Here is a 144179-nt window from a genome sequence, read left to right as displayed (position 1 = left end):
ACCCAAACATGAAATTGGCTTGTTTCACCAACGTACGTAAATTGTTAATTATACTGAAAGGGAATGCAATGTGTAATATCGTGGCACAACTTGAGAGAACTACAAAGAAAAATTGTGGTACTCGACAAATATATAAAGCCTTAATTTTTTCACGATATGTATTCTGCCTGCTGGAAAGACTAGTTGTGCTTTCGTTTACAATGACAATTAATTTACAATTATATTGTTTTCCTCTTCTGTTGATATGCTGTTAATAAAAATGGAACTATCCAGAAATAAAGACACTTAAACTCGCGTCACACATGTCCAAAAATAGTATGCGATTGTTCTGGTATAGGAGCCCCTTACCAAGAAGTTTCAAAATAAAAATCATCAATCCCGATTTTAGTTTCCAACTGTTTGTACAATGCCATTGGTAATTGTTCTGCATATTTAGACTCCGTGTACCATAGTTGCTCAAACTCATTGTTTTCACCTCCCACTGTATTGGTATTGGCCTGTTAAGGTCAATCAAAAGAATTGCTTATAATACGCAATAACCAGTTTAATATTGCTGGCAGCACGGCGTAGCGTTTGGTTCTTAACTAAGAAAATAGGGTCATATATATGAAAATTCGTAAATAACGCAGGTGCATTAGCGAGCAAAATCGCTTCGGTACTTTCGACCACACTAAGGTGATTAACTGTTTAAACATTTCCACATTCGATTTCATCTCAAATACTTGTCTATCATGACTAGAACGTTCCTAGTGACATTTATATACCATCTACTGCACAATGTGGCTCTCTACCAAAGCAAAAACATTTGACATATAGTCCATTTTTGAATATACCTTTTAGGGAAGGTGTGTTTTATGATATTCAGAAATATTGAAAAGTCCAAAACTGCCGAAGTGATAATTCTTAATTTTTACTTCATTTGTTTCGGTCGAGTCTAGTCTGTAATTCATATTTTCTTGGCCGCATCTGCTATACATTGACGTTCAATCCGAATAAACGGCAATGTAGAATTAGTTTTTAGGTGCATTGCAAATTACGAAAAACGCTAATTACTGGTAAACCATAACATACTCCAGCAAAATGAGAAAGTTTAACGTATGCATTGATGTATCCTTACGTTATTATAGTAACCCGTATATATTAGCATTAAAGTAATGCGTTAATTTCTTAGCAAATTATTATACAATATCATTACCATTTGCATAAAAAATATTCGGAAAATTCTGATACATACCGACAAATATATCCTTTAATGCTGCAAAATATTATATAGTTGAGTGTTAATACTGATTGTTAGCTTCAAATAAAACTGAAAAAGAAAAAAAGTCATTTCAAGAATTGAAATTAATACCGTTTAGTAGCTACAGACCTTATTAAGATGAAACAGATGCTATGGTATACTCTATTCCTTTTGTTTATGATACATGATACCAATAATTAATACTTTTATTATGACCGTAACAATGGTGCTGTAAACATCATCAGTGATAAAACCAAAATCAACTTTAACTTCGAAATTCATTTTTATGAAATTTTAATATTATTTAATGATGAGGCATCTTCCATTCGGTTAACCATATGGAACTGAGTATAATTTCGCTCTGAATTGTAAATTATAAGCCGTTCTTTTAACAAACGAGTTTAACGGATTTTAACTATTCCTTGTCTCTTGTAAGGAATGAGTGTAAAGTTTTACTTTTTGTTCATTTATGTAAATACCTTCAGAATTATTGTTATTCAACAATGTATTGGGAATGTAAAAATGCACATTTTCTAGGTATAATATTATATGTATTCCTGCTTAACTTCTAAGGTCGACGAACACTCCCTAAGGGTGTAACAATACTACTTTCAAATTTTTAAATCTGCAGGTGTCTGCAGCTTTTTATTGCAATACATTTTCCCACCAATTATGAATATATAATATTGTCTCTACTAACAGTATATTATTATTATTATTATTATTATTATTAATAATAATAATAATAATAATAATTTCATTATTATTATTACTGTTTAGTTTTCAATATAATTCAATTTTCCCCTTCGCTTTTGAAATTCTTTATTGATATATCCAATATTGCGTTTTCAGGTAAGTGATACCGACAAAACCTTAATATTATAATCTAAAACTATGCTAATAAATTGCTCTGGATGTATACATTATTGCAAATATTAATAAGTACATTATTTTGATGTTATTGAAGTTTTTATTTTAAGTGTTTTCAATACCTCAAAAACCGCGACTGACGACTAGCTGGAAAAAATTTGGGCGCATTATATTGCATTTATTACTGTCCTACTAAGATATTTTACCTAACGCAGAAGTTGTAAATATACCTGAATTTTATATTTAAATAAAAGAGTAAACATGTTTACAATTATACGAAATATAGAAAAAGTTACAAAAAAAATTTGAAATCTACTGCTGCCATGTTCTAGTTATGCAACACTCAACCAATTGACCTACGGAATACAATATTAACTATTACACTAAATATTGTTTGAATAATGCATTATTCCAATATTCTGTTTTATATTTTTCAGAGTAAATTCAACTTATAACAGGTTTAGTGTTGAATTTATTGCAACAAATGATAACTTTCGGATGAAAGTGATACACGATGTCGTCGATATATTTGGTAAGAATGTTTGCTTTATTAAAATAAGTAATACTATGCTCTATACTATGTTAATAAATACTCAATATTTTAGCAGATAACTTATGTTGGAGGATTAGTTCTGTACATGAGAAAATGTGATATCATTTCAACACTTCGTTTATTTATGCAGGGTTATCTTCAAATAGATACATAAGTTTTTTGAGGCATAAAATGCTTAGATCATTATTGTGCAAGACTTGATCAAATCTAGAATTTTAACTTTCATGACAAATACAAGAATATTAGCTATGTCTGTACCACTAATATGCAGAGTTATTCTAATTTATTTAACTGTAGTCCTTTCGTGGAAGATGGTTGTAGGAGATTGAAAGTTACTCATTTTACATATTTTGGCATAACCTTTTCATACCTAAATCACTTATTAAAACATTGAATAGGTATTTTATTAAATATAAAAGATACTAATTCTAGATAATAATTTCAGGAAAGTTTGATTCAGAATGATAATGAACGATAATTATATGTTATAATCAGTATACATAAGTGATATGTACATAACCAAGTTTCTTGTAAATTTGAATTCCACAATAAGAATACCTGAAACCTTATGACATTTTTCTTTTAAATTAAGACATTTTTTGTGTCTACTCCTGACATCCATAGGATACATCATTGCAATATTTTGTAGAGACATGGTAATCGTTGAACAAATTATTATTCTCATTAGCTAGTAGTGTATTGGGGTATTTCGTGCTTAGAACTCACGCATGCATTCTTTTCATTCAGCTTAAAAAGATTTAGAATAAATATCACTCCAGTTAGAATCCAAATCGGTACTGACATATTTTCGTTTACCTTTAATTTCATTCTTCGATATGTTGTATACAATGTCTAGGAGCACAAGGAATAGATCATATTGTTCATTGACCGTATTCACTGCGTAGTATAACATATCTTAATATTTATATTTCAAAATATTGATAATAAAGGAAAAATAATTCGTTTACAAATACAAAGACGTTTCTGCATTATTTTGTTGTGAATTCTTCGCTACTGTAACGATCTTATGGAATCCTACAGTTTAATATTGTTTCATAACAGATAGTAAGATTGAAATACCAAAATGCAAAATTAGACAAACCAGCAGTGTGACTTGATTCTTGGTCACTTCAGACGTAAAGGTATTTTCATATGTTTATATTCCAACCTGATTAAATATGCTTAAATTGGTGAACCATAAAACTACTAGCAATGCTATAACTTTTGACTAATCCTTCAGAGGTTTCACCAATTTATTTCAAAACAGAAGAGAATGCAGAAATATCAAATTCTTTAATTTATTTCAAGAAAATAACAATTGAATTTAGGAACAGCCTAATAGATTATCTGAAAATATTAACAACAAATGGTAAAACAAATATCTTCTTATCTTAAACTTAACAACTCAATATATATATATATATATATATATATATATATATATATATATATATATATATATATATATATATATATGTATGTATGTATTTAAACATATAATAAAGTGCAATAGTTAATAAAGTGTTAATATTATGAGTTCCCAAAGTAAATTATATAAATGAGTACCATCATCGAGTATAATTAATTTAAAGTCTAAAATCTCTTTGAACCTTTCAGAATATGAGAAACCGAAAAGTCATAAGGTGGCCGTCAAAAAATAGCGATTTCTTAAATTACACTTAAACACGTAATTTATTCCAAATGGATGAGTCTATTCCTACTCTTTACGACAGGGTACATTGCAGCCGACATAACGAAATATCCCATTTAAATAGATAAGTTACAATACTTGCTTTCGCAAAATAAAATTTTAAAGAGAAATTAATAATAGGTAATCTAAAAGGCAGAAAATACTTCAGAAAATTAAATATCAAATATAAGGAGACAGGAAATGAGATATGAAAAACAATACCAACCTTACATAATTTCTAGCAGCTATTGAATAATATCAGAATGTTTAAATTGTATGCGTTTTTAGATTTATAAATGCAAGATTAATAATTGTTTTAATTTAAACAAAGCCTTTTAATGCTTGAAGACACGCATTAATATAGAAAAAACTACAATTTCGAGTTATGCACTTAAACGCTACCTATACAAGAATCTGGAACCTGTTCTGCCTTCCAAGCTGTCTCCCAAGACCAACAAAATTTTCCCCGTCTTATTGGTTAGTCGGTACGAAGACGAGACAGTAATTACGACAATAACAAAACAGGGTGATTCAAAATTCGATAGTCTTAAATATTTTTTCTCATAAATTGTGGGAATCTTCCGGTTTCCACATAATCTGTTCTACGTTTCAGCATCTTAATACTTAAAACTGATTCGTACACTCGACTAGAGATTGCTACGTGGAAACACGGGAAATTGCTACGAGAAAAATTCCCACATCATTTGCAAAACATTCTAAAGGTTAACATTCGCATCCCTATTAGTTACGAAAGATATTGCTCTCACAGTGACGAGTTAACTTTTTATGAGTACCAAATAGTTATTCCTATCCATGCATATGCTCTTCTAGCAATTAGAATTCTATCCAGTATCAACAGCAATGCAACAAAGAAGGAAGTCAGCTCACTTCACCTACCTGCAAAGCTAAAACATAACCAAATAAAAAAAAGTGTTCGCAATCAACAGTAAACGAAATGAAATACGGAGTCCTTTTTAAATTCCTGTTTAGCTTACTGCTTTTCATGACCCCTACCTTAAAAGAAGTTCAACAACTGTAAATATTTCAAGAACTACCGAAATAATCTGACATATTATAACAATTACACATGTATTCTTTCTATATCACTGTTAAATCTCAATATCATTTTCCACTTTTAAATTTCTTTCACGGCCACTGCTTCTGCAATGTCCACGTTATTTTATTCTCATGTTAGAGTTATAACACTGACAAATCTGGGCAAGCACAGAACTCCGAACTAAACTGACGGAAATAAAATCAAATAAACAAAATATACATGAGTCCTCCGTTTTAAAAGGACTAAAAAAGAGGAATAAGTGAGATATAAACTATAGTTAAGTCAAATGGCCATAGATTAAAAACTCAAAATTCAGCAGCATGAATTAATAATTTCAATTAACCCGACGTTGGCCATTTCGGTAGCTATGTTTGAAACGAAAATGAAATCTTGAAGTTTTATGTCTCAGGGTTATGCTGGTTAGACTAAAATAGACAGTGATAATTAGAAGTGAATGAAATGGTGGAATTAAGAAAATAGGAGGAAACAGGGGAGCTCCGGGAAAACCACGAGCACCGCCTTTTTCCACTACAAAGTCCATATGTCGCGACCGGGAATCAAACCAGGGACCCCAAGCACAGGAGGTGAACGCTCTACAACTGAGACTTAGAGCCCCCGGCGGAAATGTGTGTGGTTGTGATTTCTTGTTTTAAATGCTAGCACGTCACTTACCTGGCCAACAACTACTCACTCATATTTTTTTTAAATAAGAGTATAGTTTTAAACTAAAATTTAGTCCGTGTCGGAAATGTTTTGCAAACGGGTACATATGTGCAAAAGTGATTAAAGACTGATCGTAACTGACAATGTTGTGATCGTAACGCAATGTAATACCAAAATAAATAAATAAATCTCTCGGCACAACAACAAACGACGATTTATAAGTACATTGATAAATGGCCTGACGCAATTTAATTTAGTATATGCCACGGTTAATGTAAGTGCGTGCGTGATGATGAGTTTGTGTGATAGTTTGGCGTGTAGCAATATCTGTATTTGCAGCTGACAGAACTAAACAGATTAGTACGTGTTGGAAAGTAAAGTTAATGTGTTGGATTATGTTAGAAGTTGCAGTGAAGGAAGGTTCGACTTTAGATAGAAACCAGCAGCATAATAATGATTCTCTGTAATGAAACCATGGCTTATTGTGCAAATATCGTATCAATGTAGTTTTTCACCAGCATACATGCTTCATGAGTTTTCGGTATTACAATATATGGATTATTGCTTTTCATTATTTTTAACTCTACTACGTTCTCTATGCAAAACTGAATGTATGGTATTTTACTGATACGGATAGTGCTTTCAACTAAAACTGTTCCGTGAAAGTTAAAACACACAATTATGTATTGCTCACTGCCGGAATACGATCAATTATATTACCCCTTTATGTCCAAACAATATCTCAAGTAGGTTACTTGTGTTGTGTATGTCTGTCGTGCAGTAGACAGCATGTTGTGAGTGTTTTGATTTGGTAGGAGGCAATTTTATATTGCTTTCGCGATTTCAATTCGTATTTCTGGAATTTATTAAAATCTAGAAGACAATCGATAGAGACAATGTTGAAAGTTTTATTATCTACTTTCAACTAGTATATAAGATTACACGCCGCTTCCTTGGCATATGCTACCTCTTAGTTTCTAGAAAAGCGGCGTATATCTGCAGCGAGGATATCTTTGTGAGCTCATTTTGGGATTTTTGGTGAACTTTCTTTCCCAAAATGCCGCGATTTTGGATTTATGGTTTCCTTTTCTTTATTTTCTTGTATTGTAGTCAGTTCCTGATTATTTTGTAGTCTTCCACGGACATTTAAAACTACCAAGAGTTTGTTTTAAGAATATTTCAAAATTAAGGAAGCAAGCCACACCCACAATGTAGAAAGAACTTGACCGACATGAACGTTTGTGACAAATTACGGTGAGTAAAGTGCGGGACGCCTAAGGGGACACCTAGAACGTTTTCTCGTGCTCTTTCATGGTAACACAGCAATTCCAGAGAACATGTCGGGACTTTTCAATCCACCCGAGATTTAGAGGGGGATATTCTTTCGGAGCATATGAAGTAGTTTCTAAATTCAGCGAATATTTAAACAATTGTTTTTGTTAGCGTGGGAATTTAAAAATGTCAATTGTTGTATTTCTTCCTTATACCCTAAATTTTATGTACACTCATGTCCAAAATGATTGTCGCATATCTATAACTGTCTTCTTGTAAGAATATAATTTGATAACTATTTTGCATGATACTTTTAATACCGACACTATGTGTATAATCGAGAAATGTACATTTGTGGTACATTTCATAGGAAAAGAATTATAAATACGAAAATTAGAATGAGTAAAACAAAATCTTGCTAAATGGACAAGAAAGTTTTATATTCGTTTTGTTGTTCTTATGTTCTGCTTTTTTGACATGAAATTTGCCACATACATGTCTTTGCCGTTTATACACGTACTAACATTATAAGAAATACCGGGCAAATTCGTTATCAAATTATATTCGTACAACAAAGTATTTATAGACATGCGACAATAATTTTGGACATGAGTGTACCTTTTCTTGTTACAGTTCACGAAAGCTACAAGTAGGGAAACTCTCTAAATTTATTCTAGCAATATTTTTGGAATAGGGGAAAATTTAGTTCGTATTTAAAACAGTTGCAAAGAATTAAAGAAAATGACTCGGGGTTTTTGTTTACTCTCTACTAACTTCGCTTCAATCTCATTTGACTGCTTACTCTATCTTGTCCTGCCCTATAATTTTGCTTTTATATCCCTCCCCATTTTCCACAAACATGTTAATATACAAACATAAAAGTTTGAATGTGAATTCGTAGTGGTCGTTGACATTTTGGTAGCTGCTTGTATGTTGGTTTATAGCGTACACGGATTATATACATTTAGTGACTACGTTTCGAGCCTATCTCGTACCTTCCTCGGTCGTGTTTCTGGATTGCAACGAGCTCTTTTATTCAGTGGCAGATTATCTTTTTAGCACACGTGATTTGTTTTATTTTTCGGTTTTCTTCGCCATAGTTAACTGATAACTTTTCTTGCTGACCTGAGTGCAAATACCCATTCTGTATAGGCAGAACTATCACTTGCATCCTGATTGTGTCATCTTTCATCATATTTGTTAGAGTTGTTGATATATTTGAATGTATTTAGAGAAAACTATCTACCTTATATATTTTTGTTAAGCCTTTTTTAAAATAAATTATTCACCCCAAGACATGTTTAAGATATATAATAAAATAAAATCTCTTAGCACTGAAGGTCATTCTACCTAGGTATATAAATATATTGTATGCAGTGGGTACCGTAATGTGTGAAAAAGGGTGAAACGTGAAACGGAATTGTGACATGTAATACGATTACAGGGAATTGTAAAGTATAATGTTACGATGAAACATATATAATTAATGATTACGAAATGTTTGAAATAAGTAAAAAAGTTAGCCCAGCATTTTCCGATAATACGTGATTTTCGTTTAGTCCATACCTACAATTAGATTGTTGGAATTGCCATTCAGGATGCTTGCCGTATTTGTTTGAGATTTCTAATATGTATGTTCATTTTAAAATAAATCACAGTACAATACTTGCTTACATTTAACGTGCGACGCTGTTCAGATTTGTAATTCGGGTGAAGAGATATAGTCGCGCATCAACTTCTCAGTGAAACAGGGATTTCAAAATAAGCGGTGGAAAGAAATAGAGTATAAGTTTAAACGAAGCATTCAGGAATACATCATATCTTCCCAACTCAGTGAAATCAAAATTGGGAAGTACTCCTAAATTATATACTAATCCGAGAAGAACTGCGATGTTAAGTGGAAGTACTAAAAAGTTAGTTCAGGAAATTATAATTGCTCAATACATATCTCGACGAGCAACTAAAGTAAAATAGAAAGTAATTTCATGAGTCCATTGCATTTAACGTATTAAAACTTTAATAATGTCCGTGCATTATTTGAGTCCGTTAGGGTTATTGCATTGTCTTGGTGACCAACCAAATAAATTATAACCAGAATGTAGGGGGAGAGATGTAGTAGAGCTTTTCACTACATATACGGCTAAATCAAAATTCTGGACCCATTTTCATATGTTAATCACCTATGGGTTAACTGTATCTTCTCGCAAGCTTGTCCTAATATTTGTTTTTGACGTAAAACCATCAAGTATAAGTACTACGCTCCTTTCCAGAGGAAAAGGCCCGAGTAGATAATCATTTCCAAGAAAAGTCGATTCCTTCATTCCTTAAGAGGGGCGAGAGAGTACAATCCCTGCCAATTTCAATACTCTGCGACATAGAATCCATCAAAATTGAAACATAATTAACATTCTTATTGTTCGAATAACGGAATTCTCTATTAATAAAATTTGAATCTTTAGAATAATTATTTGTTGAATTGAAAATAAATATCATTGACGGTTTTTCCCGATAGTTTGCCATTGGAGATAGGTATTTGTTTGTTTATAAATTAATCAGTATGGGAGGGTTAGATTAGATTTTAGATATGAAATGTATTACCGTACAAATTATCAGAAATAAATAAATGCACTGTGATAAATATACAGTCATTTTAGAGGATGAAAACACATCACATGTGAATATGCAATCTAAATCTATTGCTTAATTGATCAATTTCATTACTGTTCATTGTGTTGAGGTACTGCCTCTGCTTTCGAGTCCAATGCCACAAACAAAGTGCTAATGCTTATATTAGAATATGACATAGTATCATCTTCGGGGTACGAGGTCAGTTGTCATATCGGAATAAACTTCTAGTTCCCATTAGTAACATTTCTATTGTCCATTTGTATATATGATAGGTTTAAGCATAAAAAATCTGACTTAAAGGTAATGATGTTTACACCAACATTTGAAGTCTTTGTTCTAGGCACACAAAGAAGGGAAAAGAATGAACTCATATTTACTCGATTTTCTTAACAGTACATTGCGGAACACTTTTGAAGTTGTTACTTCTTTAAAACCTTCGGAATGTCGCGCCACGGTCTAAAGCACCACATTGAATTTTTTTTTCTCCTGTGGCCAACGTGCTTCTCAGATACACTCAATCGTTCAGCCAATCTCACCAGCTTTTGACTCAATATTCGTGCTCAATCATTCAGTTATCTGTTTTTAGTATTGATTGTTTAGTGGCTCTGCAGCGCTTTCCATCGCGCTGGACTAAACGTTTATTGCTTGTTACATTGCTTCGCTTGCAGGTGACTTTTGAGTTGGAGACATTTTAAGTTTTATAGTCATAAATATTTTTATGAAATGGGCAGAAGAGAGGTCAACACTTAAACAAACTGATACAAAATGTGGGAAAATAGGAATGAACCACTTAAAAGAACGAAGAAGATGTTAAGAAAATACTATTATAAGAAATATGAAAATATGATATCGTGGAAGTTTTGCATGAAGAAGATGATAACAAAGAAGACAACGTAGAAGTGACTTAGCACAAAAGTGGAAGTTTGAAGATATTTCACTAGTGTTTTGCCTGCAATGTCGTTCTAAGCGTAGATGACGCTGATTTCCCACAAGCTTGTAAGCCTTTATATTCATATACGCTTTTGTATATGTGTGAGACAACCTAATCATTTGTCAACTGTTCTCTTAAAGTTTCTTGTAGTATTCCTACCCCTTACTGATATTCTAGGGTTACAACCATGCATATGTTTCACACATGTTATTACTACTTCTCATTTGTTTGTTTCCTGTTCTGTACACGGGAGTGTTAATGGTGCAGCTTTGATTGTATTGGCCATTAGAGTTGAACTGCTTGTAACTGAAGAATAAACTGATTACCCATGCTTCTTTCAAACGCTAATCATGATCATTATGAAAATACCAAATTGCACCAATTATAAGTTTAACTGCGGAATCGATAACGTTTATATTTAACGTACTGCAGAGTAAAGCTAACATGCTTCAAACAAATATTGCGAAGACAAGTTTCAGTCAAAAGTTAGTAGTTGACTTTACAGTTCGTGGATTTCTTGGTGTCGTTCTGGAAAATCAATTTATAATTCGTAAGCAGTGAATGGTTAATTATAGAAATAAATAGATTCGGTACCAATGTAACAAACTTTTCTAAGTATCACGAATTGTACGTAAGGCTTAGAGAACAAGCATATATTGCCGACTTGCCTTGTATTATGTTTATACCAAAAAATGTCATCATTTCAAATCTGTTTTGAAGGCTTTATGCTGTCACAAAACTTCCCTGCACACATATATCTTAGGTAGAATTTCTGTAGAGGCGAAGACGACTAATTTTCCTCCATTAAATACAATAATATTGAGAGAGTAAAACGCTCCGCCAACTAATCGCAATTTCATGTATGTGTTGGTTGTGTTCATTATGGTTCTCCTTCTCATTTAGAAAGATTTTACACTCTAATACACAATGTTTGCCCTGCAATAACAATGACTATCGAACTAATTGATCTCAAATACATGTAACAGACATGGTGATTACAATCACGATGTCTGTCTGAACTATTGGCGTTTTCACTTTTAACTTGTCCATGGACAATAATTTCTGTAGCTAATATTTAACCCTTTTAGGATTTGTGATAATTTTTGTTATCATATCGAAGTGTAACCACTTATTTAGGTCCTATAAGAGATATGTTAGACGGGCTTTTCATAAGTTAAGTAAATCAGTTCAATGTTCCGTAACTTCATGCATGAAATGTGCTTTCTGTACCCACATACGGTATATCGTTAAGATCTACTGAGTATATTTTATGAACATTCATTATTAATTATATCACAAATGATGTTAATAATATACTCGCTTATTCTATTTCAGTTGGAGTAGTTAACATAGTGGCTCTGTTCTTCGGCATCAGCATCATTAGTATAATAGAGCTACTTTATGCTTTAATAATTCGGCCATTATTTATAATTATTCGCGGAGGAAACAGATGAACGCTGAATCAAGTGATCTTTCTCTCAAACAAAACAGCACATATTTATATACCCGACACTGAGTGCTACTATGTATCTATGTGTAGACGTTAGTTGTATGCCAGTTCTTGTATAGTAAATATTTTGTTCTGCTAAATTTACTAAGAGAGTATATGAACTGTCATATGTTTGCGAATTCTTTTAGGAAATGATCATTATTTTCTTTGTTAATGATGACAAAGTTAGAAAACAGAAAATATAAGAGATTTGAAGTCCTAATACTTTTATTCCATTGTGATTCATAATATTGCTGTTATAAAATAAAATTCTAACGTAACTGTATTTTTGTGAATATTTCTATCTTAGCTTTGTATTTGATAGTTTTCCACTCACTCTCTATTCTTAGAGATTTCTTGTATTACATATCTGTACCAAATGATGCGTAACTAATTTGATCGGATATTTAAAACAATAGATTACCAAAATAGATGAATTTATTTGGGTTGTTATGGAATTCAAAGCATTCAAGACTTCCGAATTTGTTTCTCAATAGTGACAAGAAGTGTTAATAAAATGTTGTAATTGCAACTCATGGTTTAATAAAGTTTTAGATAAAACCTAAATACAAAATAAAAATGCATTTAACCGTTCAATAAATATTTCACTTTTGAAATATAAATATATACCTCACAGTACTAATTGTAACTTATCACATGGAACTAACAACAAATTTTGAGGAATTTTCTTATACTCTGTTTTAGAAAAAGGGATTATAAAATTCTTCAAAATGTTTACTTAAATAGCCCTCAACTCTTCTGGAAATTATTCGATTTCCATCATTATAAATAATTTTATGCATATTCTAAATCGTTTTAACGCTTGTATTAATTATCTATGTCCTACAACTGTTTCTTCAAGTTGTGATAAGCTTACTACATTTATTTGATGTATGTTTGGTAAAGTGTTTGTGTGAAATTGGAAATGTTAAAAGTTTATTAAAATTATTTATATGTAGCTAATCTTGCTTCATACGTGTCATGTTTATGAGACCAGAAGTTATAATATGCCCTACAACATTTCAGTCGTTTCCGAATATCTTGAGAAATATGACATTTTATATGTTTTACGTCATAAAATCGAAGAGGAAAAGAAGATTTATTTTTATTGCTTTTATTCGTCTAGGCAATTCTCAAAATTCTGAGAAGCTGCTAAGATGCTTATTTTATAGAACTGGTAATATGCAAGAATAACTTAGGTATTCTAAGAAGTATGTATATTTATCAGATTTAACATGAGAATAAATCCAGAGTGTAAGTCAGAATCTGTAGCAACTTTAGCAGATAACAACATGCATAAAACCTTCATAATGCGTATAATAGAGCAGAATCACTTTCATTTGTGTTTACTCAAGACAAACTTTTTAAACGTTAAATCTGTCATTTGTATCAAATTTCAGTGATGAAATAAACATATTTAAGTACACCGTTCATTTCAATATTTCACTTGATATATTCTATGTATAAGATCCCTTGTTCTTTATTACTATATAGGTCTGTTTAAAATATTTTATTATAGTAACACTTTAACTAAAACGAAATTATTAAATAATAGATATCATTTAGTAGAATAAATAATGAATCAGTTATTGGATTGAAACTAGTAATCCAATCATTAGAATTATACTTGTTATTACATTTTAACTATAAAGTATAAATTAAACATAAAAATGCAGAATATTCTTGGGAAATGATTCAAATTGTTATATACATATTACTATACCGCCTTTTAAATTAATTCACAAACTATTTTAAAAGAACACTTTCGAAAACACGAAACTTCTAATTATTTTGTTATATATTGAAACACATTTCCAGTATATATGTGTTTAAGTGCTGGAAGAGAATTATATGAAATTGTCAAAAAATGCTATTATAAAATGCAACAGTATATATCATGCAAAATGCATATGAGCAGATACTTGATGTTTAGGAAAGGAAGGAAAAGAACTATATAAATACAACCAAGTAAGTGGTATCGCTTTCTCACCCACAACCTTCAGACATCAATATGCCACCTAAGACGTACCTCGAAGATCAAAAATAGTCCCCATAATCTTCTGAAAACTTTCTGGAATTCCATGGATTTCATCGCTGTAGAACTTGTTGTTCCCTGAAGCGAAGAAGGTATCAATCGCACTTTGCTTGTCTACTGGGTATTTGAAATGGTGTCCTCTAAGGTCATTGTCCAAGGAATTGAACAGTTGATAATCGGACTGTGTAATGCTTTCGTAGTATAGCGGATGCAATATTGTTCCCCACCCATGACGTAGAATAGTATCGAGCCGAACACCGGCTAAACATGTCAGATACTGGCACTAAAATGTATAGTGTGTGTAGAAACCTGTCGGCAGCACTTCCATCAACTTGGAAATCACTACAATTTGGGTTTATGGGTCCCACATGAGTTGACTCCAGGCCAGAATACAATACAAACAGAGTCCTGTGTTTTTTCTGCAGCCTCGTCTGAGGAACCATCCATTTCTAGACAGGATCCTGTACGAAGCTCCATGGTGCTGTCATCATTTTATAGCATCCCATGAACCATTTTCAAAACAGCTGAAGCCGATCTGCACCAGCTGTAGGTCCTCGTATGTGTTTTGTAGACTGTTAGCGGGATCGTGCGTCGAGAACTGCTACCGGCTTCTCAGGGAATCAATATAACTGTGTCTTGTCATGATTTGATCCATGTTCAAGAAAACACCATAACTCAGAAGCCAGCACTTCTGAATCGGAAAGGGGTCATCTTCTTACAGAATGACACTAAGCCCCACGTGGGTAGGATGACGTGGCACACTAATATAAGCCTTGAGTGGAAAATGCTATTGCATGTGCTATACTCTCCAGACTTTACACTTCCCAATTATCACATGTTCTATCACCGAACTAAAGCTCATTTTTTGGATTTAAAAGGAAATTGGGAAAAATAGACTTAATTTTGAACTTTATTAGCCAAGCCTCGTATATTCTCTAACATTCTAGAAACTCTTCTCTCATCGCTTTGGAATGCTTCTTTGTTTGTATTGGTGAGCCTCAGTCCGATTTCATGGCCATATATGATACTTACATACCTGTTGCAATTGGTAAATAAATAATATAAAAGTTTACGTTTGTTATGAGCAATGCTGATAATTAAAAAAAAATGTGAATTGACATGTTACTCTAAATTCACTTGAAGCAATTCAATAAATTTTTGTTTGCTGTTTGAGCAATAAGATCATTGAAACTTAAGAGTTTAAATGATTTTGTATTCTTCTTAATATTTTGATACTTAAGAAATTGAAATATAGTATTTTGCATGATTAATATGTGATTTACATTATAATTGTTTACGAAGCTTTATTTTGAAAATTGTTTTACTTTATTAATGAATATTACTATATTAATGAATACATCGTTTTTATGTGAATGAATCTGAATATTACTAATATAATTATTTTCTTTAATACCATAATATGTGTTTACATTTGGTAGTCAAATATTGCAAAATATTTTCGATAAGAAGGTTTAAGTATTGATTAAGTTTGTTGTAAAAAGGTACACATATTAGCGATTTCGACATTATCGTTTACACCGTCGTTAGGCAACACTTCCAAAATCGGTATACACATTTTTACCATTGTTTAGTAATTAAATGTTTTTGTGTTAATGTTTATTTGTATATTCATTGAGTTTAGTATGCATAAATATGTTATATGTTTAACGAAAATGATTGAAAAGTAAACTGAAATGCACATAGTTATGTTGAGAAACCGATACTTAAAAATAAATACATAAATAAGAGAAAGAAAAACGAACTATGAATTAAATAATAATGAACATTTTACTAATGGTGGCATAAAAGTGGCTCATTCAGAACTTAAAGGTGGCTTTATTTACATAATAGGTGGCTTTAACAAAAGGTGGCTTATCTTCATACACGTTGAACAACCTAATCGTTACAAAGTGAAGTATGATACATACAGTGCAGTCCCAATACACCGAATTTTCATAGTGAGTCCCCAATGATCTTCGATTCATATACAGGGTGTTCCACAATATAGTGACTTTACAGCAACACTTCAGTATAGACCATTAACCCTTTGACGGCCAGGGTTCTCTTCACAAACTGGATCAATTTGTTCGGTCACCGTCCGGACCCCATAGGATATCACCGACCTAAAGCTCATGTTTTGGATTTAAAATACATTGGTAATAATAGACTTAAGTTTGGACTTTATTAACCAAGCCTGGTATATTCTCTAACATTCTAGAAACTCTTCCCTCATCGCTGTGGAATGCGTCTTTGTTTGTATTGATGAGCCTCAGTCCGATTTCATGGCCATATATAGATATATGACCATGATGACCATGGACACAGCGATTACCTTTGTGATTGCTCTATTAAGTCCCAAAAAATGGGAAACTTTCAACCACACTTACATGACACACAATAAAACTGATGACAGATTACTAACCGTTTGGGAATCCCATGTTACAATTTGTACCATACGGGGTGTTTCATGGTACATTGCGTTATAACACTCCTATTTGAGCTTTTTCGTCCTTTTTTTCAAGTCCAGAGGCATTTTAGAAGACATTACGTATGGTTTCACACTTTTCTACGTCGAGACATAGAAGGTGATGACGTCATAAGTCTAAAATTTATATTTTCGTGTAATACTTTTTTGGGGGGCTTATGTAAAGTATTTTTGGCGGGCTTATTTTTGCATGTAGAAGATTGAAATTTTGCACAAGCGTGCAGTCCACCAAGTAGTATTTATCAGTTTTTTTTCTGATTTCTTCGTTAAAACAGGGGGGATCCAAAAGGTCAACAAGTTGAAAAAAGGGATATTTTTACCAAAAAATCCCGTTTTTCCTAATTTTCTCGCCTCAAATACAAGATGAAGACAAGTGATTGCTACCGCCTGAAAGGCAGTTCCATTCTTAAGAGAATTATGGGCGAAACAAGGCCCTAGGGTAATTAGGGATGTCTCAGGGAATGTTTAAAAATTTCCCTCTGTATACGGGAATATGGGACATTCTTGGTATATTTTTTTGGGGTGGCTTAATTTTGCACCTGAAAAATTGGAATTGTGCATAAACATTCAGCCCACCGAGTAGTATTTATCAGATTTTTTTTCAGATCTCTGCTTTAAAACAGGGGGGTCCAGGGAGGCTAAATTTGAAAAAAGGATATTTAGACCCATAAAATCCCGTTTTTCCTCATTTTTCCGCCTTAGATACGTGAGAGACAGGACCCTAGGGTAATTAGGGATGTCTCAGGAAATTTTTTACCTAAAATCATGGTTTTTTACAGTAATTTGGGCATGGTGGAAATTCTTGATATAATTTCTCCCGCCCTTGGTATTCAAGATAGAAACTTGAAATTTGGCACACACATTCAGTATACCAATTACTAATTATCAGATTTTTTTAGATGACTACGTTCGCACAGGGCCGCTCCAGAGGGGCCCAAAGTGCTAGAAAAAAATTTTTCCTCCGAAATTTTCCTTTGACATCATTTCTCCCGCTCCTGGTATATGGTATGAGCATTCAAATGATATTATTTGAAAGCCACCTCCATTTTGAAGAGAATGAGGTATGAACCATGATTCTAGGATAAATAGTGACGATGCAGTAGCTGCTTGACTGAAAGTCTAAAAATAGCCCAAAAACCCCGGATCCCTTAAGGGCTAATCAAAATCATACCCTTATCGAGAGTAAACAAAATGCTATGTAGAAAAAATTATTCAGTTGTTTTAAATATGAGTTTAGTTGAGTTTGAGTTTAACGTCCCGTTCAATGTGACGTCAAGTCCTTAATTATTTTCTTTTATTTTTAACTATCTTTACTTATAAGAATAAGATTTAAGTCAGCCATCCTCCACAGTAGATTGAATGCATTGCGATAATTGAAAGAAGAATACTTTATTCAAACCTTGACAAGTAGCAATGTGTATATGTTGTATAAATGTCCAGGTAACATCTTATTAGGTAACAACTATATAATAATTGAATTTAGTAGCTTTGTGGCTGAACCAAGAGTTTGGTGCACAATACGTACATTTTCCATAGAATTAAGCTAACTACATCATAGTGGAATGTGATGTTAAACATATAGTATCAAGATTTTTACCCTAATATAGTTTGTAGGTAAACATTTTCATTGGCGTTTCAGATTAGCCTCTCTTTATTTTCATATAAGTGATTTTTAGTGGAAAATAGTGTACATTTGACTATTCCTTGTATCACTTTTACCTAGTTGAGAACATTGTTAAACGTCTGAATAGTTTTTATTATATGCATGGTCATAATCCAATAATATGAAAAATATTAGTAATTCCTGACACATGAACCTTTGATGAATCAAATCTCAGAATTCAATGCTAGATGGAGATACGCAAAAGATGTATGATGACTCAGGTCGCTCTTTACGCTGTAGGTTTGAATCTCGGTTCTTTTGGGATAACATAAATGACTTATTGCAGTGCGGATTTCACTGTTAAGTACAGATTTACATCTTGTGTAGCCTACGTGCTGAAAGGAAAAGAAAACTTGTAAATCAGTATTACACCTCAATTTTAAATACTTAAGGAGATGAGCAGATTTTCAGTTTAATGTCCCTTTCAGCAGCTATTCTGTATGGGACGGGACCTACAGATTAACGTCGAATCCTAACCTCATGACCTCCTGCTGGGGATTGAACTAGCGTATCCCACGACAAAGGCGCGTGCCGGAACCGCTTCGCAAAGAAGGAGCTTTGGAAATCCTTGATGAAAACATTGTACATTTAGTATTCTGCTTAATATTTAATTATTAAATATGCATTGTCTCTTACTCGAGGCATACGTATTGAAGTTTCATGAGGTACTTGAAAAACAAAGAAACAAACAAGAATACAACTGGACGATAAGATTAAAATGGTACAGAAAACAAAGGAAGAAAGAATAGCAACAAAACAAGGTCATTGGAATAAAATCTAGGATATGATAAGAGAAATGACATGTGAAGCTGTAGGACGACGTGAGTATATAAAAAGAAGAAAACAATGGTTCGAGGAGGATTGCCAAGAAGCAATCAAAAAGACAAAAATGAAGCAAGACGAAGATGATACAAAAGATAAACGAGATCAAGCATAGGAGCACAATAAATAAATGAGAAGGGATGTAAACAAGGCATGTAGAAAGAAGGAACGAGACATGGTAAAATGACGGAGGGAAGGAATTGAAGATACCAGTGGCAAAAATAAAACAAAGAAATAATACATAGGAGTCAGGAACATGAATAAAGTATTCAAGTCACAACCGATTGGATGTAAAGGCGGAAAAGAAACATGATAGCGGTTGAACATGGTATCATAAAAATGGTGGACAGAATTCTTCCAAAAATAGCTAAATATAGCATCAGACACAGAAGAAAGAAAACAATACAAACAAAAAAATGCAAAAACGAAATGTCAAGAGCATCAACAAGTAGAAATACCAAGGAACGAAGAAGCACAGAATACTGTCAGAAAACTTTAAAATAATAAAGCACCCGGAGAAGACAATATAACAGCGGTGCTAATGAATTTTAAACATACAGAGATGGTGATGGCAATAAGCAACATGAACGGACGAATCTGGCAAGAAGAAACAATACCATTAGGCTGGTAATTGCGGCTATTATACCAATACTCAAAAAAAGAGACAAAACAGGCCGCTCAAATTACAGAGGAATACAAATACTGAACAGTTTCTAAAATATTCACTAACGCACCTAATAATGGAATAAAAGATTTACAGAAGGGATAATAGGAAAATATAAAAATGTTTTTTGGAATAAACAAATGAACAGCTGATCAGTTATTTGTGATGAGACAGGCAACAGCAAAATACTACGAACATGCTATGGATATACACATTCTGTTCACAGAGTACTAACAAGCATTGGGTAGCATCGATAGAAATGGTTTTCTACAGGGATTAGAACAGTTCGAGATCTCCCGCTCCAAAAAATTGAACAACTATGATAACATAATCCTGGAACAAGCTAGTGCAAAAATGAAAGTAGGATACAGAGTAGAAGAAGCATTCGAGTATATAAGTGAAGTGCAACGAGGAGAAAGGCTGCTCACAACTTTATTCATAATATCCCTGCATATTACAAAGTGCGAAATACATAGAGGTGGTACAGTTATCAATAAAACCGACCAAATATGCGTCCATGAACGTGACATCACCATCTTCACGAGAAGGAAACATGAACTCTGGAAGCTCTACAGCGAACTAGTGAAACTAACTATTACGGGGCGACTTGAACTAGAAGCTGAAGAAAGAAACAAAACGCGTGCACACAACATCAGATAAAAGAGTAGTAAGGGAAGACTTATAAGAGAAAACAAATCATTCGAAGAAGTGGTGAGATTTAGATCTTTAGGAATTAAAATATATAACAAAAATAACATGACAATTACTATCAGGGAAATAATTCTAGAAGGAAACAAATCGTATCGTGCTAATACACAGATACTAGAAAATAAAGGTATTAATAGGCGAACCGAGTTGAAGATTTAGTAAATGAAAATTAGACTAATAATTACTTACAGCGCAGAAATATAAGAGAAAACGAGGAAAATATAAGACTATTTGTACGAAAAATAATAAGAAACAATTTGGGGCAAAACAAAAAAAAAAAACAACGAATGAGATGCAAAACCAACAAAGAAATATAATATATCTTAAATTCGTAGATATTGTACGATTGATAAAAGCGCTACTCTGCGCTGGACGGAGCACGTGAAGAAAATAGAAGAAAGACAGATAGCAAACAAGTTACTACATACCAAGATATTTTCAACTAGAATAAGAGTTAGGCTAAAAAACTAATATTGTACGAGGATGTAAATAACGATCTGAGAGTATTTAATGTTAACAACTGGAATGAAATACCCATAGAAAAGAGAAGAAGATCCTGGTGAATAAAGCCTAAGCCCGCTAGGTGTGTAGAACTGTATGGTGCGCTAAGGTAAGGTGAGAATACCATGCTCGTTTAGCTGTTTGTGTTTACTGGTAAACAGCATACATATATTATTGAATAGACATTTATTGAAATATTGTTATTTCATAATAAGAAGAGATAATAAACATTACATACACAGAGTTAACTACATACATAAACACAAACAAGCATATAGCGTCGTTCATTATACGTTGATTACTTTCTTTGAATAAAAATGTATTACTAGTATTGTATTCAAAGGGAACGTATTGTTCATCAATCAAGTGACAAGAATCAATGAAAAAGGCACGTTGAGAATGTAACATGAAAGAATTTGCTTTGGTTAAGATGAACTTTGTAGTATAACACTTCACTAAAGATAGTGGGAATCAGCAGGATCAGAATAGAAGTATTTTTGAATGCAGGCACTTTTAATATTTATTTTCTCTATTAAGTAAGATTGTTTCAGGTGCAATCACTCTCATGCCCTCATATACTAAACGAATATTTATTCAATACACACACATGCACGTAAGGTGCAACTATGATAAAAATATTTTCTACACTTGTAGGTTCCTGTGGTTAGAACGAAGGGATATTCTCTCAATTAGCAATATAGGAATCATCCTCGAAACATCTTGCGCTCTAGTAAATTCACCTCAATGCATCACCTCACAAATTATGACATCACTACTACAATATTATATGAGATAAATAACATTGTTATCAAGTATAATACTATGTACTTACTAGAACGAATAGAATCCTTATTAACTAGTGATAAAAGAATTGAAGAATTCTTGCATCAAAATAAATTGGATTTAATACATCACTCACATTATAATATCATAACATGGAAACTATGTATGAAATATCCAATATTATTCCCTACTTATTTTGTAGGAGATACTTATCGCATAAACAATGTCTTTTACTAAGTTAATTAGAAGTTCCATGTCACAAATATAGGCTAATATGATCATAATAGAATAAACAAGCACATGCCATAAGTAATTATATAAAAATACCACTAGCACACTTTAGAGATAAGAAAAACAGATTGAGTTATAAATTTTGTCTGAACACTTATTCACATAAGCTTTTGTTCTTAGGTAATGGTGTCATACAATCAAAATGAAAATGATAAATTGTTTTCTGTTGCGACAAATGTGTTATGAACTTCAATAAGTATTTGGTGTGAAGTTAATTACATCTCTTTAGGAAACTATTACAGTAAGGAGCAAAACATCTCCCTTTCCTCATTTCACGTTTATTAGGAAATAATTGCAATATTTTCAAGCCATTTATATTACTCAATTTCGATATAGAATACGGTTAATCAATATTTATTTTGAATATTCCATCTATTTAATGAATACTTTGCCAGAAAAAAGAGATGTTTATAGAAATTAGGCGGTTTTGAGTTTAGTGTTCCTTTTTAAAACCAAGCTGGAATATATTTTGAATATAGAGGGTGCCTTGGTATCCCGAAACTCTTAAGTAGGGGATAAATGTATGTTCTAGCGCACTTTCACCCCCACCCCTCAATAACATAGCACACCCCTGCTTCCAAATATCTTCTAATCTACCCCCTAATAATTTTTAACACTTTTTACCCCCCAAATAACTTCTATCACATCTCAAATAACTTCTATCTTACTCATAATAACTTCTAATGCATTCTATCACTAAATCTAGTTACAAAAAATCACTAAATCTAGTTATAATCGGTTTTGACTTTAAAAATCATTAAATCTAGTTAAAAATCACTAAATCTAGTTATAAAAATCACTAAATTTAGTAAAATAAATTACAAAACACTTTTATGATTTTACCATAAAAGTTAACTAAATTCTACATAATTACATAATACTTACAAATTAGTATATTGATTGTTACAAGATCGGATACTGATAATGGAATCGTCTACTAACCTCGTTCTCTATAGGAAACAATGACTTCTTAAACTCTGTCCACTGATCATAATTCAAGCTGAATAGACAGCCGTTAATATAAAAAACAACTTGAACTTCGGTTTGCAAATTTTTCACAATTACATTGAAGTTATTAGTAGTATAAATTTCTTTTGAGGATCCATTCTATTCACTCCATTTTTTACTTCTGACAACATATTTTTGATCATTTTTATTATTTTTTGGATTCACATACAGAACTCAAAAGTTGGATAGTTATCTTTTAAACCAGTGTATTTGATTTTTATTCCATCTTTAACAATTTCATCAATCATCTTATCTGTTAAGTGTTTTGTAAATCTAGGTGGAAGAAATACCTTAAACTCCTCACATTCAACTAAAATGCTCTTTCCAAACTTAGTTTTAATCTTTTCCATTTTCACAATCTTATATTCTGTATTTAATTCTAATTCTCTTAATCCAATAACCTGTTTTTGTTCAAGGCTTCCAAGTTTATTTAAAAGTTCAATATGACTCGCCATCGTATTTATTATATTAAAACTTTTTAAAAATCAGTTTCTAATAGCCTCGAATTTCGTTAAGTATGTCATTGATTCTGTTAACAATATCTCTTACATTTTCATCTGTTAATTCACCATTCATGAGCTTAATTACATTAAGCTCATCTTTAAACAGCCGAATTCGATTCAACATATTTTTATAGTATTCTTTCTTTGAAGCTATATTAAACCGTGTAGATAGGCCAGTGATAACAGAAGAAGCCGAAGCAAATGCAGTTGTAATAATTGAATACATTGTAACAGGAATAAATACATTGATGAACCCTGTAGAAGCTGATAATAGAATTGATAACGTAATAAGAGTAATATAAACACATTTTATTCTCTTAAACTTCCTTTTGTTTTTCATTAATAACTTCTCAAGATTTAATATAGTATCTTCAATTAACACAATTAAATTCTCACGTGGAATGTTATCTGGAATAGTCATTTTATTAAATAAGTTTTTTATGATAATATCATAAAAACACTTACAAACTAAACAAATCTAATAAACATATAATTGATTTATATCTTCTCAATTATTTTTTCTTTCTCAATATCATACTCTAAATTTTTCTTACCAATCATAACAACATAGCAAATTATTTTATCTGGTACATCACTTTCAAAATTAACAGTCAGTTTCAAATTAGTTCTATCACTTACAGTTACTGATTTATGCTTACTTGTGTTAATTACGAACATCGGCCTAGTTTCTAAAAATTCCTTAGGATAATAAAACATTTCAGTATTTCCAATTGTAGCTCGCTTATATACCGTATACATTTCATAAACTTTCAAATACTTATGTTTTGTAAAATCTAAGTTTAAAGATTCTAATGGGAAAGATTCATTTCTAGAATTACGAAAATGGATATTCTGAACTTTACAATGATCAAAATAGCTTGAATCTCTTTCTTGATTATCATTTCTATCAGTTTGGAAAAAGGCAATTACAAAATTAGGCATATCAAATTCACTTGAGTTAAATTGTGTGGTTAAATCGAATTCTAAATATTTACCACTAACTGATTTCTGTAAACATTGATACGTGTTAAATGAAATAGGAATCTTACCTTCTTTTAACATATTAGATCTTAACAAAGTGGCATAGTTAGGTTCATAATTAACAATAGGCATTCTTAACTCCATATTTGTAATCTTAATTTTACCTGGATGCGGTTGATCATTCTCATATGTTCCATCCTGCTTTTTTGTTTTCCAAATAGCAAATGCATTATCATCAGAACCACTTCTTTTAAATGTATATTTCAATCCTCCTTTCCACATAATATCTTTAAAATCTGAACAAAATCCTGGCAAAAGTCATAGCAAAAACACTTTTTCTTCATCTGTTCTTGCCCACGTAATTCCTTCCCATCCACATTCATCATAGTGATTTGCCTCTGGTTTTGAAATCGTACATGTGTTTACAGCTGTTGAAGTTAAACCAGGATAATCAATAATATCCAATATCTGACCATGCTTACTAACTTGAATTTGAGAAAACAAATGTGGGAAGAAATTATTAATAAGTCTAATATTTTGACCAGTAGTATATTCTCCATCACCATCTCTACCTCTAATTTCAAAAGTTACATAAATATCAGCATAATAAGGATGTATGAAGCCATCACCTACGTCAATATCAAATTCAATAGACCTGTTTGGCTTATTTAAATTCTCGATTGTTTTTTTATTAGGTTTAAAGGATTGTAATTCATATGATTCTATCTTATCCATATTTATTATAAAAAATATTTGTAATCGTTTTATGAATTAAGCCCATAAATTAAACCCATAAAAACTTAAATATAACTTCTCCAAATATCCTTATTCCTACTCACCTGACTAATAATTTCTGAAAAACCATACCCAGCTGTAAACATTTTTAACACTGTAATGCATAAATGTCCACAAATTACCTCGTTAAAAGGTTGTATACGGCTGCTATTGTACTCTATATTATGACCAAGATATTTTACGAGTGTTTTTGTTGGATTACCTCCAAATGAATCAAACACATACTTTTTATTTCCTTTTTTCCAATAACAAATCCAATGCGTTCCTATATTTTTTAGACGTATCAAAATTAACAATACCACACTCATTCGTCCTTGGTTGTTCAGGCAATTCATCACTCATAAATACACCTCTAAAGTTTCTTATCTTAAGTTTTTTTAACAAGTTGTATTAGATCTAAATAACTTAAAGGTTTCATTTCTTCTTTTTCTTTACTGTTTTGGAGTTTACGTTTTTTGAAAGCCTACCACCTTGTTTTTCTTCCATTGCTAAGTTATGTCGCTTTTGTTCCTCTAATTCCATTTTATTCTTTTTTACATCATCTACAGTCTTAGCAATAGCAGCCGCACCTCCAGCAACAGAACCTAGAGCACCTATTAAAGCTAAAATCGTTGGAATAGTAAATATAAAACCACCATAATGAACTTTATTATCATTTACCTTCATTTCTTTGTTTATTTTCTTAAGTTGTGGTATAGAAAGAGATAGAGACATACATTGTCCTTTACTTAGTTTTGCTTCCTTTTGTTTGAGTTGTTTGTTAGTTAAAATGTGATCTATATTTAATTGTTTAAGTTCCTGATTAGGAATCGTAAATGTAAAACCGTTTAACTGCATATTTATTATATAAATTAAAAGCTTTTTATGAAAAATTTCCATAAAAAGTACATATATAAACCTAAATCTAAAAAATACTTATAAACCTAATCTTACTTTCATTACTTATAAACCTAAACCAAATCTTACTTTTGTATTCATCATTAAAGCAGTTCCAAGAGCAGGTAGTTTTTCAGTTATTAAATTAGCATCTTTAGCAAAAACTCTTTCCCAAGCTTTATTTTCTAATTCCTTATCTGCAATATGTCTTGATTCTGTATCTTTATTATCCCTATAGTATATATCATGCTCTTTACAAGCCTCATCTAATTTGTTAATACCTACATCACCTCTTTCTAATCTTTCTTCTAACTTAGTCCCAGGCCCGCAAAATCTAAATCCTGGAATATGCAACTCAAATGGAAGTTTATTAATCAAATCATTTACTAATCCTTTTCCATACTTTTCACTATTCCAAAATTTTGGTGGCAGCGTATTCAATATCTTTATCAAATAACCTATACCTTTTGCATCCTTAGGAATAAATTGTGCAAGTTTAGAATTAATCATATCCATAATACCTACTTTCTCATTATAAAAGTTATCATTTCCAGATTTTTCTTCACCATCAATAACAATCAAGCGATCAATCAGTTTTCTCACATCATCCATCCATATGTTTTCTTTTGATAATTCGTTATATACCTTTATTCTTTCTCCAGATTTTGGTGTCTTTTTTGAAGGTGTTGTTGGTTTTATATATTCATCCCAAATAGGTTTGATAATTTCTTTATATTTTTTACCTTTACTAGATTTTTGTTTTCTTGTACTTGGATCATTATTATGAAATGCAACACTAGAATCAATTACTATTTGTTTATATTTTTCTAGATCATCATCATTATAATTCGTTGGATTATGTTTTGTCAATAATTCCCATAAACCTTCTGTTCCTGTATAATGTCGATTATTAATAACTAAATCATCACCATGAATTTTAACTTCCGCATTTCCTATCATATGTATAATTTTCCCATCTTCATCATATGGTTGTATTCCAAAACTTTTATCATCTCTAGTTGCATAATATCTTGAAGCAATATTACCAAAATGAGTTGTTGCTAAAGATTCTATTCCTTCTACTTTATATTTAATTTGTTTTTTCATGTGTTTTATTTCTTCTGTTATAGGCGTATCACTTTCATTTATAGAACTATCATACATAGGCGGTGTTTCTAATAAGCTTGAATCCACTCTCGCACTTTTATGTACAACTGGAACTAACTCTTGAATTAGATTTTTATTTTCTTCTGCTACTTTTGATATATCTTGCCCTAAATCTTTAATTGCATCAATAACAGGCTGATCTTGTTCTTTAAATTTTTCATACTTACTTCGATTACTTTGTTTAATTTCCTTAAATCTTTTAACAAGTTCTTTTAACTCAATATACTTCTTAGCTTTATTAACATCCATTTATTATATAAAGAAAAAATAAAAACATAACATAACATAACATAACATAATATATACGTTCACCTGCATTCATATACGTCTAGTTTACACTTTTAGAAATTCTTGAATTTTATTTCTATATTTACCATTATTCACCTTCCTAGTCATATCTATTGTTAAGAAACCATGTTCTTCACTCCAACACTTGCTACATAATAATTGTAATTTTTCAAACGACATATCAGATGCAACAAATTCATCATATATATGTTTTAAATTTACATTGTCCTGTCTAAATATACAAAGAAAGTTTAAGTTGTCCCTAATTAATTGTTTTGGCACTTTAGAATATGTTTGTCCAAGATAGAAACAGTTCAAACCCTTATGACGCCCTCGAGTAAAATATTCTCTAACGTAATTTTGTTCTTCTAATATGAAATCATCAAATACTACCACAGAATAGTCCTCACATTCATCTAATGGAATAATCTCTTCATTGTTTCCTTTTATTATTGCTATTGTGTCTTTAATATTACGTTCTATATCTCGAAAAAGTTGTATTAAGTGTTGGTATTTAGGTTGATTTAAACTTTTAGAATATATATAAACATTTGCATATTTTAACTATTTAGGTGCAAACAAAAAATTATCAATCATTAACGTCGTTTTACCACAACCACTAGGCCCAACTATTAAACATCTTATATCATCAGGTAACAACTCTCCATTCCTCTTACTTTTCGCCGTTTCTTCTGTTAACCTTACTTTAATATCCCAATTATCCATATTAGTTATTTATTATATAATAAATGAAGGTATTTAATTTAAATGGTTATTCATCTGTATTAAACATGTCATTGCATTACCCATTTGAAAACGATTTAGAAGTAGCTGTTGCATGATTTTACACAACATACTTAACTCCAAACATTACAGAAAAGAACAACAAATTAACATTTTGTAATAGAAACTCAAAATTTACAAAACAATTCATAGTTCAACCTGGCCAATATAATTTAATGGAATTAGAAGAATATATTAAATCAAACCTTCCATATACCAACGATCCTTTTAAAAATATTCAATTTACTGAGGATAGAGGGAAAAATAGAGTTAAAATATTTAGCCAGCAATGTAATATAACCTTAGATACCATTAATACTGTGTTAGGTTTTAGTGAAAAGAACTTGGCTGAAAATATAGAACATAAGATGGAGATAAGGTGCCAATGTTTCATCCGTTTGATACTATAAATATTCACTGTGATTTAGCAGAAGGTATGACTTTAAAACACAATGATACAACACACAACGAAACAGACTTAATTGCAACATTTAGAACAAATGCAGAGTTTAGAGAACCAATTATATATGAACCTAATGAAAAGATATTTTTCCCAATACATCACAATAAATTTAATAATTTCAAAGTTTCAATTAAAGATGAGAATGGTGATTTGATTGATTTTGGTGGAGCTCGTATAACTGTTTTACTTGCTGTTAAATAACTCAAATTATTATATAATAAATATGGATATTTTTGGTAATATTAAAAGTAAGGTAAGTGATATTAGTGAAGAGCAGTTAAGGAATTTAGATAATGTTGTTAAGAATGAAGAATTTGAAAAATATAAAAGAGACACACATCAAAATTTAATGAGTCGTACACATTTTAAATCTGAACTAAATAAAATTTTCACAACAAATTATAGATCCTGGATTGATTTTACACAAAAAAGATTAGTTAATATAACTAATGGTATTGATCAACAAGATGCTATTACGTTAAACCAGCTCGAGTCAGTGAAAAGCGATATTAACAACCAATTAGAAAGTGATAGAAACAAATTTGAAGATGTTTTAAAATCATTATAAGACACACATATAAAGAAAGATGATATTGAGGTTTTAAAAGGTGAATGTATGGAAGAATTTAAAAAGACCAATAATAATGTTACTATTCTATTTAAAGCAAAAGTTAATGTTTCAGAATTTAATCAATATAAGTCAGAAATATCATCGCTGTTAAATACACTTACAACAAAACAAGATTTTCAAATGATGAAAAAGGAAACTTTTAATCTAATTATGCAAAAAGAAACTATAAATTTATTATGTCGATTGAGAACTAGAAATGTTCCAAATCCAATCTTCAGAATATTTAATGTATCTAATGATTATGAGTTTCTCTACAATGGAAAAATAATGCATATGGAATTAAGTTTGGATAGATACTTTTTAGATATATTTTTGAACAATACTTTAGTGGTAAATTTGCCATTAAACATTAAAAAGGGTGATAAAATTATGTTTCAAGCACAAAAAAATTCAGCTATGGAAGAAGGAAAATTATTGGAAGTTATTATGTATATAGAAAGAGAACCTTAATTATTTTCTTTTAATAAATAATGATGTATTGTGTTAAGTGTAAGAAATCAGCAGGTACAAAAATAGATAACATTAGAGTAGAACAAACAAATAATGGCAGATATATTAAGAAAGGTATATGTGTTGTATTTGGTACTAATAAATCTCAATTCATTAAAAAACCCGATTGACTATATGAAGGTGAAGTTATTAGAGAAGATATTATAGAAGAAATTCATAAACCATCTAGAAAAAATTATCCTAGGTTAAGTGTTATTGTTAAAGGTATAGATGATTTATGGCAAGCAGATCTTGTGGAAATGGATAGTGGTGTGTTAAAAGGTGTTTCAAAATTAAATAAAGGTTATAAGTATTTGCTAACGATTATAGATGTGTTTTCAAAATATGCATTTGCTGTTCCTGTTAAAGATAAGAGTGGTAAGAATGTTACAGAAGCATTTGAATCAGTGTTAAAAGTAAGAAAACCTAATAATTTACAAACTGATCAAGGTAAAGAGTTTTATAATAAAGAATTTGAAGATTCGATGGGAAAAAACAATATCAATCATTACTTAACATATAGTGGTAAAAAAAGCTTCTGTTGTTGAAAGATTTAACAAAACACTTAAACAAAATATGAGGAAGAAATTTACAGTTCAAGGTAATTATAAATGGTTAAAAATATTGCAAGGTTTGGTTGATGAATATAATAACAAAGTACATAGAACAATTGGCATGAAACCTGTAGAAGTGAATAAGAAAAATGAGTATGTGATATTGAAAAAAGTATATAAGAAAGAATATTAGTCTGTTAAGTTAAAAAATAAGATTGGTGATTATGTTCGTATAAGTAAAATTGAAGGTTTGTTTGAGAAAGGTTATACACCAAATTGGTCAACAGAAGTGTTTGTTATTAATGAGGTTATACCATCTAATCCACCAACATATAAAATTAAAGATTTAAACAATGAAGAAGTAAGAGGAAGATTTTATGAACCAGAATTATTGAAAACTAAATATAAGGATGAGTATTTGGTTGAAAAAATATTGAGAAAGAAAGGTAATAAAGTGTTTGTTAAATGGTTAGGGTTTGATGATTCACATAATAGTTGGATAGATAAGAGTAATGTAATATTATAAATGTTATATTTTATGATTATTTCATAAAAGGTATAAATAGTTTATTAAATGGTTAGGGTTTAATAATTTGCATAATAATTAAATAAATAAAAGTAATATAATATTATAAATGTTATATTTTATGATTATTTCATAAAAGGTATAAATTGTTTATTAAATGGTTAGTGTTTATTAAATGGTTAGGGTTTAATAATTTGCATAATAGTTAATTAAATAAAAGTAATATAATATTATAAATGTTATTTCATAAAAGGTAATAAAGTGTTTATTAAATGGTTAGGGTTTAATAATTTGTATAATAATTAAATAAATAGTTTATTAAATGGTTAGGGTTTAATAATTTGTATAATAATTAAATAAATAAAAGTAATATAATATTATAAATGTTATTTCATAAAATGTAATAAAGTCTTTATTAAATAATTAGGGTTTATTAAATGGTTAGGGTTTAATAATTTGTATAATAATTAAATAAATAAAAGTAATATAATATTATAAATGTTATCTTTTATAGTTATTTAATTAAAGGTAAATATGATAAGAAGGTGAATGATAATTATGATGATAAGTGAGTTTATGAAAATGATTCAGTTTTTATCATATTAATAATGACTTTGATGAGGTAATGAAATAAAAGTCCTATACTAACACAACACACTAATATATGTAGACAATTGCAGGAGTGTACAAGTATTAGCAGTTGTGTTAGGAAAAATAAGTATGCTAATGTTGGTATATATAACATGAAAAAAATATTATGAAAATGAACTAAAGAATTTGGTAAATATATAAATAAACGATACAGTATTTTTTCATATAAGGTGAGTATAAATAATGTTAATTTTACTGGTGAGGAGATGAAGGAGATGTCGATTACAAAACTAAAACTAATATGTAAAGTCAAGAAAATCCGTAACTATAGTTCTTTAAATAAGAGTGAATTAATCAAAAAAATCGAACAATATCAAAATGAACCAGATGAATTGAAAGTTATATACACAATGAAATTTGATGAATTAAAAAACCATTGTAAAAGGAAAGGAATAAAAGGTTACTCTAAATTAAGAAAGGCTGAACTTATTGACCGTATTAAAAAATATGAAGATGAACAAAACAGATCACAAATTAGGAACATATTTCCATTTAAAGAAGAAGTATTTGAAGAATCGAAACCACAACGAATACCAATTAAAGTAGAAACAAAGGAAACAGCAATACAGAAACGATTGCAAACTATCACAATTGAAAACATAGGAGGATATAAAGATCCGGTGAAGTTTTTAAATATAAGTGGGAAAGTAGTTATTAACAAAATCAAGGAAGAATTAAAGCACCATCGATTAAAAGTCAACTTTGTATTCATTTGTGATTATATTAAAGATAAAGAAGTACAAGAACGCAATTTTAAAACTATGAATGAAAGAATATTACAATCAACTGACTTAGATGAATATATAACCTATGCTAAACAAAAACTATGTAGAGAGATGGAGAAATTTCAAGGTAGAGGATCAGGATGGACATTACATCAAATTAAACATTTAGAAATCAGACTAAATAAATATGTACCATTACGAGCTTCTTCATATATTGACCTTCCTAAACCAATTAAAGATAAGAAAGCAGTAATTAATGTTCAAAATAAAGATAATAAATGTTTCTTATATTCTATTGCAAGTTATTTAAAACCAGCAGAAAAAGATCCTCAACGACCTTCACACAATACAGAAATTGTTGATGAATTACAAAATAAATATTTTAATGGTATTCAATTTCCTGTACAATTAAAAGATATAGTAAAGTTTGAAAAGAGAAGTAACATATCCATTAACGTGTATAGTTATGATGATGAATATAATATATACCCACTTCAAATTACAAAAAATAAGCAGGACAAACACGTTAATTTATTATATGTAAAAGATGAAAATAACGATCATTTTTGTTGGATAAAGGATTTATCGAGATTAATAAGAAGTCAAGTAACAAAACATACTGAAAAATTATACTTCTGTGATAGGTGTTTAACAAGACGTTTTAGAAATGAGATGCAATTACAAGAACATGAGCTATATTGTAAGGAGCATGAATCTGTTAGAATAGAACATCCAAAACCATATGATAATCAAATACAGTTCCAAAATTATAATAGATCATTTAGAGTACATTTGCGATATATGCCGATTTTGAATGTATGTTATGTAAAATGGAAGTAGACCATAATTGTTCTAAAACTGTGAAGTATCAAAAGCATTTACCAATGAGTTTCTGTTATTATATTAAATACTCAAATGGTGTGTATAAACGTCATGTTAGTTATATTGGTTTAGATGCTGCAAAGGTGTTTGTGGAGAAGTTAAAACAAGAAGCAATAGAAATAAAGAAAATATATAACAAAAGAGTTGAAATGAATGGTCTAACTAAAGATGAAGAAAATAGATATAATAATTCCAATAGTTGTCATATATGTGAGAGAAACTTGAATGATTTACCACCAGCAATTGAAAAACAAATAAATATGTCAAATAAGAAAATACAATTCGCTAAAGATAATGATAGCATGATTGAAAAGTTAGAAGAATGGAAACATGAATTAGGAAAATGTTTAAAGGATATAAATAAAAATAAGGCAAAAGTAAGAGATCATGATCATTTAACTGGGAAGTTTAGAGGTGCAGCTCACAGTTATTGTAACTTAAGCTATCGAAATCCTAATTTTATTCCAGTATTTATTCACAACTTAAGTGGTTATGATACTCACCTGTTTGTTAAAGAACTTGCTTATGATAAGAATGAAATAAAACTAATTGCAAACAATGAGGAAAAATATATAACATACTCAAAATATGTGAAGGTTGATAAAAAGAATGGAATTAATTTACGATTTCTAGATTCATTTAGGTTTATGCCAAGGAGTTTAGCAGAACTAGCAAATAACCTTACAAAAGAACAATATAGAGAAACGTCAAAGTATTTCCCTAATGATTTATTAGATTTAGTAATTAAAAAAGTGTGTACCCATATGATTATATTGACTCAATTGAAAGATTAGAAGAAACAAAACTACCTTCAAAAGAAATGTTCTTTAATAAACTTACTAAAACCCACATCAGTGATGAAGATTATGAGCATGCGAAAAATGTTTGGAAGTCATTCAATATTAAAAATCTAGGTGAATATAAAGAACTTTATAACAAGACAGATGTATTAATATTAGCTGATGTATTTGAAAGTTTTAGAGATGTGTGTTTAAAAGCATATGGTTTAGATCCTGCTTGGTATTTCACTGCTCCTGGTTTATCGTGGTATTCAATGTTAAAGATGACTAAGATCAAACTAGAAATGTTAACTGACTATGACAAAATATTAATGATAGAAAAAGGTATAAGAGGTGGAATTTCACAATGTAGTAAGAGATATGTAAAAGCAAATAATAAGTATATGAAAAATTATAACAAAAACGAACATTCAAAGTATTTAGCTTATCTAGATGCAAATAATTTATATGGATGGGCTATGAGTCAGTACATGCCTTACAAAGACTTTAAATGGGTTCAACCTTACATAAACATAATGAATGTTCCAGATGATTCAGAAACTGGTTACATATTAGAAGTTGATTTAGAATATCCAGAATACTTACATGATAAACATACAGATCTACCATTAGCTCCAGAAAATATGTGTCCACCAGGATCGAAACATTCAAAATTATTAACAACGCTTTACAATAAAGAAAGATATGTTATTCACTACAGAAACTTAAAACTATATATGTCACTTGGGATGATATTAAAGAAAATTCACAGACTATTGGAGGTCAAGCAATCAAATTGGTTAAAGGAATATATTGATCTAAATACAAATATGAGAACGAAAGCTAAGAATGATTTCGAGAAAGATTTTTACAAGTTAATGAACAATAGCGTATTTGGTAAAACAATGGAAAACATTAGAAAGAGGCCATCTATTACCTTAGAATGTGATTCAATGAGGGTGGAAAAGTTAATAGCGAAACCGAACTTTGATTACAGGACAATATTCACTGAAGATTTGTGTGCGATACATATGAGAAAAGAAAAATTGACCTTCAACAAACCTATATATGTTGGTATGAGTGTGCTAGATTTGTCAAAACTATTAATGTATGACTTCCATTACAATATTATGAAACCTAAATATGATATTGATATAGGCTTATGTTATATGGATACTGATAGTTTTATATATGAAATTAATACAGATGATTTCTACAAAGACTTAAAAGAAATGGTTGATTTATTTGATACAAGTGAATATGGAAAGGATAATCAATATGGAATACCATTAGTAAACAAAAAAGTATTAGGAAAAATGAAGGATGAAAACAATGGTAAAATAATGACAGAATTTATTGGGTTAAGATCAAAGATGTATACCTTTAAAGTTGAAAATAAAGAGAAGAAAAAAGCAAAAGGAATAACAAAATGTGTAGTATCAAAAGAGTTACAATTTGATGATTATAAGCAAACCCTATTCAATGATGTGAAAACATACAAAAATATAAATCTAATTCGAAGTTGTAAGCATGATGTATATACTATAGCTGTAAATAAGTTAGCATTAGATTCGAATGATGACAAAAGATATATACTAGAGGGTGGTATAAGTACATTAGCTTGGGGGCATTATAAGATATAGTTAAAATGTATTTATGTGTAGTTTAGTTTTAGGTCATATTTAATTAACTTTTATGTATAGTTTAGTTTAGTTTTAGGTCATATTTAATTAACTTTTATGTATAGTTTAGTTTAGGTAAAATTTAATTAACTTTTATGTGAGGTGTAGTTATTTTTAGGTCATATTTAATTAACTTTTATGTATAGTTTAGTTTTAGGTCATATTTAATTAACTTTTATGTATAGTTTAGTTTAGTTTTAGGTAAAATTTAATTAACTTTTATGTATGGTGTAGTTTAGTTTTAGGTCATATTTAATTAACTCTTCTGTATAGTTTAGTTTAGTTTTAGGTCATATTTAATTAACTTTTATGTATAGTTTAGTTTAGTTTTAGGTAAATTTTAATTAACTTTTATGTATGGTGTAGTTTAGTTTTAGGTCATATTTAATTAACTTTTATGTATAGTTTAGTTTAGTTTTAGGTCATATTTAATTAACATTTATGTATAGTTTAGTTTAGTTTTAGGTCATATTTAATTAGCTTTTATGTATAGTTTAGTTTTAGATAAAATTTATATTTTTAATTCATAAAAGTTGTTTTTGTAATTTTATCCTTAGACATAGGCAACCAGTAATGCATGACAATAATTGTTTTGTAGTCTAGTATTTATGTCCTGTTTACATTTCCTTAATACATTCTTACATAGTGAAGATTTTTGATTTTTTATAATTTTATCCTTAGACATAGACAACCAGTAACGCGTTAAAAAAAAATTATAAAAAATAGAAACCATTTACCGTTTGAATTTTGAAAATCGGTTAATATTTGACGATGTTGCAGCAAGTTCAAAATTTCGGGAATTTTTTACGGGTTTATTTTTGAGTTTTCGGGAAAATGTTATTCTTTTAAAAGGTCTTAAAATTTTATTCTAATTATGGTAGTATTTTTATTTTTTCGATTTGTTGAAATTTTGTGGAGATATTGAAAAAGGGAAAAATATCCTTTGGGTTATGCAACCATTTATGCATTTTGGAAAATTGGTTATGTTATTAGTATTCATTTATCGTTTGAATTTTTGAAATCGGTTAATTAGGAGCCGAGGAATTAATTAATAACGTTATTTGGGGGTGGGACTGCAAGTGTTGCCAACTCACTTTTAACAATTATCATATTTATTAGTAGTGGGGTGAATTCATCCCTATATGTTTTAAAGCGATATCTTGAAAAATTAAAATCCTGGAACGTTCCGAAAAAATATATTGGGTTGGATACACTGCATGGTAAAACATTAGTTTCGTTGGCGGGTTTATTTAAACAGTTTCTCGTTCATGCTAGCTAAGTAACACGGAAAGTTTTTAATTTGCATAGTTGAAGTTGTCCGTTCAAAAATTTTCATGAGGAATAACGTTGAATCAAGAAATCGAAGACAGACACTCCGGCAAAGGTTTCATCTGGGTTAATGCTGGCGGAGTTAATGCTGGCGGAGTTGCTTATAAAAAGAAAGAAAATATGTTGTTGCCTCTCTCAAGCAAACTGAATTGTAAATGTGTGTGTGGACAAACCTTCTGTGCTGTGTTGGGTTGTATAAATACAGGCGGCAAAATGCTAAATTCGTTATTTTTTATCCGATTTTGATAATTCAAACGGCATTTAAAAGAGTATGTATCAGAGTTTAAAATGCAATTGTTTATTCTTGTTAAATGTTGTTAGATTTAGTGATTTTTTTGTTTTTGTAACTAGATTTAATGATTTTTTGTAACCAGATTTAGTGATTTTTGAAGTCAAAACCGGTTATAACCAGATTTTGTAACTAGATTTAGTGATTTTTTAAAGTCAAAACCGGTTATAACTAGATTTTGTAACCAGATTTAGTGATTTTGTAACTAGATTTAGTGATTTTGTAACTAGATTTAGTGACTTTTTTGTAACCAGATTTAGTGATAGAATGCATTAGAAGTTATTATGAGTAAGATAGAAGTTATTTGAGATGTGATAGAAGTTATTTGGGGGGGTAAAAAGTGTTAAAAATTATTAGGGGGTAGATTAGAAGATATTTGGAAGCAGGGGTGTGCTATGTTATTGAGGGGTGGGGGTGAAAGTGCGCTAGAACATACATTTATCCCCTACTCTCTTAGACTCTTATTGTATAGACTACTGAAGTACGTAAAGAAAATATGACCCTTTTCTCAAAGTTATTCAGAAATCTACCCCCAACGTTAGATATAATTCTAAAATTTCTTTTATGGATGCGTGAAGGTATTAACATTCCATCTACCACATATAAATAAATTTTGCTCAATTTATTAATTATTCCAATAAAATGACACGCTTGTAGCTAGACCTCTGAATATGTCATATGTCCCTCTAGATTTCCAAGAGTGAAATAACGTAGATACTTAATACTTTCCCGTTATAGACATTTGTGGTGTGAAGTAAACAATATTCAATAAGAATAATTAATCACATCCGAATCCACAAATTTAACTGCTAGCAGACAAACTGTATTCTTCTAACAAGTATGCTGAGTACAATCTGTGAGACAAATGTGGTCTTTAGTATAAATAATATCAATTAATGTAGCATTAATATTCCATTGCCAAAAATATTATTGTGTTGTACTGTCATGTCAAGAGTTGTTTTCAAATATTAGGGACATCACTCAGACAATACAGATAAATATTCTAAAACTTACTAAAATTATAGCTAATTTAATGTCTAACACACTCTAGTAGTAGAGCAATCTAAAACCTTGTTATTTTAATTTTATAACTAAAACAAAATACAGTACTATTATTAAATTAAGTACTTATTAATTGATTAATATTTGTAACTATTTTAACTAATAACAAATAATTTAAGTACTGGTATGTTTATATTGGAGGTACACTTTTCACATACCATAGTCTTGTGGTATTCAACGTCGTGTAACGTGGGTTACCTCTGTGTAATCTCATTTTCTCCCAAAATTTCATTCCTCCTTACCCTCCATCACTTTTGACTTAGCGTAATCGTCTGTCTCCATTAACCTAAATTAAGAGACGTTAACCTAAATATTTCTCACTTCATGATTTTAGCAAGATATTTGTAATTTAGGTTTCATTCTTCGTCAGTAATTCCTCCGAATATGCTTATGTGAAACTGGTAACACTATTAACCCTGGGCAACTCTAAAAAACACCGTCTTTACATATATATATATATATATATATATATATATATATATATATATATATATATATATATATATATATATATATATATATATATATATATATATATTTAAGATTGTCTATAGGAAATTAATCACATGTTTTAAATTTTTACGAAAAAAATATAATATCAAAAACCAGATCTAATGTGATCGAGTTACTAAGTGAGCGTTATAAACATATGTAATATAATATGAACTAAACATAACATACCATAGTTCATTGATAGACTGATTTCGGTTTAATGGAGAAAGCAGCATATTTGATGTATCACACGATATAGTTCGTATATATATAAAAAAATCGTAATTTGAAGATCGCGGGTTTTCTCAAATTTTTGGACAACATTGTAATTCAAAAGTCAAATAAAACCTAAAGGAAGAAATAATATAATAAATATACGATTGAAAAAAAAACATATAGCAATAATAATAAATAGCAAATATACTTAGATAGCAAAATATAGTAGCAAACGAAAACATTATAACAATATAAGTATACTAATATCAATAATAAAGAAAATGAATAACATTGACAAAAATAGTAAAGAAACAATAGAAAGTCGTATATCAACTCTTCAGATGAACCTTTCCACGTGGAGTGACTATTGTACACTCCATCAGGTCGTCCTCAACAACGACAGATTAAAAAGAATGCAATTTCCTTATGAACAGGTGCGGATATTGTTATTTTCGGGAAAGAACCGTATTGTTGAGTCGTCATATGTATTAGTCATTTTTGAAAATCGATTTCCAAAATGCATTCAATGAAGTCAATCGAGATTCCATGTTGGCGGCAGTAAAAAATCACTTTTCAAATTTCTATCCCTACGTTTTTCAGTTTATTCTGAATCTAGTAACCTTTTCGTAGGAGACAATATTATCCTTTCTCATCGAGGCGTTCAGCAGGGCGACCCTCCAACCAGTTGTCAATAATATAAACAGAGAGTTGAATATGTGGTATCAACTCTGGGTCTTTATCATAAATTTAATAAATCTGCGCCTGGTATACAACTACTGCAATCAACTAATGCTGAACTCTTAGGTGCAGCTCTATCACCAGAAGCCCGCAGAAAAGTATTGCTAGAGAAGATTTGGAAACTAGAGTTATTCTTGTCACGCTTATCAAACATCTCAGCTCATTCAGCGTTTTATTTATTGCGAGCCTCTTTGTTAATACGAAGATTACAGTATTTCCTCCGATGTTCTCCTTCCTGGCGTAAAGAGGACTTACTCGAGAAATTTAGTCCTATAAGGTCAGGATTGGAATCCGAGTACTATAAGGTCAGGAATCTATCCTCAACTGCACCCTAAGCAATGAATTATGGTTACAAGCATCATTACCAGTCTGAAATGGAGGTCTCGGAATCCGTCGAGCCACAGCTGTTGCTAAGCCGCCATTTCTAGCTTCTTTTTATGGCTCAAGTCAATTAATTGTAACTCTGCCACAGAGAGAAGACGAATTGGACACCGATTCAGAGGTACAAAACGGTAACGACAATCGGACTAATTTAGTGGGGTCTGCTCCTACGGCTAACGAGAAAAGAAATCTTCAATCACCCTCGGACGAACCCATAGTAAAACATCAACTTTTTTTATTAACACAATCAACTCATAAGATCGAAGACAAGGCCAGATACCACGCTATTTCGTCACCTAAAAACGGTGCATGGCTTCAAGCTAAACCGTTATCTTCTGTTGGTCTACACCTCAGCAACGAAAGTTTTCGCATAGCTACAGCTCCGCGGTTAGGACCAAATATTTGCAAACCACACTGTTGTCGCGAGTGTAATGCTCTCGTCGATAAGAGAGGCTTACATGGCTTATCATGCAAGAGCAGCGCAGGTAGACAACCACGGCACTCAAGTGTAAACGATATTATTTTGAGAGCTCTCACATCTGCAGGTGTCCCATCAGTACGAGAACCAAACGAATGCAGTCGTTCAGACGGAAAAACACCAGATGGAATGACTTTAGTGCCCTGGAAAAAGCGGAAGGTCTAGTTTGGGACTTCACCTGCACAGATACTTTGCTCCCTCCAATCTTGCACGTTCATCATCACGCGCATGTCTCGTAGCTGCTCGTAAGAAGACAGACAAGAGGAACAAATATATTAATCTCGTTGATAAATATTGGTTTGTTCCAATTAGCATGGAGTCAAGTGGTACTCGGTGTCAAGAAGGAGCTAATTTTATTAAGGAAATCGGCCATCGTCTTTCATTTATATCGAGATATAAACGATCTAAATCTTTCCTTATTGAACGGATCAGTGTCGCAGTACAACGTGGGAAAGTGTCAGCCATTTTGAGTACGTTACCCACATGTTAAGAATTAGAGAAGATCTTTCTCATATAAGGAAGAAAATAACGACTTGGTTTCTGAATACCAACGACGGAAAGATGTTTTAAACAATATGCACTTAAGAATTTATCTCATCATAACTGTCATCGTCATTGAAAGATACTTTTTCATTCTCACGTTTACTATCCCAATTAGGTTCTTATGTAGGCCTATATCTTACTTTTACCATAATTTCTTGCTCTTTTAGCATTTCTTGTTATTTTGCCACAATTTCTTCTTATCTTCATAGTATTTGTTTTTCTATTAACTATGTTAAGAGCTTATGATCATTATGAATTAGTTGATCGTATGTGTAAATTATAACAATACCATATTTTATTTAATATATCTTTTATCATTGTATTACATAATATATGTAAATACAATATAGGCTATCATTTTTTCTCATGTGTATATTAGTTTAATTTTAGGTGGTAATATAAGATGACTGGCGATGAGCTGGATACAACAACTAAAAGTAATGCGTGTGGTTTTTGAGTGCTCGCTAGTAAATGTTATTGCATTCCTGAATTTTGATGAGGTACACTCTGTCCAGAATTTCTGTCTCATGTCTTTCTAAATTAGTAAATAGGAATAACTCTCTTTCTTATGACAGAAAATGTAAAATGTATTCTTAAAAAATGTACCGAAAAAGAAAACACGTATTTCCAAAAAAATATTTTTATAAACAATTAGGAAATAAAGAAGTAAAGAAATAAAGAAGAAGAAATAAAGAAATTTCCGAAACTTCCATTAACAAATTCTAAGTTTCATCTTCGTAAACGTGGCAAAAGTGCAGCGAAATTTACAAAGAGAGTGAGTATTTCATGCTTTATTAGAAACATAAGGTAAATGTTTCATCATATTAGTTACTATACCTTTTTGCACACCTCTAATATTAATAGGCATTAAACATTTTATACGTAGAAAAACAACTAAAACGAAATAAGCCACAAAATATGCGAAGCAATGAGACAGTTTGTTGTAGTGATTTTTCTGATAAAGATCTACTAAGGAAACGCAGTTTAACATACCTTCGTAGAGTAGACGATTACCGTGCGCAACTTATGTATTTTAGTATTTTATTGCTATCCACGATCATCAGTTCGAACGTCATACCCTACACCAACTTTTTTAAAGGAAAGCTTGATTCTGTCAATTCTTTTAATAACTATGTTTTGCTCTAATAATGGTCCTTACTACTATCGCCTTCATTCTAGTTTATTTTAATATTTCCAAATAATCCAGAATTACGTATTTCAAATAAATTATAAAGGATTTAATGAAAAGAGAAAACTTCATTTCTAATAATTTTCCTAAGGGGAGCGGAAACTTATAAATCTTTAATTAACAAATTACTTAACTTTATTGAAACATTAATAAAATAAAACATTTACTCCAAGTTGTATTTGCAAGTAATTTGTACAAAACAGATAGAAATAATGTAACCATTAGTTGTCAATTTAATGTGTAGTAGCGATAGCTCTAAACCCAAGTAGAATATACACTCTTTGCTTCATGAAAATAATAAACATTTTATAAAAATAATTGTAGGAAAGTAATTCTATATTTTCCGAGCGAATGTAGGTTAGTTATTAGGGTTGACGCTTCAAATTTGAAGTCCCCAGCTCCTAATCGGAACATGGAGACATTTTGTATAATAGATTGCCTAATGGGATTTGGGATGGACAACAACCGCATGCGTGGGTCTTATCGGATTCATCCGTTTTCTCCAGTTATTATCATTAGCATGATCTCACTTAGCCTTAGAATATATATTCGTGGGACGTTAAACCCAAACAAAAAATAAAATATATAATTATACAACCATAATATTTTTTCTCAATATATAAACATGGATTCAAAAGTTCTATAACTCATTAGCACAGGAAAATCACTGAACTATCTTCAATGAATATATTTGGACCTATCACTTGGCTCCAGCAGGATATTTCCAAACTATGCTTTGATTAAATATCGTCGGTCTCCGTTCGTTTGTCGGCAGCTCTGAGACAAAATGTTAAAGTATCGAAAAACTAAAATTTTTGGAACTGATTCAGCTTCTTAAGTGTAGATTTCACTTCTTTCATCTAACATTATTAAAACCGAATTTGGTGGAAATAAAGAGATTTCAGTTCATCGTTGATCATCATAGAACAAAAACGGAAATAGGAGCGACAAGCTGCTTTTGGGACCGATTTAGCGTCTCACGTAAAAACAACATCGCACTCCGTATTACTCTATTCAAACAGTTAATGGTAAAAATTTACTAATACCTCCTATTTATATATTGCTTTCTACAAAGGAGAAATGCCAAGAGACATTGAGAATCTGTCTTTCGGAAACTATGAAAGTCCCTAGGAGGAAAAAAGAAAATTTTAGTTCAACTTTTATCCCTCATTGCCAATCAGAAGTGTTGGAAATATACGATTTTCAGTCAAAACATTGATGACAATATCAAAATATACATCAAAATATATGTTCGAACTCACTTAAGATAGATCGAGCTGAGTATATGAGCAAGTTGACACTAGTAGCAGCTACGATTAGAAAATTTCGATTCTGAGGAGAGGAAAACGATCAAATTCTACATTCGCGTTTTCTATTTATAAAAAGCCAACACGAGAAAGTAAACAATTCATAATTAGCTAGAAAATTACGTGTTCTTCGAATTTGGACATAAAGGATATTGGGGCTGAATTTGGGTTTAAACGGCATCGGAAGTGCCCCCCAAATACGCTAATGATTTTATGTAGGGGCTTATCCTCCCACCTTCCCCTATGTTGCACCGTCAAAATAACAAAAATCATCCCAATGAATTTCATCTATGTTGAATTTTTTTACGGTATTGATCAGCTGGTTTAAAAGTAATTATATCACAAAGTCACTTTAATGTTTATTTATATAGATTTGTGGATTGAGTCGACTTATGTTACTTGTACTTCATTTTGCAGAGGAAGGGTGATCAAATATATCTTTCCAATATATTCTATAAATCTAATATTGCCTTGCCAGAAACGGGCATTTCAAGTAATATATTGCAAAAATGACATCAATCTTGCCTGCACAGTCATAACGAAAAGACTACTGAGCCTTGTTAAAAGAATGAACACTGGTATTGAAATTTATATTTTTGCTTTCATTAACAGAAAGAAGCATAAGGAGCAAGACAGGTTCATAATTTATACTAAAAAGTGTCTCCGAGTCTCTCAAATTAGGAAGATGAAACTTTGTATACATATATCTCACTAAAAATAAGTGGGAATATATCCAAACATTTTCCAAAGTTTTGCTTTTAAGGGAGAAATGGAGAAATAGAACAATTATTTTATTCACATTGAAATCATCGTTTCTTTTCAATGTGAAAAGTTAGAAATTAAATGTTAAACATATTTATAATTAATATTGTCATTGAGCTGAGGTTTTATCATGTTACTTTCATTAACATACGTAAGGAAAGATAGTTTAAAATTTGTGCCAGAAATAGTCTCGTGAAATGGATATCTCGTTAGGCCTTTAAGTTAATTATATGGAAAATATTCTTAATCACTTGAGTGATTTCTAGAACACAATTAATATTACTAGTATATTATTAGCCTATTTCTAGAACAGAAACATGATATTATGATATTATTTTCATTAAAATATGTATGTAGGGGGAAAGTGTACTAAAAATTTATATCAACAAATTGAATATCTTTAACATTAGGATGACGAAATTCTGTATACAGACTCCTACTTAAAAAATAAGATGACACATCCTGCAACGTTTTGAAAATCGCGCCTTTAAGGACGGAAATGTTCAATTTCTATAATTGTTTTCTCAATATATAGAACTGACATCGCCGTTGAAGATCTCGTTACGAGAAAACAAATGAATCGTTTGAAACGGCTTTCGATCATAGCTCTTGGATCAAGCTTACAAGTAGAAAACAGACCTTGGTAAATGAACTTCGTGGCCATCTTTAGCGAGGTAGAATGCACATTTAAAGCGTTATTACAAACTGGGAGAACGCAATAGCCACTAATAGCGAAAAAAAGCGTCTTAAAGCTTCGTATTTGTTGCATATGTGTTACGGCGTGGTAGCGCGAGGAGCATCTTCACCTCACGTGAAAAGTGTCCGGGGGTTTATTCCCACTCGAGTCATTTTTTCTTATGCAACAAAGTAGTCATTTCTAACTACAACTAAAATGTCAATTTATTTATGTTTATAATATATATAACAATTGAAATATTTAAATTCCTTGTATAATCTTCATTGTTCCCTGTTAGCTACGAAAAAAATGTAATCTATTTCGTAAATATATTGATGTCACGAGCTTTATTATGGCTATCACAGTCATTGTGTAAACATGTCTTTGACGCTCCATGTGTAAATCTGCCTATCGTTGCGAACTACAGGGAGGATGAGGGGAAACCCCTTTGGTAATATTGGATGTATGCTATAATCAGTGGCGTTCTTTCAGATGACAATGACATGAGAAAATATAATAGTTTTCGCCAGGGAAGACGCGAAAGAGAGCAAGAGGGGGCAATTGCCCCCTCGTAGAGTTTAAGGAATATATATACTTTAATCGATTATTTTGTAATATACTAACACAAAACTTGGGTCTTATGGCGGTGGTGCCCTTGCTCCCCTAGAGCTACGTCTGAAATGACACCGCTGGTTATAGCATACATCCAGTATTACCAAAGATCATATCACAATCCTCTCTCTTGTAATTCGCACACTGTTTGCAGATATACATACGATATATCAAAAACGTTTCATACAACGACTGTGTTAACAAAAATATAACTCCTGTTATCAACAGATTTACGGAATAGGTGACAATAGTTGATGTGGAACATTGCAAGGTTTTACACCTGATTTCTACATTTCTATTGCTTAATGCATTACAAACATCTGGTGAATTAGTATTATACTTGTAGTTACAAATGGCTACTTTATTGGTTAAAGTAAAAAAAATGACTCGAGCGGGAATCGAAAAGTGGCATTTAGCATTGAGTTGTAGATGCTCCTCACTCTGTCACGCACCGTCACTTGATAACTTAAAGCGTCGTATCATATATTCGGCGAATAGGAAACTTTAAGGCTCTTTTGTCCTCTATTCCTGGCTATTGCGCTCTCGAGTTTGTAATATTAACACTTTAAATGTGCACTACCACGTCGCGAAAGATGGCCCCGAAGTTCATTTACCTAAGTCTGCTTTCACCTTTCAGTTTCCATCAGTTCACTTTAATTGTAATATACATCATAAGGGTAGGAAGGAAGTTTAAATTGTCCTTCGAAATATTTCACAAATATACTTCTTCCCGTTAAAAATAGATATATTTGCTATTGAGTAAATAAATGAATTAAGTAAATAAATATAGAAACTTTCAAGATTACGTTGAAGCTAAAACAGACGGTTGCTAAAATAGAAATATGAAGTGTGTCCTTGACATGTAGACTATACTATTTATCATAGTTGTATTTACTTCGTAAGTCTTGTCTTTATATAATTGAATTCTACATTACTGCTATAAAGGAAATTGAGAATGGTTCAAATGTATTTAAATTATATATATATATATATATATATATATATATATATATATACTGTGTAACAAAAAGTTCGGGACAGTAGAATATCTCGAGAAATACACTTGAGATTCAAAAATCGCTTTATAGTTGTATTTACTTCGTAAGTCTTGTCTTTATATAATTGAATTCTACATTACTGCTATAAAGGAAATTGAGAATGGTTCAAATGTATTTAAATTATATATATATATATATATATATATATATATATATATATATATATATATATATATATATATACTGTGTAACAAAAAGTTCGGGACAGTAGAATATCTCGAGAAATACACTTGAGATTCAAAAATCGCTTAAGCAACTTTTGCTACAAGGACTTTTTCGGTATCTTTCTAGATAGCGCTGTAATCGCAAAAAATCTTTGAGTTTTACGTCCCACGGTTATGCCGGTTAGGCTAAAGGAGACGGTGATCATGAGTAATGAATGAAATGGTGGAATGACGAAAGTGGGAGGAAACGGGAGAACCCGGAGATAACCCACGCATACCGTGTTTGTCCACCCCAAAGTTCACTTGGCGGGGGCTAGGATCGAACCCGGGACCCCAAGTACCGGAGGTGAACGCTCTACCACTGAGCCACCGCGGCCCCCTAGTAATCGCAAAAAAAATGAATATCATCGTACCTACGTCCTTTCACTTTGAGATCTGAAATATTTCCAAAATAACTAAAAGTGTCACAAATCTGGTTACCCAAGAACGTACCGAAGTCAGTGGCCTATAAAATTCTGTGAACAACAAGTGACCCCAGGGGACCCATCAGAGGGCCCCAGAGACTAAGTTGAAAATTTCAAATAGAAATCCCCTATTTTTATTGCAGATTCGGATTCTGTGATCAAAATAAGCAACATTTGATGGAAGTACTCTTTCGTTATCTTTCTAGATGGCGCTGCAATCGCAAAAAATGAATATTATCATATCAACGTCCCCTAACTTTGCGACCTGTAATATTACCGAAATGACAAAAAGTGTGACAAATGTAGTTACGTAAGAAAATACTCATGTCAGGAGCCTATAAAATTGTGTGAAAAACAAGTTGTCTAGGGGCCCCATCATAGAGCCTCAGGGACCAGCTTGAAAATTTGAAATCGAAACCCCGTTTTTTTATTGCAGATTCTACACAGTAAAAATGGTTGTGTTAATTCAACTCATTTTTAACACAGGGCAGCGGTTCCAGTGTGACTACCACTATGCGGTGATAGTTCAATACAGCCCCCACGGTGTTGATGTTTCTAACCCAACCGGTGTTGAGCGGTGTTAAATTCGGAACTGTGTCAGTATTTTCGGTGTTGATTCGACAACATGTCAGGGTCGGTAGTGTGTAGAAAATATTAAGTGATATTTGTGGTGGTGTTGCGCCAACACGAATAAAGTATTGTGTAGTGTGTTAATTATTTTGTGTTAATATTTCATCATGTCAAGTATCAATATAGCACAGCCTCGGTGTTACTTCAACATATTTTTTCATTTTTCAACACAATATCTGTGTCATAATTCACTGTCAAAACCGTGTAATTAACACCGTTTTGGTGTTACTTCAACACTCCATGTGTTAAAAGTCAAGGTCAAATCACCAAATTAACACAATGTTTGGTGTTAGTTCGACTCCCCTTCTGTGTTACTACAAAAGCTATTTAGGTGTTGAAATAACTCCGTGTGTGGTGTTGATGTAACCATCTTTCTGTGTAGGAAAACCATGCGGTGTGTATTCTTACGCTTACTGATGATTCTAATTTTAAAATAAGAATAGTAAACTACAGAACACTTAATATAGAAAATCTTCATAAGAATTTTTGTCGTCCTCCCCAACATTAGTGTGAAGTATTTCTTGGTGCGAAACACAATCTTCACCAACATCTTGTTCAAATATGATAGGAAACTCTTACCTATATCTTTATAATAGTTTGTTTGCCTCTTAGTCGTGATTCTACTTGTTTTCCGCCATCTTTGAAGCAAAGTCTTGGGTGTTGACTGATGAGGTCTAGTGCAGTGTAGAAGTGACACGGTAATACGATGTTGTTTCTCGTTGTTGACATGTTTCTTCACAAACATTATACAGAGCAATTGAAAACGCATCGCGCGGTTTGCATGTTGAAATTTTGCGAATACCTGGATTTCTTTAAGTTTTTCTACTGTGTTTCTGTGTTTGTCTGTAGTTTCAATTCATAAGCCTTTATAATTAGATGCCCAACATATTTGGCAATCACGCAGAAAACAACACCGAAAATTCTACACTTGTGTTAATTTAACACACAGGCTGTGTCATTTCAACTACCGGCATTTGACACACAACTACAAATTGAGAGTGAGTTATTGTAACCACCTATTTGTGTTATATTTTAACACAATTGTGTTAACACATAGGCATGTCATTGAAATAACCAAACGATATTTTACAATGTAATTCAGCGATATAAAATAAGCAACTTTTACTTGAAACACTTTTTCGTTATACTACCAGATGGCTCTGCAATCGCAAAAAATGAATATCATCGTACGCACATACGTCACCTGAGGCTGATGATACCTCGACAAATACTTTGCAATTTTAACACTTGCCCAATATTTTTTAAATATCTATTCAACTATCATAAAATGAGGTTGCCTTTATCTCCCTAAAATTTCAATTATAAACCCTCTACCTTAAGGCTGATTCGGATTCTCCGACCAAAAATACGCAACCTTTACTTTAAATATTTTTTCGTTATCCTCCTAGATAATACATAAATCGCAATAATAATAATAATTTAATAATATCATTGTACGTCACCTGAGGTGTAACCTGGTTCTAGAAATGGACATGTAGTGTGATGTTGTTGCTAAGACTTGCAAACAAATAAAGTTATGAACATGTTTGTAATATTATTCTACAAGAACTGAGATTTTTCTGTAAGACACTATGAAGGTTGATTAATGCCAGCTCTCCGTTGGGACATGAATTTCAATTAATAACACTGCTCAACAACGAAAATGTAAATTGAACAAAATCAGCTAATTCTTATTGATTTTGTGGTGCTGATCACGAATTTGAAAGTTATTGTCGAATATTAGCTCTACTTTTCGTTTTACAGGCATGTCTAATAATAACGCTTTAAAAATAAATATATTCGCTTCGTTTGGGGTAAAATGTTACACTGATCTGGCCACACTGGAGAAACTATATGGGCGCTTGGTTTCATTGTGTTCCTTATCTCAGTAGTGTTCAGCTATTGTTAGAAAAGACAGGTTTAGTGCAGTTATAAGCGTTTTGGGTGTGACGTTTGTGTAGTGCAGGACATAAAAATACAACTGCAAGTACCCAAAAATACTGGTTTTCCGAATGTATATTTTTAAATAGTTGTCGGAACTATTTCAAGTGACATTTTGAGGATTTCAATAAATAAAAATGCCGCGAAATTGTGTAAACAGTGCGGATAGCTTCTGCTACGTGTGTGGGGAAGTGACATTTTCCTCACAAATGCAGACTATAACACCAATAATAAGAAAAGCCTATCAATATTACTTTGGTTGTAAAATTGGAGACCACGATAAATCTTGGGCACCCCACATTGTGTGTAACACTTGAGCCAGCAATCTAAGAAATTGGATTAATGGGAAGGGGCGTTCAATGCCTTTTGCAGTGCCCATGATTTGGAGGGAGCCAAGCGACCACATCAGAGACTGTTATTTTTGTATGGTTTCTTCCGTCAAGAAGGGAATTTCCACGAAGAAGAAGCGGACCTTGATCTATGCTAACATTCCTTCTGCAATGCGCCCTGTTCCACATGGAGAAGGACTACCTGTTCCTGACACATCTAAAGAATACGATCTTTTTTCTAATGATGATCAAGAAGTTGAAGCTCCTGAAACAAGTACTTCAAAGGACACTACGTTTGTTGTAGAAGAACCTCCATGTGAACCACACAGGCTTACTCAAGAGGAACTAAGTGATCTAATCAGAGACTTGGACCCCTCGAAACGCAAAGCAGAAATTTTAGCGTCACGCTTAAAGCAATGGAATTTATTGCAGGAAAAAGTTAATATTTCAGTGTATCGGAATAGGGAGAAGATGTTTACTTCATTTTCTACTATGGGAGACACACTTTTGGTATGTACAGATGTAAATGGTATCATGAGGGCACATAAAATTAATTACGAACCTACGGAGTGGAGGCTCTTTATAGATTCGACCAAGGTGAGTTTAAAGGCAGTGCTTTTACATATTGGAAACGAACTTCCTTCAATTCCTGTAGGTTACGCAGTTCATATGAAGGAATCTTATGAAAACTTGAAAGGTTTACTTCAAACCATTAAATATTACGATTTTCAGTGGCTCATTTGTGGTGACCTTAAAGTAATATCACTGTTGCTAGGTATGCAGTTAGGGTATACAAAGTATTGTTGCTTTACATGTGAATGGGACAGTAGGGATCGTGGATCTCATTACCGCAAAAGTGATTGGAGTACCAGAGAAACTTTTCAGCCTGGAGTCAAAAATGTGTAGCATGAACCACTGGTAGATCGTAACTGAATTTTGCTTCCCCCTCTACATATTAAATTAGGTCTTATGAAAAGTTTTGTTAAGAGCATGAACCTAGAGGATGAGGCCTATAAATACCTAAGAGGACAATTCCCTCGATTAAGTGATGCCAAAGTTAAAGAGGGTGTTTTCATAGGGCCACAGATCAGGCAACTATTCAAAGATCACAAGTTCGACGAAATTCTCCAAGGTGAGGAGAAAGCTGCGTGGGAAAGCTTGAAGAGTGTTTGTTCACAGTTCTTGGAAAGACACCGAGGAAAAAATTACAAACAACTGGTAGCAAAGTTGATATTGTGCTACGAAAATCTTGGTTGCAATATGTCTCTGAAACTCCACTTTCTTCATTCACATCTAGACTTCTTTCCAGAAGATTGTGGAGCAGTAAGTGACGAACATGGTGAGGGTTTCCATCAAGATATTGCAGCCATGCAGAAGAGATATGAGGGAAAGTGGAGTTCCAACATATTGGCCGACTACTGTTGGACTATTGCAAGGGATGCTCCAGATGTAACCTACAAAAGGCAAACCAAGCGAAGACGCTCAAAATAAAATAAACATAATCCTTTACAAGGGATCACTTGAAAGTTTTGTCTACATTGCAGTGTGGTTCTTGCACAAAAAGATATTTGTAGATATTTTTCATGTTTTGATGTTAATACTGATTTTTATTACGGAATTGTTAATGTTTAACTTGACCCCGGTTACTTTATTTTCTATATCGCTGTGAAACTGGTATTTGTGCAATTTTGAAAAAGAAAGTACAAGGGTATAGAAAGCTATAGGTTAGGGTACTTCTTAACCCCCCAGCTTATCACATCACAGTGAAATAGATAAAAAAAGTTAAATGTAGGCTTTTACAAGGATTTTGCTTAAATTTTATATAAATATTAATACATCTGTATATATACAGTTAGTGTTGTACAAGGGCGTTTTTTTCACAACCTTAGCTAAAAAAATTCTATTATCATTTCCTTTCATATTATGCTTAAATGAATGTAAAAATCGCAATTTCGAAGAATTTACATACCTTCGATCAAAATTTGTTGAACAGTGTAATCGGACATAGTGTCAAAAACAATTAAGTTTTTCATTTTCGTCATGTTTATGGAGATATTATAATGATTTGATTTGAATATATACCATGTGATTTTACCTGAGAGGTAAAAGTGAAAGTGACACGTAATGCTGATCGGTGAATCTATTAAAGTTTAAAATGAAACTATCAGTTTGTTGTTATGGATATGTAGATGTGCATACTTACGATTTGATTTGAAATTAAATGTAATCTTATTTTAGTAGTGAAAGTAAATGTGAATTTCTATTAAAGTTTAAAATGAAAATATCACTTTGTTGTTATGGTTATGTAGATATGCATTCTTACGATTTGATTTGAATGTACATGTAATTCCATCTGAGAAGTGAAAGTAAATGTGAACACGTAAATTTTATCTATAGATCAATTAGTCATTAGAAAAGAGAGCAAATGTGCTTTTATAAAATTAGTGTAACAAATAACATGTGATCAGAAGACATAATTATTTGTCATCTCTATGGCATGTTCTGTAAATACTTATCGTTGGTCGTAAATTTCTGTCCAGTAACATAGAAGCTATTAGATATTGTTAACAGTAATCATTGTTACAGAAAATCTCTGAACACTCAAGATGTATTTCAACTGGTTTGTATTAGAACTCTCAAAGATAAGTTGTAACGCTCTCGATGATACGCGGATGGGGCAATCGCGAAAGGTCATGTACAGAAGTAAGGGTAATATTTAACGAAAACATTTCGCTTTACAAACAATCCCATTTCGAGATCTACTGTCGAGTGCAGCGTAAGACGCTTCGGGAAAATGGTAACTATAAAAGAGTGTAACATCCCTGATCAACCAAAATCGGCTACAAACAGCTTCAAAATATTCGCAGACATACTGTTGCACTCATTTATTGAAAATACTCATCTTAGCATTCATATAGCTGCTGAACAACATGAGATGAGTCACATGTCTGCGAAAAGAATGTTGAAGAAAATGAAGTTCTTCTCATAAAAAATTCATCTGATATATCATCTGAATTAATATATCATTGGTAATCGTGTAGAAATTTCTGAAAATATGATGTAACAAATCAATGATGATCCATCACCAGAATCGTATTTTCTGCTGAAGCCACGTTCCACTTAACTGATTACATTAACAGATATAATTGCAGGTTTCGATTTAACAGCAATCTCATTGGTACTTTGCAAACTCACCCTAAATCATCAAAATCTGAATATCTGTGAAGCAGTATAATAATATAATAAATAAATAATATAATAAAATACCCACTTTTTAGCAATGAAAATTTAATTTTTGAACTGTGTGAGGAGATGCTTCGAAATCAAGTAGTTCCATCAATGAGAGACACTCTAGAAGGCAATTTTGTCAACAGATGTTTAGAGCAAGATAGTGCAAGAACCAAGTACATTATAAATATGCGGCAATTTCTTAATACAGAATTTCCTAAATAACGGATTGGCAGAAGAAGCCATGTCGAGTGGCCCGGTCGTTCTCTGTTATCCTGATTTATCGTCACTGAAACACTTTTTCTGGGGTTTTCTAAAAGTCCGAGTATAAGAAACAATGCCAATCAGTTTGAATAATCTTCGTCAAAGGGTTATTCATAAAGTAGCACTTATTGAACTGGACGTCATCAGGATTACAATATTTATCTTTTACCATCGAATTGCCACTCTCAGACCAAGAAAGGTGCGAAGTTTGACCATTACTGTGAAATATCAGTTACATTTTGTTCATCTGCAAATTCTATACACAAAGTCGTGAGAGGCAAGGAGACTCACAATAATCAAGTGAGTTTCTCACATTCGGGACAAACGGGAAGACAGTGCGTTGCTGGTAAAGCTGATGTGTAGTTACGGACTCCGCAGCTAGCATAACAGTAAATTAAGATAGCAGGAAACGAAGACAGGATAACGTTCTTTACTCTCGAATTTCATGTGAAACGGAATGTAGTTAGTGTTGAACGAAGTAAGGGTTATGTTAAATCAAAATGTATCCGTTGCACCTCCCTATGAATTTAACTGAACTTTGAGAACGTATTTATAAAGGAGGTGGATCTACTGACCCTGACATACCCCTGTGTATCAATTAGGTTTCTTTGTGCTTTACCAACGTTTCGTAAATTTGTTCTCCTATAAATCTCCGCCATGTTTGTGCTTTTTCGTACTGGTGTGAAAAAATGATTTTATTTAATCTGTTACGTGATATTTGACGAACATATTGGTCTACTTGATTTTTACGATTCAAGGAAAGATGTGTCTTGTTGTAAAGCATAAACCTTTTCCTTTCTATATTGTAATGGTTTACAACGGTCGCATTGAAATGTGAATAAAAGCAATTTTGTTTTATGCTAAGCCTTTTTAAAATATTCGATACGTATTATATGCTTTTTATTTGCACGTGTATTTGTAGAAATATTGAGGTTATCATCAACCCCAGGTAAAGAACATAATATTTCATTTTTTGTGATTATAGTTCCACCTAGGTAGAAAACGAAAGGTACTTTGAATAAAATTTGCGTATTTTCGGACGGAGAATCAAAATCTTCAATGCAAAAAGAGGATTTCCATCTGCAATTTTCAAGTTGGCCCCTGGGCCCTATAATGGAACCCCTGGGGACAATTGTTCACATAATTTTATAGGCTTCTGATATGCGTACATTCTTGCGTCACTACATTTGTTACATTTTTTGTCATTTTGGAAATATTTTAGGTCTCAAGTTAGGAGACGTCGCGTCGGTACGATGATACTCACTTTTTGTGATTACAGCGCTATCTAGTAGAATAACGAAAAGATGCTTCAAGTAAAGGTTGCTTTGTTTTAGACCCAGAATCAGATTCTCCAATAAAAATAGTGGGTTTCCATTTGAAATTTTTAATTTGGACTCTGGGGCCTTATGATAGGACCCCCGGAGTACTTGTTGTTCACATAATTTTATAGGCCTCTGACATGGGTACCTTCTTGCGTAACCACATTTATCACATTATTTGTCATTTCGGAAATATTTCAGATCGCAAAGTAAGGGGTCGTCGTTATGATGATATTCATTTTTTTGCGATTACAGCGCCATCTAGAAAGATAACGAAAAAGTACTTCCAGCAAAAGTTGCTTATCTTTGGCCGCAAAATTCGAATCTGCAATAAAAATAGAAGATTTCTATTTGAAAATTTGAAGTTGCCCCCTCCCCCGTCAGGGATGGGGATGGTGCTTCATTCAAATGTAAGCCAAGTGCTGATGCTTTCTCATTTGTATGTGTTAACGTCGAAAGGGCTGCCTCAGGTTTGTCAGCAGTATTCCTTTCATCCAAATACCAGATGTTTAGTTCAGTAGTAATTGAATATACTAAAGAATGTATTGTTATGGCAAAAAGTGCTGGACCCAAGGGATCACCTTTTTGTACTCCTCTCTGTGATGAAATAGTGTCTTGACCTAAGAATAGGTTAGCTTATCCCTGGTGAACATATGGGTATATTGCGGGAAAATAGTTCAATACCTCAGTAAGAATGGAGTCCCAGCCAAGTTCATTAAAAGCGTAGCAAAAATACAGCTTTAAGATAGCCTTTGGAGCGTTGTGTGTGAAGGAGAAATATGCCCTGGTTACATGAACGGCTGCTTCGACTCCGTTGGGAATACAAACTCCAGGTTGATGGGAAGACAATTAGTTCTTAACAGGCTCTCGTATTCTGAAGCATATAATTTTGGCTGATATTCTGCGCCAAATATTCCCTATGGCGATAGGTCTGATTCCATCACATTTCATTTTAAGAGCGATAAGTCTGGCTCCGAGAAACAAAGGTCGAACTTCTAAGGGTATTTTTCCAGAAATAATTAGATTGAATAAATCACAAAGTGATTTTAATAGCTTTCCTTCGATTCAAGTAGCTGGCAAGATAAAAGATCCTTGATAATCGAAGGGCGAAGACCATCTAGACCTCCCGAGCTACCAGATGGTACAGAATGTATGGCATTTTTAACTTCGTCTACTGAAACTCCTTGAACCCTGTTTTGATCTTCTGGAAGATTCGGTGAAGTAAATGTACCAGGGTGGGCTAGATGTATCTCCAACAACGTCTCAAACACTGAAGTGTAAGGGATGCTACTGTATCATCTGGCATTAGTAAACGGACTGCTCCTCGGATATCACCATCGGCTAGTTCGTTTTCAATAATTTTCAGATTAGACACATTCTGTTTAGGTATAGATTTCTTGATCTTTGGCGAGTGTAAGGTTAATGCGTCAATAGCTATATTATTCCAAACACGAACTCTTTGTTTTACCCATGAGGTAAGGTTCTTTACATTTTCAGATTGTCTGAGAGCAGTTAATGTTACAAACGGAAATATAAACAGGTAGATCCATTCTCTTTCTCCATTTGAAATAGCTACTTGCTGTTATAACTTGGAAAGTGTATCGGCAACGTCAGTTCGAGCACCACGAAGGACACGTCTTAGGATGTGTGTAGAGAATCTTAATGACGTCAACAGTTTACCCAAGTTAGATAACGTTAAATCATGTGTGCTACCAATCCAGTTAGTGATGCTTACATTTGTGGCTCTATGGTCAGGATAGCTATTATTATTGATATGAAGACAATACTCTTCTGCGTTTATGATCGGTTGCTTTTAACATATATGAATTGCTAATCCTCTTGCATTAACATAAAAATTTCCACACTGTGGACAAGGTAACACCTTCGCAGATCTAGGAGTGGCTGAAAAGTAGCTTCTGGCAGGCCTGCCAGTGCCGACGTCCAAGTCATTGCCGGAGTTATCGGTTTCACCTGGTTCCTCTGAGTTAACTGATGGAGATTGAACACTGAGAACGCTGCTTGAAGATTCCATTACTTCATAATGTATATCTCTGTGTAACAAGGTGCGAAACGAAATAAAATAGTTGTTATCAGTGATAAAGAAGTATTGATGATATTAATATTTGAAAAATTCTAAATATTCGTTTTTAACGAATTTCCGTTGCCGATTATTTCTTTGTTAGAATATTATTGGATGTATTATATTGGAATTATAACGTTGGATAGTTCTTTCATTTCTTTATAAGAAGATAAGCACAAACCCTATTTTTGAACCAATCTCACCATTCTTTGCCTAGGAGACATCGTGCATACACATATATAAATCAAATATGTCCATCAAAAGTACTTCATCTCTTTCGACCGAAAACCTTGCAGAGAATATCCATAGGCTCGTGCGCTTATCATTACAATCACTTAATACTTTTATTTTTGGTTAAATGTTTCGAGATTCCTACAAAACATGTTTCAGAAAATTCAGTAAAATTCACTGCAACATTCTTTTTTCTTTACATTAATGATCTAAGTCGTAATTAAAGGAGGAGAACCAAATTGACTCCAGACCCAATATGAGAATAATATATTTCTCCAGCAGTGGTCTCTCAATCCAAGATGCAAAGGACTGAAAATAATACTTTCAACGAGGAATTGTTACTGAAGCACGTAAAAGAAAAAGAGCTGCACGTGTTGCAAAAAAAATATTCTAATTTGGAAATTTTGTCTAACAGTAATTTGGAATTTGTAAATGATTCCTTTGTGAAAGCAGTACCTACAAGGCAAACATTCTGTTTAGTTAGGCGATGTATCCCGGTGGACACTTCTTCAAATCTTCTGAACGATTGTTTCTTCATTTTGACCACGGGAATCAAATTTGCGTTTACAAAGATTCAAATGTAAGCCAGTTGCAGATGGCTTCTCATTGTATGAGCTAAAGTCGAATGGACTGTTTCAGGTTAGTCAGCAATTTATAAGATCATCCAAATAGGAGATGTTTAATTCAGTGTGAACTGCATTTACAAAAAAAAAATGTATTGTTATGTCCAAAAATTTTGGCGCCAGGCGATAACGTTGTTGCACTTCTCTTTTGAATGTAATAGTACCTTGGTCTAAGAAAAGCTTACTTGGTTGAGAGTAACAAAGATGTGCATATGAGTATATTGCGGAATAATACACTTTTACACTTTTGTTTTGCTCTCCATGTTTTATGTGCATCCGCACCTTTTTGTCATAAATTCCTATCTCAGAACTTAATGTGAAAAAGATTCTGAATATCAACCTTGCCTTTTTTCTAAGTTATGATCAACTATAATTCTTTCTTGCTCCTAATGGTGGAATATCCTGGCATGTCATGTTTTCGGTCAATTATGTAAATGCATTTTCTCTACAACTATCAGGTGTACACAACAAGAAATCTTAAAAACTTCCCCAGGAGGGAAGAGCTAGTATGTTTTATAATCCAACCTCCAAAAACTTTAGTTGTTGATTGTTGAAGAAAATTTACCGCTGTATAAGAAAGATAATATACAGTTACTTAGGACTCTGATAGTAAATTTATTAGACATCTAACGCCTATAAGTGGGTCTGTAAGCAACATATCTGAGAGTATATTTCTTATTTAAGTAGTAATCGCTTTTACGTAAATTATTTTGTTGTAATTGGCTGTGGAAGCATATTAACTATTACTACATGAAGAAGTGGTATTACTCATAATGCAAAGGTCAAATAAATGCATGTATTTAAAATTAAATGCAGAGGAAACTAGTTAAATGGAGGTTCGTCGGAAAATTATTCATGCGTTAAAATATCAAAACATACTTTTCTCAAACTGGATACTTACAAATATCTAGGATTCATATTAGCAGACGAAAACCACATAAACGAAGAAATGAATACCAACTAAAAGCAAAGAATCTGTGTTATTACTCAGTTCAAAAAGTCTTGTCGTCTCTAATTCTGTCCAGGAATTTAAGTTTAAACCTTATAAAACGGTTATTATGCCTGTTGTTGTGTATAGTTTCGAAATATGGACACTTTCTTTGAGAAAACAACATTGACACAATGTATTTGAGAATAAGATCAGTACACGAATATTACGATAGAAGGGGAACGAGAAGAGGGACTGGTGGAAACTTCATAACGAGGAACTACACAATTTACGCGGTTTACCAAACATTGTTAGTGCCATCAAGGCCATAACACTTAGATGGGCAGCTGATGTAGTCAGGATGGAAAAAAGTAGGAACGCTTTCAAGATTTCAACTGGAAAACGAATCTGAAAACGACCATTAGAACGATTCAGGCGCAGATAGGATGACAATATTAGAATGGATCTTGCAGAAATAGAAGTAAAAAAAAAATAGAAACTGGATCTACTTGTCTAACCATAAAAGTCAATTGAAAGGTTTTGTGAACGCTGCATTTAATCTCCGAGTTCCGACTCAGTTAGTTATTGAGGTCAAAGTGGGAATACCACTCCAGTGGTTAATTTTTTATTACATCATAATGTGTTTCTTTTCAGACATTTATTCGACCACCTAGATGAAAAAAACGAAATCTTTGAGTTTTACGTCCCACGGTTATGCCGATTAGGCTAAAGGAGACGGTGATAATGAGAGATGAGTGAAATGGTGGAGTGAAGAAAGTGGGAGGAAACGTGAGAATCCCAAGAAAACCCACGAGCATGGTGTTTGTCCACCACAAAGTTCACTTGGCGCGGGCTGGGATCGAACCCGGGACCCAAGCACCAGAGGTGAACGATCTACCACTGAGCCACCGCGCCCCCTACCATCTAGATGGCAACTTCAGTTCTCAATCACTGTTAGAATTGTTGGATAACAGATTGGAACAATGTGGGCAGCCTCCTGTTGTTGGCTATGAAAAAATACATCCGAAGATATGTCCCTTACAAAAGCAAACACCAAAGATTCCCTCTTGACATTATGACAGCTGCACACAGCTATGATTGTCCAAGCTTTCTTACAGTAACAGACCCAGGCTCTAGAAGTAATAAAAGGTAGCTAACTATTTGAAATCTTATTTTGAGATTCTGTTTTTTCTAGAAAGATCTTTGGATATGAAAACACTAGGACAGGGCACTATTAAACCTACTACTAGTTTGGTTTGCTGTATAAAATCAAAAACATCCTCCTTATGGGGTGCAAAGCATTGATTCATATAATTACGGATAGTCGATTCCGTAATAATGCTTTTAGTAGATATGATCGATTCTGTAATACAGTGGAACGGCATCTTTGTGCACCCCGAAAGCCTTAATTTGGCAATAGAGATGGATGAACGTAGAATCTTAAGAGAATTAGATTTAAGAATATTGTCAAAATATATTATTCAACTATTATTATATAAGAGAAGGAGAAATTTAGTGGAACGTTAACCTAAGCTTCAAGGCACTGACTACAGATTTGATAGATTGGTAAAACTGCATATTTTTTTCATCACCAATGATGGCTCATGTAACAAGACGGAATACTTTGTTATTTCTCAGGTCGTGGGGTCTACCTGAGTTTGACTAGGTAAAATTTCCAAGCCACAAACAGTCTGCAGAAAGATGCGATAAAGTTGTAATAGAGGCTGCTAAAATGTATGTGGCTCCTTAGTCAGAGTTTGTTTTATTAGCTTACACTCTAATTTTGCTCTAAATTGGATGTTTCGGTGCAAAGTCTGACCACAAAGTAATGCCTGAAATAGGAATTAATTATACACCTTGAATGGTTGAAAAGGGTTTGCAGCTACTCAAAATGAAGCCACCTCCTCGCAGTGCTTGTGGATTACCACTGAGTTCAGGAATTAGCGAAGAGGTGCACGTGTAGATCAAAAAAGATAAATAAGATAATTTTTAGTGAAGTTCTGGAGTTTTGAGTTTCAATGTTCAAAATAACGATACTATTGAATTTTATTTTTTTCTGTGTATTGCTACATGTCTAAGAAAACTTCACCATATTACAATTTTAAGAAGTAAAATTTAGTTCATATAGGTTATTTGTGGGACTGTAGCGTTTTGGCAAGTTGACGAGAATTTGCTTTCGAATAGAGGATAATACCCGATTAAAAGTAACCAATTGCTTTTGCACGTTTCTACAGATGGATCAACTTTTCGGCACTATTGACATTCGATTTAAAGGAAATAGCATTTTTCGAACCACCCTACTTGTTGGTCGTTTTGCTTATTTGATGTACATAGAAATGTAAGGTAGTGGAAAAATGATTTTCTACTTATTTCAAAGAAATTGTGTGTTTAACCTTGGAGAATAGGTGTTAACATTGTAATCCACCTAGAATAACCGGAACTTACATGCTTACCAAGATTTAGAAGTCATGTGTTCCGTTATCATCATTGAATTTCTGTAGCAAGCGTGCATAAAAATATCATAATATGACGCGGGACTCATACCTTAACGTCGATCCTCATTTGTTTGATACAATAATCAGTCTAGTGAAGAACATGTTTTAAATGATCCTATGTAAGTGGTAACGGTTGGTATCTGACAGAGCACTCACCTGCACTGAAGGGTTCCTAGGTTCGATTCCGAACTACGCGTGCCTTTTGGACGAAATATGTTCTTTGCTTTTATGCTGTTGGACCGTTTCGGCATATATTCCCTCTCCATGAATTGCATTGTAATCATTCAATTTCATGAACAATTATATTTCAATCTATATTGTCATTTACTATTTGTAAAGTGTAGTAATCATTTAACGCAAAGTTAACATATTATTTCATTAAGCTCCATTTTTATATGTGCAAGGTGTAATAATTGATAGAAGGAAAATAAACAAAAGTATATTTGTCTAATTTTTTATTCCATCATAAAATTCATTTCGAAATACGAAACAAAATGTTCTGAATTATTGAAACAATTAACAAAGTAACTGTTGCAAAACAGAAAGAACACTCATTAAATTGAATATGCGAATACAGTTTTATTTATAAAAAACAAATTAATATGAATGTCTACGGCTTGATGTTCTTCGAGCATTTTATTTTCCAGTTAAACACTCATACATAAAAGGAACCTCTAAAGTTGTATTGCAAATATTTATTTTGATTTCATGTCTTGACATTCTAAAATACGAGAGTATACCATATACGCTAAATTGATTTTTCAAATTATAACATAAATTATCATACATTGTGCTGTTTCCTTTGTGAAAGGTAAGATTTTAAAAATGTTAATATTGTCGGTTAAGATAAGCACTGAAATCGTTCATTTTTTTTCTAAATTGTAGGTAAAACACCTTAACGTATATGAATTTTGTCCACACTCTATCAACAATAAATTCGGTTCTGGTACCTTAAAATAATTACACAATACCGAGAAAATGCGTTCTGCGGGCAGCGGTATATGGTACAAGTATGCGGTAACATTTTGCTTTCTACAGAAATCTTTACAGAGCATACATTATTAGTATGATACACAGGCACTGCGATTAGAAGTTACATCATGCCGTTGCAAGATGCCTGACATCTAACAGTCTTCCCTACACCATATGTTATATACGTCCATTTGTATGTGAGATCCTGACCGGCTATATTGTTTCATACGTAAAGTACGTGTAGAAGGAATACTTGTAAGGAAAGTATTATAAAACATGCATTTCATTTATACTTCTGCTCTACATTAATTCGAAAAACTGCAGAAATTACTCATGTCAACTACTTTCTTAAGTACGGCACCTACAATATCTTTACTCAGAGCAGTGAATTTACAATTTAAAATGTATTTCCTTGAAGTAAACAATGAATACGATTTTCTCCTTTAAAAGAGTTGTAGTTCATTGTTTTTTCAATCACCCATGTTATATTAATTTTACAAAAAATAACCAATATGGAAACGATCCTTTTACTTAAATGCAGAGATGATCATTTTTCCTAACCCTCCCTCAGCCTCATCCTCAATTTACACCCCTCACCCTCCATCACACCCACCCTCCATTGACGCCATCCCCTCACCCTCTCTCACACTTACCCTCCATTGACGTCCTCACACTCACCCTCCCTCACACATCAACCTACATTGACGCCCCCCCTCACCCTCCCTCACACTTGCCCTCCATTGACGCCCCCACACACACCCTCCCTCACACTCACTTTCAATTGACGGCCTCCCCTCACCCTCCCTCACACTCGCCCTCTATTGACGCCCTCACACTCACCTTCCCTCACACTCACACTCCATGGACGGCCTCACACTCACCCTCCCTCACACTCACTATCAATTACTTTATCGCCCTCACCTCCAACGCCCTCTCCCTCAACTACTAAAATGAGGTTGAGGTGAGGGTGATTGGGGCCCTCATGAGGGCAAAATGAGGGAGGATGACCATCTCGGTCCTATTTGCACGAAATAATATTAGAATGTATTAAAAAAAGAAAATATTAATTACCTTATATAGTAATCAACCCTTAAAAGTCACCTATTTAAAATTTGCCCTGTAAAATAGTTCATATTTTAAGGGAGCTATTCATATACTAACAGAATATTAATAATCAACGATCAATTACTCCGTGAAGATGCTGAATTTTAAGGTGTGTGTGCACCTTCTGTTGCATTTGGGTGCAAATTCGTCAATACTGTAATTTCGGTAGATTTTCTTAGTATCCACTTTTCTAAAAATGTGTAACATAGTGGAATTTAGGTGGACATGTAAGAAATTTGGGAGGCTTGGACACCCCTAACTAGACCTAGTGACGCCACTGCCAGCAAGCCACAAGTCAGGAAAGACAAAGGGAAACATTTAATTTAATAATAATAAAAAAGTTGAACTGTGTAAAATTATGACTATAATTGTATATAAAAATCATTATATATAGAATTATGTTTTATATTTAATTGAGCTTTCCTCCCTATCTCGGAACTTATGTCCGGCACGGAATCGAACCTGGATAACCCAAGAAATATCCTACTTCAAATAAAATGAAATGAAATATTCAGTTTAACGTCCCACGATTATGTTCCGAGGCTAAGAGAGACCATGATGGTGAGAAATGAATCAAATGGCGGAATGAGGAAAGTGGGAGGGAACGGAAGAACCCCGAGAAAACACCGCATACGATGTTCGTCCACCACAAAGTTCACTTGGCGCTACTTCAAATAAAGTACAGCTGCAAATAAAACATTTTCTACAATAGAAGAAAGAATTTCCATACATTGTTGCGTCCTTTAAATGTACATACTAACAATTGCTCTACTGAAACCAGCCCTGCAACAAGTGATGTTAAGTGAAAAATTTTCCGCTGAAAACTTCTCATTTCTGAAAATTTTCCATTTTAAACAAATATTCACTATCAAGTATTAACTCCACATTTATTGAATCCATGAATAGAAATATGACATTACAGCAAATTGTAATCTTGCAAGTTTGTAGGTATTATAATGGAAAATATATATAAATATTATTGAGTACCTGGTAATAAACCTAGTATTTGATAACACAAGAATTATATGATAGAACACGCGAGTATCGTTCTACACTATGAAACTACCGTAAACTTCCAAATTATACAAATTCAATAGTAAAACTGGAAATAGTAGAAACCGGAAATAGTTGATTTCTACCAGTTACGTTTTAAATATTAGGTTGTCGAAAGAGATGGGACATATTATTGGAACGACGAATCGTTTCCCGAAAACCGTTTCTCAATAGCTCTTACCGTTTTTGAGTTATGACCAATATTGTAGAAACCAGAAGTGGTTCAACATAGCTTCTGGTTTAACTCGAAGATTGGTGAAAGAGATGGAACCTATTCCTGGCATGCTGTATCGATTCCCGAAAACCGCTTGTTGATACACTTACCGTTTTAGGTCTAAGAAAACTAATATTGAAACGAGAAATATTAGTGAATTTATACCACTTCCGATTTTAGTGGAAATACAGGAGTACAGGTGGTTTGTCCCCTTAAGACCTTAAATCGATTTCTGAAAAGTCTTTATCGCTAGCTGTGTTTTATATTCGTTTATGAGTTATGAATATGTTTGTTGAAACCAGATATGGTCGACTTCTACCACTTCCCATTTATGTAAGATTGTTGAAAGAGATGGAATCTATTCTGGCAATGCAGAATTGATTGGGCAAAACCGTTTGTCGATAGCTCTTACCTTTTTAAATTTATGAAAATAAATATTGAAACCTGAAGTAGTAGTGGATCCTACCACTTTCAGTTTTAGTAGAAATGCAGGAGTTAAGGTGGTTCCTTTCATATCCACCTATTTCAGAAAACCGTTTGCCGATCGCTATTACCTTTTTTTATTCGTGGTCTTTAATTTGAAACCGAAAATTTCCGATTTCTGCCACTTCCGGTTTAACATATTGACTGCCAAGGTGATTTGAGGGTACCTGTTACGTAGAAGGTTGTTGAAGGAGATGCAACCTATTATTGGGATGCTGTATCAATTTCCGAAAACCACTTGTCAATAGCTCTTACGGATTTTGATACCTGTTGACAGACACACACACAGACGGACACAGCCTCTATAAGACTTCCCTTTCATATGCAAAGCGTAGTTTGGAAGTCTAAAAGTACGTATATAACCAAAAGCAGGAAATATCCTTTAATTTGATAATTAAATATAAAGTTATTTATTGCGGCTTGCAGCTTTGTACTTTTCTTATATATATTTTTCTCTTACTTAAAAGAAGAAATAAAGCATTTTTATTAGTTACAATTTGAGAGTGAATGAATATATGAATATTTATTAGTTTCTCTTCTGAACGAATATATGAAAAAATAAGCATTATTTCCTGAGAACATCTAGTATTTTTAAATGGTTACTTTCGTTTAACTTTGAAATTTTCGGTAGCCAAAAACTTGCAGTAGATATTTTTATATATTTCGTAATTATTATTCCTATAAAGTGAAAATATATAAATATAGAACAGTAATAAAGCTATGAGAAATATCTTGTTTTTGCGCATGAAAAGCGTGTGAAACTGATGGAATATTGATATGACGATTTTCTGTGAACGACGATTAATTCTAAGAAAAAAACTACATTATATTTTCTAACATATTTTCCATCAATGAGGAATTGCAAGATAATATCATCAATGGACGGCCTCACACTCACCCTAAACTGACACCCTCCCCCTCCCTCACACTCACCCTCCATTGACGTCCTCACACTTAGCCTCCCTCACACTTACCCTCCATTAACGCCCTCCCACTCACCCTCTTTCCCACTCACCCTCCATTGACACTCTCACACTCAACTTCCCTCACACTCACCCTCCATTGACGTCCTCACATTCACCTACCCACACTCACCCTCCATTCACGCCCTCACACTAACCCTCAATTACTTTATCGCCCTCACCCTCAACTACTGAAATGAGTGGGAAGTGATGGGGAGGGCGGCCCTCATGAGGGCAAAATAAGGGAGGATAAAATACATCCATGCTTAAATGTGCAAAAAATGCCACTTACGTTGTATTGAAGTTTCCCTGAAAACACCCACTTTTTCTGAATTGTGAGAATTTTGTAGTGGGAAACTTATACTACTCACCAGTAAACCTTGGAATTTACTTTCAAAGCCCAACGTTTATGGTGGTTCCAGACGTACGTAAAAACATATTATCATATCTTAACATGATATTTTCCTACCATACATTTATAAAAGGTGAAAACTGAGTAATACACATTAAATATTACTAATAGCAATAATGTTCGAAAACAGTGTGAAGTGATGAGGACAGAATCAATAAGTTTCATTTTCCATATCTAAATAAGTCTAAAGGAGTATGGTCGTTATAAATCTCATAAATCATTATGTTCATTGTTGATACAGGCATAATAAAAATATTACGTTACATTTAGAAACCGTGGGTTCATATTCACAGAACAGAAAAAAAACAACATGTTTTTCACAGCACATTTTTACACTAGGTTGAATTAATTCTCTGGTAAAATTTCACTATGAGCATTTTTCTGAATTGGTATTAATTATGCAACAATAATAATCAACATATTCTGTGACTTTTTTCTCAGTAATGAAAAGTGTAGAAACAACGCTATTTTAACTCGGAAAGTACTAATACCACACCTTTGGTTTGATGTTTTTTCTACCATAACATATATATGGATAACTTAAAACTGCTACTGTACTATACTCTTTGAAAAAATACACTAACACTCAAAGTTACTTAATGATCAGTATGAAGCATTTGTTGTTGAAATCTTGGATTACTATTCTCTATTCCTCTTTATTACAGGTCCAAGTCATCAACTTATATCTTGTTAGGGGAGAAAGTGTTTTTGATAATATGCATCTTCTGAAGAAGTATTTAGAAAGTACAACATTTCACGCTCTGCCATACACAGTTAAGGAGAAAGCAATTACTTTTGAAAGGTAGTATATATTTGTATGGTCGTTACACATCGGTGAATTTATACATTACTTCAAATATAGGTTTCTAACATACGCGCTCTGGAAAGCAATACATTGTTATTCCGATACTGCTCTGCAGTCTTAACCATAATAGTATAATGACTAAAATAAAACGACTAAGTATGAACGTATCACGAATCAAAATTATGTCGAAGTTTTGAAAATAATTTGCGGTTGCACCCCCTGTGACGTGATACGCTTCAATCTTATATAGATGTTTTTAATAGTCCCTTCAATATATCACAGTGTAATTCGCAACTGCATGCACACTCCACTCTCGTTTATATGCATGTCCGATGCACAAACTAAAAATTATCTTGCAACTAGCATCATATCGCCTTATTTAGTGACAACGGATACATAGTTTGTAACTCATAGTTCCTTAAAAATTTATAATATTATGTGAAAGCCATGTTTCGTCACGACAAGCATATAATGGTAAAATAAGTAGCTGCGATTAGATAATTCTGATCAATGGTATCTTGGTTACATTTTATATTTTGTAACTGCTGCATTTCGGCTATATTCCTTTCTCACAATCTACCAGGTGTGAATAGTGATTACGGTCCTTCTCCCAATAGAATCTTATGTATTCGAGTAGACCGAAAAAACTTTTTTTTAAGTCGCTATTGCGCGGAAAAGTTGCCTTTGGTACTGATTAGAAAAATTAAGAAAAAAAAATGAAATCGGTTAACATCTTTCGCTCGCGCATTGCAGTTAAAGTTTACCAAAACTGACGAAAATCTTGATATTTTTAATTTCTTTTGTCTTATAAATAAATAATAGTTAATCAATTCCATGATTTATTTGATGTAATATAAATTGAATTAAACTGTAAAAAATAGTTATTTTATTTTTTTTTTCAATTTACAACATAACTGAAAATTATTTTCCAAAAATTAACATTTTTCATTTGTATAACATAGTTAGAATTATTTCAGTTAAATTACTGGTTTAAAAAGCAAAATGAACATTGTAAAACCATTCATACATTTTTTTTATTTTTTTTAAATTGTACTTAAAATTTAAATAATTTCATATGCAGCTCTTCGCCCATTCGTAAACAGAAATGACCCAGAACTCACCACAAGGAGGTGGCTGCAGTTTAAGTTCCGCCCACACGATTCCCAACCAATCATCCAATGCAGGTCTGTTTTACACATTTTTAGTTAATCCTTGATTTCTGTGAATTTTTTCACTTGTTTTGGCAATGAGGATTCAGTTTGAAATAAGATTTTTCGGTGAAGTGTGGTATAATAGCTCTGGATTGCAGAGTTGCCCTCATATATCCATCTCTTGACTGAGCACCACATACTTTGCTAGTTGCTTCTGTTACCAGTTTTACATGTCTCTCGACAATTGTGTGTGGCAAGGGAATCCTCTTACATCTTCCCAATCGGGTACCATGCCACTCTGTATAAAGGGTCTGATTTCATCATCATTGGTTCGATGCAACAATGGAGGAGAAGATACTTTGCAGGTCGACCAGTCAATCATTCCAGTATAATTTTAGCGCCAAAATTGAGTTTAAGTGGTATGAAGTTCCTATTTGTCTTTCCTTTAGTTTTTCCCTGTCGTGCCTTTATTATTCGTCTAAGAGCAAGCTCTCTAATATATTCCCCTTCGTCCGTTATCATAGCCAAGAGCAAGTTTTCTGGATGGGCAAAAAACGCGTTTCTTTCAATTACAGGCTCTACTACATGCCGAAGAGTTTCATGGGGGTATCTTGTAGCAATTGCTTCAAAAAGATGTTTCGAACCATCTGAAAAAGAATGGCTTGTTTCGACTTTAAACCAGAAAGGCACGTATAAACGGAATATAAGAAGTACCAATTCTTTAAGACCTTCTGAGGGATTTTCAGTACTGATGTACAATCTATGAATTCTGTTTGCGGTTGTCAGCCATCTTGAGTGTGACATAGTGCCAGAGTCTCGATAGGAGAAATCTTTTGGACATTCCCCTGCATTTACTGATCTTGAAATATCCAAAAGTTACTGCTGGTCTTTGCTGAGTATTTGACGGTCTACTTCAGGGATTATGTAGTCAACTCTTTCAAATTCAACTACAGGTAATCTTTCACAGCCATTAAACAGTTGACCCATCGGCCCATTAAATGTTTTAGGACATGGTTTTCCCCATCAACGTGTTAAAATAAGCGGCGGAGAGGCAACTCGTTAAAATGGAGAAGACATACAGCCCACTGCAACGGTCTATCTATATGAAGTTCAATTTGCAGAAATACACCATTCCTCCATTATCATCACAGCCAACATCTAATTCGTACAAAGAAATGTCAACTTCAGTCAAGTAGGAAATTATGCTGGAAGCGGTATCAGTAGAAGATCCCGATGATGGAGAAACGTGGCCAATACATGTCTACCCAGGCTCTTGAATGATATTGTAGTGCTTCTCTTTTGGGAGTCTACGAAATAACCTAGAATCACTTCCTTCAGCTACTAAGATATCACCTTTGCGCCTATCACAATATAGACCACGAAGCAAAATATGAGGTTTACACTGCAAAAATGTCCTGATATGACTTTTATCTCTCCGTGTTTTATTTTTATCGACCACGTGAGAATAGTCCGTGTCTGTCACCATTACAATATCTTGTACAACGCTGGAAACAATTGCTGCAGTAGAAAGGTCAGATAAGCTAAATCTATCACTATTTAGTGCCGTTGTTTTCAGTGTTATTCTCATTTTCCATTCTGACAGAGTTTTGGTAGGGATATCTTGGACGAACTCATCATTTTCAATTTCACAGATCTCGGGAGATCCCGAAACGTCTTGTTGAAATCTTGAACTGAAACAATCTGTAGGGTCGTTTTCAAAAATGGTTCTTGAACTCGGAGGCGTATCATTAAAACACGTTTATGTTTGTAGTTACTTCTTCTCAATCTTGAAGTTAGTCTTTTTGTTTTATTGAAGATCTATTGATCCAATTTTGTCCAAACAACACTTTCTTTAAAAATAGATGAATCGTAACTCAAGGACAGGTACCTTCTTAGACTTTTCACACTTGTACTTCATAGAAATTAAACATTCAGACAAATATTCTGTCTTACCACACATACAATTCAAAATGATAGGACACTTGCATGCTGCATCATCAAAGAACGACAATGACTTTCCTCGAAGTCTGCAATCTTCTCTGCAAATGTTGGCTTGTTCAAATCACGACCGTACGACTTTCTCAGTTTATAGTCACTGTCATGATACGCAACAACAAGCTTCACGATCCTGCACTCCGTAACGTTAGGAATGGACGCTCTATCAGAAAATATTTTTTTGAAATTTTTTCTTGCTACTATCCCAGCAACTTTTGAAAAGCTCACTTTTGCATTGTTTGTATGTGGGTACAATTGTAGTCTTTCGTGAAAACAACACCGAAGTACTTTTTTCATATGTAGGCAGTTTAGTTAGTGGCAAATCTCTGGGATGACCAAAAAGAGGATACTCAAAATTTTGCCTCGTAATCATCGTCGAAGCTGCCATTGTAGTGCTACAAAAGATCACCGCACGGAATGCAACAAAAATACTAAGGACTATAATTCAAGATTATAAAGAACAACTAATACAAAGATAATGACACAGCTAACACTGGAGATGACTTCTGCACAACGCCGCACTTAATCACTAAGTGAAGAAATGATAAGGACCTGACGGACACGAAATGCGTTTCAAAACTTGCAGCGTTTAGCATTCAGCAACAATGCTGGAACACTCTTAATGTCAAGCTATCTTGAAGAAGGGAAGGGGAAGTGGGATTAAATCCAGTAAATTGGCGGACTGCGGTAAAATATATCCCTGTCAATCTTCTTGTTTTTTAAACCAATCCTTTAACTCATATGTGAAAAATTACCCCAGACATAAAGTATGAAAAAGTTTTTTGTAAAAAACAAAAAATCAGTAAAATTGTGCAATTGGAAAACAAAACAAAACAACTTACTGTAACTATTTTTATACTTTACTACAATTTATATTAACGAAAATAAATAATGGAATCAATTAAATATTATTTATTTATAAGACAAAGAAATTAAAAATCACAAGATTTTCGTCATTTTTGGTAATGTTTAATGCGATGTGGAAGATGTTAACCGCTTTCATTTTTTTTCTTATTTTTCTAATCAGTATCAAAGGCAACTTTCTCGCGCTACAGCGACTTAAAGAAAATAAAAAGTTTTTTTTTTCCGGCCCACCCTCTTCTGTATGTTACGTACGGTCGAGACGTAAAACAAAACTCAGGAACTAAACTCTCCTATGTGTTTAGCTCTTCTTTGATTTGCGTTAACCTTCGCAGATTCGGTACCTGATAAGGAGGCAAAGAGCATTTTTTAAACGCTTGTGGACCATGCAATATAGAAGATGGAATACAACTGCCTGACAGGAAAGTCCCATATACCAGTAAAATTAACTTAGTAAGACTCTGGATTTGATGTCTACTACAGAAGCGTTAGATCATTTGTTTGAAATGGGTATATGCCATTTGGAAGAAAGACGAGGGAAGAAATCGTGAATATGACGAAGTCTTAAATCATCAGTGCACATAATGGTATAGTAACAGGATACAGATTCGGACCTAGGAGAAGAACGATCGTCCGGGGTAAATCGTAGCTGGCAGAACCAAAGCCAAATAAGTTTCGACTTTTGCATTGAAGGATCGAGGAATGAAATCACAAAGTTAATAATGAATTACTCTGTATTTAGATTTTCAGTCAAACATGTGGTCCGTGATTGATTTTGTTAAAATTAGTATTACCAATAATACGCACATAATATAATAATATTATAATACCTTAATTATTCTTATCCAAGGCTTACAATTGTCTGTGAATATTATGAAAAACTCAAATAAACCTTTTGGTTAATGTTTGTGAAAACTATGCTGATATAGTTGCCAGAAAATGAAATTTCGGTAAAATGATTTCACAAGTTATTCCCAGATTATCGCTCAATCAGTTGATTTCTATTATATATTTCTTTTTATTTTAACCGGAAATTTTTATTATGTTTATATATAATTTTCAACAATATGTAAATTTATTTCTGGTTTATTTATTGAATTGTTTGGAATATAAATATTCACAGTGCAACCTTTACTTTTCTATGTACTATAAAATTAGATATATAGTAAAATCTACATTGGAAAGACTTTTTATTTAATCTGTTTCCCGTATTGAAACGTTTTATCCAGTGTTGTGTTATAACTTATTTTGATTGTAATGTTTCACGATTTAAATGGTATGTCAACTATTTCTTGCACATCTAAGAGCAGTTAATCTAGATAATGATTTGGCGGTAAAAATAGAGGTTCTGCAGCTAAAGAAAATTTTCTCATCTTTCAATGCAAGAAATAGGTAACTAACTCCTAGCCAAGATAGATTATATCTAATCAAGAAATATAAAAATAACGTGCCCTATTTAGAGTTTGTTCGATTATGAATTTGTCCATTTGGTTTTAACATTCATTACTTAGAACAGCTTAATACATATTTCATACACTTTCTTCCGTACTTAGTCCGTATCCTAATTTTCATCTCATCTAACAAATTTAAAACTATTAATCTCTAACGTCTTTGCTAGAGCTAACGTCATTGCTGTTAACCATACATACCAAATAATGAAACTCTTAACCATGGAGTCAAAGCCTTGTGCGAAGCTATTTCTACTATACGTGTAGGAATAGTTCCTAAAATATCGTGTTTATAGCTCTTGATTATGTTGCCTCTTTCTCTGATGTCATGACTGGAGAGACCACAGTTCTTATTATATTCGTAGGTTTATTAAAAAACTGCCATAAGATCCAAGACTGAAGCAATAACGCTTATATTAAAGCATGCAACCATGTTATTTTAGAGATTAAAAAAGCATATAATTATTGCAGGAGTTATCAAATCACACTTATTTTTCTCTTGGCCTATGCGTAATATTATATGACATAAAACTATATATTATGAACCATTAGACCATAAAACACAAGAAGATGGTTTATGGTGAATATGAAAGCTTGTTGAAGATTTCCCCCATACTTGTAATTGCAGTGCCAAAATATTAGCCCAATTTATATACTGCATGTAATTGTTCTGAAAACATTGAACATAGTTATCTCTTCGCATGGTGGTCTGGTTAACGTTATAATTCGTGAAAGAACACATATGTTCCCTGACCTCAATTAGTTAAATGTGGCATCACGGATAAATACGGCCTTACAGCCTTCTTCATCACTATTCCTTATGTTCTACACGCTGAAATAATTCTTATATTTTAAATTTACATATTTCAGAAATAAAATCATTACTGTAATAAGCTAAACTTGAACCAAAACTGTTGCTTTGATTTCAGAGTATTCTGGGGATTATCATTTGTAATATGTTTGGCACTAACTGGTACATATATATTATCGTCCTGGGCAAATTTTCAAGAAGATCCAACTTATATTTCAATGCAGCGAGTTACAAGAGATATGAAGTTTCCCAAGCTTGCAATTACATTTTGTCATGTCTCACAGGATGTTCGGTAACATGTTTATGTTATTTTAAAGTAACTATTTTAGGATATTACTAGTATGAACTAAAGCTAGATTGTACAGGAAATATAATTTCGTGTCTGATATATATATATATATATATATATATATATATATATATATATATATATATATATATATATATATATATATATATATATATATTATTTCATGCAATTTTTAATAGAAGGCAAATGATCTGCCGATCTATGTATAGAGAGAAACAAACCATACATAATATTATCAAATTTGAAACATTTGACATCGTAAATTCAACTAGGGACCTCCATAGTGTAATGCAGATGTATCTATTTACCCATTTAACATGTCCATCTTTTGAAGTAAAGTAAACTGCTAGTTCTTCCTTACTGTTTATTTTAGGATCATGGTTCATACCTCATATTTCAAAGATAATGCATTGTATCCAAATTTATCACTCGCGTGTCATCATTATATTACAGAAGCGGAAAAAACAGAAAAAACCTGGAGATTTTTCGAAAAAAACTTTTTTTCAAATTTTTGGCGACCCTCAGGCTAGTGGCCGATTGCAACTAGCGATCTGGTCTTTTTAAGAAAATACGTTGTTATGTTCGTAATATGTGTACTAAATTTCAATCTTATAACTTGAAAACCTAGGCCGAGAGAAACTTTTGAATGTATGAGAGTGGCTCATTTATATCTATCTATCTATCTATCTATCTATCTATCTATCTATCTATCTATCTATCTATCTATCTATCTATCTATCTATCTATCTATCTATCTATCTATCTATCTATCTATCTATCTATCTATCTATCTACCTATCTATCTATCTATCTCTATCTATCTATCTATCTATCTATCTATCTATATATATATATATATTCTTGACAAATATATTTCGTCATTACTACTTGACCTAGATTCATGGGTTAAACCCCATTTTCTTCAACATAACCATCTCTTTCCAACGGTGCCACTCACGTGTCCGTTTCATACACTGACACCAGAAAAACTGCGAGAAACAGTACTATTTTTTTTTTTTTTTTTTTTTTGAAAAATCACCTCTCGGAACACTTGCTCCCCTCGGGGCACAGTTTCAAGTGGGGATCTTAAAAACATAGAAATACTGAAAGGTACACACAATCCGTATTCAAAGTATTAATCTGATATATTGAAAACAAGACGCGTGTTTTTTTTTAATTTCAGTTAAGAAAAAGCAAAAATATCATATTCCCGCCCCGCTTTTCTCGCCAAGTTGAACATCCAGTTAAAAATTCATCTGGGGTGTTTCTTTATTTTGTTATCATTGACTTAACCAATGTAAGACCGGCTTTTAATAATTGTTATATAACCTAAATAAGTAGTCAAAAGCATAAGTACACAATGGTAACAAAAGTTTCCGAAAATCCTAAAAGTGTTCAAGTAGAAATTAATAAAACAATATGTATGCTGCAGATCCAATAGTAACATGAACGAATCAGCACTTAGAAGATTTCTTGAAATTGTGAAGCATTTAGTAACTTTAAATGTGTCAGACCCAGGCCACCGAAATGTACGTAGTACAAAACAATCATACGTTAAAATATGGAACTGACTACCAAAGAAAATTATGCTCGTGTACACGTAAATTTAGGGGGACCATCTAAATAATGCTTGCTAATACAATCACGCTGGTATTAAGAAGTAACGAAATTGACATTTACAGCATTTTGCCTCTCGATATAAACCTTTGTTAGGAAAGTCCCATTACACTTCTTTTATTTCTCAGTTTGCAATACTGAAAAGGAATAAATGTTTTTTTCTTTTTGCCCGGTATATGTTCTTACTTGGAATGACATTAAAGCCCCCGCTTTGTCTAATAGCTAGCACGCTCGACTTCGAGTGGTTTCGAGTTCAATTCTAGGTGTGGATACATTTTATTCGGATATAGTGATAAAGTGGTTCGGGCTCCAATATAATCATTATGTTCACGTATGCTTTAGCTTGGCAGCTATAAAGGTGTGACGTTAAAAAAGTGAAACAAATTAACATGACTTTGGCCATGTTTCCGCGCCAAGTCACTAGGTAGCGAGATGTGTTTAGAAACACACTGTTAAGGTTGTTATCGCATTAGTTAAGGTGTTACAATGGAAGCTGATTGTGAGTAAAGAGTGAACATTAAATTTTGCGATAAGCCCAGTAAAACCCATAGTAAAACATGGGACATGATTAAGCAAGTATATGCCACCGAGGCACTTTCAAGAGGTCGTTATTTTGAGTGACACAAAAACTTTCATGAAGGTAGATATTCAGGGCAAGACGATGCCAGAGCTGGTAGTCCGTCTGCAGCACACAAATGCAAACATGAGGGTAAGAGACGCTTATTGTAAGAAGAACGTTTGTGTACGATATCAGAAGAATTAAATTTTATCGTGATATATGTCATAAGATTTTACGCGATTATTTAGGGAAACGGGAACTTCATGTAAAAGTCGTTCCTGACTTACTAACCGACGAACAAAAATTGGAAAGACGAATTTCTGCTGAACTAAACACTTTATTAGATTGAAAATGATAAATTTTCCTTTTGTGTTTAAACGTACAAAAATTGCACAAAATTATAGTTTAAATACCTTCTTAAAACCAGTTTTAAAGAATCCATCGTAAAGGCTAAAGAATTTAATAATTCAAGTATATGATTAAAGTTAACAAGAGTAAATTCTACTTCGACAATAACGCATGGTAGTTGTCCATGAAACATGAAAGTGACAATTGTTTATTTTGTGTTAATTGCATCGGATGTTATCCATTTTGGAATGTTTAGTCGGAAGTATCTTTGTATATTACGTCCATACTCTTACTTACTCAAAACATTTAGTGAGTTGCAGACTCCTTTGAAATTGTTATTTATGAACGCCATTTTGAGCTATAGATTTTTAATAAATTTCTTCAATTTTTCAAACTTTAAAGTATCAATTTGAAATCAGCGATGACTTTTTGCATGCATTTTTTCTTTTGTTTTCAAGTTAATATGAAGAATGTTACACAATGTGAGCAGTTACATTTTTATATTCTAATGAACTCAGAATTCAGTATTGTTGTCACGAATTTTAATAATTTCGCTTCACGTTAACATAAACAAATAAAAAATAGAAGTATTAACCTAATTTCATCTAGTAGACAGAAATACTACGTGCTAAAAGTTTAAATGTTAACAGCAATGATCAAGCTTTATCTTCTTTAAAAGAGATCAAGCAGGCTGCCCTCAGCATAACACGTTTTCCATTACATAGCAATACAATGTGTAAATTGCTACGTCCGACAATGTGCAAATACACATATTTAGAGTTAAGATATCTTGTGCATGTGTTTCCGATAAGATTCGAATGGATAAAAGATGGTAGGTTTACATTACCATTTATTAACCTTCTTCTCCGCAGTAGTCACAAACAAATATATAATAACGTGTGTTTTAACTTAAATTGTATCATACCTATATAGTTTAATGTTGTTTTAAGTAAATCCAAACTATTTTGCGAATATTAATTCACTTATGAAATACCTTCTGCAAACTTCCGTCACATAAAACATCCACTCCATAACAATAGACTAACATTAGACTCTAAGGGCCATATGTAGAGTCCTTTTGACATGTGATTAGTACCATACTAAAGCGTTCCACTCACATATGCTTCCTGCAGAAGTCGGGCGTTTAGTATGACGCTAATCATTTGTCAAAACGATTCTGCATAAGGCGGTAAGACTGTAAGATAAGTATCAGCATTAAATCATATATTAATAATAGTGCTTATTAAAAGCAAACGTTAAAGGCTCCTATTGAGTTTCTCTGTCTGACGTGATTATTTGTACAAACATTACACACATTAACTAAATCAACAATACAAATTGTATTTGTCAGTAAACAGAAAAATGTCATTGCTAGTTGTTAGCCACTCTGCAGTCAATAATTATGTTATGATTAAAAAAACCTCTCTGAAATATTATGCAGCCTTTTGGCTATTAAATATCTGGATATAAGTTAATAAGAAAATCTACTAAATATGAAGTATTTAACCAATCTTAATCAACCTATAGCTATAGTTATTAGTGTCTTTATGAATTAATTCTCATCTTTTTAATTATAAGTACAGTTTGTAGGATTATGATGGGTACATACTTGACAATAAAATAATATTTGTAATTTCAGTCGTAGTCTAGAATTGGATGAGAGAGGACACTACATTCTGAACAAGTATCTTACATTCTCGTTCAGTAATCTATCCAGTTATGAAAATATTTCTGACAGGGAAGTAGAAAAGTATGGTATAATAAACAAGGTAAGTATAATGAAAAGTAATGAAAAATTTTGACATATTTACCGATACAGAATAAACACATATGTGTTTTAGAGTTTTTTTCCAATGATACGTTCTTACATTGATAAGATATTTTCACAAAAACGGCCTCTCATTTTATTTAATGATTATCAATTATAAGATGATGTTGCGATTGGAATTACACGCAAGTGAGAGTAAAACTTGTTAGGGCTCATATGCTATGGCAGTGTTAAACTTAGATTATATTTAAGCCTAGTTTCTATTTACTGGTATACGAAAAGTTTACGAAACATCAGAATATCGGAACTAACTGTACTTGTAAATGCTTTTTTTAAGAATTAGCTGAGGATATAAACCATTATGTCTATGAATTCGTCTTTTGCGCTGATCACTGCTTTACCTAAACAATTAAAAATAATTACAGAAGGTTGGTATAGGAATATTTCTCATATGACAAAGTTCCAGAATTTGTTTGGAAAACTTGTATTGCTACACATGGCTTTACGTCATGTAGACGTTTTTTTATATTATCAACAACAATAAAGATTCCCATATAAAATCTTAGGTAATTTTAAGGAATGGTTCAGTGGTATTTAAAAAAAAATATACGACTGAATTTCTATGTCCGTTGTCATAACGATGGTAAGTTAAATTCTATACACAGCTTTGCCAGATATAGATTTAAATTACTTAACTATGCCTCAATATATAGTGTTTAAAAGCAACACTTTAAGGTTTGGGAGGCGATTGCTGACACCAAGGCTAGACAAAATGTATAGGCCAACCTGGTTGTACAAATGCTTCCTTTTGGAGTTATAGACTGCCGAAAACTTCAATAAAAAATGAAATTTTATAGGTTCATAACTTCAACACTATGGGAACTACCGTAGTTGGATCAAGACTTCACTTAGGAACTAGTATGTGCCCTAACCAAATATCCATGTTTCAGAATCCTACGGTACTTCCGCAACAATTTTTACAGAAGCAGTTGATGAGTATTCAAATTATATGCCCGTAGCCAAACTGGGGAAATCGAACAAGCACATAAAGGAAATAGAAATCAAAGAAAAGCCAACGGGGTATAAGTAGATCAAGAAAGTACCTAACGTGTGTTTACACACACGAAGGATTAACACGTCAAAGACGATAGTGCACCTAGCGGAATGAGTAATGTCACATAACTTACATGATTCCTATCAAGAAAGCAACCGTGAAATAATACAAATTATATGAAATAATACAAACGAGCAATTGTTCACTCATCACAGTGTTGAATCAGAATCTTGCCTCTTAAGACAACATAAATTGCCATTTTTGTCATAATTTCCATCTCCTGGGCTCGATGCTAGTCTCAAGGTAGCAATCAAAGAAAGTCCTTACGTTATAGGCTAGTTGGTAGTATTTCTAGGTCCGAACGTCTTTGTTCGCTGGACCCCATACGAACTAGTGGTTCTCCATTTGGTGATGACGAACTTGTTATTCCAATTCTTCATACCTCATGGCATGATCGTTGCGTTTCTCAATATTCTTAGTTCAACATTCAAACCTAAATAAACCCATGGAACGTAAATTTTGGTAATCACGACGTAGAAAGGAAACATTGTAGCAGCAAGGTAATAGAAGAGAAAGTACCGGAAATGCTTCCAAGTGCAAATATTGTTAGTTTATTAAAATTGAAGACTGTTTATCTTGAAGGGAAAACTCGAAACATAATATTTTCTACCTGTGGAGTAACGGTTAGAGATTCAGATCTTTATTGCGAAGTATTTAAGATTATTTTTGAGATTCTTGATAATTTGGAGAAGTTTAGTACTCTGTACTGTTGTTAGTTAATGCCGTTAGGATGTTCAGTGTCTTGACGTTGCCTGGTTAGCCATCAGCGACAACGACAATTTGTGGAATTACTCTCGTCCTTCGTTTGAAAACTCGGGATTGGACCGAGCATTTTAATGTGGTTTAATTAATGGTCGGTTCATGGAAGATCTTCTATTGTTCAATTCATACTGTTTATTGGCAAGTGTTTTTGTTATTTTCATAATTAATGTTAATACTGTTGTAAATATTTTTGAAGTGTGTTGTAAAGAAATCAATTTTTCATTATTATTGAAAATATTCAGTTGCGATCAGTTACTATTGAGAATTTACTGGCTTCAATTTTGTACTGAACTCTATTTAATAGCTTATAAAATATATACTATAAATCACCTTCTTTTCTTTCATACATATTTAATTATAATTATACCTTTTTTTCATACATTTCATTGGCTATTAATTTTAGGTTGCAAATTGTTTAGTTTGGATTATGTTATAAATTTGTTTCCTTGTAAAATAAGAATAATACTTCTCCCCGACTTAATTGAGTGAGATTGATTCCAGTTTTAAATAATTATGTTGCATAGTATTATGACTGTTGCATAGTTTATTCTTTTTAATGTCATTCTCTGCATTAAAATTTAAAGAAACTAAAGCTAATAGTCAATTCTCTGCAACTGTGTTTATCTAATGCATTCTACAGAATTAAATTCCGAACAGTTATACTCCTTAAAAGCTCAACAGGTTTGGGCATGTATTGTATAAGTGCTAAAAGGGTAGATTTTGTCATATGCATTTATCAAAACGAGCCGTAAGTATAAATGGTGTTAGCAGTCAGTGTCCGTGTTAGAATAGAGCAATCAGAAGGTCAAATATAAAGTGTTTCTATTGGTAGTTGTATATACAGATATATATAAGTATCGAATTACGTAAAAGTCAGTTAAAGAATTTAGTATCCAAGTGAAAAATAAAAAAAAGTGGCACTCTACATATTAGTCTTATTGCTATCAAATGCGCATAGAATCCAAAAGTGGAATGAACTAACGCTTGTTTGTGCCTTAATAAATGCAATCGTTTCTGTTAGCACGATTGCTGAGAAGGATTCTTTTGTTTAGTTGAAAATAACCTCCATAAAATGTACAGGAGTTCTCTAGTAATAGCCATCCTGAAGACTTGTGGTTAAACGGGTTTTCCAACGAAGACCGTGTCATCTTTATTAGGAGTCATAGACCACGAACAGAAAGTAACAGTTCGAGTGAATTGTCAACTCCCGATCCTTTCTTGGATACCAGTAGCGATTCTGGACTAGTTACGCCTGGTAGCTATTCCTCTTCTCTTCGTGACAAGAGCAGGAATTAACGCTAAGCAAAATGTAAACAATGAAGATACGATTCGATTAACCGTATCGTGTGTAAGCACACACAATCATTTTGCCATTGAGCACGATTCATTGATAAGATAAGAACGAGTTTCTGCTATAGTTGAATCACCTGTTGAGAATTACGTAGAAAAAAGAAGAAAATAAAAATACAGATTCTTTTTTTCGCTTACATCTAATCAACCATCAGGAGTGGAAAATAGTAGGCTTATAAGTATTGGAGTACCTTTTTCCATCAATATGAACAAGTTAACAGTAGATATAACTAGTAAGATTTATATATATATATAGATATAGATATAGATAGTTAGATAGATAGATAGAAAGACAGATAGTTCCATACCATTATGTGATGGGAATAACGACATACTAATTTTTGAATTTTTGTTATCTGTTTATCAGACTGTCGAGCAAGACATATATCCGATAGAGGCAATACTCATTGCATCTCTTGGGAAAACTCGTGATGACTTTCATACAGAATTATTAAGAGAAATAGGTTTTCACATGATTGGGTGCATATAGCAAATACATTTTTTACAAATTGGATCACACCTATAGCTCAGAGACATACTTTTTATAAATATATTTACTATTTTCAACAGTTTATAGAAAGTGTGTTGAAATACGTAAACGGAGCGATAGATAGTTTTGCGATTTGTTTTCGTGCCATGCGGGATAATAAATTGAGAGGAATAACTTTGCAGCGTTTGAACCCAGGGATCAGACATGGAGTGTTTAGATATGATATACCTTCATCTTTATCACTGTACCAAATATACAAAAATAATAGTCGTTGGCCATACATAAAATCATAAATTTTGTAGACGATGATCTAATTTATTTTATATTAATTAAACAGAATGAATACATACCTTACGCTGAACTACAGCCTTCCTTAAAACCGCTTTTTTCCTTTGATGTATCTGTGCGCGATTAGACAAATGAATGTTGGAGTGCGAAGCAACTTACGCGCGACCTGCTGTGGTGCATGTGGTATATGCTATTCACTTATAATCGCATTACACTAAAACATGCAAATACGTTTGAAATGTCAGAAATTATTCGCAGCCTATTCACCTAGCGACACATGCTGGGAACATGAAATGTACGTTCTTCAAGTACCAGGTACGTAAACGACTGGTATGTAATTTAAATGGTACGGGCCTAGCATGAACATATTAAGGTAGGGCGTGACTTATGAAATGTCCATAAGCAAAAGAAAGAGATTTGTTTAATCAGGGTTATCATTTACCTTCACGGAGGTGAGTTAAAAATCTTGCGCATTTTAATAAATACTAAGAAGAGTGTAGCAGGAAGGAAGTGGTTTATTCTAAAATATAAAATAATAAATAAAACTGTTTGTTATTGTTTTCTTTTAATTTGAATGAAATTTTTATTACACTTTCGTTTGAGATCCAAACAGCAGCAGCATTTTGCAGTGTGGAAGGTTCTTGGAACAACACCAAATGTTTCATAGGATAACATTCTCAGTAGTACCTGTACTACTACGTCAACAGATTATATTTTTTTCAAATTTGTTAAAATTTCTTGACTCTCTTCTTTCCAAATAGAAACATTTTTATTACATGGAAGAGCAATCTTTCGACAGAAAGCGATTTGCGCTGTAATCAGAAAATGGCGTTTTTTTTTTAAAAAAAAAAGTACAATTCAACACTTTACGCTTGTAAGCATACTATTATGACTATGAAAATGGGAGGAGGGCTGTGAACGGACTGAATAAATCTCAAACTCTACACCCGCAGTAACACTGTAAAACGACATGAAAAGATGTTGTTCATTGTGCGTCATATGATATTGGCAGTAATTGTTATATCCATTGGTATATCATTGAAACATATAATAAAATTGAGTAGTGTCCATTTACCATTTTACATTTTCAAATAAGGAGATTTAGGTCTTCAATATTTCCTGTTGATTAGTCTTAATATAAAGGAAGTTCTATTGGTTTACCGTATAAATAACGAAAGGGTATAATAAAGTGTTCAGAGTTTGATTTAATTAATAAGCTACTATATATTTGCAATTTTGTATATGTACAATGTCATTTTCAAAACTGTGAGCACAGTATTGAATGTTCAAAACTTTACAAATAAAATACACTGTTTGCACAAAAAGGATGATTTCAGACTATTTTTTTTTTTGAAAATATACAGCGTTGTTCATAAAAAGATAGGTAACCCATGGCTTGTTGACATCAAGAGAAATTGATATAGGAGAGGTACTTGGCAATAAAGATATAGCCAATGATCAAACAATTAAGGTCACGCGTTGTTTGCTGACGCATTGTTTCAATGACACCTATGAGTGCTGCGTATGGAACTTTATTAGTAGCTGTCTCTTTATTTCAGCGAACAGTTACCTATGAAGTATTCAATAGTGTCCTAATATGTTCTATATGAAGTCTGCGACATGCGTGCTTACTTTCTTCATTCTTGTGCACAAGTTGAGTAGTGTGAATAGCATGCAAATAGTTAAATGCGAAAGAGAAAATTTTAAGTAAAGCTTGAAGCACGTCCCAAAAGGTCAGTTTGAAGGAATAGATTAAATCTATGGTTAAATTGCTCAGTGATTTGGCAGAGTATTGGCTAAGCCTCTTGAACTATGGTCACAAAATGTAGCAAATATTACAGGAACACGAACTGATTCCTAAAAATAACAATTTCTCTTAAGGGAAAGTTCGGTAAAAGGAGCAATGGAACGGAGCAGACGATAAACTCTCAAAGAAGAGGAATATAACTACGAAAAAACATTTTTTATAGTAATCAAATATAAAGTGTTCCATCGCCATCAAATCTATAGTCTTTGGAGCGTAAAAAAATCTTCAAGCTGGAAACATTACAAAACATAAGACTGGAGCAAACAATAGAATACACTAAGGATTGATCAATGTGAAATGAAATAAGTCAATTTGGACCGACGAATCTGAAATATAATTTTTGACTTCCAAATCTAGAAGTTTGTGCGACTACGTCCTAAAAAGCGCTACTATATAAACCATTTATTGCATCCTAAAAAGCACGGTGATTATGACTTCATTGATTTTGCATGTTATACAGACTATCAAGTTTATAATTGTGTTCAAAGGAATTGAACAGAATACAAAAGACCCATCACACCGTTTCAATGAGTCATAGATTTCCATTAGGAACGTGAATTTGGAACAGAAATGTAATGCTATAAACTCATTTATATCCTGAAGATGTTTCTACGCTACGAAGTAGTTTTGTACAATATAAAGAACACGGTTCACCACCAACAAATGAAATAATCGTCAAGGTTACTGGATGTTTTACTGTCTATCTCTTGTAAGACGAACATAAACAACAGTTCATAAATAAATACAAAAGATCACTGAATACCTTCGAATAGCTCTTTGGAGCTAGTGGAGTTGCAGATCTATGCTAAAGTTTGAAAAATTAACCAGAACCTGTAAAGTTGTAATCAATTTTAAGGATCTGTAGTTTGGGTAACGCAAAAAATCACAATAAATTAATCTAGGTGAAAACAAAACCATGTGATTTAATTCAATTGCATGCGTGATAATGCTTATTTTAGGGGTATGAGAATAGGTATTATGGGAAAGGATGAATTGGTTTTCAAGCTTTTCTCTCATACTTATTCCGTCTATAAATACAAAAAAAAACTTCCTTTACATATTTCTTATCCTCTATAGTATATTTCGATATACATTTGGATTGTATGCTTTTACCCGGGGCCACTTTAGAGGGACTCAAAGTTAACGGGAGTGATTTCTGGAGAGCAATTTCCCGAAAGTCTTCCAATTTTCCTTGCACGAATTCGTTAAGGGCCCCAATAGATAACATCTCTGCAAAGCTTGTTTCATGCTGAAAGGAATGAAGTACAAACTATGAGTTTTCAATGAACGGTGTTAAAGAAATAACTGTTTCACTGCGAGTCTACGATTTTCTTTATACTAACAATTAATGAGAATGAGGAACTTACTACGTTCTCGTTGACCCCTAATTTTTTGTGCATGAACGTATCTTTGTTATGATTATCGAATGGACTAGATTAGATTCGGATGTCTATATGACAGGTTGATGTCCCTTCGTTGTGATTTTTTTATGTATGCTTTTATTTACATACTTTGGAACATTCTGAAAATCCAGTTCTGTGCTAAGAGTTTTGGTGTCAAAGGCTATATATATACTGTTTCAAAACTACACCGACAACTTTGGAACATGATTCTTGAGACCAAGTTAAGACTCCAAATATATAACAACCTGGGTGCTTCCTTTCGGCGTTATAGAGTGCCGAAAACATGAAAAACTGAAATTCAAAGACACATAGCTCCAATACTATGGGACGTACCGTAGTCGGGTCAAGACTTCACTTACGAACTAATATGTGTCCTATTCAAAAATACATGTATCAAAATCCTGCGACACCTCTGCAACAATTTATTTAGAGGCAGTTTGGCTACGCGCGTAAAATTTAAAGTACTCAAAATCTACCTCTTTTTAAAATGTTGCGAGAGTGCCTTAGTGTTCTGAAATATATATTTTTGGATAGCGCACATATTAGTTGCTAAGTGAAGTCTTGACCCGACAACGGTACGTCCCATAGTTTTGGAGCTATTGACGTTTAAACTTATTTTTTTAAACTTCTGTTAAGTCGAGAAGTTTAAATTTTTCTTCGTCTCCGAACTTATGATTTCGGCAACCTATAACTCCGAAAGGAAGAATTTGTGCCCTCAGGTTGGTCTTTATATTTCATCTTATTTTGGTATCAGGAATCTCCTCCGAAAATTGCCGGTGTTGGTTTAAAACACCCTGTATGTAATGCAACCAAATTTATCTATGTACCTAGGCATGATAATGCAGCCAACCGTAGGTATTACTGTATACTTTTAATAAATGTGTAAGACGTAAATCTATCTTAATGTCGTCAGGATTTCACTTTACCACCTTCTTTTCACTAGTTGAGAATTTATATATTTATGAACTATTTTTATAAGAAATTGTAGAAAAACAAAATACTTTATCTACTGGGAAGGAAATCAGTGTATCGTAAGGGCAACTATATGTGTTACAATATGCGTTATAGCGGCTGTGTGTTAAGTAATCATGTATTAAAATAGTAACAATGAAATTACTCTAATTTTATATGCGGAATTGATTTGATTGATTCGAAGATATACATGAAAGTTGAACATAGGAGTAAACCATAGAACTAAACACGTAATTCATCATGCTATTCAGGACATAGAAATGAATAGTTCTTTTAAAACCTTAACTAAATTTGCACTCTTTATAAATGCATTGCTTTCTTTACTTCTGTTTTATTAAAAAAGCAAATATTTAAAAAGTTATAATGAGAAACGTACGAATTTAAAAGGTAAAACATGAATATAGCTTGTCAAATATGAATAAATTATAAAATATTGTACACGGTAACTACCTAGGTTTCTCATACGTCAATTAGAGTTAGTCACCGTATATACTAGCTGAAACATCATGTAATCATATAATAATTAATTTATCGAACATTTTGTGTAGCATTGAATGCAGTATGTGTTTCTTACAGGACATAGTTGAATAGATTGCATTTTGAGATACATGTACCTAATATATAGTTTAATGATTTTTTTCAATGGAAACAGAGGTAGATGGCACAATCTGCTAATTAAAATAGCGCCCATCAGGGAAGTGATCAGTTAGGAACTTTGCCTACCGCCTCTACCATGTAATGTTTTCTCTATTTAGGGGTAGGCAGAGCTTGGGAGAGTAAAAAGTATAGGTTGGGAATTTTTCAACTACTGGTTTAGTATTTAAAAACTCTGTAAGCAGTAGGCTATTTTAAAAGAAATATTACACTGTCGTAAATCTTTTAACGCATGATAGAATGGGTACATTCTTTTTGATCCGATGGTGTGATAAATGTTTCGTCGTCAGGAAACTATTTGAGGAGGTATAAGACACTGTGCACCACTTCAAGCAGAGAGGGGTTAGGTTTCCACCAAGACTTCACTGCAAGATAGGCTAGTTTCTGATTAACATCCTCTCACTGCTTCACTGCAAGCAGAAAGAGGTCTCCCACAAGGATCTACTACAAGCCAGGCGGAGAGAAAGACGTTAGCTTCACTACAAGATAAGGCTTTGAGTTAGAGTAGATACTTCTTAGCCTTTACCGCAAGTACAAACAGGAAATTTAACAGTTGAAAATGATCACTGTCTGTGAAATCCTGCTTATAAAGCGTTCTATATGGATTGGCTCTGACTTTCTCTCGTCATTTGATCTGTTGTGTTACTGTAGTCTACGTCGTCTGCAACCTGTAGTTCTCCAGTGTAAGGTGTATGATGAGTTGTTTTAAAAAAGAGCACACATAAAATATTTACAAACCGAAGCACAAGATACATTACAATTTATGAAAAGTTGATTACTTGTGAAAATGGGATTATTGTCTCCTCATACGGAGATAGTAAGAAAGTAAACGGGGAAGTCGCTCATTCTTTTGAAGACCGAATTAAAAATCCAGGCTGAAGCAAAATATAATTTCCATAATTTGTAGTGAGTTAGGAAATCAGAACATGTTCTTGCATGTCCACCAATAACGAGCTAAATTTATTACATTACCGAAGTGAAAAGTTCTTTCTTTCTTTCTTTCTTCTTTCTTTCTTTCTTTCAATCGGTGGACAATAACATTAGCTTTCAGAAACTCAGATCACTTGTGCTATATCTTGCAATGTGGTTCCTGGTTTCAACGAGATGGGACATTGTTTTTCCGTCTTTTGTCACTGATGACGAAGCCGGTTTCATCGTCGAAAGTGAGTCTTGTGACGAGGCAGTATTTTTTTCTATTTTCAAGTTGGCCTCCACACAAAAACCAACTCTTCTTTAAAATTTATGTTAAGTTTTTATAAAGTGTTTGTCAAATATGCTTACGAAAATACGATATACTTATATCAGAACATCTTAATTCTAATGTTAAAATTTCTTATAGCTATGAAATGCTGAATACATTAGGTTACCATCATAAAATGATATACGTAGGAGTAGGACAAAAATTCATTTAAAAGTAAGTAACAACATAAAGTATTACACAATTATAAATAATAATAAGCAAGAATAAGTTTATAAACGCATTTTAGCTCTTGTCCTTGGTGTTCCGCCATATGGAAATCCAATGTAAAGTATGACTGAAAGGTATGAGTTACACAAATTAACATCCAGATATTGATTATAATATTCTCTGTTTCTAGGTTTTATCATTACAGTACTTCAATGCAAGTCTTCTTGATGATTTCAGAACATTTCAACGCACACCTGCTGAAGAAGGTTCTTGTTACGTTCTTAACTCGGCTATATCTTTCACTCACAAATAGTATGTATTAATTTGTTGCTAAATTTTCCATTCATATTCTTGGTTAAGAGCCACTGAGTTACTATATTTTATACATGGTAAAAGAAACTCATTTGATAATTACTCAATTCCAGACTTCTATATATCTTTAGGAGCTTAGGAGTCTTATTAAATATTACAGTGTGCAACGATATTTTTTGAGTTATTGGTCGTCACATTTTGGTCCAAACAGTAGATTTATGACCAATAAGTTATACACAACACAATTCATATTGAAATCTGGAATATATGTACTACTCTTATCATGGTCTAATACTGCTTGAGATATGGTCTAAAATCACATTTGCTTCCTGAGATATTTAACGTGAAACCTGGAATAACCCGTCTTCTTTGAATGTCATATTACAGATCTTTACACGCAAAATGTACATTTTATTCGAGATTTAAAAGTACTATACGATGAAACATATTTCAAGAAATTTAGAGCAAACATGAAACATTAACATATACTTATTACGGATTAATTGACTTTATCCACAAAGAGAAATACTGAAATAATTTTAACTAAGCAGAAATACTGAAAATGATCCACAATAACTCGAGAAACAAAGCTGTAGACCATACAATAATTCACGTGCCTACTGACCTAATAAATAACTACATAGATTCAGTTTTCATCAAATGTCAACATTTGGTCCCAAGAAAAGCCAACATTGGGGCTTTAATTTCTCTTAATGAAACTTAAATGTTTATTACAAGTCTATGATTATATTATTTATGGGTGATTGTTTTTACAAATCGTTTCCTTTTATAAAATTGTTAATTTATTCATTCTCGTGGTGATTGTGATTTATATCCAGATTTCATCCAAAAAGTTGCTTATGATGGCTTTAAGCTTGTGACATTGTGATTTCGCTAAAAACAAGATTTCTATATCCGGATATATATTAGGATGTCATTTATATCAGGTAAGTTCGAGTTACGATACACACAGTAGTGCAATGTATTCTTTGAGGCAGTAAACACGCATTAATGGAACTGCAGCTCCCTACGAAAACGTTAGGTCTGCTGACTTTACGACTAAATCATGAAATGACGTTTACATATTATAATATAAATTACAATGTTCAACAATGACAATGGAGAATAGTAAAAAGGAAGAGAACTGCATCTTTGCACGAAGCAACTAGAGAAAATAAGGCACCTGCCTGTGTATTGACGATCACCACCGAAAGAACTGCGCTGCCAACCGAAGAAAAAAGTTATGTTTTTGTACATCGAATGACATCAATTCATTCTCGCTACTGGAAGCATCAATGAAAATACATACAAAAGAGGTGGTAAACGCAGATCAGTTTTGCTAACTTTTCAAGAAATAACGTAAGTCATGTCCTCCATTCTCTAGTTGCTTCGTGCAATTTTCGTTTCTATGTGTCTTTTGGTTTCTCCGTTAACGGTTGGACATTTTAAATTATATTTTAATGTAGAAAACTTAAGTCGGCATGGGTCAATGTTCTCGTAGGCAGCGTCCATTTCCCTAACGCGTGTTAACGGCTACGTAAAATACATTTCGCGGGTATGTATTCTAATTAAATTAGAAATAAATTAAATTAGAATTAAAATAGAATTAGAACACGAAATTAAATTAGAAAGAGAAAAGTGTCATTAAATTACCTCAATAATAACCCAAACCATCTACGATAGGTAACTTGCGGCAATAATAGGAAATATTTTTCCTCGATTTTTACACGTAGACCATTAAAAACACAGTGACAACATGATATCAAATCTTACCTTTAACACTAGAAGCACGGAAATGTTGAACCCCCTAGAAGCACGAAGCAGTCAAATTGATTGCTTTCCGTTTCTGACTAAAAAAGAAAATAATGGTGTCCCAGGATGACTGTATTTTGTGACTTTCTTATTGAGACACATCTACAGGTAACCCTATCAAGCAAATTATTTATTTTATAGTGTTTATTTATAAAAGTTAAGCACATCAAATCTAATATCAGAATGTTTATGAATAAAGTAAGTTTAATATCATAGATTTTAAAATAATGAAAATAACCAAATATTACTCTTAGATAATAAATGTTTATTGTAATATAACATTTTCTATGGTATCTTTCGAAAATATCTTCTTAGGAGGAGGCCATTACAGTGTCACTTGTCGCAGATAATTCGCTTTTGGATCTCTGCAATAAACTATCCTCGAACGTACTTTCCAAATTTGAAACATATGTCTGCTCTTTTGTAGTTTTTAACAATCGTACTTGACATTGTATTCGCTTGCGTATGGAAGAAACTACCATATCTTTGGATACACTGTCACTGTAATTAGTGACATTGCCCATCAACTCTTTGGCCAAACATTGGGGATATTGTAGCCAACTGATTTTCTTTTCAGTATCTTCTTCGTATACTATACACGAAGTCAAGCATGTAAAATCAACCAAGTTGAAAATAAAGTACATTGGGCACCGTCTACACACACATCATACTGTGTATTTCTTTACCATTTGATCCACGATGTCTACACCAAACTTCATCTGACTGTAATATGTTATATTTTTTTTGTCATTTTCTCTGGTGTCGCGGAAATTGATACTTACTTATGGATGGAACTCAAGACACAAACACTTTTGATCCGTTTGCATTTGTAGAGAGTTAATATATTACCACTCTGGTCACGGTAAACATCACAGTGATACAGGTCTTTGTCTTTAGAGGTTGTAAAGCTTTCAGGAAGCTCTCTGCTGTTTTGTTCTATTGTCCCAACTAAACTAAAACATTTAGCCGGAAAAGATGCAGCTAGTTTCCTTGTCCTGAAGACGTTATCACATGTAACAATTATTTCCTTTTAGTGAGTGGATTTATCAAACTAGACACTAGAAATTCACTTAACTGTGTCCCAGCAGGGCATTCCAAATCCTTGCCCAGATATGTGTGACAGGACACGCCGCCCGATCAGCATTTGTGTATCCATTGTTTTCGCGAGTTTTGCGTTTCCCTCATTTCGCCGCTCAGTAACCTTCTGAAGTCCACCTTAGCTGTCTAAACTATACTGGCAACATTCATAGCACATAGCCAGCAGTAGCATTGTGAAGAAGAAGAGCAAGGCAAGGCAGAAAGAGAAGAACAAAAGAAAGATGCAGCATTTTTAATTGAAGCATAATTCACTTTTCATTTAAATGATTATACAGTGTGGTAAGAAGGATATGAGGAACAAGACAGAAAGATAAAACGAAAAAACGTACTTTCACATGGCGGTCAAGGTAAGAAAGCTGAATATGCTTGAAGCTAACAAGTAGGCCGTATTTCTGAAAAAGCAAGACATTGCAAGTAAATATTGCATATTATTGAAAATCATCGAATTATAATTACATGGATTATATGCTGTGTTTGAATGCGTCATACTAAGATAATTAAGCAATTGATATTAACGTGAATTCACATGCTAACATCAACGAAAAGAATTAAAACAACTGATATATATACACGGTATGAAAATACTAAAGCATGCTTTGCACTTGCGACGTTATAGAATTCTTTTGATATAAACGTAAAAACATATGCGCATATAGGAAGTAAATCTAAAATATTGATACAGTATTTATGTAAAGCGATATAATAATATTCATTTCAAATATTTCACTCATAGCCTAATCTATTTTTGGATACTGCATATTTGTGCTACAAAAATTAAATATAAAATTTCTTGCGCCAGTCAATATTAGTACAAGTTAATAACTTGTATACACTCAATAGGATCAATAAATATAGAACGTCATATATATAATAAGCGCACAATATGAACGTATTGCTTTGCATTAAATTATTTCAGTCTTTAGCTCAAGTTTGGAACAGATATCCATAAAAAGCGCTTGAAACCAAATGAATCTATATTTAATATAGACCTATATAATAGCGGAATATAACTTCAATTTATAGCTATAAAAATATTTAACAACTACGGTAGTAATATAACGTCATTACAGTTATTTCTGAAAACTCTGCTAACTAATATTTATCTGTGAAGAATGTTTGAAATATCAGTAATAAGTTTAATTCAATCTAAATAAAAATTTGACAGTCGCGACCATCAAGCGTCATTTAGTCGCGACCATCAAGCAAATCAGAATTACGCTAGTGAATAATCTGTTCGGGTAAAGACAGAACTGAGGATAGAAACAATTATACTAAAGTGACAAGTACAATATAATAGTTCAGTGCATCAGTAGAAAGGAAGTGATTATAAATAATAAATAAATAATAAATACAAAAATAAATAAGAGATCGAACTTTTCTAAAACAATTTTTCTAGACATCGCATAATTTCTACGAGGATAAAAAGAATAGACCACTTACAAATATCATTATTTTACAGAATCGGATTTTTTTGCCGCAACCCATCCACTAGGAGCTCAACAGAACTAGAAATTTTAAAACCAATTTTAAAACAAACTATGTTGGCTACCTATCAATTAAAAGAAAATTTAGGTTTGATTTAGTTCAACGTCCCACCATTATCCCTGTTAGGCAAAATGAGACGTGTGCCCACAGATTATAGTGGAATTCGAACCACTTTGGTAGTCCAATTGTACCCCCACAAGGGATCGAACCCGGGACCACGCGAACCAAAGTTAAGTGTGCTAGCTACTAGACCAAGCACAGGTTCTAAGAAAAAGTACAACAATATAATGATCTTAATAATAAATGAAAAATCAATAATTTATTTGTTAAACAACTTTATTACATCGTTATAGAGATTGAGAATATGCGGTTGTTCTTAAGATAAATACATATCCCCAAACAGAAACAATAAAATAATTAATTCAGTCCTAAGTGAATTTTATTCCTACTGCAGCAAAATATCCCAGCAATTATATCATAACAATAATCTCTAAAGGATTTAATATTAACACCGGAAAGGACGAGTAGCCACAAAGTTCCTAAAATAATATACAGTTTTCTCGCCAAAAGTCAATCTTTCAAAAGTATTGCTCTAGAGACGAGATCCTTTTAATCTCCTATATTCTGAAAATTCTTTATTAAATCTATCTAAACAAATTCTCAAACATATTCAATAGACTTTAATATAACTCTGCTGAACTTAGTCTACAATTATAAACAAGCTAATATCTCTATAACAATTTACAGTTGTGACCTACAATCGTCCAATCAATAAACAAAATATAAAGATTTTCTATCAAAATAAGATTTTTCTTCTAATCAAATTTATTTTTAATAACTCAGACTCGAATATTCCATTTATATTCTTCCATCTTTTTTTTTTTTTTTTTGTATAAAGCTTGGACTCCAGAAAGCTATTAAAGATCATACACATAAAAATAATTAGGAGAAGCACAGTATAGAAAATTGGGTAATCGGTTATCTCTTTATCCTTTAAGAACAAATAATGTTATTGACTTGATAGCAAGAACGTCTTATAAGAAGGAGTGAAGGGAAATTATTTTAAAATATCTTCAAGTGGCAAGACAATTTTCAGAACGATTTTGACAAACAACTCACACTTGTAATCGATAGATGAACCGCACAAGCACCACCTTACATCGGTCAAACACTCCTATCAGTCAATCATCGTATTCCCAAAAGATTAATGTAACTAACTTACGGCCGTGTGCACCAACGAAGTTCAACTGTTGAACGAGGATCATAACCAAGATCAGTGTAAATGTCTGTTGCACCAGCAACGTTCATGGCTAAGTCTCGGTCAAATGGTGGATAAACTTGGTTTAAGCTTGAACGGCCAAATTTGGGGGTTTAAACTTCTTTGATCCAGGCCAATCCCTTGACATCCAATAGTGCCTTTTTATTTTTCCACTAGTGAAATTAGAATACATTTCTCGTGTTCGGATAAAATAAATGAATAAAATAAAATAAACGGTGTAGATCAGGAATACAGTTCTTTTTTCATTTTCAGGTAAAGTCTGTTAACTCGCAAAAAGAAGTAAAGAGGATATATAGGTAGAAAACCTGCGAGGCTGTATCTTTACAATAGAAAACGCACTAGAAATAAACTACATATAATGTGCGATTTTTTTTTGACAAAATCAGCTCATAGCATTTTCGACAATGTATTTTTTAAACAATTTTCCAGTAAAGGTTAATCTTAGGAGGGCATAAAAGCTACGTCTATAAATACAGTATTTTCTTGTCAAAATGCCATGCAAACAGCGTAAGACTTATTATCCTGTTAATATCATCGTAAAACTTAATATCTAGCTACTCCTTGAGTGGTATCAACCAATTGCGTACAAATGTATGACACATACAAATTTAGCTGCATATAGTGAAAGCCACACGTATCAAAACCACGCACCAGACTTTGCAATCTGCTCGTTACAAGCTATTTGTGAACCTATTAATGTTTACACCTAGGTGAAGCTAAGGGCTATAGTCGAGGTGCGTCTGTAGGGAACAGGCGAATTTGCTATGGTGGGTATGTGTAAGCATATTAAGGGTTCATTCGAGCAGACGGTTCTACCAATACCAAATGGTAAAATACGACGTGAAGTATTTTTATGAAGAAATAAGTAATTAATAAGTAATTAACATCTATCACAGCATTTTAAAATTAATTATTAGTGATAAAGCATTTATTGTATGTGTAGTTGTGCTCTTCCACTGTCCTTGTTTATGCATATACCCCGCCGTCGACGCAACCGCTCCCTATGGACGCAACCGCTCGCAGTCGCTCGGGCCACTCTACTGCACTCCTACTCTAACTCGGTAGATAACATTCGTGCTTTTTGGTGGCCACTTAACACAAGACGTTTGTTGTTTTATACACAGTAGTTTCTATGCTGTACGTCCACACTTTATTTATACAATACTGAGCAATCCAGAAGTCAACCCGCAAGTAGTAATGGAGCTCTTCGTTTAGTGCATGCTCTGCTAAAAGAAAGCTCTAACCTAACCTGGAAATGTAGGAACGTGTCAAAATTTGGTAGAACCGTATGCTTGAGAAATTAACAAAATAGGAACAAAAAATACGTATCAATCTCTAGTAGGTGATCACTACAAGCTAGTTTTCCATTATAATTGTATAATAATGAACAATACATTTCAATGCTGTTTCTATAACCAAATATTACTTACATGTGTAACAAATGTACTTTGAGAAATTGCATCGGGAAACAGGAGATTGATATTTTCCACACTTTTGTTTCCGTACGCAAATGTGTCTGCTTTCTCGGAGAAAATCACGAGCGATCCCTCAAATTGTGCCCTGCTTGGAATCGGTATAGATACAAACTCAGGTTGTGTTGGCCACTTAGCACAGATTTGTGCGTGGTTTTTGCACTTATTGTATTTATAACATATAAGTTTGCAAACATATTATAAATGTGTATGCCACTGTTGGACAGGTGAGAAACTAAGAATGCAGAAGACGTTAGATCATAAGTGGAAATAAATGGTAGCGCTCCTCAACTTTATCTATGCTAACTGGAAATTGTAGGCAAACGCCAACAAGGGAAAAGGTGTAAAAGACATTAGAATAACATTTTCACGATGAAATATGTATAACTGTTGAATCGATTTTCCCCATCAGTGGATTCCAGAAGTTATTATTGTCTAGTGGTGTCGAATTTCAGTATACTGAGGATGAAATGTATTAGTAACGAAAATACTGGGACTCCACATTGAGCATAGAATATATGGTCTCGAGGAAATTTCATGGTTCTCGGGGATAAGTTCCCCCTAGCCAATTCCTGAAATCATCACTGGTCCACATAGATTCACATTATATTTGTTCTTTGTTATAAGTTTAGTGTAATCTTAATGCTGCAGTTTTACTATACGGGTCCACAGATTGTGAAATATACTGGGAACATTGCAGAAGTCTTTAATTTGCTCATTTTATGTCGAGAACAGCGTGCACTTTTACTCTACATAGCCATGGGTTCGGTTCTGGACACAAAATGAGCAAATTAAAGACTGGCCCATATTTATTCTATACATTTTACAATCTGTGTATAGTAAAACTGCACCGAGGACAAACACCTGCGGGACTTCTACCGCTTTCCTACTACTACTACTACTTATACTATGGATCCGTATAGTAAAACTACAGGCTACAATCTAATCTAAAATGTACTACCAATATTGCAACACCAAGTATCACTCATTTATTTTATTACAGGTAGAATTTATTAGATTATTCTTAGATGTATTCAGTCGAGATGCATACAATCGCGAAAGTCCAAAACCCCAGAACGCGATATGCTTTCTTCATTTGTTACTTTGTTAAACGAAGGTTAGGGATAAAAGACGACAACCAATCGGAATCGATTTTACAAATTGACCGAAGTTTACCTAAACGAGGTTTACTGAACTTCGATTTTCAATGGTGCAACAAAAGTCCGGAAAACAAATTTAAACTGGAAAGTTCAAAGTTGAACACGTTTAAGTGAACGCTCGTTTAAACTTCGTTGGTGCACACGGCTGTTAAAGGTTCCAAATCTTCACTCTATTCCTTTATGTGCCATCATGTTTTAGTATTAGAATCATTTCGTCTTTGTGACTTCGTTCTTTCGGCAAGGACGATCAATCACTAATTGGAAAGGCCAAAATGAAGTGAGCCACTTTCACTTTTAGTAAAAGATTTAAATGTGATCTAAGAATTAAGAATATACACCAATCATCTTACTAACCACCAATTAATACATACCTAAATATCGAATACAGCTATTACCATCCTAAAATGCTTACCGGGTGTCTACAACTTGGACGACAATCAAGTAAAATAAAACGTCTAATAATTTCGAACAATTACAAAGATTATTCAAACAAATTAGTAAATTTTAGAACAGCATCGCTTGATATCCAAAGCACTAATACCAGCTAACCTACTTCAACTTAGGCTCCACAACTCTCCATTAAAAGCATGCAGTCATTCGATACAACGAACTTATCAAACGAAAGAAAGACACAATTACACAACATGAAACACCGTGCCTATACATATGCCGGATGACGAAGCGACCAGTTAACTTTGTGATGAAACAACCTCACTGCGAAAACAATATTCCAAGTTCTCTCTGAGTCAGTACATTGTCTTTGCCAAAATGTCTTTTGACTTTCGAAAATTTATCTCGGTAAAAGAAGAAGAATAAATCCTTTTCGTTACATTCGCATATAGTGCAATTCTCCCTTAATTAGTGTCACCCTAGTGTCAATATAAAAGTTCTTTTATAATATTTTAACTACAAAAATATATATTTTTCATCCATCACTTTTCATTTAAACAAATGAAATCAAAATTCCTGATTGTTCAATTATCGATAGGAGTAACAGGTACTTCGATGTAACTGTAATTAGATGATACTTTTGCCAGCATGAACAAAAATGGACGGGAGTAAAATTGAGTTCAAATTAATATAGTATATTATATAAAGCGTACTAGCAACGTAAAATAATTAATAAAAGGAAGTTAAATGAAATTTTGCGAAGGCACTCACAGAACGTTGACAAATATGTGATATATTCCCGTGTGAAAACAAATTTGCATTTTTCAAGAAATATGGATATATATCCTCATACTGGGTTGTAGAAAACACAGTTTGCATCATCACGTTAGAATTATTAATTTCATAATTTAAACATCAAATTGTCGCATGAGTACTAGAGGAATGTAACTCCATTTTCGCAGTTTTACAAAAAAACGACAAAAATATTATTTTCTTTGACATATATGTTTTGTAATAAAATGGTAATTGACCTACATTAAAACACATGATAGACAACGAGAACAGATGGCGTTACATTCCATTTTGCACCAAATGCGGCTTCCAAAATTATGTCCAAACATGAAGAAACGAAAGCCGCATTTTTGGAGTTACGTTCCACTGCTTGTCATGCGACAAAATGTAGTATTTCATTCTTCTAATATTCCTTCGTAAACTGACTGGTCAGGATGCAGAACTGTCCAAAATCTTCATGGAATCTTCAGAGTTGTTAAAATTAAGAAAATATGGTCCTCATATGTATTCTTTCGAGTGTTATCACAGTAATTATATCGTCTTCAATGTTCAAATGACGCTTCATACGTCGGAAAACTTTGCTAACAAGCATAAACTGGTAACCTCGTTCTACGGAAAAGCAAGAAAAGTTCACAAAGTTTCTTAGAACAATATACATGTCACATAAACAGAAATCTATGAAGTTTTATCTAGATTTATTTTCCAAAAATAATATTCTTCACCCACACTGCACAGTGATCCTATATGATTCTAGTTTATATATCCCGAATTACCATCAATTACGTACTACACATGCAGGTGGTCCGTAAGACTTAGTACAGTGGATTATATTAAAAAAATGATTAAAGCAAATCTGACTATCGGTGGGTGGTCTTCGGTAAAGGGTCTACTGATTGATGCATACGTGGTGAATGGGGGCCATCTTGATGGCCGCCATATAGGATCCATTTTTTTTTCAAATGGGAAGGTAGGCATGTGACACACCAATTTATACTGTTTCTTTCAGGGAAATGAAGCCCCGCGAGCAGAAATGCGTTTCATGTCCTGTTTCTACCTTATGATGCCTCACCCACAGGATGTACTCCACATGTTGCCCACCCATTGTAAACCACAACCTGAGTCTCTTAATCCAGTCCTTCTGAACCCGTACTAACGCAGCTTGGGTGATGCTATCTCAGGCTTCTCAAACACGTCCCTGTAGGTGTGCATCATCCCGAATCTTGTCCTGATAAACAAGGTGTTTTATGTGTCCCCATAAAACATCCATGGGAGATAGGTTCGGGGACCGGTCTGGGCACTCCACATTGCCTCCGCGACCGATTCAACGTCCAGGAAAATGAAGGACAGAGCATTCCGGAATCCTAAAAAAATCGCGCAAATGTGCCATCCGGGAGGAGAAACAACGGAAACGCCCATTCATGTAATATGTCCAGATATCGGACACAATTTAAGGTACCAGGAATGAATAAGAGCCCTTTGATCGACGTGTTCCATATGCTACGCCAGACCATTATACGAGCAAGGGCAACCCTTCTGCAGGGATTGATCGCATGTGGGTTTACATCCGACCAATATCGCAAGTTCAGCCGATTCACTTCCTTATCCAAATAAAAGTTTGCATCGTCTGTGAAGAGAACACTGGCTGAGAAATGCTGATATCAGTCATATTATGACAAAGCACAATTGGTGAATTCCATTCGCCAGTCTGGATCATATTCTGAAAGGTTCTGGGCAAGCTTCAGCTTGAAGGGATGCCACTTGTTCGTATGGAGAACCCTCATCACGGAAGCACGTGGTAAGCCTGTTATTTCTGTTTGTGTTGCTCCTTGGTCTTTTCACACTCGTAGCGAGCAACGTTGTGTATGTATTCTCATCTGACGTAGTTCGTGTGGAACGTGACTGTAGTCTGTAGGCAACATTACCAGTTACATTGAGTTTCGTAATGAGGTAGCTATCTGTGTTGTGTCTTATTGCAGGTCTTTCGAGGTGGCGCTCTTTGAAGTCTTGGACAATCACACGACTCCTTCTTTCTCCAATCATTAGGATGATCACAAAACTTTCCTGCTTAGTCAGTGCCATTATAACATTATTGGGTTCTGATAAACATAAACATAAATATCGTTATACCATCTCGCTCTACCTGCAACGAAAAGAAAACATGTCAAATTTGGGGCGTCAAATCTTCCTTTCAGCGTTAGTGCCATGTAGGTCTCCCTGCAAGGAAACAGGAAACAGTCAACTTTGTGGCGTCATAACTTTGGAAAGGGGCATGATAACGCATTTCTGCTTGCGGAACGGCATCCCCTTAAAAAATAAAAAGGTGTTAATTGAAGTGCCACATGCATACCTTCTTATTTGAAAAAAAAATAATCTGGATCCAAGATGGCAGCCATCAAGATGGGCGCCATTCACTACGAATGCTACAATAGGTAGCTCTGTACCCAAGTCCGCCCTCCTCTAGTCAGATTTACTTCAATCATATTTCTTTCCAAGATAATCTACTGTACTAAGATCTATCGACCACCCTTGTACATTCCCTGCTCACATTGTCAATAATGCAACACTATAGATTGAACGTTTCCCAGAAGAAAATCGGGTGAAAAAAGGCTGTATGTTGCAACAATTGTGTTAAAAAATGTCGATGCGGCAAAGATAGGTACATGGTTTTTGTAAGCCAGTTTCCTAACTTAATTTAAAAGCAAATTTGTATAAATCATACAAATTTTCCTATCTCAAATTCTCCTGTCCTCGAAGAAAATCGCATGCAGAGGTACAAATAGCTACAACTTCTGTAACGTTCCTTTATAGAAAGGAAGTCGTCACTCGACACGACCCTCCGAGTAGTGGGGACCGCACATTTCTAAATCAATTTATAGAATTAATTATTGCGTGCTCGGTAATAATATTTCTGTTTGGCACAGTTATAATTAGATTGAATATAAACACAATGTAGAATACCTAGGATTGAAAGCAAACAACATTTATAAATAACAGTAAATTAAAAATATCACTATTTTAACTACTTTTAGATACTTCGAGCATTTGAGCATAATTTTAATTCTGGTCAGTTTTTAAAAATATTATTTTCAAAGCTAAGTAAATAGTTAATCGTGTAATTAATACATTTCAGTTCAACTGCATCTCATAGTACTTCTAATAAGGAAACACTCTTATACTTGGATTCTACATTTGAAATATTATATTACATTACTATCTACTCTACTTTTGGAAAGGTAGGTTGTTAGTTGCTAAATATGATATAACGTTTGTACTAATTCAAAAATTTAATATTTCTATGATACAAATTAGAAGGCATACTCATACAAATGATAATATTTTGGTTCCTGAAAGCATTGGTTACATATATTGTCAAGATAGATCATTATAAAAAAAATATATAATTTTCTCGTAATTCAGTAAGCATTTCATGTTCGTTCAACATACAAATTTTATTTTCGTATTCCAAATAAAACATTATGGATACAAAGCGTGATTCTAACTCTATCTCTTCGGGATAACATACAGGGAAGTTAGGAAAATAGACCTTAAGAAAATACAGAATAAGAATTAGAGTATTGTATAATTACAATTGAGGAATTGTTTACTAATCAAAGATACGAACAAAATAAATGGGTCTCCTGACTATATAACTTGCTTCTTAATTTTGTACTATTTTATTCTTAAGAAATGTCTCGTAGTAACACTGATTGTCTTTAATTTCATTTGCTGCTATCCTAATTATTTCTTCCGAAATGCCTACTAACAGTAGTGAACTGTATTCTGTGTACTATTACTATTCTGATTCTTTACGATAGAATAACCATTTGATTCGAACAAACCTTTAACAAAACTAGCATAACCTTGGTTTCGCTCGCTGTTGTCCGAAACGTTTCTTCTGATATTGCCAACAGTGACAATATTTTTTTAATGTCTAATATTAGATTTGAAATGCCACCAAGCAACATTGATCGACATTTTTTTCCATACACTGTTGCCTATTCATCTGTTTTAACATGGCTGTGAACAGCAGTAAAGTACCTTCTCTTTCTTTACTGCTCCAATCATTATCTAAATCCCCTACTAATGACAAGGAAATATACTCATTATTATTATCATTATTTATTGGGATATAAGTTACACTAACATTGAATTTTCCTGTATTTTCCTTAGGACTTGTGTATATATAAAAATATTTCTTCTGAAATGCCTTCTATCGAGTGCGAATTGATTTTTTATTCTTACTTAGAATTGTTTTAATTATTTGTAACAAAATGTATTTTAGAAGAAATGTAAGGCCTGGCTTTCAATCCAATTATCCCCTCCTTTTTTGAAGTAGCTATGAACGACAAGAAGATTCAATATTCATTTGTTCAATTGTCTCCTAATTATTAGTTTGAATCTCGTTTTAGTGACAACGCGTTATATGTCTGGCCATTTGTTGTTACCACAAATATTTACTCTGAAGTTCTTCGTAGAAACAGTAACATGATATTATTTTAATTAATTCAACCAATGAATACATGATTTCTTTTAATTGAATGTCATCAAAAGTATTTGTTATGATATGCATATTAAGAACAATGAGGTTCCTTTTTACCATTATTATTTGTGCTATTTGTTGTGAAATTCCTTACGATATACATCTCTGAATCAATCACTGTTGTAGTAGTTCCTTTCTTTGAAATACCGTCTAATATCATTGAAAGTTTTTTCTCACAATGATGTCTTGGGAAACTAAAGTTGGTACATTGTACACGGTGACATTAATTAGAACACCTAAAAGATGTAAAGAGCAATTTATATGTTCAGTATTCAAGCTGTGGTTTCACTATTTTTTATTTTAAGACGTGGACAGATTCAAATAAACTGTCATTTGCTGAAAGAAAAACTTTAAATGCCATTATTCAAGTTTATTATTGTATCGTAATGTGATGGCAATTTGCACATATATACAGTAGAAAATAAGGGAGTGTATACTACACAGAATATTAATAGATCCGTTATTTTAAAACTACAATAAATTATTATAATCATAGGGTTATGTCTCATTTGATTTTAGCCATAGAAACGTTATCATATATTCATGGTATATGTATCATTATGCTGATTTTGAAGAATTCATTCACTTACAGTCATATTCCATTTAGTTTGCATTAACATGTCACGATGGCATACACGTAGGAGTATATAATTTTGATTTAGACATGAAAAATTATCAGAAAAAAACGACATCACACTCTCGCCATTTTAACAGGTGCGACGTACATATATCAGTGTTATCTAACTGTGATATTATGTATTTTTCACTAAATGATCTCACCGAGAAATGAGCCACGGACTCATCGCAATATTGACTACGTAAACCATTTCGCGGATGTCTTTTGTTCCAAGGCTACAGCTTCAACCTTCGTACGTGAACCTGGCTCATGTTAAAACTTTGAAATGGGTAAAGTAATTTTATTCGGACGTCAACTATGTATATCATATTCAGGATCACGTGTTAAGTGAGGGTAACCTTGGTAAGTTAATCCTAGTAATTTCGTTTAAAATTTAGTATATACTCGTAGGTAAATGTTGATCCCATGTTTTTGATACAGATAAGAAATATCAAAATTCATGGTTTCTATTGCGTTAACTACTTATGTAATTATGTAATAATAATAATAATAATAATAATAATAATTATTATTATTATTATTACTAAACATTGTGCAGTTTGGGCATATCCTGGGACTAATGATTATTTCTTTTTTTCAATTATGGATTTGTTCCTGGAAATGTTTCTTCCAATTTTGTCGATCTTCAGCTTCCTATTTTAACTCCCAATATTCTATCTTTCTAATCATCGATCAGCTATGTTCTTCTTCTTCCTATTCCTTGCTTCTCTTCCATCTTTCCTTCTTTGGTGGTGTGATGAACAGAATTTCTTCGCAAAATGTGTCCAGTCCAATTGGCCTTTCTTCGAAGGATGGTGGCCAGAAGTGTCCCCTTCTCTCCTATCTGTTTTAAAACATCTTCCCTTGTTGCTCTCTCTGTCCATTTTATCTTATCCAGCTTCCTCCAAAACTACATTTCGAATCTCACCAAATATTTCTGCTCTAGCTTCCGTAATGTACAAATTTATGAACCATAGAGTCCAATGCTCCATATATAGCACTTGACAAACTTCTTATTAAGTCCAATATAGAGCCTGCTAGTTACGAGTAATGTTTTGTTGTTAAATGCTTCTTTAGTTATGGTAAATCTTGGCCTGATCTCATTAGTGCACTAAGCGTATGTTGTCAAAATACTTCACAGATACTGGAAATTATCGACCTCCTCAAGTTCTACTTTTTCTATTCTGATCCGTAATGGGTTGCTTCCACGGGATATTTTCTTGACTTTTAACTTTTCGATGTTAATTTCCATTCCATGTAGCTTTCCAGTGTCAACTCTTCTGTCAAACATCTCCCGTAATCCTGTTTTGCCTATTATAACCGTATCATCAGCATACTTCATCTTGTGAGTGATCTGACCTCCAATTTTGAAATATCTAATCCGATTCATACATCCTTCATTATACATTTACTGTAAATGTTGAATAATTGGGACGACAAACCACATCTTTGTCTGACTCTTCCAATCTCCACACTATTGGTTTCTGGACTTACAGAGTACTAATTTTTAAATTTACTTTTCTTCTCTGTTGCCAGTGAAAGTCCACGTGACTAATTACAAATATATGATATCTGCATGCGTATAATGGCTTAATGTTTATTTATCAGTAACAATGTGTCGTTGATGTGTAGAAGTGAGAGCTAAAGTACAAATAATCCCACCAAGAGCTCGAATTAAAATGCAGAAATGGATCCATATTCTTTATGGAAGCCAGACCTTGGTTCGATTCTACATCCGAAATTAGAATCCGGTTTGGAACTTGTATCCGAAATTCGTATGAAACTGTACGCAGTAGAAATCAGATTATGTAGAAATCAGATAAGCAAAAGACTCAATCTGAATTGGAACCTTTGCTGATGTTTATAGTATAGGAGTATCAATAGAGAGGTATGGTGCTTACATGTCAGTAATCATCCTGTGCATTTCTAAGGGGAAATATGGGCTCCTAATTCTTTCAATATAACACACTCCATACAATTTTTTCTGATGATTATAATGATATAAGGAAGTCTCTTGTGTGAAACGTCCGTTTCCTTAGTAAGTCAGCTGAAAGGTTTAGAAATGGCTATTGTGGAATAACAAGAATCTCGAAATTTTTCTCCCAAAGGACGTGGAACACATGTTGAGTTGGGTTAAATAAAGTGAAACCGTAAGTCTTGGATTTTTCTAATATGCTCCTCGTTCATAAATTGAGTCAGCTCTTAAAACTAGTAATCGGTTAGCTGTAAATGTTCTGGATGTATGTTTCTACAACTAATGGAAAACCCACAAAATGTGGTTATAGATTTTGCGTTATCAGGAACACAGTTAATTTTTCCAGCACGTACAAGGTTGCCAACTTAAACTTCATGATCATTTTTATATCATAATGCATCGACTTGTGTTTATTGGATGTTAGACAATCAAAAATGACCGTTCTTATTCCCACTTGTATTAAAATCACGCACTATTATTGTGATATTCGATCCAAAGTGTATTCATCTCTGTCACCTTGATTTTGAACATGTGAGTAAAAGTGACTAGAGTAAAACTCTTTTAAAATGTAAATTTATCTTAATATTTTAATTTAGTAAATGTGTATTATTACCGTATTTTGTACTGTTATTACAATATGACGATTTTAATTCTTATACAGGGATAGGTGATGTGTCGTCAATAAACATATTTAGTTTAATTTACGTGTTCTTGTTAATATGTATGTTTCATTGTAGAGTGAGTGTTTCATTCTAGTCCTTAAGGAAGGTAAATAATCCTTAAAGAAGAATGACTAAGACATTGTTAAATTTCAGTACTCAAAGTAAGAGTAAGTTCAAATGAACGATGAGACTTATGACAATATGATTTCGTTGTTCAAATTCCAGATAATGATTTCTTTTCAGTTTTCAGTTCATTCCCCTTACGACCTACCAACAGGATTCCAATCAATATACCCATTGCCCCCAGTGCTACTTCCTGAATACGATATGATGCTGTTTACTAGCACACCAGAGATTGCAACATTAACAGTTCAGCAGAGGAAGTGTTTTCTGAGACATGAGGGTGAACGTCTATTGACTACATCGTATGGATATGCTTCTTGTATTATGGAAGCACGACTGAAACTCGTGCAAGATATTTGCAATTGTGTTCCACATGTTTATATTCCTACAGGTAAGTACTTTTATTCTAGTATTGATATGTTTCATTGAAGCGTAACGACTATTGACTAAATTAATACGAAATATTTTTACGAATCTAAATATCTAATCTAAATAAAGTTTAATTTGAACAAAATGCTGTAGAGGCATACAAAGAATGATTAACATGCTGTTCCAAAACGTTTTTCCTACTTCCGGAAAATGTTTTTCTCTGTACTCATACATCAATATTCTTTCACGACCAAATATAGAAAGAAGGGGAATTTCATAATACGTTCTTCATTTTTAACGCCTCTCCGTTTTGCTTGAAAGAAGCCAAATATATCACTAGGTGAACTGCATACTTGAAATACATTCAAAATTAGCCTTTTATACTTTCATGTGCTCGTACAGAATTTATTTTATCCAAGTGCATAGTATTAATGAGACAATTGATAATGCGGATAATGAATACTAGTAACCAATATTTTGCTTCACAATTTTGATCAGACGATTCTTTTAATTAATTCCTATATCATCATCGATATTCTGTTATTATTGGCAGGATACTTGGTGCAACTGGGATGCTTGCTCCTCGTTCTTTTGCATACTTGTTTGATTTAACGTACTCTTTTCCTATTTTGGTATCGTACATTATCAATAGTCTTCTTCATCTCTTCTGTTTCCTTAAACTATACCCTCTACCTCTCTCCAAGATACATTTTCTTCACAATCTGTGTCCCAACGAGATTATCCTCTTCTTAATAATACTATGAAAAGTTGTTAGGTTATCTTTCATCATTCCTCACATTCTCTCACAAATTTTCCTCTCGACCTAGCAAATTCTTTACTTTCTTCTTAACCTTAGATTAGGCGCGTGGGTGACCGGTGTCCCCCAGTGATTATTGTCTCAAAATGGCAACACTGTGTGTTGGTGTTCGCAGTCGCGCCTTTCAGTAGCTCAACATTAATTGTTAATTTTTGGATTGGGAGCAGTAGTACACTTCTGTTTCCCGTCTGCAGTTTATAAGAAATAAATTTTCTCTGCAGCAGGGTGTTTGGGTGACAATTGTCAACCGCGCGCATATGTACTTAAAAAGTAAAATATCAAAACGCCATAAAACAGAGAAAAAATGACCCATAGTGATATTTTTGATCTTCTAAATATATGTGCAATTAACGCACTTTACATTGTGAGATTCAATATCAGTTCATCTCAATTATCACGAAGGAATTTTTTGGAGGATATCGCTGGGAAATGACTAAATCTCAGTTACAACGGCGATACTCTATTCCTCAAGTTCCAGTTGAAATTAGGAAGAGGGGCGGACTTCGATTCTTACTGGGTGTTTAGGAAGAGGGAATGGTCGATCTTGAAAAGCCATCAGGTTCCTGAGGACGCTGGCTTGCCTATGGAAGAAGAAGAGACAAAAGTACAAAGAAGTGGTGATTAAAATGTAAGATATCGGCGTGTGGAGAACATCTCAGACACTTTTGTTACATGCTTGCAGTCAGTCTTGTAGTCATGGAAAACAGTCAATTGTATTCAGTAGAACACTGTGTACAGCCAAAACCATAGCCTGTAATTAACATTGTATCAAACGAATTAAAGAATCGTCATTCAAAGATCATTTTACTAATTCTAGATATATTTTTGTGGGTGGGTGACACCTGTCACCCACGCGCCTAACGCAGGGTTAACATCCAAACTTCCAAGTTATTATTCGTATTTTATCACTTTTGCGTGATACGCATGGTTCTGTTTCATAAACCACAACCCTCCAAACGAAGCATTTTTTAAAGTTTTTTCCCAACTCTGTATTAAAGGTACGAGTAAATATTAATTTCCTTGTCCTAAAGGTTTCTTTCGCCATTCCTATCATTGCTTTTATTTCAAGTTTCAGTTTTAGATCATCACCAATAATCAATATATATATATATATATATATATATATATATATATATATATATATATATATATATATATATATATATATATATATATCTTATCAGGTGTTCTATTTTAGCCCATCATACTTCTATATTTGGCCTGAAACAGCATCCCTCTCTAACTGTGCTTCCAAACGAACTTCTGTCATTTGCTTCCCTATTATAACACTTAATTGATGCTTCACGTATAACTTTTTCATGGATCTTCCATATTCCCATTCCAAACCAGCTTTGTTTGGAATTCCGAACACAAAATTCTTAAACCACGAGGTGATAAGCCTTTTCTAGAAAAATAAATACCATGTATACGCATTTTCATTTTCCCACAAATCTTTCTCAAATTACTCCTAACTGTTCAATTTTATCTATTGTGCCCTAAATCTTCACAATATGAACTGTTCCTTCTAATCTTTCTCGGTGACTCTTCTATGCAACTTGTTGTTGAGAATTCGAAGCAAAACGTTTTCTGCATGAATTATAAGACGAAAAGTTCTATAATATTTACATTTCTCATTTAGATTGTTTTACCATCAGGATTTTTTCTTAAAGAAGTTTTTTTGGCTTCTCTTTGTTTCATATATGTCATTGCAAATTCGAAATAATTCTGTTTTGCTTTGTCTTCTAATTTCTTAATGAATTCGATTCGTATATTTTCTATCTAGGTAGTATATGCATTCATAATCTCGGATATAGCTTTGTGAAAATCATACCCAAGACTTTAATCCTCGCGTACTTTATTTTCTAAGTTACCATCTTCGACACACCGTATATCTCTAGTTTCATACATGTCATACATATTTTGCAATTTTACTAGAACTGTGATAACCTCGTTGGCTATTTTCGAATTATTATTTTCTACTGCAATCTCAATACTCCTTGCTTAGTTCGAAATTCTAGAGATTTTACTTATTATACATTTCCTTAAGTTTTGCGTACTTTGTAAATGTTCTATGTGTTTGCACTTTCTTTTGTAAAACTCTTAGCTTGTTCTGTTTGTTTTCGTCGTACCAAGTTCACGTTCTTCCTGTAAATCTTTCCGCTCTATTCTGTACGCATGTATTTCCACGCCTTCCTCTCCCTAGTATCCTGAACATCTGTTTTGTAGTCCATTGTTCCTTAGTTGTTTTGTGTTAGAGGTAACCCACTACTTTCTCTGCAGCCTGTTGTATAGAAAATTTACCATACAACTTCCATGTCTTACTGCCTGCACTTATCCTTTCGTATTTTGAGTATTTCTCTTCGAAGTTTGCTAAGAAAATATGAAAATATTACTTATTTCCTTGTTTATTAGTTTTTCAACATTCAACACCTTGTTCCCTACTTTTCTTTTGACTATATTTTTCAGTTGAATATCCACTTTGGGAAAAACAAGGTTATGGTCAGTGTAAATGTTGCCCCCGGGAAGAATTTTCGCGTTGTTTAAGTTACTCCGTTAACTATCCTGAAGTATAACATACTTTAGTCAATCTCATATCTTTGGTCATCTATTGAGAATTTCCATGTTTATCTTCTGATCTTGTTCTCTTTAAAAAGTCATTCTCAATTACTAGTGAATTATGTCTACAAAAATCAACCACTTTCTCTCACCTTTCATTCATTTTGTCTAAACTGCATTTCACAACAACACTACCTATCTGCTTTATCCAACCACTGAATTAAAACCTCCAATTTGTCCTAAACAAGATTTCTTGTCTTCCTTGTAAATAACTTCTTAAATTTTCTCATATTTTTCCTTTTCTTATTGCCATGTATTCAAAGTGGTCGGTGAGTATGTCTGTATCTATAATAGATCATTCATTTTTCTTTTTAATACTCGACATCTTAACACTTCCATCAAAATATTTTTCATTGACCGGCTCTCTGTTAAGACCATTATGATCACCCTCTTCATTAACTGAGTATATTATTCCACATCCTTTAGTATTAAACACTCCGTTACCTTCCCATCTAATTAAGACAATTAGATTACATTCCAAGTCTCGATTAGTGTGTTTCATCTTTAAGATTTTATGATTTCCCTATCTGTAACAGGTGTGAACATTTCCTGCCCTGTCTTAACACTTTTGATGTTGCATCCCTTTTTCCCTTATTTATTTCCCACATGTTACTATATTCTCCTCCAATAGTAATTTTAAATCCAAACCTCCCAGAGATCCTAACGGAGAAATATTTTACTTCTGAAACTATATTTTGACATATGAAAAACGATTGCCCATATGTTCACTTTCTCCGCTAAGCTAAGTAGAGAAAAATAGATTGGCAGTTTCCCGCTGCTTTCAAACTCGCAGTACCCAATCCGATAAAGTCAATCTGATCGCACCTGTGAATAATGTTATAGTTGATGTACCAATCACTAAGATTTCCACATACTTGAGTACTGGAGAACTGCTACCTTCCCTTCGAACACTCTTCGTCTTCCTACTGCATTTAGACAATTTGACAGGGATGTACCTTGTGGCATACTGAAAGAACTTTCATGTCGATGGATAATAACGAAAACCTGCACGTAAGAGATTTATACTTGGAGTACTCAGAAATTTCCCACAATTTCGTTGTAACTACTTATCATCACAGTTTAGGTAAGCAATCACTTAATCATCTTCGAAAAAGACTCCTTAAGAAAAAAACACTTCTTCTACAACTACTACCATTACTGGAAACAATACTTAAAATGCAGCTGTGGTGACGTTGGTTTGGATGTCTACTGTCTCGACAAAACAGTTGCTTCTAAATCCCATTTTGATTTTCTCGGATAGCTAGAAATCCGTTGGTGCTAGAGCTTCCCGAAGGACTTTATCCGTGCGTGATGTTCTAACTCCTCGTCTCACTGCCGTAGGTCTGTGGAGTTATATGTTTTAATAGCATTCGAATTCTAACCATAAAGAAAGTTTGGTTTCCAATCATGCGTATCCTAAGAATAGAGGAATAGGTTCAAATTCTTTCCCTCCCCATTCGCTAACTAGCGTTCGTAATGCCGTCTGAGATTCGCTCTACATTCATGAATGTTTGCCTTTGAGAGTGTGAGCACGTGATTTAAACTTAACTTTAAGCCCCATCTTCTGGGTGACTATCTTCTACATAGTTTCCTTCGTGCTGTCCACTGTTCTACTAATGGTACTTTGTGTCGGCGGATACCCGTATCTGAGTACGTGCTGCACTTGTCGAACCGCATACATTGTCCTTTTGAAACGATGGTGTTCTTTTTTTGCCATTGTGTCACACCTACCTCCTCTGGAACTGAATGTTGCGTTTGACTTCATTGGTAATCTCCTTCTTGGAAACGATGAGATTATTTGCCAAACACTATTGCTCTAATTTTTTTGTAGCGGAAGCCAATGTTGAAAATTACTGAAACATACACCTCATGGAATTGAATGATTTTTGGATACAGTTAATGGAGGGATTATTTGCTTAGCTCCTAGCGTCTTGCCCATAAAACAGCCTTCTCAGTGCTCTGCTTCACATTCTGACCATACGATTATCACACCCTTAGTTAACATTCCAATTCGTTTCCATAAATGTAGACCTACTTACGCATAGTGTAAATTCTTTGAGATTTTGAGCAGACTTACATAAAAAATATCTACTATGAGTTGATAGCAACAGAAAGTGTATTAATACCGAAGAAAAGCTAAATACGATATATTGCTTAAAGTAGAAAGTGAAATATTATTCGGATTTTATCCAAAGTTTGGAACCACTTCTAAGAATTCAGCTTGCGAACACATGAAAGAAAAGAACATCTATTAGGCACATAGGCACGAACTGGTTCGCTGCCTACTAATTACTCAACATATAAATTGGAAGTGTTTAGTGTAAAATTATAACATGAAAAGACAGACTGTAAGAGGATGATACTAGTACGTTCTTAAATGAGTACAATTTATTTGGAGAATATCGAGACAAGATTGAGAGTGAGACCACTATTTGTTGATCGAAATGAGACCGATATTGTATGCAGTCTCCTCTTATCTCGTTTCTATATCATCCCCTTTTGAGGTTTGTTCTCTCACAACTGGTTGCATAGTGATAGATAATATGCAGTTGAATCAATTTTCTTTCGAGTTTAATATATTTACTATAACGCTATATACTTTATGAGTACACAATTGGAAATCAGAATCTTTCAAAGAAGTGTGGTATAATTTACTTCCTATGTGTTTTAGATTACTGTAAGTTAATGTCAGGACTGTGGTGTGTAATTATTAACGCTGTGTAATTCAATGTATTTAGCCTTAATTTATGATACATCTCCTATTGTTAACATCAAATTATCTTGTTATTTAAAATACTAGTCCTCAAGGATATAATCAAGGTTCTTGCACCTACCAGGTATCTAGTTCCGTTACTACATCCGAAATCTTAGAACATAAATTATTAATCTACTTATGACAATATTATTGATTTCACCATATGGAAATTCTTGATATGTTTCTATCTTAAAATTGGTAGTTAAACTTTATGCTCATTTTTTAATTTGTTAAACTGTTGGGTATTATTTTATTATTTGATTGTAATTTTTTGTGTAGAAAACTATAGTTATGGTTCAAGTAATCAATGAATATAATGGTTAAACCATTTCCCATGCATTCAGATCTTTCGCTTACAGTCATTGCTTGAAGATTTTAGTTTGTATTTGATACCTTGAATATTTTCTTCTATTCTTTTGCCTGAAATGTTTGTTGCCGTTGAAGATGCCTAGCTGATATGTAAAACATATAAAATAAACGAAAAAGTTTAATGACTGTTGCGAGGAAATGAACTTAGGTTATGAATCAGGAAAGCACATCTTTGGAACCTATTCTTCCACTAATAAACTTAGACTATCGACTTAGACTTCCACCAATTAACTTATCGTAGTTTCAGTTGATATATCTAATTATCAACCAATCACTTTCCATCAAGTTATATATTTAGTAGTGACTGTATTGTATTTGCAATTCATAAAGTTCGAATTAATGTTAACATGTAATTAAGAGTGAAGTTGTTTTTATATAATGACTTTAGACAACGAACGGTGAGTCAATTTCAAAATTCAAAAGTATCATTCTTTCATACCAATCATGGTTTAGAAATTTTAAAGAGAAAAATATAAGATTTGAAATTTTAGTCAATATTTTTCGAAAAGAAATAATAGAATGGTAAGTTTTAAAAGTTGAAGGAAGTAGGAGAAAATGTTTAAAAGTAAACAAATATACGCAAAGATTATCAAAATTGTTTCAACGTAATCACCTAGTTTCATACATTTGAGAAAACATAATAAGAAGGATAAGATGTACTTAAGTTGGGAGAGAGAATGTTTATATTAATGAGGTAAAAATACTAAATAATAAATAAAACTGCATGATTGGAAGAAAAACTTTTAACACAGCAATTACAAGAACATAAAAAATAAAAAAATCCCTCAAGTGACAGAAACTAAACAGACATATTAAGACAAGTATAATAAAAGTTCTACAAACCTAATAATTTAAAACATTTTTTAAAAAGCATGAAAACTCAAGTTTTGAATTTGGAAGTGGTGAAACGAGTTTAAAATGTTATGTTTAAGAAATAAAACACTAAACGCAAAAATATTAATATTTTAAGGAACAAGGTAAACCAAGACAATTAACAATAAAAGGTAGAGATCATGTAAGAATAAAAACGTAAATTGTGAAAGAATGCTACAAACATTGAATGAAAAATAATTTTCCGAAACAAAATTTTAAAATCAAATTGGTTTACGTATTTACAAAGTGAACATACCTTAACTAAATTTTCCAACACATTTTTCGAGAATCGTAAGATATTAAAGAAAAGTAAAAATAAAATTACCAACCGTTATTAAAATAATTCTAAGTAAAATCTATAAAATAAAATTGTCGCAAGTTAAATAAATGCAGTGACTAAGTGTTTTAAGGAAATATTTGATTTTTATTAATATATTAAATAAATAATTTAACTTTTGTTAGCCAGCAAAGAGTATCGGACTATGAGTCATGACTACAAATCACAGGTTTCAAGCTTGTACAAAGATCGACACAAAGATTTTACAAAATATAAGTTCCACCAAGTATCTTCGGGGAACAGTCAAGTTTTACACTCTAAGCTTTTAATGACTATTTTTCTTTTTTGTTTTTATTTTGTTGTATGCTATTCTAATTATTAATGTATTGAAAACATTGTGCTATGTCTCTAAAGTAAACCTTCAAATGAGCAATCTTGTGTTTCTTACACAATTCGCACCTTTTCATGGAGTGCATAAATTGTAACTAGCATAACTAGCATTTGTAGATAGAATTATATATACTTCCTTCTGAGTATGTGAAAGATATTGTTGTTATTTAAGCATCTTATTAACCCCTACTATTGCTTTTCGTTACAGATAGAAGCAAAATATGCAACGTTACTGGTCTTCAATGTTTGTATCATTACAGAAGTAAGTAATTACCTGTAGCTTTTGTTGCTATGAATTTCTTAAAAACATTTTGACAAAATCATAACAAGCACCGTTTTTACCTTGAGTTTGAAGTTGTATTTATGCATGTTGGTAAAATGGGAGAGAGTTTTAAATTTAATGTTGAACTAAAGATATATACAAGATTCAGTAAGAATATATAAAGAGTTTTGGTCTATGGTATTCAAAATTAATTTCCTTATAATGTGGGAAAAGTGTTAAGACAACAATTAGCTTCCAAAATATGTGGGTTGAAGATCATTTGATTTAATTTTCGATTTAAGGGGAAGGATAGTTAAGAACGTAATTAAAAGACTAAAATTTATAAATACATTTAAAAAATTTGGCTACTTTAATTGCTCATGTATTCACTAAATATAAATATGTTTTACGACACTAATGCTATGTGAGTGTAAGATGTAGAGTTTAAATTATGAAACGACTTATTATATTGCAATCTCAATTTTTAATACTTTCCAATGAAAATCGTATCACCAATGCCGCAGTAGGTCAGTAAAAATAATATAACAACCAGGAGGAAAATTGAATGTTTAATTCTAACGTCTTTTAAGAATATAGTTTAGTGACATGAACTAACTAACTAACTAAGTCTATGGCCTATGGAACCCGGAGGTTTAATGCCGCGTTCACAAAAGCTCTCCTTTGACTTCTACCCTTAGCTAACTGCATCCAGTTTTTACATTGTATATCAATCTCTGCGAGATCCATCTTAATATTTTCCTCCCATCTGTGCCTAGGTCTTTCTAGTGTTCGTTTCCCGATTGGTCTTTCAGTCAAGACTTTGAAAGCGTTTCTACTTTCTTCCATTCTAGCTATATGACCCGCCCACCTAAGCCTCCTAGACTTGACGACCATAACAATGTTGGGTAAACCATATAACTTATGTAGTTCCGAGTTATGAAGCTTCCGCCATTCTCCATTCCCGTTCCCCTTGGGTCCGAATATTCGTCTCAGGATCTTGTTCTCATATACCTTCAGTCTATTTTCTCCCTCAGAGTAAGTGACGATATTTCGCAACCATACAGAACAACAGGCATGATTATCGTTTTGTATATTTTAAGCATTAAATTCAGAGTACGCGACGACAAGAGATTTTGAACCGAATAATAACACGAATTCCCTGTTTTTACTCGACATTTACTTTCTTCATGAATATGATTTTTCTCCGTTAATGTTGATCCTAGATATTTCAAAGTATCCACTTTATCAAAAGTATTTAATATTTTAACGCATCCATAATTAGCTGTATTACGGTCCCGACGCACTTGCATGTATTTAGTTTTCTCTGCATTTACTTCTAAACCATGTCCCTGCAAGCATTTAATATGATATCTGCATGTCTTTCTATTGTTCTCGTATTATCCCCTATTAAACTTACATCATCAGCATATGTCATAACCTGGTGAATACCGTTCAACTGTAGGCTCTGGTTGTTATCTTTGATTTTCCTTATAGCGTATTCCAGAACAGACTTAAATAATAATAGCGATAACGCATCTCCTTGTTTAATGCCATTTTCGGCGTGAAGGCTAGTGGACAAAAACTTTCCTACCCGCACATTACTTTGGGATTCATTTAAACATATCTTAATTAATCTAATTAGCTTTGTCGGTAATCAAGTTCTGTAAGAATTATGTATACTGTCTCTCTACTAACCGAGTCGTACGCGTTTCTAAAATCAATAAAAAGTTGATATACAGGGGTATTGTATTGTCACTTTTTTTTTCGAGTATTTGGTGAATGGTAAATATTTGGTCGATAGTTGATCGATTTCGTCGAAATTCACACTGATATATTTCAATAATTTCATTTGCGTATGGATTCAATCTTACTAATAGAATATTTCAAAGTATTTTATATGATGTTGACAGAATAGAAATGCCTCTATGTATCGCCTTTTTTGTGAATTGGAACAATGATTATTCCTTTCCACTCTTATGGCAATTCTTCTTTGTATCAGATAAGGAGAATGAGTTTGTGCATCTTGTTACACAATTTTTCGCATCCAGCTAAAATTAACTCAACCGGAATTGCATCTACACAAGGAGATTTGTGTTTCTTTAATTTCTTTATATTGGTTTCTACACCTATTCAGTTGGGTTCTGTAATATACGGTTCTGCGATGTGTATCTTCTTTTCTCAACGCACACTGTTTTTTGGTTGCGTGTTAAGCAAGGCGTCAAAATATTTCCATCTATTTAAGATGCTATCCGTATCATTGATAACTGTACCGTCAGATTTATGTAATATATAAGTACGAGTGTGATAGCCTTTCTTAAATTCGCTGATCCCCTTATACATGTCCGGATGCTTGTATTTTTACTTTTATCTTCAAGTTCCTTAATTTTAGCTTTCATAAAATCGCGTTTCTTTGTTCTAAACGTTTTGGAAGATTCCCGCTGATATCTTCGACATTTTGTGTAGTTATTTTATTCGGATTTTGTAGCCAGCGTAATTTTGACTGTTTTCTCTTCTCTGCTAGTTTTATGTCCCAATTTTTTCTTTTCCTGAACTTTTAATGCTATCTCTAATTTCAATCCAGGTATCCTCAACACTAGTACACTCCCATTCTTCTAAAGCCGAGAATCTATTCGAAACTTCAATCTGGTATTCCTCTCTTACCTGGTTCTCTTCTAATTTCTTTAAATTAAATCTCTTCGTTTTCGGACAATGAATATTACCTTTATTCAACGATAGTCTCTATCGTATTATTGCTGCTAGCATGTAGTGATCAGTGTCACAATCATCCCCTCTAAACGATCGGACATCAATTACGCTAGCTTGATTTCTTCTATCTACTAAGACGTTATCAATTGGATTATGTATTTTTCTGTCTAGTGAAGACCAAGTGTATTTATGAAGGTAGCGATAAGGGAATTTTTTACTCTTTACGATTAGGTTTTTGGATGTTGCAAAGTTCACTAGTCTAACACCGTTGTCATTACTTTCCTTATGCAGATTTCGTTCCCTATAATCGGTTTGAAAAATCCTGTCGTGCTATCTTCGCATTGAAATAACCTAGTGGAATTTGCGTATGGTATCGTGGGAGTTGGTCAAATATCCGTTCCACTTCTTCGTAAATACTTTTATGTTGTCATTCTTATCATCTGTTGGGGCATGTACATTTAAAATAATAATATCACACCACCGTCCATTAAGTGTAATAACAGAAAGTCTGTCAGTAACAAATTCAACCCGTTTATTTGCTGGTAATATTCGTTTGTGAACGAAAAACCCCGTTCCTATCTGGTGTTTTTATTTCCTTCCCCGTGAAAGAACGTAAAATTTCCGGAATTCACAGATCCATTTGTTTCCCACCTATCTTCCTGAACTTCTACCATGTCCATTCTGAACTTGTCTAACTCATTCGTTACAGATTTTAATGTGCCTGCCCTATAAAGACTTCTAATATTCTATGTTCCAAATCTCATATCCATTTTCTTTTGCTGAGGTCGTGCCAAGTTATTAATCCTTGTCTGAGGCTTTTGTGAATATTTGTGAACAAGTTTAATGACATGATTGAAAATGTAATTGACACAAGTTGTTGAAATCTTCCATCATTTGATATGCATTAGGTCCTGTTAATAAGAACAATGTCGATTACATATTTCTCAATTAAAAAAACTGACGTTCAAGTTATGTTCTATAGCTAACAAATGTGACAAAGAATCTAATTAGGAACACATTCCAAAATCATTAGAAACTTTAGGATAAAATTTATATATAGTGCATGCGTTTCCATAATGTGATGTAATTTATATTTTAATATTAGGTGGGTACTAAGTTTTAGTAACAGAGCGCTTAGACTAATATGTGGAATCCACGATTTGATCCCCATTCTACAAGATTGCGATGGACAACATTGTGTTGTTGAACGTACTCGGTGTGCTCCTGTTTCGTCCCCTAGAATTCCAAAAATTTTAACATTGTCAAAAATTATATGTTTCAATTACCAATATATTTTAGTGTAAGAATATATAATAGTGGGAAATAAAACTGAGAATATTTATTTCATTTTCATTCCGCATTTTGGGATATAAAGTATATTTTTGACAAATGTATATAGGGAACGTATGGAATAAAACAATCACGAATTTCAAATTTTAATTATTAAAATGAAATAAATACATATTGGAAGCATAAACACATGAATATGTGATTCTTAAAAAAATAGAAAGAATAAAAACCCATCCTGTAACTGTACGTAATGCGGATATATTCGGATATATACGAATCGTTATATGTAATTGAACAATACAACGTTTAACATAAGAGATTATATATATGTTTATAAGTGAATCTACATATTGTAACGTCCACCTCCACCTAGCCAAATCAACTCGAATTCAAACCGAGAGACTTATTAAAACATAGAATACCACTACTACTACTACTACTACTACTACTACTACTACTAATAATAATAATAATAAAACTGTCGATTTAAACACAATAATAATAGATCTGGAAGATGGTACTCGCCTACTTGATCGCTTTTGTCTCATTCCGTCAACAACGTTAATATTTGATCCAATATTTCCAGACACAAAAAGAAAACACAAAATGTAAATCAGAGGAAAATCACATACATGCAAAATAAACACCAAAATATTTTAAATATTATAACAATTTTATTCAACAGAAATGCAATGGTGCATATATGCTATTGCGTTAGAACAACATATATACACCAACTGAATAACAATTAATTACTAAGAATATGCAAAATAATAATGCAATAGTATTCAATTATTTAAAGTTATTTGCTTTCTAAAATAGTAAGCTATCAAAATGGTAACTTCAAAACTATAATTCTGTAAATATCCTCCATTTACAACAGTACGTTGCATATTTGTATATTTGTACTACTTGTAAATCCTTATTTTATTAGAGCGTAAGATATTTTAAAATATGTACTAGGCTGATTATGTAATTCGAAGAAGGAAAAAAATGTTAATTATAGTAGCGATATAAAAAGATATTCATATGTTTTATATGTTTTAAAATATAAGATTTTGGAATTTCGTTGTCAGGACAACAAGGTATAAATAAATTGATTTTTATTCAACCGACTTGGTATTTTAACGGCTCAATAATTTAAAAGAACCGTTCTAAGATTGGTGCTGAAACACAGAGAATAGGTTGTATCGCATAGAAGTAAAGTATACACGAGCAACATTCAGCCTGATATCAATTGTACCATCTTGAGAAGTGGCAAGATAATATTTTGAAATATCATGAGTGCTACGGATAGCCAAAATACTGATATGAATTTTCCAGAAAACATGATGGATATTTTAAGGGGAATATCGGAACAAATTAAGGAACAAGCTCGACGAAGTGACGAACAGTTTGAGAAATTAGGCCAAAAGATGAACCAACAGATTAAGAATCAATCTCAACATTTTGACGAAAAGTTCGAGCAATTGCAGCAATGTAACAATGGCAAATGGAAGCAAATGCAACGACAGTTAAGTCTAATGAACCAGCAAATCACAGTTAGGTTCGAGCGTCATGTTGAACAAATGGGCAAGATAGTACAGAGATTCAACGAAGTTCAAGACTCTGTAGACATTGTAGAAATAACGGAGAAAGCAAATTTTGAATTTACATTAGTGGAATTTACGGAGTTTTTACAAAAGCATACTGCCGTATTGGTTGGAACAGATTGTCCTAACTTTTCTTTTCGGTCGAATATTTTTGATTCTCTTATGGGTGCTGCGTGTAATGATGATTTTGGTATGTATCAATGTGCGAAAAGTTACGATCGTTTTCGTCTAGTGAATGCTACTGGTTACTTGAACTCGCAGTATCATGTTGAGTATATGTCATGTCATGATACTAATCCTGAAAATGAAGTAATGATATTAAAGAAAACGTGTGTTCCCACCAATGTTTGTAGTGATTGGCTGATTGAGTTGAATCTGTCAAATTTTACATTCAACGAAAAGACCAAAATGATGTTAGTAGACAATCCGATGATGCTTTCACAGAACGTGATGCAGTGCATTGGTTTCCATCATTCAAGTGTGATATTACAAAATTTTGAAAATCCATCGATCGCGCTATACAGTAATAACCTGAACCAAACGAACCTTAATCGAAACCAAATTCGATACATTCATGTGAGATTAAAGTGTGATTCCAATGTACAAGATGATGTTAAATTAACGAGTAATGGTAATGTAACAGAACCTAATTACAATAGGAATAGAAACTGTGGTAGGACAGATTACCGTGAATATTGTAGAAAGAATAGGTACCACACGACATCTCGCCACCAGTAAAATGAGTAGGAACCGAACCTAATTTCACCGGTAAGATAACCGAAACTATCCTTAGTAGTAGCAGTAATAATAATTGTATAAATCCATCTAATCCTAATGTAGTACGATTACGTACACCTATGAAACATGTAAGCGTTAGATCTAATTTCATTCGATGGGGACTTCGTAGAAATCTCATAGGTGGCGAAAATTCTCAAAAAAAAAAAAAAAAACGAAGAACTGTAGAAGTAAATAATGCACAATACTGTATTTCTGTTTATGGCTTTCAGTGCAGCCTAAATGAAGTCGTTAAGTCGTTGGTCATGTAGCTTAAATTAAAGTTACGGCGTCTGAGAAAACCGTACTCAATTGATTTTTGCATTATTTCCCTTGAAATATCATTATGATTTCGTTTGTTATTCGTATTTTTCATGATGTTCAGAAGACGTTAATTATTATGTTATGTTCTGATTATTATCATATTTCAATCTTAATCTATATTTTGTTTAACAATATCTTATATCCGATTATTTTACGTTCAAAGAACGACTATATGAATACCACATACATCTTTTTCAAAACCTTCTTCATGATGCATAAGTAAATAATTATTAAATTGTAACAATCATTTAATGGACCCTAGGAAGAAAAGAAGGGCCTTAAAATCAAATAACTTGGAAATCAAATTTCGAATGTGCCTTGTCGTCGTTGAAACATATAAATAAATGAAGATGATGATAAAATTTAAAATAAGTATGATTATAATATTGCTATAAAATGAAATATGATATATATGTATATTTATATGAATGGCATTCGGATATGAGGTCCATTCGTAAACTCGAATGATTAACATGTAAAGGTAGACGGTTAAGTTATTTTTCCTTTTATTGAGTAAATACATAAAACGGAAAAGTCCTTCGAGCGCCATAATATGCAACAGTACGTTGTATATTTGTAGATTTGTACTACTTGTAAATTCTTATTTTATTAGGGCTTTAGATATTTTAAAATATGTATTAGGCTAATTATGTAATTCGAAGAAGAAAAAGAAAAGAAATATGTTAATTATAATGTCGATATAAAAATATCCACATGTTTTATATGTTTTTAAATATAGGATTTTGGAATGTCGTTATCAGGACAACACGATATATATAAATGGATTTTTATTCAACGAAAATGGCATTTTAATGGCTCAACAATTTAAAAGAACCGTTCAACATTTTAATTGCTTAGAATTTCGAATTCACAACAAATCCAACTGTTCCTTTTCTCCACAAAACAGAATTAATTATTTACTACATATTTACAGCCAAAATCAAGCATAGCTCGACAGTTAAGAAAAAGAGGTAATAGGCCTATCCAGCACAGGTTAGTAATAAATATTCTAAAATTCGCTCTGTATATGAGACAACTTAGCGTGCAATAAGTCCCCTCATTATTCATGAACAATATATATGTATTATGATTGAATGTTTTGAAATACTTCACATAATAATTCTCTCAGCCAAGTTGTACAAATCAATTTATGCAACAAAATTACTTACAGCAATAGAACTAAATTCCAGATTTAATATCTCGACTAAAAATAAATAACTTCTAGTGAAAATAGAAAAATGAATAGCTTTAAGCTTACGAATCGAAATTAATCGTAACAAAAAATTCTAAACAAAAATAAGCTGAAGGAAAGAAGATATTACTTGAAAATATTGGATCATTCAGTAATAACTTTTTGGAACAATTATTCACTTTTAGTACAAGGCTCGATTTACGTAAAAATCTCGTCAAATCTGAGGATGGACAAATATCTATAGCTGTTAAAAAAAGGGTCAAATACTAAAATCCTAACCCGAGCGACTTAGAAGCAAATTTCACAACCGCACAATACATATAGTTTGACCAGACACAACTATTTTTACTATTAATATTGAAATATCACTCACCTTATTAGATGTTCTTTAATTTTTGTATTACCTTCATTAATCGTGATCTAATGATACCCTCTGTCCTCTTTCGTCCGAAACTTTCCTACTTTCTGAAAATGATGACAATTTGGTAGTTTAATGCCAGCGTAATTTTTCCGTATAGTTATCAACAATATTAAATCATGTAGCAATTAAAACACAACAAAAAAGCGAAGAGACTTGGAAATAGCTGGGAAAATAGAGAAACGTTCAGCATTTAACTCAACTTCACCTCACACTAAATCAAATTAATATTCCAACTACGGCTTAAAAGTAGAGTTACTACTCATACTAGCGGGCACATTTTACGAGTCACAAAGCCTTCATTAACCAGGGAAATAGAAACACTCGATTCTCAAATAACATTTATAACAAACACCACAACTTTTCTTCTAACTCCAAATAGGCTCCCAAGAATCTCCACCGGACTCGGCTCCAATCTCAAAGTTAGAGAAAAGCTAATTTAACATAACTCACTTTATCAATCTTCAACATAAATAACGAAGAAACTTTCTGACATATATTGCACATATTAAATATACTACTTTCGCTGTACTGGCACAAACTTCCAAACTGTCCCGCCTTTCCACTTAGACACACTATAGCGAAGCGACTCAACACCTATCGTAAGTTACAAAACAGGACAAGAAGATCTGTCTCGGCGAAGCCTTAGTAAACGGGTCAGTGAACACAAGATAAAATCCAAGAATGGATAAGAAGAATAAAACAAGCGGAAATTTCCAAGACTAGGATGCATCAAACCTGATTTTATATACGAAATACACATACAGATACCTTACCATATTAGAATTATAACTAATATCTTCTTCAAAAATGACTTGTCATACCTGTCAGGACTTCGTATTATGTAATAATGTAAAAGGGAGAAGACACAGATTAAAGGAAAGATCTGTGTGCGAAACAACAGGAAAAACACACGAACAAGAAATAGTAGCTAAATAAAATTAATACAGAAACAGAAAGTGCAAGTTACAAAAGAGATTAAGGGAACGAAATTGGACTCAATGAATAATGACTTTTGCATTAAAACATTCAAAATCAGGACAAGGAGAGGAATGTCAAATGATAAAATTCATTAGATATAACCAGAGCCTATGACAAATTTTCGTAAGTCGAATGTTAACAAGATTTAAAGATATCGCAGTACATTGATAGATATACAGATTATGAGTTGACTACGGAGAGAATGGAAATTTAAATTACAAGAAAACATTTGATATTGCATATAGAAATGAGGTATCGAGAGGATTCCTACAAGTATCAAATCATTAACCAACAATGTAGACTCAACAAAGTATTCCTGTCTTAAAATAGTAGACAAACTCAAAGAAAAAATGAGTAATTGACTGAGAAACCGAAAGATGAAATGTTACATTTGAAAAAAGAACGCACCGATAAGTTTACAAAAGTGGGAAGAAAAATAGAACGCTGACTTTTGCCTATAGTAAAACGATACAATAAAACATAGCCAACATACTAAAGTTATGCATCAAACAATAATGATGTCGACAATAAGAAATGCAGCAGAACATAGTATATTCGCTAAAGTGAAAATAAAACAAAAATTACGAAGACATCTCGTAATTGGAATTCATTGTGTAATCTCACAATTAAAGATATGATCTCTTAAAATTTTACGAATGAAACATCCAACGGAATTCCAGATCTCAACCCATGGATAAAATAGTGACGAAAGGTGATTTAGTACACTGAAGTTATCAAAATAATAGGGAAAGTACTGAAAACAAAAAAAAAAACTGATTAAGTACTAATAAAAAAATTATTGGAAAACAACACAATGATAAAATGATATAATTTTTCCAACGCTAAAAGCATGAAACGAAACTGTCTCAAGACAGACCATAGGGTGCCTCTGTACCTATAGCTCGTTTAGAAGTCATCTCAAAAAATAAAACCTCAATGTAATGCCCTATGCGGTTGTGGAAAACAACAAACACCAAAACATGTGCTAATAAGCTGTGAAAAACTAGATCAGAGCGAAGAACTTTTCGTGTCAGAAAACAAATTGAGAAAAATAATAACGTGGTAGAAACTCTAACACCTTTGGGAAACTAAAACGTTTTACAAATTATTAATATACACCAATCGAGAAGGTTTAAAAGAAAACAAAATTAATGCCGAAAAAATTTAAGCAGAAAAGAAACAAAACTTAGCAATATAAACAGTGTAACCAATTCTGAATTTTCACTCAAATTACAGCTACAGATTGGTTCTGTAATGTCAAACTATAACACTCATGTTTCATGTTATATGTGTATTTTAACTTTGAGAAAATACAGAGGAAATAACTGCTGATACAGACTCAAATCAGGAGGAAACACAAACATTTAAGCTTAGTTTGTGAAGACAACATAGTCTATTTTCAATCGACCAAAGAACGTGTATTTTTGTGTCTAATATACCAAAAAATAATATAGAAAACATATGTAAATGGGAGAGCAAGAGTATGTGAAGATTAATAGGAACTATACGACTAAATTCCCCATGCTAATCAAACTGAGAATACGTATATATATATATATATATATATATATATATATATATATATATATATATATATGTGTGTGTGTGTGTGTGTGCGTTAGTGTAGAGAGAGTAGAGAAAGAGAGAGAGAGAGAGAGAGAGATAGAAAGTGGTTGGAAAAAAACGTTTGCAAAAGTGTGAAAGTCATACCTAGTATGGAGTGGGGAATCCTTTCGCGTCATAAACAACTTGAAACCGACGTTGAATGGACGTATACAGCTCCTGATTCGTTGTATGTGAAATTTTGTACTATTGTTCCTTCAAAACATGTTCCTCTTCTTTAAGGGTTGCTGGTGGAAATAATGAGACCGAACACGATATTCTAACTCAGAGCGCAATGGCTCAATGATGTTCAGATCTGGTGATTGTAAGACCCAGGGAATGTGTGATAGCTCCTTGTCATGCTCCTCAAACCACGATTTCACCGTTTTTGTAGCTTAACAGAATGTCAAATCATCTTGGTAAATGCCATCACCATCAGGGGAGAATATTTGGCCCATGGGTAGAACCTAGCCCCACAAAATGGCCTCATACGCCTCAGCATCTATCATTCCATGCAGGGCTATGATGGGGCCTGCAGAAAAAAAACGATATAACTGCCGATGCTGTAATAGAACCACCTCCAGCCCTTACAGTAGGGAGCAGATAATCTGTATCATATGTCTGCAACGGTGTTCTCCATATGTGAACACGACCGGTTGCTGGACACAAGGTGAAGGTCAATTCTTCGACATCATTGCGTGTTTACCCTGCTCATGAGTCCAAGCCTTGTGGTCCTTGCACCATTGGATATGCCTCTTGGCATTTACTGTTGTAACCACGGGTTTGAAGATAGCGGTCCTGTAATGAATTTTCATTTTATGAATTTCCCGTCGCACTGTTTTCGATGAAACCTGGTTGAGATGTAATTTACATTGCAGTGGTCTTCATTGTAGCTGCTACAATCCTTTTTAATACCCTTCGATATTTATCTGACAGGATCGTCTTTCGACCACTGTTGTGCTCTGCAGACGTCGTTTGCCCAAGAATTGTGTATGCCCTCGTGACATTGGACAGAGTGCTTTACGATACAGTCACAATGTTCGCCATTGTTGCCACTGAAGCACCATCCAGACGTGCACCAACGATCATGCTTCTTTGGAAGTCTATCAGGTCGCCCATTTTCCTTCACCACTTTCACACCATGACACTCACAGGTGAACTGGTTACTGCTGGCGGAAAAGGAAGGTTCTCATGACATAAAACAAACAAAACAACAATCGGCAAGCGCAACACATGTTGTAAAGTGGAGGGCAAAACTTACATGCACCGTGTGAGGTGTTTTTAGTTTTTTTTTGTCTAGCCCTAAATTTATATAGAATATAGGGCACGAAGAACGTAAAGAAGTCACACCAAATGCAAGCACTAAAACAACATATCACACGTAAAGGCCACACTAACATAGAAGAGGCCAAACTTGAAAGAAAACATACCGGAAGGGGTCACACAACCCAAACTGAAAATTTGGTACCAAAATACTCATACCACGAAAACACTATTAGAGGCGCTGGAGGCATAGAAAACAGGTTAGTATGGTATTTGCAACGACGTTTCATGCTCAAGATCAGGTTATGGAAGAGCTCTTGGTGTAGCTAATTCCATTTCTCATGAAGAGCAGTACAGAGCTCCTGGTGTGTCCTAGAGGCAGCTGGCGGGTTCCAATATATCTTCCTAATGCGTTCTATTCATGTTCAATTGGGTTTAGGTCAGGAGGTCGTACTGGCCACTCTATATATTGGATGTCTTCCGCCTCTAGACATTCTTCCACTAGTTTGGCTCGACGGGGACGGTTAGTGGCATGCACAAGCAGAGACTGTGGGCCAAGTACGCCCCTGAAAAATAGCATATGGGCATGCAGAACCTCATCTTTCTACCTCTGCCGTTGATGGACCAGCCTCGAAGATGTGCTAGGCAGTACGACCATTCAACGTAATGCCTGCCCAAACCAGTATTTAACTGCCACCATACCGATGCCTTTCCACAATGTTCTTGGGATGTAAACGAGTTCCCGGTTCGTGCCAGATGAAGGTGCGATGGAAATCGCTTTGGGAACTGCATCTGCACTCATCTATGAACGGTACGCGACCTTATTCGTTGGAGGTTCACTGGTGATGTTTTCAACACCACTGTAAACGGGTCGTTTTGTGTGTCTGAGTCAGTAAAACGCATAGTGCTACTCGTCGGTCATACAGATTACTGGCACTCAGTCTCCGGTACAGAGTGTGGGTGACGTTCTCACTTCTGAGGTGGCTGCAAGCTCCGATGGCAGTTCCCTTGCAGGCATGGTCGGGTTCTGACGCTCAGTTACGGATGTCCTCCACCGGACCTAGAGCTGATGTCTCCTGTGTCGATAAATGGTTTCCACAATCTACACACGACACTTTGTAGCACATTGATGGTTCGTATTACTGCTGCCTGTGTGTCATCTTTCTCCAAGCGCCCGATGATCCGGCTTTTGGTATATCCTTCCAAATGACATCTATGTGCCATGTTCCATTAACGTATTGCCACATTCAACTTACCAGTAACCTCCAGTCACTAAAACACTCCACTCACTGCACACACGAAATGCGCCTATTTCGAATCCAATCACTAGTGTTCGCTTTCTTCCCGTAGGAGGTCAGGCGGACGTTTGCCACATCCGGTTCAATGCTCCTCACAAGCAATACATTTCGTCTATCACAATATCTGTGTTCGCGATTGCCTTTCCGGACATTACGTGTAACTTAAGCATAATGCATAACGGTGTCAAACGCCCGCCTGACGTCCTATCATAAATTCGAAGCTACTGCGTGAGTAAGGAAGGTAATAAATAAAATTACAACAATCTCCCCGGAAATGAAGGTCCCTGTCGTATTTCCTAATTCCGGTCAATAAGCCCTATTAAATCTTAGAGGGTTCGACTCGTTCGACCTCTTCCCAGGATCATAAAGGTAGTTAAAATACATTGTAAGTACCGTCCCGGTCAATTTGTCTATCGTCATAAACAGGCGTAAAAGTCGTGACGTTGTGCAAAGGAGAGAAGCTACTTGGTAGGGTGTACCGAAAAAAACTTTTTCTCGAAATGTTAAGGTGGGTAGTGCGGAAAAGTGGCCATTTGTGACCAAAAAGACGCCAGATTTTTTTCAGATTTTTTGGAGGTCGTTTAGGTGGTGTGCATAGACTTTGAAATTTTGGTTATGCAACCACGCAAAACAATTTCACAAGATTCTTAATAATTGATTATTTTTTGTAATTATTTGCAGATTAAAGTAATTTCTCATTTGTTCCTGGTAAATATGTTAAATTTGTGTGAGAAATGGTTCTATGTTGTTTATATCGGTGAAGCGTGAAGAAAAGAAAATAAGAAAAAGTAAAGCGACTTTAATGTAAAAAAATACAGTAACAGATTTAGGCGGGGAAGGGATTGTGTTATCACTGGTGGGCAGAAAGAGAGTAGGAGAAGGGGTTGGTAGTGGGAAGCAAACTTTGGTACTTTCGTATGGGTTACAAGGGGGTGGGCAGAGGGGTTTGTAAGTTTTCAATAAGAGACGCTTAGTCTGACTTGGCTGTTGACTGCTAGTGTTCCGCGTGTGTCGATGATTGAATTGCGTTACTTTTTGTCGTTGTTCAGTGTTCACTGCGCACTTACTACCATTATGTAATTCTTATAAAGTGTTTTTCCAATGAGTAAGAAATAAGTGTTGCGTCAGACGGACAAGGACTTGCTATTTGGTTGGCCAGAAGAGCTTCCCGACAATAGACTTCCAAGTTATCGTGATGTTATGGAACATTTCCTCTGGGAAAGAAACCACAAAACGGATGTATTTGGTGAAAATCCTTCCCTCACAGATTTAGCGAACGCTACCGCGTATAAGACTATACAAATCTGGACAAAGGCTTCGATTCCTACAGTTTCTGAAAAACGAGTGGTGGACATGGTTTTTGATTATAACAAATCTTCAGTAAATTTGCTTAAATCTGCAAAACGTGCTTCAACTCAAGAAAAACTACAACGTTTTAGGGATAGTGGAAACAAACTCTTTGATATTTGGTCGTGCAAGTGTACCGACCCAGAAAAGTTGTGTAACTGAGAAAGAGTGAAAAATGTGCCACAAGCAGAGGACCAACGAACGAATAGAAAAATGATAATTGGAAAAGTGGATCTTGAAATGATGGAAATAATTCAAAAAACGGCTTGTAGAAGGAAGAAGAGGTCTGCAGCAGAAACAAGTATTTCAGATACTAGTATGAAGAGGAGGAGGACCGGATCTCCGGTAAAAGAAGACTCTTCAAGTGCAACTAATATTTCTGGAGCAAGTGATTCGGAGTTTGAGCCAGTGGCATCAGCCTCAAAGTCAGGAGAACCACAGAAACGTCTAGATCTAAAAGCCGTTGCTTCAGCTGCTCAAAGAACAGGGGCTTCGAGGAGACAAGTTGCTCTTATAGTACCTGCTACTTTGGAAGATGTGGGAATGATTTCACATGACAACAAATATAATGTTGTTGATAAAAACAAAATGGCGCGAGAAATGAAAAAAACTTCGAGCTGGAATTGAGTCTACATCAAAACCAGATCAAAAACCTATCAGTGGACTTTACTTTGATGAGCGTAAAAATAAAACTTTAGCAAAGGAACAAAAAGGAGATCGTTTTTACCGAAAAGATATCTTTAAAGAACATGTGTGTTTAGTAGAAGAACCAGGGTGTGATTATTTAGGGCACACAATACCATCATCTGGAACTGCCGAGGAGATTAAAAATAGTATTTTTCATTACATTGTACAGAACAACATTGATTTGTGTGATATACAAGTGATCGGATGTGACGGCACACCGGTAAATACAGGATGGAAAGTTGGAGCCATCCGTTTGATTGAATTAAAAGTCGGCAAACCACTCCAACACGCAGTTTGTCTTCTTCATTTGAACGAATTGCCGTTTCGCCACTTATTTACAACATTAGATGGCGCCACGAAAGGTCCGTCGAAACTTTCAGCACCAATTGGAACAGCCATACAAACCTGGGAAAATCTTCCAATCTGTAAGAGTTAACCTATCACAATCCCCTGGGTGAAAGAAATGTCAGGTATAACAGATTTAAGTACGGATCAAAAATATCTATTGCATATCTCTTCAGCTGTTTCGAGCGGCGTTTGTCCTCGCAGTCTAGCGAGGAAAAAGCCTGGGCCACTTGTCCAGTCACGATGATTAACGACAGCATGCCGTGTTCTGTATGTAAGCACACTCCACCCCTCTGAACAGCTGCAACTTCTTGCAAGGTATACAATGAACGCGTACGCATCGGTGTGGTTTGTGATCAAGAAGAAACCATTGATAACTGACGGAGTCCGACACCTCTGGAATATGATCTACTTGTCCCGATTTCTTCCAGACCACTTGAGAAATCTGACTGATAGGATCATTCAACAAAATGCATTTTTTGCTCACCCTGAAAATCTTCTACTGGCTTTAGTAACGGATCAAAGTCCAGACATCAGAAGTCTGGGCTGGAGAAGAATTAAGAAAGCAAGAGGATTGACAAAAGGCAAGATAATACGAACTTTTGTTTTACCAGTCATCAATTTTAATGCAGAGCAATACTATGAGATGATTGTTTGGGCTTCATGCTCCCTCCACGAGCCTCCGCTGACCAAGAAGATGACAAATGAAGAAGTAGATGAACACATTAAAAACAAAAAAAATCATAAATTTCAAGATTTCCCCTGTCACACCCAAGGTGTAGAGCGACTTGTGAAAATTGTTATAGAGGCTGCTTCTTCCGTTTTCGGCGTCAGCGCACGTGAGGGCTACATCAAAGCAAAATTGAAACCTAGAGGACATATGCCGACATTTAAACAAAAAGTGACTATAAAGTTAAAGGAGAAAACTAAAACAAAATCCTGGCTAGCCTCTTAGTAAACTTCTGTTTACTATGATAATTTGGAGTGGGTGGGTGGGTGGAACTCGCAGTCCAGCTACCTCGTCGTGGTGAACTCTGGGTTATTTTCATAGCACAATTAGCAATGTAAATAAGCGAAGAGCTGGACAGAGACTGAGAAACGGTAATAAATTTGAACGCTGAAAAACCGTCCTTTAGTGTTTTATATCGAGAAACTATCGAAAAAAATTCAAACTGAAAAGAAATTAGAAAAAAATATGTAGAAAGAAAGGAATTTTAGCCAAAAATCACTTTTCTAGCCAAAAATAATACGTAAATAATATAGGACCCGCCCTTGAGGCACAAATTTAATATATTTGCCAGGAACAGATGAGAAATTACTTTAACCTACAAATAATTACATAAAATAATTAATTATTTAGAATTTTATGAAATTGTTGTGCGTGGTTGTATAACCAAAACTTCAAAGTCGATGCGCGCAACCTGCAAAAAATCTGAAAAAAAAATCTGGCGTCTTTTTGGTCACAAATGGCCACTTTTCCGCACTACCCACCTTAACATTTCGACAAAAAGGTTTTTTCGGTACACCCTACAACCTGGTATATTTAGATGTTTGTAAGAGAGATAGATTTGTTGCCGGGAAACTGAATTCACGCTCTACGGGAAGGATTAAGTTTATTTCCCTCAAGGAGCGTTTATTGAGTAAAATAGAATACTAATATCCTAAAGCACAATAATGTTTAAAGAGCTAGTGATTGAACTCTTGTGTTAATGCTTTTCACATTAATTTACTGGATGAGGATTAACACTCCTACGGGGTTAGCCTTTGCTACCAAATGACTATCAGCCTTAAAGGAATGCAGTCTGCATCAAGTATTGTGCCTGGTAATGTGTTGCTTACCTTTTGGTAGTTAGATGAAATCACGTATTGCTTGGATATTTCTCTGATGAGGAAAATTATATATATTCTCAGACGTGCATGCCTATTGTTAATTAACTACATCAGTCATTGGCACCGATAATGTATGCAGAATTTCGGCAGTAATTAGGGGATGTTCTGGATTGCACGGACAATTCTGCTCTTGAAATTTCAGTCTGGCTAGGAAACGAACAGAACGAGGGTTGTTTAAAGTTAAAAAAAACAACCTGTATTTCGCTAAATGTTTGTGACCTTACTGAATGGTTGAAATCTATATATGATAGTTGTCTAGAATCAAACAGAGATAGTGACTTTACACGTATCATTGCACCCGGGATAAAATAGTGAATTATTTCGATATATCCGTGGTCCTCTACACTGAGGCTTATAGCATCATAACATTAGAAGTAGGGTGGACTGGGAGTGATAAGGTCCATTGGGAGAAGCTGTTGGCTCGCGTGAAGGACTGGACTCTTTAGATTTGTGGTGAAACCCTGAAAAGCTAATCCGTGCTCTGACGAGAGGTAACTTTGTCTTATGAAGATTGAGTGACAACTCTTGAGACTATGAAGAGGTTGTGTCGCAATCATGACGGACTCATGCAGTGGAACAAACTAAAGACTTTGTTCTGGCTAAGGACTTTGTTCTATGAAGTAGAGCACTCAATATCTAACTCTCTGTAATTGTTCTAAAGTACAAGGTACATGTCGTGCATATTGCATTGGACATACATTGGAAATTTTAGGACACTTGGACACTTGGACCTCAATTTTAAATTATCAAATTTAAGGGTTTGCGGATTCGTTTCTGAGCTAGATACGCGAACACGTTTTTTGTAATAACACTCAAGTAAAAATAAACAACGTACTGATATGTATAAGTCATTTCCTTTCAGGTAAACTATCATCCGATACATTCACACATAACTGTATGCCAGCTTGTGACAGTATAGAAGTTAGCTCCGTTTTACAAGAGGCTAAGCCGTAAGTTAAAACCGTTTTCCTTTATGTAATACAAACTTGATTAATATGAAAGTTTAGTATTTATTTCAGTATACACTTTCAAATCATTAGCATCTGGTTAGATTTTATTTATTTACTCTGTTAAGAATGTTTGAAGTAGAATAATGATTTAATGTCTGAAAAAGTGCATTTTAATCTGCATTGAATTCATGATAAAATAGCAAATACTAGGATTTGATATTTAGTTCAAAAAGGACAAGCGTATCATCATGTTACTTATTACATAGAAAAATAAAAGCAGAGATGGAATTTATCTCTAAGCCTGTGATTTAACAAGTAATCTCTTAAATCTTAAGGTTGAGATTTCGCAAAATGATTATAGCTGTCTCATTTACATTTAAGAGAGGAATGGTCTTTTTATAACCTTTAGTATGTAGAAAACAGTTCTCTAACAAGGAAAGTTATAAATGTCTTTTACCCTCGCTAGTAATATCCTGCTAGGTTAATTTCACAAAATTTCTAAAGTAAATTGTTTGTTAAGTAATTGCTAATTAATAGTATAATAGTATCGTCTGATAGTACCACTATTAGTTTATGGAGATACATTTATTCAAAGATCATATATATATATATATATATATACCAACCGCTTTGTTTTAAATGTTCATAAAATTGCCTATGACAATATAAATAGCTCATTTTTTAAAACAATTTCTTTCAAAGATTTAAAATTAATAATGTACCAGAATTTCATTACCTAATAAAAGAAAAGTGGTAAATACATATACAAAAGATTGATATGTTTGAGCCTATCTTGAAATTAAATGTCGCAAGTATTGGCCATTCAGAGATTTCCTTCTGGAGTGTCCTGAATATGTTCAGTATGTGTTTAGGATAGCAATCCCGTGACGAGAATATAACTCACATTAGGCACACCAGTTTCGTCACTCGGTATGGGATTGTTTTCATCACCCAACAATTTAATGTAAGTTAGGATTGCCTTTATAATTAATTTAGGTGAACACAATTATTTTAACTTATCTAAAATACAGAGTGATTGCAATTAAAGTGCCGGTATTGACGGGGGTCCAGCGCGAGCTGGAATCAACGTATTAGATTGGAATTTAGTATATGCTAATGAGACCACGTGGAAGCGAGTTAAACTGAAAAATGTTAGTTTTGCTTTCCTACAAGGGGAACTGTATTTCAGTGTACAGGTCGTAACACACAGGAAGTTACGCTTCATGCTGAGCAGCATCGCTATTGATAAGAGAAAACATGCAGTGTTAGAAAAATTGGTGTATCAGAACGGGAGCAATTACAACGAAGAATTGAAAGAATATTTGCAACAGGAAGGAGTAAGAAGAGAACCGATTTTAAAAAATACTTAAATTATGTTGTACTGAAATTCGTTCAGCTGCTTGTTGCTCCACGAAGAGGAAAGTGACCTATTTCAACGGAGGATGTTGTGGTTATTCTGGACCTCGCAGGACATGATTCTATATTTCTCCTCCAAGGCACGGGCGATGTCACGGGAATTGGTCATCTCATGGCCAACAGTGAGGTAAGCTCTTAGGGCTATTTTACACTAGTATTCGTACTGGATTCGCAGAGTACCGCAATTAAGAAGCCAACATCCGCCACAACGCCTTGAGTTTGCACCTTCGGTTCTTGTCACAAATGGAAGTGGATGACTTGTGCCTGTGGGGTAATATGTGGACTGATTTGGCGCATTTTACACTACAAGGAACAAGGAAGAGAGAAAGTTGACGGGTATGGAGCTCGTATAATCCGCATGTTGTGCATGAACATTCATTACATTATACATACGTGATTCTGTGGTGTGCGTTCACAGCAACTTTCATTATTAGTCTCCATTTCCTTGAGAGATAGACATCCAATTAGTTGGCACCTGCACCATGACATCGGCAAGTAATAGGGACCTTTTAGTACAACACAAGACTCCTACTCCAGCCATCAAACTGTTTGGGGCAACTGTTTTCATGCAAGGTGTGGCAACACTACACATCGGTCGCCACGTGAAAGATCAACTTTGTGAAACTTTCACTGCTGATCGCAACATCTACACAGCTTTTTTAGAAACATGACCAGCAATAACCTTCGATCTGCAAGTAAATCCGTGTGATTTCTGGCTGTTGGGATATCTGAAAGCTCACGTCTAAGAGGAAATTGTCAAGTTGCTGGCATATCTCAAGAACAACTTGAAGCGACATATCGCAACAACTCCACCTTAACTGATGCGCTTGCTTTTTGGGCTTGGAGCATGTCGTTGATGTGCCTGTTGGCCATGTAGACCATGTTATGTAAATTAGTCATTGTAATCGCACATGTTAATAAAGTTATTCCCATTTCACCCTTTGTTACTATTAATTGGAAATATAGCTTCATCTTTTGTGATCCTTACATTATTTCTAAAGTTGTTCCTTTTCCATCATTTCTTATAATCACCTGCCACTCACCTTGTTACATTATCTTTACCTCACATATTTGGTATCATTGATTGAGCTGAGCGAAGCGAAGCTCTTATACTCGGGTTAGCCGTTAGGTTGTCCGCGAACTCCTCCTAGACCATTTGGCCGATCTCAACCAAACTTAGCACGCTGATAGAGTATGTCGTGCTGAGTGACGCATAGGTCGAAATCAAAAATCCGATGTACCATCGAGGAATAATCACCGAAAAACGCTTACTCCTAGACCGTTTGGCCGATCTCAACCAAACTTAGCACGCTGATAGAGTATGTCGTGCTGAGTGACAACATAGGTCGAAATCAAAAATCCGATGTACCATCGAGGAATAATCACCGAAAAACGCTTACTCCAAGACCGTTTGGCCGATCTCAACCAAACTTAGCACGCTGATAGAGTATGTCCTGCTGAGTGACAACATAGGTCGAAATCAAAAATCCGATGTACCATCGAGGAATAATCACCGAGAAACCCTTCCTGATTACGTAGTTTAAGCTTGCTCATCTCATTTCATTGCAATCGGGTATATACATTGCATTCCTAGTATAGATAGTATGTCCATACATTCAAGACCATATCCATTTCCGTATTACTTGTACAGCGCCGTATCTTTCTCTGGTGGCGAAATATGGAACTAATATTTTCCGAAAAACTGTGCTTACGCATGGTCTCACTAGCATATTTACAAAATTTCAATGTAATATGTTGTTACATCCTGAGCTAGGCTGCCGTACACAGCAACACTTTAATTGTAATCACATTATATATCTTGATACAGTTAATAAATAATATTTATAAATGCAATTTGCAAATTTATGTCCTTCAAGCATTTTGTATATACCCTAACTATATATACTTCATAATGTAGAAACTGTCATAGTCATTTTAACATTATTATTCTTGGCAACTGTCATACGAGGTGGTACTTGAAAATATGCTGAAATTATACATTATATTAAAACTAACTACCTCTATAGCCTACGGAACCCGGAGGTTCAATGCCGCGTTCACAAAAGCTCTCCACTGATTTCTATCCTTAGCTAACTGCATCTAGTTTCTACTTTGTATTCCAATCTCTGCGAGATCCATCTTAATATTGTCCTCCTATCTGCGTCTAGGCTTTCCTAATGGTCGTTCTCAAATTGGTCTTCCAGTCAAGATTTTGAAAGCGTTTCTATTTTCTTCCATTCTAGCTACATGACCCGCCCACCTAAGCCTCCTTGACTTGACAACCGTGACAATGTTGGGTAGACCATATAAATTATGTAGCACCTGGTTATGAAGTTTTCGCCTTTCCCCATTCGGTTCCTTTTGGGTCCCAATATTCGTCTCAGGATCTTGTTCTCAAATACTTTCAGTCTGTGGTATTCCCTCAGAGTAAGTGACCATGCTTCGTAGCCTTACAGAACAACAGGCATAATTATCGTTTTGTATATTTTAAGCTTCAAATTCCTCGACAGAATTCGCGACGACAAGAGATTTTGAACCAGATAGTAACACAAGCTCCCTGCTTTTATTCGACATTTAATTTCTTCATGAATATGATTTTCCTCTGTTAATATTGATTCTAGATATTTGAAACTATCCTCTTTATCAAAAGTATTATTTAATATTTAAACGCATGGATAATTTGCTGTATTCCGGTCCCGACGCACTTCCATGTATTTAGTTTTCTCTGCATTTACTTCTAAACCCATGTCCCTGAAATCGTTTGATAAGGTATCTGCATTTGTTTCTATTGTTATCCTATCATCCCCTATTAAATTTACATCATCACCATATCTCATAACCTGGTGAATACCGTTCAACTGTAGGTCCTGGTTGCTATCTTTGATTTTCCTTATAGCGTATTCCAGAACGAAGTTAAATAATAATGGCGACAACCCATCTCCTTGTTTCAGTCCATTTTCGACGTGAAAGCTTGTGGACAGAAACTTTTCTATCCGGACTTTACTTTGGTATTCATTATAAATTCAAAATTACAGAATTGTATTTTTAGTTGCTTATCACTATGAGCAATGCCGTCCTCTACTTACGAGTAAGGCTATAGCTCTGTTCAGTAGAAGCGTGACGTACTTGTGATTAAACCCATACAAGTAAGCGTTGTAAAATCACTTACCTTTGATTATTGCTGTTTTATTTGAGCAAATATAGAAAACATTTGTAATAAATAAGATATAGGCGGAAAGTAGTGAAGTCGTCCTTTGTGAGAAGTGCTATAGTACTTGAGATGTTTCAGTTACTACTTGTGAATACTGCTATATCAGTCTTTAACGTATAACAATACGTTAACATTATTAATTTAAATAGTATTTTGAAAGAAATGTGAACATGTTTCGTTGATGGTAGAGTTTGTAAGTGAGCATGAATCCTGTTTATATTTTGGAGGAACAAGTGTATTTATGCCAGTTAATTTTGCTTCTACGAATAAATATAATTTTTTTATTTAAAATAATGTTTTCAACCGAAGAGTACGTTTGCTCAAATTAACCCAAGAAATAACTTGTGTTGAACTCGTATTTTGTACGTACGTTCAAAATTAACCTGACAATTCTCAATTCAGACAATCACCTATAAAATCACAATAAGTTAGTGAAGTTACTAGAATACATTCTTGAAACAATCTTCGAAATTAAACAAAATATTGTTGAGTCACTACTACAACACATTTCTTTTATACTTTTGCTTAATGAATGAAACAAATTAACAGTGTAAGTTGGAAGTAGTATTTATTTATGCGTCACAACTAGAAATAATTGAATCCAGAAGATTTAGAACTTGAAAGTCAACAGGATTAGTAAATAAAATTGTTCCAATGAGCGTTGTGACCTTACGATAGTTATAAGTGATATACTATTTTCAAAGATTTACATTAGTATGAAAGATACTATTCAATTTTGCTTCATGTTACTAGCAAATTAAGGCTACAATAATAATACGGTTTAATGTTTTACCTCTCCCGTATATTTGTGTTGCTTTGAATGAAAAAGAAAACGTACCAAAAGCAATTGTGTCATATTGTACTCGAATAATTTCCTGCTGTGTACTCAAAATTATGTTAAATTTTATTGTGATTTTGGTTGGTATAAACGTTTATAGAACATCTATAATTTCACAGGTACGGATTCGGAAATTTTACTTACTTAGTACTACATTTGTGGAGATATCCAGTAGTAGTATATGTTCGAGGTGTAATATACGGTTGGAAGGATTTACTGTGTAAGTATTGCAGTGCGTACATGTTAATATATTTGGAAAGTTAATTGAAATTTATGTTAACTCAAACGTCATTATTTCTGAATATTACAAGTAGCCAAAGAAGAAGTTGAAGAATATTCCATCCTATATGTTTATCATGATTGAAATCGGTAAAACTTTGCAAACTGCCAATACCCTATAAGCCATATATGAATCTATAATAGTTACAAGGCATCTGAAATCTAAATGTCACAAATTTTAACCAATTGATGTTGTAATAATTTGTCATATCATATAAATCAAAACCAGTTTTCATATAAACAAAAGACTGGTATGCTCATTGAACAGGGGTGATCACTGGTTTGATACATATACGATAATTATACTTACATAATGTTTATGCGTTCATTGAATATTTCCTAGTAATCGAGAATTTTCACTAAATAAGTGTTTGACTTAAAATGACTACTCATTTTGTAAATATATATCGCTAAAATTGATATGAAATTTTCCAGTTTGAACACATTTTGTGTTCTTCAAATAGTACATCTGAATGGTGTGTTTTTCCTTTTAACGGTTGTTCATTTAAAATATTTACAAAAAATGAAATGAAATCTTTGAGTTTTATGTCCCACGGTTTTGCCGGTTAGGCTAAAGGAGACGGCGATGATGAGTAATGAATGAAATGGTGGAATGAAGAAGGTAGGAGGAAACGGGAGAACGACAAGAAAACCCACGCACACGGTGTTTGCCAACTACAAAGTTCAGTTGGCGGGGGCTGGGATTGAACCCGCGAACCCAAGCACCTCGGCCAATATTTACAAAATTGAGGTACTTTGATAGATATACGGGTATAAGAGATTTCTCTTTCAATACGTTACATAACAGAAACGTAAATGAAGCATACTTAAATATGTTCACAATCCGTGATTGCAAATTACAAATACCTGAAATTTTCTAAGAAAAGAAACACTGACCAAAGCTTAAACACGAACTGTATTTTAAACAATAATGTTTTACATCTTCCGATATCTACCATATCCTTCATCAGACACTATATAGACAGTATAGAACATACTTCTATACTGTTTCTGTTTGTTACATTATCCAATACAAAGCCTTGGATAATGTTGTTGTTGAAAGTTTCGTATGGAATTCAGAGAAAAACATAAATTAAGAACAAACAATGGTCAGTAGATTAAGAATTATTAACATTGACATTTATGTACTCACAACGGAGGGAGTATATATGGAGCATTGGACCTTATGGTTCAGACTTGGACATTACGGAAGTTAGAGAGGACACATTTGGAGAGCCTCGAGATGTGGTTTTGGAGGAAAATGTAGAATATAAAATGTACAGAGAGTGCAACAAATGTAGATCTTTTAAAATGGATAGAAGAAAAGAGGACACTTCTAGCCCCCATCCTTCGTAGAAAGGCTAATAGGATTGGACACATCTTGCGAAGATATTGTATTCTTCACACCGACATAGAAGGAAAGATGGAAGGGAAGCGAGGAGTTGAAAGAATAACACAGCTGTTCGATGATTTGAAAGGTACGAGAAATATTGGCAGTCTAAAGAGGAAGTTGAAGATCGACAAAAGTGGAAGAAAGATTTCCAGGCCAAAATCTAAAATTGAAAAAAAAAGATCCTCATTAGTCTCTGGACATGCCAAAAGGCAGAATACTTAATAATAATAATAATAATAATAATAATAATAATAATAATAATAATAATAATAATAATAATAATAATAATAATAATAATAATAATAATAATAATAAAATCATCATCATCACTTGTCAATATTCTAACGAATAGGCTGTATTAATTTATCCCATCTGAATAATATGTCAACCAATTTATTATAAGAAAATATAATTCTAAGTGACCTTTCGTCAGAGTTGTGACTTATGAACGCGAGACGCTGCTAGATATACACACAAATAACATAGCGGTTTATCTCAATTCAATTCAAGGTAATTCTTCTAGACTTCTGAAAAAAAAATCCAAAATTCAATTTCGTTCAAGAATTATCGTGAGGAAACCGTAGGTGTCTACAATTATTTAGTATTACAAATCTTCTGGTATAGTAATCAAAACAAAATAAGAAACAAAATAAAAATAATGATTTGCTCTACTTAAAAATTAGACCTAATTTATAAAGATATATACAAATTTTCGCTATTGGTAAATCCGTAACAGTATGAGATTTTAATTTTAATGCTTTCCACATATAGAATGTGATCCTCCAAAAACGGACTATGATTCTATGAATATACGAAGTACACCATTATTTTTGGCATCACATTCCTTAGTGTGTCAGTTCAAAAAGAGACAGTGTGTTATATCATCTAAAGCGACAAAATTTACGTCTACCGCACATGCAGCAAGGGCGAAAAATGAACGAGAATTATTAATGACCCTTCGTAAATATCGCGAAACAGAATATACTGCAACACAATCGGAGCAATGTGCATAATTCAATACAAAGTGGGGTTGAGCTCGAAATGCATGAGGTCCTACTTTGATATGCAGAGTAGTAAAACACTTGAATCAGTTATACAATCCGTAAGTCTTACAACAGATTGTTATGCCATTAATCCTATAACATCAGCTGATTTAGAGTACAAATACGCGGGTCTAAATCATTTATTTTCTTTTACAAAATGTTGTTCAGTACCATTTACCAAACGTAATATAATAGCTAGCGCTCAAACAACTTAGCAATAATTTAGTAACTTTATATGTGCTAAAACAGCATCGTTCTCTTTTTAGCTTCCTTTGGTGGAACTGCAAGCTTGTTTCTTGGTTGCAGTCTTTTGACCTTTGTGGAAGTGGGATACTTTCTCATAATTGGTTTCGTTACTGAGGGTGTAAAAGTCTTACCTAACTCTTTAGTTAAAGGAAAAGATAGAAGAATTCTTCAATATATCCAAGACCTTTATAGATATACAAAATCATACTTGAAGAAGGATTCGAGGCAAGTAAAACTGTATTTAATTAATTAATTAATTGGTATTAGATAGGATATACCTGGTGTTAGTAATATATTTTTACATCCAATTACCACCATGCACATATCATAAAATACACATAGAATATGCATAACTAAAGTAGGAAAAACTAAACGCCTATTTAGAAAAACTTTAACCCTAAAAATACCAAGGTGGGTCCAACCGTCACCATCGGTTACATTTTTGTTTCTAGATTTTTTGTATTTCGCCTAAAATCATGGTTTTATGTGTAAACTATATTTGCACTTTTGTGCTTCTTTGACCTGACTCTGTATGCAAGATCGGTTTTTGATTTTTATACAAGAATGTTAGTGCAAAATTATAACATTAAAACCCAAGGTGGGTCCAATGGACCCTTATATGTTAACCGAGGATTATCATTGTGAATATCACTATCTGGATTAACACAGAGTTGGAACCTCTGTCTGCAATGGGAGTTCTCAGCAATGAGATCGTCACATGTAGATCGTTTCCCGCTGCTTTTTCTTTCCTATTGCATTTCGCTCCATTGACAGTGCAGTTGCTGGCAAAATTTAGTTTCTTGTTGCACAGTGCGAGCAATTGCAATCGTTCAGATGAAATTCTTGAATTGTCAAACGAAGTGTGTGACAAGGACATGGACTTTGTAGATATTATGGTAAAAACGAGCGTTATGTTCCTAGTGATAGTAAAAGCGATCACGTCAGCAGAGGGAAGCAGTTTTGAATCGGATGATGTTGGAAATAATATTTTAGAAACGATTGATGTTTATCGAAGTAAAACTGTGGAACGGAAGAAAACTTGCTCTAACTCTAGTAGGACTAAAGGTTTTAGCATTGTGAAATGAAAACAGAAGAAAGTTGTGTTACCTCTGTCAAAGGAACTAAGGACTCAAGAATATAGTATGCAATTGTTTGTCGGGACAGACACCATCCATAAAATTGTTCAGCACACAAACTACGAATATATTACAGTACTGGGGTGATAAGGCAAGTATATGGGGACCATGTGGCACACACGAAATCTCTACTTTCATAGGTTTGCTGATAACAACAGGGTTAATGAAATTGAATAACTTAGATGTAAGTATTCCTTGAGATTCAGAATTTGGATTTCCACACTTCCGAGCAACAATCAGTAGAAATGACTTTAAATCAATATCAAGATTTTGCGATATGATGACAAAAATTGTAGGAGTACAAAGAAGGATGAAAGATAAATTGGCACCAATTACTGGTTTGTGGGAAAAAGTCAATATATCTCTTGAAAAGCATTATTTGCCTGGTATAAATATTACTGTGCAAAAACAATTGGTTCCATTTCGCCGAAGGTGTC

Source organism: Thermobia domestica, chromosome 4 (assembly GCF_964235325.1).
Source record: "Thermobia domestica chromosome 4, izTheDome1.hap1.1, whole genome shotgun sequence".
NCBI classification, from domain to species: domain Eukaryota; kingdom Metazoa; phylum Arthropoda; class Insecta; order Zygentoma; family Lepismatidae; genus Thermobia; species Thermobia domestica.
The sequence above is the reverse complement of the archived record's forward strand: the minus strand, read 5'-3'. Positions refer to the sequence as shown.